This window comes from Oreochromis aureus, linkage group 23, assembly GCF_013358895.1.
Source record: "Oreochromis aureus strain Israel breed Guangdong linkage group 23, ZZ_aureus, whole genome shotgun sequence".
NCBI classification, from domain to species: domain Eukaryota; kingdom Metazoa; phylum Chordata; class Actinopteri; order Cichliformes; family Cichlidae; genus Oreochromis; species Oreochromis aureus.
This window is the reverse complement of record NC_052963.1, coordinates 41,208,401-41,330,296: the sequence shown is the minus strand read 5'-3', so window position 1 is coordinate 41,330,296 and position 121,896 is coordinate 41,208,401. Positions and strand designations below refer to the sequence as shown.

The 121,896-nt window shown below is 39.8% G+C and overlaps 6 protein-coding genes across 11 annotated transcripts in view; 1 reads left to right on the top strand and 5 right to left on the bottom strand.

The window, feature by feature from the left end:
* Positions 1–200: 200 nt before the first annotated feature.
* On the bottom strand, positions 201–40,518 carry hcn2b (hyperpolarization activated cyclic nucleotide-gated potassium channel 2b). Of its 3 annotated transcripts, XM_039606536.1 has the most exons (9): positions 40,075–40,150; positions 39,567–39,998; positions 37,743–38,166; positions 32,371–32,532; positions 23,036–23,254; positions 12,689–12,835; positions 11,885–12,125; positions 8,426–8,590; positions 201–1,376 (listed from the first exon to the last, which is right to left on the bottom strand). In XM_039606536.1, exons 2-9 carry the CDS (start codon positions 39,935–39,937, stop codon positions 406–408), a joined length of 2,700 nt encoding a protein of 899 aa, XP_039462470.1. In that variant the 5' UTR covers positions 39,938–39,998; positions 40,075–40,150; the 3' UTR covers positions 201–405. The 3 variants fall into 3 exon arrangements, with proteins under 3 accessions (XP_039462470.1, XP_031605481.1, XP_039462471.1); XM_031749621.2 differs by having other exon boundaries at positions 39,567–40,518; XM_039606537.1 differs by lacking the exons at positions 39,567–39,998; positions 40,075–40,150 and adding an exon at positions 40,440–40,518.
* A 1,843-nt stretch (positions 40,519–42,361) lies between these two features.
* bsg (basigin) lies at positions 42,362–56,436 on the bottom strand. Its single transcript, XM_039606965.1, has 8 exons — positions 56,216–56,436; positions 47,914–48,082; positions 47,050–47,138; positions 46,221–46,360; positions 45,622–45,895; positions 43,867–43,891; positions 43,663–43,735; positions 42,362–43,539 (listed from the first exon to the last, which is right to left on the bottom strand). The coding sequence occupies exons 1-7, from the start codon at positions 56,277–56,279 to the stop codon at positions 43,675–43,677; spliced, it is 822 nt and encodes a 273-aa protein (XP_039462899.1). The 5' UTR covers positions 56,280–56,436; the 3' UTR covers positions 42,362–43,539; positions 43,663–43,674.
* Positions 56,437–58,879: 2,443 nt separating this feature from the next.
* On the bottom strand, positions 58,880–64,565 carry LOC116327906 (E3 ubiquitin-protein ligase RNF126). Its single transcript, XM_031749598.2, has 9 exons — positions 64,460–64,565; positions 62,503–62,561; positions 61,662–61,722; positions 60,911–61,146; positions 60,721–60,789; positions 60,562–60,631; positions 60,352–60,445; positions 59,891–60,006; positions 58,880–59,777 (listed from the first exon to the last, which is right to left on the bottom strand). Exons 1-9 carry the CDS (start codon positions 64,532–64,534, stop codon positions 59,598–59,600), a joined length of 960 nt encoding a protein of 319 aa, XP_031605458.1. The 5' UTR covers positions 64,535–64,565; the 3' UTR covers positions 58,880–59,597.
* An 8,370-nt stretch (positions 64,566–72,935) lies between these two features.
* On the bottom strand, positions 72,936–77,672 carry fstl3 (follistatin-like 3 (secreted glycoprotein)). Its single transcript, XM_031749610.2, has 5 exons — positions 77,442–77,672; positions 76,872–77,057; positions 75,033–75,248; positions 74,711–74,938; positions 72,936–74,600 (listed from the first exon to the last, which is right to left on the bottom strand). The coding sequence occupies exons 1-5, from the start codon at positions 77,509–77,511 to the stop codon at positions 74,548–74,550; spliced, it is 753 nt and encodes a 250-aa protein (XP_031605470.1). The 5' UTR covers positions 77,512–77,672; the 3' UTR covers positions 72,936–74,547.
* A 22,363-nt stretch (positions 77,673–100,035) lies between these two features.
* cbarpb (CACN subunit beta associated regulatory protein b) lies at positions 100,036–115,758 on the bottom strand. Of its 4 annotated transcripts, XM_039607279.1 has the most exons (11): positions 115,642–115,758; positions 114,543–114,743; positions 113,631–113,703; positions 112,432–112,577; positions 109,006–109,067; positions 107,740–107,902; positions 107,099–107,270; positions 106,646–106,768; positions 105,938–106,172; positions 105,231–105,420; positions 100,036–104,279 (listed from the first exon to the last, which is right to left on the bottom strand). In XM_039607279.1, the coding sequence occupies exons 3-11, from the start codon at positions 113,676–113,678 to the stop codon at positions 102,761–102,763; spliced, it is 2,658 nt and encodes an 885-aa protein (XP_039463213.1). In that variant the 5' UTR covers positions 113,679–113,703; positions 114,543–114,743; positions 115,642–115,758; the 3' UTR covers positions 100,036–102,760. The 4 variants fall into 4 exon arrangements, with proteins under 4 accessions (XP_039463213.1, XP_031605484.1, XP_039463215.1 ...); XM_031749624.2 differs by lacking the exon at positions 114,543–114,743; XM_039607281.1 differs by lacking the exon at positions 114,543–114,743 and having other exon boundaries at positions 115,646–115,758.
* A 1,529-nt stretch (positions 115,759–117,287) lies between these two features.
* Positions 117,288–121,896, top strand: part of atp5f1d (ATP synthase F1 subunit delta) — a 6,088-nt gene continuing 1,479 nt past the window's right edge. Inside the window, exons 1-3 of the mRNA XM_031749649.2 lie at positions 117,288–117,525; positions 118,263–118,416; positions 119,392–119,480. Coding sequence (XP_031605509.1) covers positions 117,409–117,525; positions 118,263–118,416; positions 119,392–119,480 — 360 coding nt within the window. The 5' untranslated portion in view covers positions 117,288–117,408. The remainder of the gene's footprint in view (positions 117,526–118,262; positions 118,417–119,391; positions 119,481–121,896) is intronic.

Sequence of the window (121,896 nt, the reverse complement as noted above, 5' to 3'; positions counted from 1 at the left end):
ACTTCTGATACTTTAAGCACATCCCTGAATTTCTTTAACTCTCATCCAACCCCAAGTTTGCATAAAATGAGGTGAAGGAAGGGGTAGTGAAGCAAATTTCCCATGTGTTGTGGATTATGTTGTGAATTAAAAACACTACTGTACCATTACCAATCTGTGCAACTAGTACTTCTGTGAGTAGAAACATCTGAGTGCTGCAATTTTAAAAGTCACGGTACCGACTTTATTATATTAGAACGGTCGCCTATCAGATTCTCCCTGCTGCATCTCATTCAACATTCATACGATCGGATAGTCAAACTGGAATAAAGAAAAGAGGAACTGTAGGAGAGATAACAGAAAACTCCCCATGTTCCTGTAGTCAAGATCCTTGTTGAGTCACTCTCCAAGTGTTTTTAATCAGGTTCACAAGTTTGAGGATAGCCTGGATCTGACTTTGATGTGGTCTGTCTCAGGAAGGCTCACTATAGAGTCCTTCTTGGGGAGTCCCGATTCTCCCAGACCAGTTCCCACTCCTCCTACTGCTACCCCTGCACCAGATGCAAAACCATGAACAGAACCAGGGAGGGATGCTACAGGAAAGGCCCCAACAGACATCTGGTGTGGGAGAACCACCCTGTGTGGTATGGCGCTCCGGATGCCTGTCTGACCCAGTGGGGTGTGAGGGGGCTCAATGGAAGTGGAAGAGACTCGTGTAGATTGGGGTGGACTAGGGACAGCTGGTTGTCCCATCTCGTGAGGCAGTGAAGGCTGAGAAGCTGACAGTGCCCTGGCATCTTGGCTCAGACTTCCCATTTGCAAAGAATGGGTGCTCTTATGTGTGCTGGGCCTGTGCACGGGGCTGGCTATGTGCTGCTGGACTAGAGAAAGCTGTGAGCCTGAGGTGGGACCAGCCAGGGCACTGGATCCATACTGGAATGATCGCCCACCGACTGCTAGTGGGCTCTGGACAGGGGGGCTGGACAGGACCGGAGCAAAGGCACCAGAAACAAGGAGTTGAGACTGTAGTGGAGAGGCTGAGACAGGGCTCGATACACTTTGCATCACCTGAAATCTCCTCATCATCCTGGGAGACTGCAGGTTACCCAATCCCACAGAGTTTCCTTGCATGGGGGGACAAAAATTCATGGCTACAGCCTGCTGGAGAGTGGCAACTGCTGAATTGTGGGCCTGGGTGGAGGAACTTGGAGGAGTAAAGATCCCACCGGTTAGTGGAGGCGTCATGGACATGGCCCGTGGGCGTGGCACATCCACCTGTTGAACCATCTCCCGATCATATTTAACTATCTCCTGGATCATCTCATTCTCACGATTGTTGAAAACACCTGAGTTGAGATCATGCTGAACTTTGTGCATCAGGATCGAGTTCTTCTTGCCTGTAAAGACATGGAAAAAGGAAGAAGTCTTGCTATAGCAAATGGAAACAATGCAAAAAATGAAAGAAAAAACAAAGCAGACTTTTATGCTATATTTCCATACCTTACAAATTGTTAATAATATGCTAAACAGAAAAAAAAGCTTAATTTACACACACATATATACAGATATACTGCCTGTATCCATTTTTTTTGCAAACAAGCAATCCAAGACTGATGGACACACAGACACAGGAACATCCTCTGCTTACTATAGGGTAATGCAGAGGTGCAGGCAACCATTATTTCTGCAGTGCATATGCTGTAAGAGGGAGCATTTCACTGACAATACATTAGCCGTACAGGAGAAAACACTATTTACTTCAATGTATTTCTAATGGTCCATAATCTGTGCAACTAATGGACGGCTATTACAACTGCTAATTTAACAGCTTATCAATAAACAGCACCAACTGATGCCTTTATTGCTAAATTTGATGGTCGCAAGCATCATAAACTGCAAACAAGAGATTTGTGAAACCATCTGAGGAAAAGGTCTGTGTCCCAGTTTATATGGCATGGGGAGTCTCGCCTTGAACACCACACTTGTGTTGGCTGGCAGATCCTGACAGGCCACATCCAAATTAGGAAGCCAACCTCTGATTTTTATGTGAAAAAAGAGAGAACCTGAGCTGCCAGCAAAGCACTGAATCCAGCCTTGCCAGCTCAAAGCACAGCTGGATGCAATGCTGGATGAGTGGCCCCAATTTCAGAAGCAGTTGCACAGCTGACTTGAGGCTTTTCCCCATCATCATCTCAGCTGTGAGTGCGGTGGCCAAAAACACGCACTTGAACAAGTGATGTGTGATCTATTTTCTTAGCAGAAGCATACACTTGGCAAAGTAAAAAACAGCCACGTGATGAATCCGACACTAAAAACTGCAATTTCTCCACACTATTTCATAAATGCGCCAAGGAGAGAGGACACACCAGGGAAAGAAAAGTACAGTATATGCACTCTGATCTACAGTAACATGGAATGCACAGGGCATGAATCAGTGAGTTGGAACCATCCCAGCATGCACCAGTTCATTCCTTAATTCACTTTTGTGTTATAAATTCATGTGACGGTCATAATGCTTTAAAATATTAAGCTGGTTAATGTGATCTCAGACTGTAAATGACTCACAGAAATGCACTGCTTCTTATAGCAAAACCTCTTGAAAGCACTCAAAAGTAAAACAGTAAACCAGCTGGGATTATAAAGGCAGATTTGTACAAGGCATTATGATGTATGCCACTGAGGAGTGAACTGCAGAATCCCACTTAGTCCTGAAAAAACTGTCTGCACAGATAAAACTAAGACAGAGTAATTCAGGTGAAAGCAGGTGTGCATTTCAGCTGAGGGCCATCCTGGGTCACAGTAGTACTGCAGAGAAGAGAATAATGGGATCGCACAAGTTCAAACCCACCGCTGTCAGGCAAGTAAGATGACTGTGTTAGAGACTATTGTGTATGATACCTGCTGAGTGCTGAGTGCCTTCTCTCTGATGTGATGCCCAGATAGGCTGATAGTCAGTAAATAGGCTCTCTCTCTCTCTCTCTCTCTCTAACACTAACACCTATTCACTCTAATCAGTGACTTACATTTGAGGAAAAGGCAACTAATGGTAAGATGAGGTGAACAAATCCTTAATATGTCAGCTTTCAAGGAGAAAAGTAGAAGATTCATTGCAGGTGAGCATTAGATACCATTAAAACAGGAGGCAATGAAGTATGAGAGGAAAAGATGGACGCTGTGATGCGTTGCTGCAGGGATTGGACATGTTGAGACCAAAGACAAGATTCTGGCAGCCTTCCTAGCAAAATCCAGATGACCCAACATCTGTTGTGCCCTGGTAACAAAAAGGGACTCATAGCAGAGCACGGCATGTAGAGCAGTTTGTGTGTTCATATGGAAACTGTAGTATTGTCAGCTTGATTCACCAGTGCAGAAGGCAGCCTAGAAAGCTGACTACAGAGCTAGGTTATTAGTCAGTGCAAAGCCTGAGACCTACTGTACATCACAAACAAAGATTATTATTCTACCACAACCAGCTGCTAAGCCAGAAGGAGAACATGAGGGGAATGCTGATGATGATTTGGTGACTTGTGCTTCAGCAGCATGATACATTTGCTGCATGTGTGGAATAAAAACACTCACAGCTTGAGAATTTAATAGTTGAACTACAGTGTGATTATGAAAATCTGCACTTGAGTGTGCAAACACATCTATACAGGTTGATCATATTTAAAAGTCAGCAGTTTTGCTTGATGCTGCGTATCAAGTAAAATTTTCCCACAGATGGGATTCTCCTGATAATACGAACAATCAGAAAAAAGGGACACGCTGTAACATGTGTGGCCCTGGAAATGTATGATTCAATTGAGCTTTTATATGGACACACAAAAAATGAGAGGGCTTGGAGAAAATTAATCAAAAGTGTGGGTGTTCCTGGTAAGTTCTGGTAAGTACTGTTGCTTCATTCCAGCTCTGTGTTGAACTCCTCCTCCCACTGGCTTTTATGGTGATTTTATCTGCTGATAACACAGAGCTACTCTCTGCGGTGTTTGGAGGCTTGGAAAGAGGATACAAAGGAATGCATAATTGTTGGCTTGCATCCTCGGAAATTCTCCTAGGGTAAACAGCAGTTGGAGAACTCGGCATCATACAAAATTATTGTATCAGTGTGCAATGAACGTGCAATCTTGCTGCCTTTGGGATCAGGTCTGCATCTACTCGCAAACCTATTGCGATCTTCAAAGCTACATTGGTGCGTCAAGACTGGCAATAAAACAGCAATAACACAAAGTCAGTCTGCTATCAGTTTGTGATTGAATGACATCAAACAGATGAACGCATTGAACTGTGATAAATTGGCGGATATTGCAAATCTGTTGCTGTCCAGAAACACAAAACTGACATTAAAAGTAAATTTACATCAGCTACTTACATTCCAGTCAGAACCTCATAGATCTCTGAAATTTATGAATTCCTCCATAGACAGTAATGTAGTTATTCTAAGACAGCAATTTAAGTGCAAAATTACATTGCAAAAAGACCCATAGCAGAGTTGTGTATTCCACAGTACTTGTAATCAGTTGCTGAATCTGTCTGTGAAGGTTCTCAGTCATCCAGGTCATCGTAGTCAAAGGAGCTTGCAAAGAAAAGCGTCTGGACTTCTTTAAGTTGCTTGAAGACGTTTCACCTCTCATCCGAGAAGCTTCTAAGGTCAAATGGCCGAGAGTCCCAGATTTAAACCCAGTGGGAGTATCCCCCCAAGGAGGGACAAAGGACCCCCTGATGATCCTCTAATCACCTGAGCCAAGGTGTGAAAGCGGGTGTGGGTTCCAATCAGCCAGGGTTTCGGGTGAGCTCATTGTGAAACCTGGCCCCACCTTGTCATGCAAATTCCTGAGGTCAGAGGGCCCAGGATGTGAGTGGGCGTTAAGGCCGTTTTGAGTTCCTGGGGAGGGAACTCAAAACTGGATTATAGATGGCAGACAGTTGGTGTCGTAAACCACCGCCTCTGTTCAAAGATGGTCGCTCACAGTGGACATAGATGGCCTCTTTCACTCCTCTTTCAAACCATGTGTCCTCTCTGTCCAAAATGTGAACATTGGCATCCTCGAAAGAGTGACCTTTGTCCTTAAGATGCAGATGAACAGCTGAGTCTTGTCCTGTGGAGGTGGCTCTTCTATGTTGTGCCATGCGCTTGTGAAGTGGCTGTTTGGTCTCTCCAATGTAGAGGTCTGGGCATTCCTCGCTGCACTGTACAGCATACACCACGCTGTTAAGTCTGTGTTTTGGAGTTTTGTCTTTCGGGTGAACCAGTTTCTGTCTGAGTGTGTTGCTGGGTCTGAAGTACACTGGGATGTCGTGCTTGGAGAAAACTCTCCCGAGTTTCTCTGATACACCGGCTAGATAGGGGATGACAACGTTGTTGCGTCTGTCTTTCTTATCCTCCCTCGCTGGTGTCTGATCTTCTTTTCTGTGCCTCTTTGCTGACTTTATAAACGCCCAGTTAGGATAACCGCATGTTTTGAGTGCTTCCTTTACATGTGTGTGTTCCTTCTTTTTTCCCTCAGGCTTAGAGGGAACATGTTCTGCCCGGTGGTGTAGGGTCCTAATTACTCCAAGTTTGTGTTCCAGAGGGTGATGGGAGTCAAAGAGGAGATACTGGTCCGTGAGTGTGGGCTTCCGGTAAACTTCGATGTTGAGGTTGCCATTCTCTTCAATGTGCACAGCGCAGTCCAGGAAAGGCAAACAGTTATCCTTTGTGTCTTCCCTGGTGAACTTGATGTTTTTATCCACAGAGTTAATGTGCACAGTGAAGGATTCCACTTCTTGTGTCTTGATTTTGACCCAGGTGTCGTCCAGGTGTTGTCGGTGAAGTCGGTGGAGTTCTTGATGTGGTGTGGGGTGTTCCCCACAAGAGGTGCAAGGATGGTAGGAAGGTGTTTGGGACCCACACCTGATTGGGACCCACACCCGCTTTCACACCTTGGCTCAGGTGATTAGAGGATCATCAGGGGGTCCTTTTGTCCCTCTTTGGGGGGATACTCCCACTGGGTTTAAATCTGGGACTCTCGGCCATTTGACCTTAGAACTGAAGAAGCTTCTCGGATGAGAGGTGAAATGTCTTCAAGCAACTTAAAGAAGTCCAGACGCTTTTCTTTGCAAGCTCCTTTGACCAGTTGCTGAATCAAAAAAAAAAAATTCAATGGATTCACCAGGGAACCACCAATTTGTCCAAGTCACAAGGAGGTTTTCTCTAGTGTGACTGAGCCATTGAGAGATGGAATTTCTCATAGATATGGTGTTGTTCCTTGTCATACATCTTCCTTAGGTGCTTGTAAACTGGCTAAGCTGTAGTGCCAGGCTCTGCTCATCAAATGTGCATCATAAATAGCAGAGATGGATGACAATAAAAGGGGGAAAAGGCATACAACCATCTGATTGCATCCTCTAAAGTGCAAACTTGGTTGGGGGTTATCATGCCCTTGAAGAAGTTGGTACTGTAAGTTGGACCACCCTCATCTGCAGAATTCAGAGATAAAGCTCGGATAATACCTCACTGTTTCCACAGCAATACCATTGCCAAGTAACACCTACAGTTTCTTTTACTGGCCATTGATTGGTAGAGAATAATGACACATACACAGAAGGTCACACAAGTGTCTCTATGTCCATTAATGGCCCACACTGGTCAAACGCTGTTTTCATTAAAATGCATGAATGGCTGAATCAGCATTCCTCATTCAAACTTCTAGTCACAAATGCCCTCACAGAAAACAATACATAACTACTGAAGACAATTAAGCTTAAAGATTTATTTAATCATGAAAGCTATTTAACCAACAAAGCATGTCTCTTTTATTTAGACTCTTATGTTCTTAAGGCACCTTTTTACAGATCTCTGTGTCTTTGATCCACTTGTTTTCTTCTGAGAAAGACTGTTGAGAAAGCCAATTAAAAGAGCTCATCATTAGTGACTAGTATGCATCAAGTATGCACGGAGCCCGGTGGGAATGTTTGATTGGAGGTTTGGTCTTGAAGCAGACAATCCAAGCCTCTCTTTAAACATGTGAGCTGCCTGACTGAAGTCTGCTCATGTGTGGAAACTGGCTGCTATGGCAACAGCTGGCAGGTGGCAGATGCAGGGCCTCGTGAACGTATGAGGTGTGGTCATGTGATGAGGGATGTAACATTAGCTGACCTTGGGGGGCATGACGGGAGACGGAAAGTTGTTTTTAATGTGAAGGAAAATATAAACTGTCAATCAACATTCATGAGCACATCTTTGTTTATGTGTTTTAATTTTTTTTTATATATATATATATATATACACATTAACCCCAGACTGAGACCGCTGAGCAATCACTGAAAAAAATCAGGATGGCGCATTTCAAGTAAAGTAAAAGTTTTCTTTGCTTTTCTTCCTAAAATATTCACCAAAAGACTTAAACTGCACTTGAACAACTGAACTTCAGGAACCTAATAACATACAAAGATACATATTCACCTTTGATTTCTTTCCTGAGCTGTACACCACACACAGCCCTTGTTAGGATCATTCATAGACTACATCCCAGCTGTCAGACAGTGCAGTGTTTTGACAGAGACATCACAGTAATGAATGAGTATGTTTTCCTTATGCTTCATTTCATCTTGTGAATGACTCATAAGCTTATGAAGACAGCAATGCGCGTGGCTTTTATCAGTGAGGCGTAATTATCCAAAACTAAAACTCTGTTCATAAATCATTTCAGAATAAATACATTTTTACTGTTTATTGTTCTTTCACACATTTTTTCTCTTTTTTTATTGTAGCCTAGCATGTTTAGGTATAAATTTAAGAGACAATATCGGACTGAGGAGCCTGAGTGCTACAGTACTGCACAAAAGTCTCACGACACCCTTAATTTATTTAAATTTTTCTTCCAAAAAACTGACCTTTTTGTATTTGTAAAAGTGGTCTTTGAATACTCATTCTCTACAGTTTCTAAAGGTCTTTTTCATTTTCTCTCATTTTCAGTCTTGTCCATGTACCTGACCATTTTCAGAGGATTGTTCCTTTTTGGTTTGCTGAACCATTTAACACGGAATCATTCGAGCATAAAAGGGCTCCTAACTCAAGTGTTGTCTCTATGCAGCTTAGCAAAGAACCAATTTTAAATTGTATCTTTAGACATTGTATTATCAGCAGTCGTTCACAAAAACACATAATTTGTTCCAAATTCTTAACCAGGTGATTCCCAAAGAGCTATCAGCTGAAAGCTTTGATTGGTGTGCAGTATGTTTTTAAAAAAATTGAGGAAAGTGGACAAATGGAGGACAAAAAAAGGAAGAAGTGGCAAGCCTTAAAAAACTATCTACAGCAGATGAACAGTATCTGAAAGCTGTGTTCTTAAATATCTTTTTAATCTTTTGGCTTTTGTTTTAAATTTTGAAACTTTTAATCACATCATAGTAAAACAACTACCGGAGGCTACCCATCTCTATATTGAACAAAATGGCTTCTTCTTACCTATCCTGTCCAATCTGTCAATGGCAACTGTCTCAAAAGCCCTCCTCATCATGGGGTACTCCTCCAGCACCTCATTGAAATTGTCCACAGAGAGAGAATACAGGCGACAGTAGGTGTCCGCACGCACACTGGCTGTCCGTCTGCCACGGGTCAGCAGGCAGATCTCTGGAGGGGTGAGAGATACGGTCAGAACAGAAAATGGCAAACCGACAGATTTCAGTGCGTTAGACAGCAATAGAGAAAAGAAGAGAAACGCTATGAGTAAGAGATCTGTTAAGCAGGCCGATGCTCAGCCAAAACACTGTTACAGTACATTAAATGTTAAAATGTTCCATTATGTTTCCACATAGGCTGTGGAGAACTCCTGGGCTTAAGAAAATGTGTGCTCAGAACAAAGGCTTTTAATAATACAAAGTCTGTGTGTCATCAGCATGACCCGCTGAATGTAACCCTAGGTATTTCCTCATTCACTAGCACCACACTGACAGCAGTGTATAGTATATTTAGAGATGCGCTCCATTGCATTCAGTTGTTTCCCTTCCCTTCTTTAGTATCTTCTTCTCTGTTACTTTTTCCTTTTATTGGCTGGAGCTGACTGTTGTCTTGACAACCATATTCCCTCCTTTTCCCTTCCCTGAAAGGTTGACCTCCTCTGACTCTCTGGGGGAGGGGGTGTGGGGGCACCAGGATACTCCATTAAGAACAGGCACTGCACTGGACTGTTCCTGTCTGTTTATATGAGGTTTCTCACAATCCAGGGCAGTCACACTTTATTTTATTTTATCTACTTTCTAATGAAGAATAATTAGATTTTCGTGTGTATCTGTTAAAGCTAATACTACAGTCTTTTAGCCTAGCTTAGCTAATAGATTGGAAACAGAGTGAACTCGTTAGCAGGTTCCATCAGCTTAAAGTCAAGACCGCTACCAGACTAGACTGCAATAAAATCTGTGTTTACACCCTTGTAGAAAAATAGTTTTGGTCTGTACGATGAGTAATTTTTAAAATTTACATATTTTTTGTTACCCGTCAGTTTGGGAAGTCTTAAAGCTTACAGTAACAGGTGTGGCAGACACAGGTAGCTGTAGCTGATACCTGTCTGCTAGTTGAATGAAATTCAAGTATTTTAATACTTTGTTATTGAGGACTAATTAGCACATATATGTGCATATACACTTTTTTATATATATATATACAGTCACTGAATACAGTCAGTTTCTCCATTAGCATTAGTTTCTTTTCATACCGGCTGACTCTCAGCAAGAAGGTTTTTCCCCCAAACAAAGGTACTGATGTCAGTCTACACATACATGCACTTAGACATTTCTAGACAAGCGACCTATAGTGTGCAATAGAGTGCTTTCATATTAATTCACTGACATCATATTAAAGAAACTGCTAATGATTACCAGCAGTTGCTTGAAATCCACTTTTGTTAGAATTGTGGGAAAAGGCATCCCTTTCAGAAAGCTCTTTTGTAACTGAAATATCCCTGTTTACACAAAACGCAGCCATTTACATATTGGTAACATCAATAGTGTCTACTGGGAAGTGCAGACAGAGGATAATAACACTAATGAAACTGCTGCTACTGAATTAAAAGGGTTTCCAAACCACTGGGTGACCATTTGTGGCTTGTAGATGGGGAAACTGTCATCCTTAAATGTACTGAAAGAACAGAGAAAGGCTGGATGGTTAATGTGAACTGTGGCAATTTGGATCTTTGCTTCAATTTTGGATCATGATCATTGTAACCTGTTTCTTTGGCATAAGCGGCTCTGTTTCCTGTTTCAGTTAATGTAATATCTGCAAATTCTCTTATTTACGGCTTCATTTTCTGACGTGTTCACAGGAATTAACCCGTTCCCCTAGTTCCAGTAAAAAAATGAGCACAGGGAGCACTACCCAGACTGTAAAAACAGTTTTGTTTGTCTTTTGATATTCTGACAAAACAAGCAAGTACATGGAGGTTGTCATCAGCAGTATCCTAGGATGGTGTTGGGACACCAGAAGAATCTGAGTAACAAACCGCTTGTCCACAGGATCTACTCACACACTGTGTAATAAAGATGATGATTATGAGGTTATGTTTGGCTGTATTCACTGTGGACTTTATGGAAAGGGCATAGGGGTAAAAAAGGAAAAAACCTTCCTCAAAGTGCATTAATATAATACAACCAATCTACCCACCTGTGTGTGATAACTATATACAAAATATAGTGTGGTGTGGAAAGGAGAAACTCCACGAAAAGGTTTCTTAATGTTAGAAAATCTAACAGTGGCAAAGGTTAAGTCAGATACTAAAATTTAAAAGCAGGTAAATCCAATCAAAAAACACTTTGTGCATTAGCTGGTTGGTGATGGTGACATCATCATCTACTTAGTGCTACTGACTTATTCAGAGATTTTACCACACATACACACCCCACTGGAAGTTAAACCGTGTTGTCCCCTCAGTTCTTAGCTCACTGCTAGTTGTGTGCATGGAGACCTGTGATTTCCTCCCTGGTGGCAGGCATGACTTCAAACACCCGATGTCTGACAATATAAATGGCCCCATCATCTTCATTCTGCTGTGCTAATTAGGTGTTATTAATTAGGTGTGTGTGTGTGAATGGATGCGTGCATGTGTAGTCATGTCACTACAACAGTGCTCTGGGCAGCTGGCACATCAACGAAACTGTGAGTGGACAGAGCTTCTGCAGAGGGCATAATGCAGCCCAAAGAGTCACGCTGCAGGACCTAAAAAGTGTATGTTGGTGTGTGTGTGGGTTTATGCGTGGCAATAGTAGCACCACATGCTTCTAAACAGCCACAGAGGAACAACAACCCGGAAAAGTGGGACAGAAGTCGCCGTAAGGCTGAACAAGAAGTCCAAATAAAACATTGGGATAGTTTTTTGTTTATCTGCAAACTGCAAAAGTAAACACACATCTGTGATATTACTGTAGTGCAGGGCTGTCAAACACAAGGTCCAGGGACCAGAAATGGCCTGACAAAGACGCCAATTTCCTATTTAGAAATTTCCTACTGATAAAGACATTGTCTTTCACACTACACCAAAGTAATTGAATAATAGATGAACAATAACAATTAAACTACAAAGCTCACTGCCTTTTCTAGGCAAAACTTTTTCTGTAATTTTACATATTTTTTTTTTGTGCTGACTGATTTCTGTCATTTGCTACAGCAGCTTTTCTTTATTGTGTAGGAAAACTGAGATTTACTGTTGAAATTGCACATTAAATGGAATTAAGTGTGTAATTAAATATCTTTACACAGACAGAAAGGGGAGTTTTGCTGCTTTGGCCTAAGATCAAAGTGAGTTGTAGGTGGCCCATGATGTAAAATGAGTTTGACATCCCTGCTGCAGTGGATTCTAGTGGGAAGTAAAGTGTAAATAACCCATAGAAGAACAGAAATGAATAGAACTGAGTAAATTACTGAGTAGTTACATACCTCCAAAGTAGGAGCCATCCATCAGCTTCATGCCAATGCTTCCTTTGGTCAGGACGCTCACCACCCCGTGCTGAATGAAGTACATCTTCTTGCCGATTGTCCCCTCTCTGATGATGTAGTCTCCAGGCTGAAATACTTCAAATCTCAGTTTGGTCAGCATGGCTGTCACAAAGTTGGGATCTGCGTTGGCAAACAGTGGCATGGAGGCCACCAGCTTACGGCAGTTGAAGTTGACAATTTCCTAAATGGCAACAGGAGATACAAATGGTTAATCTGTGCAGATTTTTAGCACAGGGATGTACAGTTAAAGATACAAGCACAGGTTTGGTGATAGCTGTGTGATGATGGGTAGAGTGTATTATAGTATATTCACTGTTTGTACAGTTCAAACACTATTCTATATTATAGTTTTTTTTTTTGGGGGGGGGGGGGGTTAGATTGTCTTGAAGGATATTGGCACACATTTTCACTTTTTTGCAGTTACCTGAAGTTTAGAAAGTGCAAACATTACTTTCGACCCATTTCGTTTGCTTTTGTGAAACTATATACTTTTCGGTTTAAAAAAAGAAATGCCAACTACCAAATGAGTAGGGAAATTAGACCACTTAATAACTAAATACATACAGAGAAGGCTGGAAGTAATCAATTTTAAACATGGGGATACATTTTACAGATGAAACAAGAATAAATGACTATTATATTGAATTTATTCCATCTTATTTCGTCTGTGGAGACTTGAGAAATGTGTGTATTCATGGGTGAGTGAGTACATCACAGAAAATGTATGGGGATTTTTTTTCATACCTCGCGCAGAGGCTCATTAAGCTCCTCCAGGATGCTCTCTTCATCAAACATCTTGCCCTGGTATCGGTGCTCATAGTAGTCATGGATTTTCTGTCGGAAGTCGGCTGGGAGTTTGTGGAATGACATGTACTGCTCCACTTGTTTGTACTGGAAGATGGAGAGAGGCGTAGGAGATATTAATGAGAATGAACAGAAGCATAAATCAATGAAAACAGGATTCAGCAACTTTCTTGTTAATTCTGACACTTTGCGAAGTACGTCCGACTTTAAAGAATCACGATGGCCTTGATACAGAAGTTGCAGCAGCTGGAAAGACAATTCTCAAAAGACTGTTTCTCAGACTGTTCCCATCAGCTTCAGGTGTGCATGACCAGTAAAGCTACTGAGATGTACAGCTCTGCACACACAGGGATCCTATGACCTATTTATACCTTGTAGCCATGGGAAGAAAATTGTGATGAAGTAGTTAAGGAAACATGACAGCTCTGTAAAGCCCACGAGGATTCCTCACGCTCTGATGTGTTCAGAGAAGAAGGACGCTGTGATCATACATGCTAACTAAAGCCAGTTTCTCTCTCTCTCTCTCTCTCTCTCTCTAGTCATATTGCTTTCCTGAATACTTTTTTTAAATGACAAATTTACAGAAAATACAATCAAGGTTTTCAAAAACGAAACATTTTTTGTTGTTGTGCATTTCATTTTTCATGAAGAAAAAAAAAAGTGAAACAAATCTTCCATGATCTGTGAAGACGGAGGGGAAGTCGGTAAATAATTAAGTGGAACTGGGCATTTGAGTGGAAAGAGTTTCTATTTAGAGAAAGGAAGATGTTTGTCACCTTTGCTTGATTAATATGTAATTATGTGGCTAGAAATAATCACGTGAAAACAGAGGTTGGCTTCAGCACATCGTGTTTGTTCACTGGAGAGTCAAATTGAACCCACTGATTCACACCATCGCGTATTCGGCACTGCAATGCTTATCTGAAACAAATGCAGCCTGAATGTCCACTTTGTTGCTCTGTAACACATTTAATGCCTGGATTCCCTGTGGAAACAGAAGCTGCTGGACCTACTGTATAGCTTCTCCTATAATGTGAAATTGCAAGACATGTTATTCACTGTACACAAACAGTTTTTGCATTGGCTTTATGTATTTATACCACAAATATCCATGATTCCATGGAGTTTCACATGCCAGCTGTTAAGAATGGTGGGAATAAAAGAAACTGAAGTCCTCCCAGCTTAGCACTCATTACATCAGAGAGGGTAAAAAGTCTTAACATCCAGTTAAAAATGTTAAAAGTGAGTACTAAACTGTGTTTATCTGTATGTGCTTTTCCTAGTAAATCATCTTTACTCTTGATCAAAGATATAACTAAAGTACAAATCTAATACTATGATGAATGACAAGTGCAGCTTGAGTAATGAATATGTTTGCATATTTGAAATGTAAAAGATAAGAAATGTGTCTCCATCCCATTAATATACATTATTCTGAATAAAAGACATGATATTAGGTATGATGTAATTGTTATGTTTTTCATGCTTAATAGCTTATTATTGATCAGAATACAATCAGGTATAAGTTTAACTGATATAACAATCAACAAAATATATGAAAATGTATCTAATAACAGATCTTTCTTCCTTCCTTCCCGTATAAAAAATATGTAAATCTCTACACTAAACACACTATTAACACCCCGAGGGCGAAAATGTGACCATGTGATTTTGAAAAATGAGCCCATAAGATTACCCCTGAAACCAGTGCAGTGCACTTCACTTCCTGTTATATCAGCAGGCACACCAACACAAAATGATGCATAAAGATGCAACATGCACACGCAAAAAAGGGAGAAAAAAAGACTCAAAGAAAATCATAAAAGTGAAGAATAATATTAATGAATCAACATTTATTAAGAACTCACCGAAAAGTTGCTCTAGAACTGTAATCAATACTGGCTAAAGAGAGTATGGCCCTGTGGATGGTGTTGCTTAATGTTACATAAGGCCCCTCTCTCTTTCCCTCCCAAGTTTGTGTAATAGGCACTGTGAGTCATACCTCTGTAGAATGAACTGTCAGTGGGATGAGCAGTAGATTCTAGCCTGACGCTCACAGTTAGATTTAAAGGACACAGCATGTATGGAGGGGCAGCAGCGGGGGCACTCACAGTGACCTTGCTTGTAGTGGTCAAAGACACATTTGGAAGGATGGCTTGCTCTCCAGGAAATTACATTTTGCCGCATTGTGAAGTGACATATGGCTTTGTGACTAAAATGCAGGCTTGACTTTGGTGGCATGGGTGTCACAGCAAATCACAAAATACTTTATGCAACACCTACTGTACTAGCTGTCGCAGTATGACATTAACTGTTTTCTCTCCAAATATAAAATGATGAGTGGATTTGACATAAACAACAACAACGACAAAAAAAACGTGGCTTTATGTAAGAATTGCAACAATGGCAGAAAGGAGTCACCTTTGGTCCCGTTTTCAGGAAAACATAATAAAGTTCTCGAGGCAGTTGGACTGTTCTAAATCTGCTCCATCTGCTATAATCCTTTTACAATATTTCTGTTTATTATTTCAGAGTTCCCTAATACTCTTTCATTCTCTTTCCTTTTAACTGTCTGGTATTATACTGTTCTGCGATGCAGATACTCCACAAATAGAAACATGTACATACATTTAGTAATGAATTACCTTACATAAGTACATGATAAAATATATGCCGTGTCTTGAGTGGATCACCCGCTTTAATGAACAGCATAATGAAATTACACCTGCAAAAACAATTTAATGCTTCCTCCTCTTTCTTATGTAAACTAATTTTAATCTCCATCTCGTTCAGTCTTAATTAATTGCCTTGGGTCATGGTTAATTTAGCATGAAAGGCCAGTACTAAATGAAACCTTACAGGTTGTCTTCCTCAGCCATCTGCTCAGATTTTGAGCATATGCTGAAAGTCAACACATAATCCAACAACGACAAAATGGTATCGTATATACGTAATAAAGGGGGATTCCTGCAAAATGAATGTGCCCTTCACGAACCCGATTTAAAAAACGGTTTAACTTGACAAATTCCTTCCCGTTCACCATGTGTCAGTAACAATAAAGATTCCGCCAACTTCCATAATATCTGACTCACTCAGTCAAGCGCAGGGATAAACTGGAAGGCTCCAATTAAGTGTTGCCTGCCCAGTGATTCAGTATGTGACAGCCTCAATTAAACTGGAATGACAACTCTCTCGCACGCTTGCTTCCTCGTTCTCCTACTACTTGAAATTGGTTGGTGAAGAAGCCGAGCTTTATTGCCTTTCTGATTTTCTCAGCATTAGACTCAGATTAGTGACTACGTCAGTCAAAGTCAGCAGGACAGGAGTGATGTTCAAAAGGCCTCGTGCTTGAAGAAAAACATGTTTATAAGTGAACAAGAAACAACTGATGGTCTCCCATGAGGATATATTAGGAAATTATGTTGTGGAAATGCAAAAGAACAAAGGGGAAAGATAGCCGGTGGCTGTTGTTTGGACTCGGTTAATGCTGTCAATCATGCTGGATAACCCACAAATCACACTGAGAAAATAGAAGGTGTATGAAAAATCCAAGTTCATAGCCACATCCAGTTAATCCACACTTACAAATTTAATACTTGCCACTTAAGAGAGCAAGTTTTAAAAAATTTTAAACAACAGGGCTTGTTTTGTTTTCAAGTCTCAAGCAAAGATCATCATAATTTTTCAGTTTTATTTTGCCTGATCACTTCCTTTGTTTCTTTGTGTTAACACATAGCTTCCTGGCTTTCTTTACCCTGTTTATCCATCTGTGCTCTGATGTATATTTTACTTTGTTAATCACTTTCCTTGCATGTCTCAGTCAGTTTTACCTTTTTCCTTTCTTATCCCTTATTCAACTTCTTATATTTATAGTTTCCCTAAATATAGCTGTGCATCCGTTTAAAGATTACTCTTTCACCATTGTAATTGCCTTTGATTGTACAAAACAAATACATCCACGTCAGGTACAGATGATATGCTTCTGAACTGTACTAATAATGGACTCTAGATTTACAAAGTGTGCCCAAGGAGAAAGATGACACTGAAATCAGGTTCTTCTGTAGGACTTGCATGAAGCAAAGTAATTTTTATAAAATTAAGTCAGAGAGTCTGGATGTCATAGCTGCAGAAGTTGCACAGATTTTCTTTTTTTTTTTTTTTTTGATTGGCAATAAAACCGTAGTTGGTGGCTTGCAAGCATGATGCATGGCTGTCACTGTAAGCTGCCACAGAGGGAAAGGAGAAATTGAATTGGTGCTCCTATTAATGGGCCATGTCACTGAGAGTCATGGCATGAGATGTGACGGTCTTATATCTGTCTGTGTGTGAGCTGTTCTAAGTCTATAAAACCTAAGTCAATTTCGGCTGTACCCTTTTAGCTTTTTACTGAAGAGTGGAGACAGACCCATGGGTTATTATCATTATTACTGTTACTATACTAATAGATTTTTAACATATTTCAAAAATTACACTGATAACAATGATTTCTTAATGTCACATAAGACTAACAAAGGAGGATTACACATGATTATATCAAAGAATATAATTTACATTTTGACACAGATTCGCACCGCTTCATGGATTTTTACACAAGTTTAGGTGTTTTCATGGATATTTAATTGATTACAGAAAGACTTTGACACAGAACCAGCAGAAGTCGCTGTTTAGCCAAACATTCGATTTTGAGCGTTAACTGCAAAGGAGAGTCTGGCATTTCTCACTTTAAGCCTTGAGAAGTGGCTGTGAGCTCCACAAAGGGCAAGTAAGTGGATGCTAAGTAAAAATATTTTGGGGGGTCAAACTTCAGATGATGTAGATCTGATCTATCACATGCAAGAGATGGGTCCCAAGTTGTCCAGGTCAGGACTCAAGTGATTGTCTAGGTTATAAAGTGAGTGGTTCTTGAAGTCGCTGTTTGATGCGTTATGGCCAAGTGCATCTCTGCTCATCATGTGAGTCCCCAGGGGTCACATCTTCTTTCACCACTGTTTGGACACACTGCTCCGTGGCTCTTTAGGGGAGGAAGTGATGGGGTAGGAGAAGAGGGAGTACAGTTACATAAGGGCTAATGCCCTCTGTCCATGTGCAGTGTCCGCTAGCAGATGGTGTATTGCCCAACAGTCAAGGGCGAATGGACACATAAAACAGAGGAGAGATGGAAGAATGAAGACACGAAGAGGGTTTTTCAAAGATTCAGGGTCCAAGCACCAAAAGAACACTTCACAATATCTGACACTATAAAAGTCAAAAGAATATCATCTAACAATTAAAAAAAAAACTATAAAAAAAACTGAAACATGTTCTAAAATATTTATATTCCATTATTTTCTCTTTAAAATAACAGCAAATATCTGTAAAAGAATGAGACACCATTGTTCGGAAGTCTTGAACAACCCACCATATTGTTATATTTTGCAAGAACGATGGTCAATGAGTCCAGTGATATATCGAACTACAAGCAAACACAAATACAGTATATAAGCCAAAGGTTTGCACAGTTCTTATAACTAACATGAAAGTCCATGTTTGGTCTGACCACCTTTATTCTTCAACACAGTCTAAAAGCTCTTCTTTGGATGTCGGCTGCCTTTTGTTCCGTTCTCTGTCAAGATGATCCCACGCTATTTCAATAAAGTTGAGGTCTAGGCTCTGGGAAGACTAGTCCATGACTGTTAGTGTTCCACTCTGTGTGACTTTACTACATTGGTAGTGTGTTTGAGAAAAATGAAGGCCTAGCAGGCATATTGCAGACGGAAATGCATGGTGGATCAAAAAAAGATGGTACATTTGCGCATTCAGAGTTCAATATCTCTAAAGCCTCAAGATGAAATACAGCCCCCAAACATCCACCTTGTTTTGCAGATGGCTATAGACACTCACTGTTGTACTTCTCCCCTGACCTCGCCCTCCAGATGCATCTGGTTGGTTCTTTGCTAAGCTGTCTGTTATGTGAAGACACAACACTGGTTCATCCCAAGAGTTAGATGCTTTTTTATGTTAAAATGATTAAATGGGGAGTCTGTATTGCATACTGCGTACTGGAAACATATGACGGACTATCATCATGTGACCATCACATGGCCAGGACTTCACCTCAGTGAAGTTATGAAAAGAAATAGGCAGATACACTAAAATTAAAACAGAAATTAATGTTTTAAAAATTGAACTGAAACATCCTGACAGAAGCAATGGCTCTCTGGATCTATAGTCTTTGCTGTGAGTGGTCATCATTAAACGTACTTTGTAGTTGCCATTTGCACCCAGCAACCTTAGATCTGTAGACTGCCCCACTCAAAGAAATCCATCACTAATTCAGCACCATCTTTTAAATCCACTTCTCAAAATACACTCCCGTAGACTTGCTTTTATGTAATTGCCTTTTGATCTTGCCAACTTTTAACCTTGCGATGCTTACCCATGCGTTTTAAAAAAAATCCAATTTCATTTCACTGAGTTGTTTTTCCTTTTGATCATGTTTTCTATTTTTATTTCCCAGTTGCATTTTATTCTTTATTAATATGTCTTTTCATTATTTAATTTTTGCCCTTTCTGCTTGCTTGTTATGAATTTTATGAACTACATTTGGGCAATTGCTATTTTCAACGTTTCTCATTTTTGTTGTCATTATACTACTTCTTCAAAGGAGGTTATGTCTATTCTGCCCATGTTCGTCTGTTAGCAGAAAGCCAGAAAGGACATTTCATTTGAATTTGCTTTGCATTTTTTTGCCTTATTGCTACCTAGAATCAGTACTACACCACTCCCATTTGTGCCTCAACACATCTTCGACCACCTTCAACTTTTTTCACCCTTTACTGAGCTTATTTGGTAGACATATACATGCTACTCTATTGTGACTGGGTTTCAGTTGGGCTGTTTTTTCATTAATGCCATAAATCTAAATAAGGCCATCTTGCATTAAACACAGATTACAGCCCTTTCTCTAACAGCGACTCAAGAGATACTGGGAAAAAAAAGAAGGGGAAATGAGAGTCTGACTCCATGCTGCAGTCTGCTTTGTGTCAGTTATATGTTTCTGTGCTTTATTAATGCTGTGACGTCCGTAGCTTCAGTTCCTGCTGTCTTTCAGGTCCACCATTCTTCCATGATGCAGAACAGTGAAATAATAAACAGCGCAGCTAAACAGTGCAAGGCTGGACCAAGCCAACTTATCCAACATCCAGTCATTCGTGACTGTTTGTTCATCATTAACCACTGAACTAAACAGTGCATCACAGCGGTTCATAATACGTCCTGCCAACAGATAACAGGCCGGAGACAGAGCTATGAGCTGGAACTCGCCAAGCTGACAAAACAGATTCTTTTTGTAGGATAGTCTAAATGCTAGCAACAGCATGAACTTGTATTGACATACCACAAAGTCAACAGTTAGCGCTTGCATGCTGTGTCAAGACAGAAATGTCATAACTTCCGCACTAAGCATCTTCTCCTGTTTGCATGCACTGACCAAAGAGAGATGTGGATCTGTTTACTGTGGTATGGAGTTCGACAAAGCATGCTGGCATTTTTCTGCTTTTATCAGAGCTGACATATATTGTTTGATTATTGGTCTGTTTATAATTTGGATCATAAATAGAGACAGTAAGTGTGAGATAAGAGGGGGCTGTTGTGTTAATGAGAAAGTGATGATCAGTGATTCCCAATGTTTTCTTTCTTTACGGCATATCCCTGTCAGATGAACAGTATTTCAACCAATATGTACATCTATAAGTGGTTTTGTGGATTATGTGAGCAATGTTTAACTGCTTTAAATCTCTAACCTCTCTCTTAAGTATTTAAATGTTTTATCACTAATTTTAGCAAACTATCTCTGCTTGCTTCAGTAAATAGCTTTAAAACAATTGCTGGCATTGTGCTAATGTTGCAACTGGCTCGGGCTGATAGGAGGTACGGGGCAGTCATCCAGATGTAGCTAGTAGCTCCCAGGTTATTGTGGGGAAATCAGCAAGGGTCAGTTTAATAGCAGTGTTGCTTCAATGTTTTTGCCTCCTAAAGACAAATGTGCAGACAGTCCTTACCATGTCTTAAAAGGAAATAAATACAACTTGAGATGAACAAAAACATGCAATATGTTTCACCATATCATTATATATTTAAAAAACTGAGCCAAAATGCAGAAGCAGCCGTGACTCAGGATCACTGTGGAGGAATTCTAGCCCACTTTTATTTAGGTTTGTGAGCATTCATTTATGCACAGCTCTCTGAAGGTCCTACCACAGCATTTTAATCTGGCTGAGGTCTAGACCATAGCGGCTCTTGTTTTTTGCTATGCTATGTTTGGTTTTTGCCAAAAAGAGAGATGTGCGTTATGGCCTCTTTGGTCTCGTCTGTACAAAGGACGATGTTCTAGAAGTGCTGTGGTTAGTTCAGATGCTGATTTAGAAATATATGATGTGCTTTCTCCTGGAAACCCTTCCTAATAAAAATAATAATAATTTATACTTGTTCAGTCTTGTTGGCAATGGCAATTTTATTCATGCAATACATATTTCATTATACGCCAACTCATTGTGCTTAACATATGAATTGTAATTGTACTGTCATGAACTGTAATGTCAAACACGGTAAGTAAGACTTGTAGGGTCTGCAAAAAGCTCTTGGGCTTTTTGCAGTTCCCCTGGGCGTGGTTTGACGTTTCTAGGGCGTCCACTCCTGAGAGGACTGGCAGCTGTGCTGAATGTTTTCCCATTGAAGAGTAATTAAGTTCAGATTCTTTGGAAATGGCTTTGCAACACTTTCCATATTGATGAGCAGCAGCAGCAATAACAGATTCTTTAAGATTATTATTATTGTCTTTCCTCCATCTCTTTGTGTCAACATACCTGAATTCTGCAGATCAGCCAAGACTTCTACTTTTACAGAGATCCTCACACTTGCTAATGATCAATTAATCAATATGAATAAATGTGATACACATAACAAAGGCACCAAATATTTAATAAAGGAATAAAATTGTTGATTTCAAATCATTTCTTTATTATATTTCATTATTTCACTTCTCCTAAATAGGGTCAATTTTGTGACCATGTAATACTTGCAGTTTGTCATGTCTGTATGGATGGATATGGGATCAGATAGCACGAGACATCTTCACATCACCCAGTATCTAAAGAAACTAACAAGACACAGAGCACCAATAACACTGTCACCATTAAGAAGAAGCAGGAGCAAGCTCCCCTCCCCGATCTGCAGAGACCTAAAGCTTTGATCTGCTGTTGTACGGAGACGACAGACTGGCTGAAGCCCAGTGAGATGCACCCATGAATATCGAACTAATAGAGCAGAAACTGTTCCTATCAAAATATGTTGGAGCCAAATGAGCTACCCGTCTCTGTTCATGACTATGTGATAACCTTATCCATGTTGTTGTAAGGGACAAACTGTGAATTTTAATTTCGTTTTGGAGTCTCCTTATGACATCAGAAAAGAACAGAGGGACCACCTGATCTATGCCACCAGTCATCTAAAGATAGACTGTGATAAACTCACCCCCTTATTTTTTGTTGTTTATTTCCACAAAATACTAAAAATTACAGTATCGCTTGAGGTAAAATTTGCTAACTCAGTTATGCTGTTAGATTTACCACACTGGTAAAGTGGAACTAAATTAAATTTTGCTTGTGTTGCTAACACCTGGGATAAATTGAATTTAAGAAAAAAATATCATCAGCAATCCTTTCCAGAAAAGGTGTCCCAGTAATCCAGGATAATCCACAAAAACACAGTCCACTGTTCTCAGACGGATTATTTCCTCAGAAGGGAGAAACTGTTCCAAAGATGAGTGCAGATAGTGAGGCTTGAGGATTATTGATTTTAAAAGACATAAAATAAAATGTTTTAAAGTTCTGAAAATCAGACGCCTTGGATTGAGTATCAAGGGAAATGAAAAGCAAAATAATTTTTTTGTGAACTCACACTAAAGTAGATGTTTTGAGGGTGTCAGAATTTACATGATATGTCATCACCAAGCTGATTTGGCAAACTTGTTGGGAAACATTTGTTCATCCTAAGAATACAATGTGCATTTTTATCTCTCTTTTGGGTCTCCATCCACACATGAGTAAAAATCTAGTGTTTAACTTTGGCTGTCTCATCTTTGGTGCAGTAATCAAACAGAGCCATTACAAACAAGGAATTAATACTTTTGTTAAAATACTAATATTAATACCAGCTTTAACCAACTGTCCCAAACATGTGTGCATCACCTGAATTCCAGATTATCCTTTTTTAAAATGGTAATACACCAACGGTGAGTCGGAGCCCTACCTTTTCCTGGTACTGACGTCTAGATGAGTCAAGTGACTGGATGAGTGCGGTGGCATGGCCGATGAACATGGCATAGCAGGTGGCTCCTACAATCATACTGAGCATGGTCAGCCAGATGTCCGACATGCTCTCTGGGGCTTGTCTTCCATATCCAATGCACAGCATGTGGCTCATGGCTTTAAATAGGGCAAAGGAGTACAGCTCACTCCATGTGTCGTTCTGTAGAAAGAGATATGAGGGTAAGAATCGGTTTGGTAAACAAAATATAAGTTAAAGAAAAAAAGATGGAAGAGATTGGAAAGGAATAAGAGAAATCAAGATCCTAGAATAACTTCCACTTTCATATTTTTGGTTTCATGCTTTGGCCTTGAGACTTGAAACTGTCTTCTTATCTTCTTTGCTGAAGATATACTGTTCATAAACGTTAGACTGATGCAAGAGAGGGTGGATTAAAGAATGAGAGGTCTAAAGAGTAAGACATTCCTGTGGTCTGTGGTTCCATGCGTGGTGATTGTTTCAGGTTTTGTGGAGAGCTTAATCATCATCGTTGAAAAGCATCCTCTCACCTTGGCTACGCAGAAGAAGATGGGAACACAGTGTTAGGTTAATGAGGGGCTCGTACATCTGCTTACTCCAGTGTGTCTTTGATTGGTTCTGGCACACTCAGTCTACCTTAGGGTTCATTAGAAAGCCCTCCACAGGCACTACTGAACCTCACATCCTCCCCTCAAATGGTTGTATTCTCACACATACACACATGTACCACAGTATATGTGTGTTTCTTCTGCAGCTCCTCAACCTGTCAGCCACTGATTGACTACACGTATTTTTCTCTGATTTGTATTTTACACTGGCATTTGCATTAAATTTGAGATTCAAGTTCTGCTAGTTTTGGAAGAGGTAAAAAAGGGTGTACTGGAGAAGGAATGCTGTCAGATCTTGATAATTTAGCATTTTAAAGGTAATTTTGAGGAATGCAAATAAAGAAGATGAAATTTAAAAGGCACTTGGTCTCAAGGGATGGGGTTTACCAGAAACTCTTGTGCCCTTGTGTCACTCGGCCTGCTGAATTTGTTTAGGGAAATAAACAGAGCTGTATAATCTTAGGCAAAAGGCCAAAAGCAGCAGTTCTAAGAACAGTCACTATGTCAGCTTTGTTATGTCTACACAATGCCACCTTCCAACCACAATACATGCTTCACTTTCACTCATAAACATTAATCATTAAGCACATTAAAATAAGAAATATTTTCTGCAAACCCTCAGAGTATATTTAAGTGCCGAGTTTGAGACTAATGGGGAAATTATGGTTCAGCGGGGGTGGTGTGTAGGCAGTCCATTGACAGTCTGTGGGCAGACTGGTCATCTACCTGCAGAGACTGCCCCCAGTGTCAGATATATATGCTACAACTGGTGTAAGGGGCTGATCTGGTTTGGTCCATCAAAGTGAAATCAGGTGTTGGGAACAATAAAAAATGTCCACTGCAGCGACTGTCTGTGCTGTAAATACAGATTTTTAAATTTCATCCTTAATGGTTTCTCCTTTTGCGCCCTTCCCTCTGCTCACGTCTCAACCAATCAGCAATCTGCAACACAGCATCATCCGTTTCAAGGGATTTTGGAGGACTGCACAGGAGCATGGTTGCAGTTGCTGAAAACCCCTCTCGTAAGCGCTTCATAGGCAAATACCTCTGCAAATGGACACAACCAGGCTAGCATAAATTAAGCATAAGTCTCCCTGACTGCCACAGGTGGCGAACAGACGTGGAGCTGCCACCAGCATGTGGGCCACATTGCTGGTGAATAAGCAGCAGGAGCAGGGAGCCCCAAGGTGTTGAAATAAACACCCTCTTTCAGTCAGCTGCATGTATCTGCCTGTTTCCAGCTTATTCTCCTATGGTCAAATACATGTGTACATTAACATACAGTACACACTGTATTTCAACCGACAGAGCTTCACTGCAATATAAATATATTATCTGAATGATATTACAATTTTTTTAATGATACAAAGTGCTCAAAAAACTAATAAAAAACATATAAATAAACACTGTTTGTATAAATGATACTGTATACAATAAGTAATTACAAAGCCATCCATTCATACTCCTGGGTTACATCAGTTCATGAGTACATTCTATAAAATCATTAAATTGCCCCTAGCCTGGTTCTTTTTTATCTATACCACAACTCCTGATGATAAAATTGCTTATCTACTACTGCTGCATGCTATTGTGACATTTATAAAACGTCATTACTATAAATTTACAGTCACTGGCAGTCGGTTTTTTTTATGTTACTATCTTGGCATAAGCACAAGGGGTGAGAGTATAACTCATCTATGGGTGGAAGATGCAATACCCTGACTGTCTTTCATTATGGCTGTTATTGAAAGCCCAGGTGTAAATTAGCTCATGCCGTATTCCCAGAAATGATTTGGGTGACGTCATGGCTCATGTTACAGGTAAGCTTCCTGTTTCTGATCTGATTGTCATACAAGTACATGACATGAGCCCAAATGTAGGATGCATATGCATAATTGTTGGTTAGAGTTAAGTCATTAAATGGAACTTACACCTAGTGCCAATTTTATTACATTTTGTTTATTGATTCAAATATCTAGCGATCCAATCATGGCAACAGCTCACTGGATTAAGGCATGTAGATGTGGTCAAAATGACCCGCTGAAGTTTAAACTGAGCATCAGCATCTCCGACTGCTGCATTTTTAACAAATGGACACTCAAATGACAGACAACATCTGAAAGACAAAACAGAGGGAGGTAAACAAACAAATACACAGTTTTGCTATGTGTAAATTTAAGATCTTGAAATCTGCAGTTGTTTAAAAAATGGCTCATTGACCTTCTGGAATGGTCTCCCCAAAGCCCTGACCTCAACCCTAATGAAAACCTGTGGATTATCCTTAAAACCCGGATCAGTGCCAGGAAACCGACCAAAGAATGAACCCTGCCCATTCTGTCAATAGGGGTGGTCAGATATCTAGCCAGATTTATGCTAGAACTCGTTGATGGCTACCAAAACTGCCTGACTTGTGCACCAGATTCTTTTTTTTTTTTTTGTCATTAAAGACGAATGCTGTTCAAATATTCCATCCTGGAAAAAGAACACTTCAAAGAAATCATTAAGAGCCCAAACATTACCCTGATATTCATGCCCATCATGCGTGGATGTAAACTCCTGATCACAAATCTATGAAAGTGAAATGTCTGCCTGAGGTTTTGGCTCACAGGGTTTACTCGTACATATGCTGACATGTGACAATCCTCCTAGGTAACAGTGAAAACAGAAAATAAGGAGAAGCATCGTGGGTCACAAGGTGACACTTCGTGATGCATGCTATTTTGCATTCTTGAGAACAAAGAAAGTGAATGGCATCCTCAGTGCTCAACTGTTCGCTCGCATGTGACTGCATGACCAAGAAAACCCTCTGAGACGAGAGCAACACACACTGACCAGCTGCAACCAGTTAGCATGTGTTTAAGTTTGTGATAACAAGTGATTAAAACTGACACAGTGTACAGCTGTCTGCTACTATTGAAAATTACAACCTTCATAATAACACAATTAACTAATTCTACAGAGATACCACCCTATGTGAGGGTGGGGGGTGAGATTGGTGGGATGAATTAAATTAGCGCTTGTGTTCATTTTATTCGCTATCAGTCTTCACTGAGCAACGCCGATGATCGCTAATTGTACATAATACATTTAGAGAAGAGCACAAAGGGAGTATGGGACATCTATGATGCATGATGTCGTAATTATAGAATAGTGGGTGTGCATGCATGCTGGCACACCCGGCTGGGTTTACGAGGTGTTTGGCTCACAGCATCTGTTCAACTGTATGAGCGCTGAACATCTCTTAGACATGCTGCAGTCCCTCTATCTGAAAGTCTACAAGTGACAGAGGGAGTTTGGTTTGCTTCAAAGAGCCTACATTTAGAACTTTAATATGTAAAGTTCCATGAAAGTGCTTGTTAGCAATGTAAAGATTCATTATTTAGAAGCACTGGGTCCATGTTTGTTTTTATTATTCAAACCCAAATGAGTCCAGAAAGTTGCAAGATGTTTTGGTGTCTGCTTGAATTACATAACAGTATTAATTAAGAACGCTGACTGTCACAGCACAGTGTAATGTGTTTGAGTGTTCATGCATAAACCTATTGTAGCTTCAGCGTGTTGGAGATAAATAATGGACCAACGAGGAAGACGCCAGATCAGATGAATGCTAAATCACAGGTTTTAATTTCTAATTGAATTTAATTTATTTCCTTAATTAAACTACAAGCTTTTCATTCAGCATCAGGTGTGGAGCAAATCACCTAAGGGTAAACCAAATGCAGTATTTTGTTTGTTTTTCTGTTGGGAAGTTTCTGTTATTTGCTTCACTTACATGCTGTGATTTCATTTTAATATTCGGAGATTTTCCATGATTAAAGTCTGAAGTTTTATTCCACAAAATTAAACTAGCATCACCAATTTTGTTGTGTAAAAATGTAAAAAGCTGATGGACAAGAACAACAAATATGATTCAATATCTTTAATGTTTTTAAAATCCATATGAACATTCTTGAAATATTTCAGTGTAAACCAAACTGGTGGGACTGACATCCCCCAAAGCCATACTAGCCATCTGCTAGTATGGCTACAATTTATAGGAATAGCCCATTAAAGGAACGCTTGTGATGTATGTGTCAATAATTCCGATTTTATGTTTCAGTCTGGTTTATTGAAGTCATACTCCCGTGTATTGTTTAATTGACTTTGTCGAATGTGAAATGAATGCCTGTAAATTATATGTCCAATTGAAATGATCTGTAAGAAGAATTTGCCTCTGTGGATCGAAGCTTCCTGCTCAATAAGCTCTTATTATTGGATTTTGGGTTTATTAGCCTTTAAGTGGAATTTCTCCTTTGACAAATATGTGGAGGGAGAGATGCAGAATCATATTCACAATGAAAAAACCTCCACACAGATAAAAATGATCCACTTACTTGCTGGCTATGCAAGCAATATTTAATATCTTCTCTTTAGGTTTATACATATATATATATTTGTATAAAACTGATATAATGTTTGTATTGTATGTGGACGGGAGAAGATCACAGCTGCCATCTATTCGCATTCAGCAAAACTGAAAAACTAGCCATGCAAGTCTACGTTTTCTGAGGTTACAAATTACAGGTGCACTACAGTGATTGATAGTACTTTAAGTTCACACGGAGTATTTGCTGAAAGAAATGACAGTTCAGTCAGACCATCGGGTCCTCTAACAAACCCCACCTGCGTGGGCTGTATGTCTAAAGTGAGACGCAGCTGTAGTATTCACAACTGCTCTTTGTGTGCAACCATGTGCATCCAGAGAATCTGTCTAGTTAATGATGCAAGCTGTGGCCATATGAGTCAAGCCCAAAAGCATCTATTCTGTTCTCGACCAAGTACACGTTTCAAGTTTGTTTGTTTAAACACTGACAATAAAAACGAGAGGAAGAATAATTCTGCAGGGCTTCTAGACATTTTTAAGAGACATTTGTTTTGTTTTTTTGTTTTTTAGCCATGGTAGCAACACAAGTCTGTGGATGACATTGTGGTTAGTCACTCTAACAAATGGGTTGGGCCACAGTACTCTTCCCCACCCCACAAAAGGAACTACATTCTCAAACCTATGAGATTTCTTAGTTAACTCAGCTCTCAGTCACTATAAGCACAATATGATGTTATAGAAGGCATATTCTAATTATTTATACTAATCTTGAAAACTGAGCTGAATTAAAGGAGCAATCAGTCTCATTTTGGTGTGCAATTTTCTTACATTCATCTCTCTTTTTGCAGATAGGTTTCCAGAAAAATATAAGTATTCCAACAATTGCTCATCCTAAGCATATTTCAAAAGCTTTTCCTCCCACGTTTAGATTTCTAACCAACTATGGGATACACTTCAGGTTACACTGAAGTTTGTCTTTATGTATTTATTTTGAAGTTTGCCTTCATTATAAAGTAAAACAGCAAAGACCCTTCACTGCATTTTACTACATGGCTAAAAATGACAAGACAACTTTTCTTCATAAAATGGGGTTGGTTTCACCGGGGCAACTTGCCCCACAAAGACTGCAGCTCCAAGCAGCCTGTGAGGCTTCTTCTTTTCTTTTCTTTTTTTTAGCTAGTTACAACATGACTTGACCTAGCAAGAATTTTTAATTCTCTTCAACAAAAATACGTCTGTGGGCTGCAACAGTCACTTTGACTTAAAAATGTATTTAATTAGCTAAAAACATCACTTAGTCAATCGGTTTCTTAAAGTCTCGCTGTTATATTGCCTGCTCTAAATAGCACCACCCACTTTAACTTTTCTTAAAAATCTGTACCAAATTAGCACTGAGAGTGGCTGTCAGGTCATACAGAGCAGTTATCATTCACACACATACGCAACATTTCCACACGCAGACACACAGTAACTGTCCATTATTTTTATATACACTGACAGGCCTGTTTGCCAGTTCGATCACTTCAGAATGAATGGAGGGCCTCCTTATTAACTTCCAAAGCATGAATGTTTCTTGAAGTGCATCTCTGTGTGCCTCAATACAGTGCAAATGCATAAATAGATTCTCACAAATTGGTGTGCTGTTGCAGTTACAGCAGCTCTTCTGCTTCTCCAGTTATAAAGCAGCCGAAATATTAACTACAGAAATGCAGATCATTTTTGATGCAGAGAAAGAAGTCGAGAGGAAAAGAGCATCTTTATTCTAATGCCATTGATATAACAGCCAATCAGGCCGAGGTAGATGGGACAAAACCACCTGTCATCTTTCACATAACAGAGAGTCACTTACATAACAGACCACGATCATCCGGTCTCTTGATCACTCTGCAGCAGGAGCCTGATTGTCGACTTACAATAAACACCACTGTCTGCTGCGAGAGTATCTTTTGCCTTATTAAGTGTTAAGAGGCAGAGATGAATACACTGCAGAAAAAAAAGAGTCTGAAGGAGGATTTTCTTGACTATTACTTAGTTATACTATATATCACATGCACACAAATCTCAGCCAAACACAACACATAAATATAAAGGGACATGCATAAAAATGCATATAAGAATAGCTACTGAAGAAATGAGTCCCATGTTTCTCACAGGAATGGCTTTCTTGCCCTATTTCCATAACCCTAAGTGCATGCATGACGCAGAGAGCAAAACAGGGTGGAGTCCAATAAATGTCCAGTGCAGGCAGGCAGCCTGTCAGCCCGAGGAGGCATGAGGATGAGAATCATTTAACGCTGCATCTCTCCCTCAAAGCAGCTCTGAAGAAGATGTGACCTTGATTACCCTGAAATGGCAGTGACAGGGCACACCAGGCAGCCACACCCACATGTGTGCTCGCTGGCATTACGGCAGCGAGCTTGGAAAAAAGGCACAAGCCATAAACAACACAGGTCACTCTAGAAAACTGAATGTATACGGAAGGAGATATCAGCGAAAGAAGAAGTGGGGCATGAAGGATACAAGAGTCACTGAAAAAGCAACATATAAAGCAATTTTCCATACATACAAATCCATGCATTCAAGAAAGAGAGATAGGGGAAATGGCCAGAGATGAAACAGACAGAGAAGTAACAACGATCTCCCCTAGGGTCAATTGGTGTGACATCCATCTGTTCCTGGAGATCATGCACACTCATAACAGAACACACCTATCCATGTAAACACGTACACCATAGCATCGTACACAGTGTATTTCAGGGACCCGAATGCCAAAAATCTCAGTTCCAAAATTAGACGGTTTCCTCCCAGCATATCAAGCATTTCTCAGCTGCAGCAGAGTCAGCCAGTGCCTGACAAAAGCATAAAGAAGGAATTATCCGGTATGCTGAACTTCCTTAGGAGAAGGAGCAAAAGATGTTACAGTTATGTGGAGAAATAAGCATCCGGCAGCCAACCAATGACGTCTTTTAGCTCTGTCAGAATAATTCGATGGTTTCTGGGACTGTTGATATTGCTGTCAATTAACACATTAGATTAAGACTATTTTTTTCTGTTTTCTTCCTGTTTTTAGCCCCTGCAATGCAAACTGTCCTCTATAACTCAATCTATTTACACCCATTAGAGAAGATCCCTTCCTCCTGCGCTTGCATGCAATCTGCTTCACCAGTTTACTTACAGCTGCTCACAAACCAATCATCACCTCTCTGTTAACAACATTGCATGCACACTGTACAAATTGCAGAGTCACAGCCATTCATTAAGCTTATCATCTCAGCTGCTGTATCTGAAATATCCCTTGAGTACTTCATACAAAATATTTAAACCAATTCTAATGTTTCTCTTTTTTTAGGACAAACAGGATTGACACTGAAACTAATGCTTCCTTGAAACTACCACAATTCTTCTTCTGTTTGCCTACAAACATACTGTATGTGTGAAAGTGAATATATGTGTGAAATACAGTATTTATGATAAAAGGTATTTGTGAAAACAACACCTATTGAGTGACAGGGCAAGCAGGGATATAGTTTACGCCCCTCATATCCTCTGACTTGTCTGTGCCTCCGGCCACTGCCATTCACCACCTTCCAGTCTGTTATCTCAAATGCAGAATGACATGTGAGACGGGATAAAGAGATTAAGTTCAAAATGATTAAAAAAAACCAGACAGTATTTTGGGTGTTTCTCCTCTTTGTTTGTCCACACTTGTGATTAATCATGCAATTTAAATAAAATGGAGACATACAGAGGCTGTTCTTTAGTCGATGTTATAAGGTTTTGTTTTATAGCTTAGATAATAAGTGTTTTCCAAAATGAACAAAATTGTAATAATGGCTTTTCATTAATTATCCAGTTGGATTAGGAGATAGTGTGTTTCACTACTAGCTCTCAATTTCTTTTTAAATTTATGTATGCATTCATTTTATTTATTTTTTGTCATCCATGCCAGCAGTAATTTTGGTGAAAACCTCTCCTAATGGTCTGTCTTCCAACAGACAGCTAGAAGCCACCTGCCACCCAGAAGGAGGACAGGACATTTGACAGGAGAAAGAAAGAAGAGCACGTCTAAATTACTGTATGAGCTGCTATATGAACTGAGTGACAGCAGGATGTTTACTTTCATCCACCTCCTACTTGCTGTACACTGGCGTGTCGCCTGGGTTTGACTAGTGGGGGGTTAATTGAAGCTGAACGAAAGCTCCAAACTCCAGTCTGAATAAATAAGCTGTGTCACCACGCTAGTTTTGCAGTGAACACTTTTCCTGTGATTGTCTGACTTACGATCGCACTGAACACAAAAACATGCACACAGAGCATTTTTTGCTTACCACCATCTTGTTGAGGGAGACCCAGCAGTCAGATGGAAAGTCCTGCAGCATGGGAACAAGAAACTGGAGACAGCCATCCCAGTGGCACAGCAGTAGCATCATACCAATCAAGTTGAATATTCGCACCACGGCACTGGCTAGGTCATAGGTCATGTGGAAGATCTGTCAGGAGGAGGAGAGATGGGACGTGAGGGTTACAGATTTGGAGACGAGGCCAGAATGAAGCCAGAACTGATGTGTGAGCAGAATGAAAAGTTGGTGTTTATAGCGACTGAGCGAGAATTGAAAACAATGGTAAACACTACTCTATCGGCTCTCACAAACAGCACATCCAGCATGTTATCATTCTGCTGATAGCACTGATAACAGTGATGCTGTGGGGACTATATAAAATAGGCTTTAACTTGTGCACAATTTGCACAGTTGCAAATCCTGATCCACTCCGTAGGACAATTATTATATTATATTTTTTTAAGGAAACAAATTGTACTCTTGCAAATTTAGCAGATTCACGTGGTGCAGTTTAACAAGCTGTAAAAATTCCAGAAATGAGGAAAACATAGCTTTCATATGGAGTTTTTTTTGTTGATGCTGGCAAATTAATATTCACATTTAGCCATGTTTTAAATGCTAGTTATGAGCTAACCTCAGAGGTTAACCCGAACACAGTAATGTGAGAGCAGTGGGAGTGAATTATTATAGTAAAAATGGAAGCTGGTATCCACTGCAGTAGGGTAGAACTTGGCAGGACTGACAATAAAAAAATTAACACACTGTCAGAAGAATGAAAAAAAGAAGGGTCTGCAGTTTTCTCAGTTATTGTCATCAACAACAAATTCCCCATATAAACCAACACAACCAAAGCAGCAACCATTTCATTTTCCACAACCTTTGCTGAAGGAACTGAAACTGTTATTGTTGCTGTTTTGCTCTCACAGATCTATATCTTACAGAATTTTCTACAGCAATTGATGCCACAAAATTACAAAATCACCTCATGCCTGCTGGGTGGGTCAATACCATTCTTTTTTAATATCTGTTGCATTTTTCCAAGAGCAAAATCCTTTATCTGTCTATACTGCTACAAAGCTTTCAGTACAACTCCAGATCATGTTACCTATAGTAATACTCTGTGGAGTTTGTGGAGTGGTCTGGGAGAAATCATCTACTTCTGAATGTGAATAACACCAGAGAGATGGTGTTAGAGAGAAACTACATGGGCCATGTCTATTCTGGGGCAAGATGCTGATATGGTGGAGGAGTAGCAGTACCTGGGCAGTACTTCAGTCAGTTGTAGCGAGCGCAGTGTGCTTTGCTGTGATCTGCTGATGCTGTTTCTGAGGGAGGAGCATCAGAGAGACCAACAGACTAAGTAAACTGATTGGGAAGGCTGGCTCTGTGAGTGGCTGCAAACTGGACACTTCTGAAGCTGTGATGGAGAGGAGGTGACAGACCAAACTGCTCTCCATCATGGATAATCCTGCCCACTATGAGCAACACTTACTGGGCAGGAAGCAAAGCAACTTCTCTAACAGACTGATTCAGCTCTGCTGCCACAAGGAAGGATACAGGCAATCTTTCATACCACATGCTATCTATCACACAATATATCTGTCTGGCAGGGAATCATCTGCCAGATATTTGTATTGTTATTAATACTGTTAATATTATTCATAACTTCTCTGTTGATAAGTTGGTTGACAATGAAACATCTATGTTATTAAACATACATCTCTCTATCTCTCTCTCCCTTACTCTCCATGGCATGCAGTTCAAAGTCTAGTTAAGCTGCCCATGTTCTTGCAATGGAGAGGTGGCTACAATATCCACAAACTGAAAGGAAGTCTGGAGGTAGGTTTTTGTGAGATTCACACTAATACAGGAACCTTTCACACCAGAGATTGTTATTTCATCTCTTGCTAATATATAAATATCTATTAGGGCAGCTTTAGGTAACATGAAAACCTGTGAGGAAGAACTTTAGGAATTGATATCCTCAAAATCTCAGTTTATTTATAGCTAAGTTTCTGTTAACAACTAAATTTATTGTTATATAAAATTTGAACAATTTAATGAAATATGATAACAGATGGTATCATTTTGACCAGTTTTTAGTAACTTAAAAACAACAAAAAATGTGCTTCCCATTCTCAGGCTGAGGTTCTCCATTATAATCAGGTGTGAGACCACAGGGCATGCAATGTGCATTCATGATAAAACCTCATTAGATGCTGTTGAAGCTTTGATCAGCAGCCCAGGCCAGGCTCTCGCTGCTGTTTCTTCAGATTGCTCACCCCAGGTAAGAAGGCTAATTTGCGTAGAGCTGGTGATGTGGTCACAGCCTTGTAAACACCACTCACTATGGCTTGGCTGGCTATCTGCCAGGCCGTATTATCGTGTTGTGTGTGTGTTTTTGTGTGTGTTTGTGTATGGGTAGGTTTACAAGCATGTGGGGATTAGATCTTGAGAAATTCATCTTAAATATGAACTAGGCCTGTGTGTGTGTTCGTGTGTGTGTGTTTATGTGTGTGTGCGTGTGTGTGTGTGTATGTGTGATGACATGAATGAGCAGCCTCTGTTTAGAATTTACAGTTTGGGAGCAGCAGGGTCAGGGCACTCTGTCACACATCTCTACACCTCAGAGGCCCTGCTGTCCTAAATATACAAGTCACATAAATATGAAAAACTGACACATGTTATACCCCGGTTGTTAAATTGCATGATCCTACTTTAAATAGCTCTTGGACTTCATATGATTTGTGTTTGGATGGATAATGGCAGTTGTATCAAAGTTTATTTATATTCCTCCTAAATGTAATTTATAAACTGTGCAAAACGATTTTCTCAGAAATATGTAATATTTCAGCTGTACACTGCACATCACATCTTCCTTGTCCAGTTCTAAAATAGCTCTATTTCATCAGCACCTGGTTGTTTCAATCTTTTGATATATATTCATTTTTCCTTCTTTACAGGAATTTAGGTTTGATCCCTTCCCCAGGCCTGCTTTGGGTCCATATGTAATTAAATCAAAATCAACAAAAGAAGCTACTTTCTTTGCACATTTTGTGTATCTCCTGTAACGGCTAATGGCCTTAGGTTATTTAGAAGACGCAGAAAGGGAAACACGCTGTGAGGCCCTGCCCTGTGATTAGAAAGCATTCCCATTATGATTAATGAGCTAGGACTAATGTTCCCCCCAACACCAGAACAGCACCTGGCCATGTGTCACTGTCACAGCACAATCTGGGTCAAAGCATAGTACTGTGACTACAAGTCACAGCCTGAAAAACACAGATAAACTATTTGCTGCTTCTTTCTGTCAGACTGCTAAAATGCATTTAGAGTAAAACTAGTGCGTATGACGAATATGAACCTTTTTATCCTTCCATCCCTGACGCTTGTGCATTTGCTCTTCTCCATTCCCCATCATTGTCGAGCTCATGAAAAAGGCATCAACACAAGCTTCCTGCTTCAGCAAATTGTTTTTCTCTGCTTCTGTATCACCAACATAGATGCATAAGCAGTTTATTCTGAGATCATTCCAAATAAATTGTTTTTTAGCATGACTGTTACCCAGTGCTCACCTCACCTCTGTACTGGCCTTCAATAGAGCTATATGGGGAAATCATCACAATACTAAGACAAGATTTTAGGAAACAGTGCTGCAGCAAGCTGACTTAAGCTGAGCCGAGCTGAGCTGGGCAGAAGGGGAAAACAGTTCCCCCTGTTTGGATCAGGCAGAGCAGAGCAGAGCTCAGCTGAACTAAGAGGATCAGGGCAGGGCCAAGTTGAAGCAAAGGAGCACTCATATGTGTGGGTTTCTGTGTGTGTGTGTGTGTGTGTGTGTGTGTGTGTGTGTGTGTGTGTGTGTGTGTGTGTGTGTGTGTGTGTGTGCGCACGTGCGTGTGTGTGCGCACGTGCGTGTGTGTGCATCTGTGTTTGAATGAGTAATTAGGGTTTTCGTCAAACCCAAATTACCACTGTGTAATCAGAAGAGCGGTGGTTATTTTCAGAGTGAGGGGACACTCATTTGATTGGAAGATGCTTGTTTAGGTCAAATAAGGAAGCACAAAGACGCGCACACACAGTCCAAGCTGTGGATTGCTGTGTTTATGTAAAATGGGGCCATATGATGGATGATAATGCATTTGTCTCTAGAACATTATTTCCTGATGCAATTAGAGATGCAAGGGTGTTTGCATTAGCAAGTCTTTCAGCATCTGGTTGCAGCTGTTTGATGCCTTAATTGGATGAAATGCTGCAACAAAACATTTTTTACTATGTGGAAAGGTTTTTTTTCTTTCATATAGTTTTAAATGCATCAACAATGTGCTGATCAAGTAAGGTGATCTATAATCCACTTATCAGGCTTGCTGCAGTAGAAAACTCTACACCTAATTTTTTGTGCCTTCTCCTGTGATACTAGAATGACTTATACTGACAGAACAAGCCACTGCACTAGAAACTGCTGCAAAATTCTTAATTAGAGCCCAGTTAGATTAGTTTCTCATTATTAATAAGCACATTTGAAAGTGGAGGGGTAATAGTAAGCAGATCATCTGGTCATAATTAACCAACTTCTGCATTACAGCGATAATCAATGCAACTGTGATGTCTGTCAGGTGTAGCAAACGTGATGCTAATGAGTTTGTTAGACATTAAAGCTATGCAGTAGTAGTAGTTCATTAAAAAACACACATAATTGTATGAACAAGTTAAAAACTTACTATTTTCTTTTGATGCTTTTGGAAAAAAAAGTCTTCCTCTATAAGATTTCAGTAACAAAAAAAAAGACCTGATCCCACAGGGGATGCAAATGATGAGAAATACAGAAAAACAGACTGAAATGAGTGAAATCATCTTGTATAGACTGGTATTTTAAAGGGGGTACATTTTCAATTGTAATGCTCATCTTATAAACAATTTTTACAAATGATCAGTTGACATGTAATTTTCACCAGTAGAAACTCGGGATGTGACACATCACATCACATGCATCAAGTATTTAGTATTGATTAAGGGTTTATTTGAACAATTTTAGAAAGAAGATAGGACCAAATGGTAGTCAGCATATGCTTGATGTATTTCAGGATTGTGAGATAGTCCTTGTAAAAGCTGATTCCCTGTGAGCGACCCCTAGCCTTACAAAGTTTGAGAACTACTGAGTAAAAATCTAAAATAGAAATGCTCAGTGTGGAAGTCATGTGTTTCCTTTCAGTATTATGTGTTTATGTAAAAGTGTCACATAAGCTGTGCATTAGGACCCCATCTGATCCCATATACTTACTTTATCCAGTACTTATCCAAGCTAAACTTCAATACTCAACAAAACTTTCCTGTTCTTAAAGAAATGCTGTAACTCAGCATACCTCCTCCCACTGATGGATGTAACGGATGAGTCTGGACAGCCTCAGCAGACGCAGCAGACTGAGGATCTTCGTGAAGCGGACAATGCGGAGTGCCCGTGCAGTTTTGTACACCTCTGAGTCAATCCCCTTCTCCACGATGAGGAAGATATAATCCACAGGTATGGAGGAGATGAAGTCCACCACAAACCAGCTCTTCAGGTACTTCTTCTTGATCTTCTTGGGGTCGAGGATGATCTCGGTGTTGTCCTCGAACACGATACCAGTCCTAAAGTTGAGTACTAGGTCCATGAGGAAGAAGGTGTCAGAGACCACATTGAAGATGATCCAGGGTGTGGTGGTCTCATCTTTAAAGAAGGTGATGCCTACAGGGATGATGATCAGGTTGCCAACCATGAACATTAACATGGTGAAGTCCCAGTAGAACCTGTCAGGATAAAAGAGTAGAAGATGATTAGAAGGCGCTCATTTAATCTCAAATGCATACAAAAATTAGAAACACGCACAAACAAAGGGTAGTATAGGGCCATGTGTACAAGTCTGAAATCTGATAGAGAGAAAGATGTAATAATAAAGCAATAAAGGAGAAAAATCGGATGCTATGCATATGAGCAGAGAAACCATGTCTAAAATCTGATGTCCAGACATTCACAGTGGTGCTGCATGTTATGGATATTACATACCAGGAAAGATGCTGATTCTGCTTGATTTATGACGGGGGTAAGCATATTTCCGGCCCTCTCTGTGTCATGAAGCAATGCACTCTCTCAGGCTGAACACATTCAGAAAACTAACCTAATCCAAACTGATAAATCTTTGAAATTTTATGAAAGGCCTGATATTTCCTTCACTTTACCCCATTAACTACAACCATGCAAAGAAAAAAACAACTAAAGCAAAAACAGCAGAATACCCTCCAAACAAGTCAAGTACAAACAACAACTGGCGCCCAAATCAATAAAGCAGCCTTCATGGCTGTGGTGTTGTGCGCCATCACCTACTTCCAGTAGTTAGTTGATGTGATATTTATTGGTTTGAACAAACATTCACACAATAGCCATTCACGCCACAGCATTAGCTGCTGAATTGTGAGAATACAACCTGTGTTTTAAAGATATTTCAGCTGGTGAACTGACCATGCGAGGTATTCGACTTGTAAGAAAATTGTGAAAAGCATTTTTTTTTTTAAATATAATACACTCAACTTACCTATTATTAACTGGCAGATTAATTATGAACAATGGTTGTTATTGTTGCAGGATAAGAGGAAGACACTGTGGCTACTTATATTAGAGGAACTAATGGAAGTGGCTGCTGAGTCATGACTTGAACTCTCTTGTTATGCGCATCCTGCTGTTAAGCTTTGCCCGTAAGTTAACATGATCAAGCTATGTATTGTTATTAAACAGCAAGCTATGCATATTTGATGGTACTCAATAGTAAAGAAAGACAAGAAACCTGGTTTCCCCACATTTTATTAGAGGAGCTGTCCTCGGTGCTGAAACCAAGCACACTTTAAGACACATTTAGAGTCAACTTTGTGACACCTCTGGAATATGGGGCTTTTGTGTAAACACAAAATCTCTCATATTTGTCATATTTCGGTGCTTCAGGAATAAAGAAATAGCTCTGTTTATGATAGGGTAAGGTTCAACCCCCCCGATAACCATTGAAGGTTTTAAAATAGCATATTTATGTTCATATTCCCACAGTCTTCACATATAATGTTGTTTGACGTAAAGAATGGGCACTGGGCAACATTCAAAAACACCCCTTTAGCTTCTTTACAGCAACACTTTCACTGACCTAACACAATTTCACCCATACCTGAAGTCGCTGTATGGGTGGATAATCCAATTACCCGCTGACTTTACGCGCTCTTGTTCTTTCTCCACTGCCTTTTGGCTGCCAAACATGCGCAGGGAGAATTTATTAACTCCAGGCTGAAGCATGGAACTAAACTGCCGCTGCATGTATGTCTGATTCCCCTTGGAGTCTCCATCATCCGGCACTATCTGAGAGCCGTCCTCTGCTTTGCTGAACGTGACAGAACTTCTTGGCTGCTGAGCCAGTCCTTTACTACTCGGGGGGTTGGAGAAGGAAACTCTGGAGTCCTTTTTCTCCGTTGCTGCCGTCGTCTTGACCTCGGCCCCAGGCCCCTGTGTCAGGGACCCAGCTGAAGTGGCAGAGCCGTCCATGCTCGCAGCCTGCCCCTTATCGTCTTCAGCTGCTACTACTCCATCTGCCTGCTTCTCCTGTCTTGAGATGAGAGAAGAAAGACTGCCTGAACTGGCCGGGTCTCTTCTACAGTCTCCGTTTTTGTTGCATATCATACCGATGCTCCCCTCTCCTATCACGCCCGCCTCAGACACTGTGTCCCCTGCACTCCTGTGGTCTGACTCTGAGCCGCCAGCAGCATCCCTCTGGCATAACAGAGCAAATGCACAGCTGCCACTGGGAGTGAAAGGTGTGGAGTCCTCGCATCGCAAGAGGAAGAGCTCATTGTTGTTGGAGTTTTTTCGCGCAGGAGAGACGGCTCCGCCTCCTGGCGAGAATTTCTTCATATTGGTCCCCCCGCTACTCCCATGATCCTCGCATCCGGCCGAGCTGGCTACTTGAAGTGGTCGAGCCTTCTGGAATTTGGGCTCCTCCTCGCTGTCATCCGCCTCGTCCATTACAGGCAAACAGACACTCCCTTACCTTAAACCGGGCGAGACTGGGCGGCGGCAGAGGAAGGAGTGTGGACTTCAAAGCCTCCGTCTGCTTTCCATTCACATCACTTAACGGCGTACCAGTGGCGTTGCTATGGCTGCAACCTGGCTGTTATTGTGTTTGTGTGTGGTAGAGAGAGGGAGAGATAACAGCCTTACCCTGGGGCTTCAACCACCTACAGGTAGCTTTCAGCCTACTGTAGAAAATGTGCGCACAGAAGAAAACAGTTTTGTCAGACCTGGACACAAAAAGTCCGTGAATGTGATTTCAAAAGTGAATTCTTATTAACTAATTACACATACATTTTTAGAATAACTCAAACTTGTGTGAATGGAAAACTTCGATAGTTAAAAAAAACAAAAACTTTTTAATATGCAGTGATGGCCTGAGCAGTTTTACATCAAAAGGAATCATCAGCGAGTATCCCATGCTGCCACGCTCAGTTGACCCAGTATCAGTTCAATTCTATCTAGACTTTCTCAAAGTCTGGCAGCAGCGTCTGCCTGTTGCTTTGGTTTCTGGCAGCCTTCCCAAGTGGTCCAGGTTTTCATGGTGAAATGACTCCACCTTGTGGATAAAGGTAGACCTAATAATCTAGGGCCAAGGCACTCACGAACAGTGTAAAGATTTGGAAGAAAACCATCATGTTTGCTACTAGCATATCCTTTTTATGGTAAATCCTATAGTTATGGCTAAATCAGGTGACCCTCGGCTGCTAAGGGAGAGCTATTTAACTTGGGAGGGGTCTCAAACCATATTCTCTTTCCATCTTTGCTTGGAACAGGGTGGCTTGGTCCTCTGTGTTGAGCAGTAGGGGCTCTGCCACGTGTTGGGTGGTCCTCAGGTCATGGTGGGGTGGCCCACTGCCTCTGGTTCTCTTGCACTCCTGCCCTTTGGCTGTGGAACCTCCCTCTTGCCTTTGCTGGGGTGAATGCAGTTGTCATTGACATGTGTGACCCTCAAGTTCAAGTATGCTTCATGGCAAATGATTAAACACAGAAACTCATGACAATTGTATGTTTGTCTGTCTATGCACTTCTGTTTTGTTACAAATGGAGCAGGTAGGAGACCCAGTGTGTTTGACTATCGTCAAAAAAAAAAAAAAAAAAAAAAAAAAGGAATGCTGGGAACCATGTGGACAATCTGCTACATGTATCTGCCATACCTGAAGTCCCCTTTTTGTAAGTTTCAATTTGTTGGTAATTTAAGCACATTCAAACTGACCTTGTACATTTCTGCGTAGCAATAGTTCATAACCTGAACAACAAGCTGACTTTAAAGTCTGTGTTGAACGGATCAAATAAAGCTAAACTAGGGGTCAGTCAATTTTCATTCAACCTTTAATTAAGGAGCTAAGTTATTAAGAAAATACTATAAAATAAAATTAAAAAAAAAAAATGAAGGTAACATAGGAAAACTAAAATCAACAGCCAAACAGCCACACCCAGCTGTAAAATGCTGCCCCCTGGTGGGGAGAGCTTGGAATTCTGTAGAAAGTAAATACCTTAAGAACAGGTACTTTGTTTCAGTGAGTGAGCTAGTTTAGAAAGAAACTGATTATATTTTGTTATAATGGGTGGGAAGTTGCTGCCAATATCGATTATAAAGTTGACATTTAAATATCAAAATTTGTTTGGGTTTTTTTTTTTTTTCCCCCCCAATGAACCTTGCCATCCAAAAGAACAATATCAATCCACTTGTATTTGAGTGTAACCAATTAAGCTATAGTGCTGTTAATTTCATTTACAACAAACCCTGAAGAATAAAACCTAAGGTACGACAATAATAAATTACTTAAATACGTTTCCATTAAATCGAAAGACCAAACATTTTCACTTTAGGATTGCTTTCTATTGTAGCTTACCATTTCTAAACCACTTGAGCAGCTGTAGTTGAGTAACAAGACCAGACAAATTTTAATACCTTTAATTTATACTGTGCAAGTTGTACAGAGATGTTGTTGTTCCATGTAGAAGGAAAGTACAACAATTGACACAATTCTGGCTGACTAGGTCTCTTAAACTGTGCAATTCTGAAATTGTAATATCCAATCACAACACTACTCTTGGTTAAATGGAATATATGGCTTCTGAGTCATCTATACAGTGAAAGGGAAGAGACAAGGATCCAACAGTCGCACACAACCAGTTCTGATCACACTGAGCGAATAAAACTAAAACCAATATTTGTCAGCAATTTGTCTGTAACAGTGTGTAGCATTAAAAGTTGCATTTGACAAAAGCAACAGTTACATCTCTTGCACTTGGTCCTTAAATTTCAACCGTGTATGTGAAGTCGGCAAAAAAAAAAAAAAAAAAAAAAAAAAAAAAAAAAGCATCGATGACAAACGCAATTTAAAATATTTAAATAGGGAAAAGCTTAAAAAAGAAAAAAAATCCTATTCAAAACACTAGTTTCTTGTGGTAATAAAAAGGTAGCACACATTGAATCTTAGCTATCATTTCTGCATTTTAAGCGACACATTAAAATTTAGTGGCAGGTAACAAAATGCAAAAAAGACAAGAAATGGTGGTTGTTAAGGCAAAGTGTAAAACTCTGCTAAGGGAGGTTTGTGGTGGTGAAGGGACAGAACATGTGAATTCAAATGCCCTTCATTATTTTATATTCAGAGTGGCAGTGATTCATCAGGATCAAAACGACTGTTCAGATCCTCAAACTGCATCTTGTGCCGATTTATAGGTCACCATTTCAGATCGGAGAATATAAAACCAATGACTGATAACTGTGAGGTCAGTGCAAGAAGCATCAGCATTAACAGAAAATAACCACAAACTACACATTCCTCATGTGAACAGTCTAATGATTTTGCAACAACACACACACGTGGCTAGAACAGCATTTAAAAACTCATGCAATATTTGCCCCATAGCCTCAAGCAGAAATTATTTCACACTATGTTCTCTGGCTGCACAATATGGAGAGGGATATAGAAGAAACCAAAGCAAGAGGAAATCATATTCTTTTAAACATTAAACACCCAAGCACGAAAAGGTACTTAAAATTGCAAGGTGCACAGTATATTGTGCCACACAGCAGCTGAATCCTGGAGTGTCGTCTGGACATCCATCTACGTAGGGGGGGTGGAAACAAACTTTTATTAAAAACATCCCATTCCTTACAAATACATTTGCAGACACAGACTAGCCCACAAAATGCAGTATTAATTTTAACAATTATATTATTAACTCACCTCTTTCAGCTTTTAGTTAGAGTTCCTTTGCCTCACATTCTTGTCTTTGTGGTTTGCATTAGAATTGCTCTTCCTGAAAAACATTTAACAAAATGAGCTCCAACAGCAGCAAAACCTTGTGCTATAGAAATAAAATTGACACATTTAAAAGCAACAAAGTTGACCAAAGTGTTTCACAAGGTAATTATTAAAGATTTCACTTACAGAGGAGCAGATCCTGAGTCATCATCTGGACAGCAGAACACGATCAATGACAGATGAAAGAAAAAAAAAAGCAAAAAACAAAGTTAAAATGTTTCATCTCTGATTGGTGTGAGAAACCCACACCATCCCCAGCCCACAATGATAGTAGCAAATGTTTTAATCAGTAACATGACTGCAATGGTGTTATGATTAAATCCAACTAAACACAAATAGAAGCATGCCCACCTGTTGCATTTCTGACATTTACATAAAACCATATAAAACACATTTAACAGTTACAATCATTTGTTCTTACTCATATCATATAATGTGGCTTTTAGCAAGTCGTGTAATCATGTTTAACGTGAACATTTTTTATGCACTGGCTCGAGTCCCCCCTTGGTATCACAGAGGCTCATGCAATTCAAGCAAAGGAAGACCAAAGGAACACTGCAGTGCACTGCTGTGGTAACAACAGTAAACATCTTTAAACTGGCAGAGCTAACACACATCCTTGTATGTACTGTGGCCATATTCACACCCGAGCAACAGCATGTATTCACAGTACGGCAAAAAGTAGGCTACCTCTGCAGCCAAATGATGAATGACACAAATGGTATATGACATACTGATCTTGAGAAGGTTGCCTATTATGTATCATGCATATAGTACAAGATGCACAAAGCATGCAGACAAATAATTGAGACCTCTTTTGAACCTACCCAAATTCATGTCAAACCATTAGAGTAGTTTAAGTGTCTCATTTGACTCTTTCATTGGCTCAAACACACGTGTTTAAAAACAAAAACAAAGTGAAAGAAATATTTGAAGCTTGCGCTGTAAGATTAAGGGCCAGTGAAAGAGTGACCAAGTCTTTGAGCGCATTCCTCTTAGAAGTGGTTACTATGAAAGCAGTTCATTCAGACTCCCACTGCCTTTTCCACGCGGTCATCTCAGTTCAACCACTTCAGTCTGACATGCAGTTTTGTTCACTTACCAAAATGCAAAATCAGCAGCGAACAGAGAAGTAAAAATGTAAATAATAAAAAAATAAAATAAAACTTCTAACACAGATTCTTTACACAGAGGTGGCAGCTATTTCCTGATCTTTATTTTCAAAATGAAAAATAATAGTTAAAACAAAAACAACAACAAACAAAAATTCAACTACAGCCTGCATCTATACCCATACAAACCAGCACTTTGCTTTCATAGTCTCAAAGGGCATTCAATTTTCTGATCTAATTGCTCAGTACACCAGGGTCTACAGTTTGAAGTGTTCTGGTTTTGATAGAAGTTAAATGACTTATGAAAAAGAACAAGTCTTTCCTGCAAAAAGAGGAGCTGTAGGTTGACAAACAGTCAGTAGTGTGGCTATTACACCAACAACTATGGAATAATCAATTCAATTCAATAAAACTTTATTGAATCCTGAAGGTTGACCCCGAAGGAAACTGTTTTGTTCCCCCCCCCAATTCATTCAATAAAATGGTATGTAGTTTTTCCTACTAAGACTTCCTAATAATATTAAAATGGCCCAGAAGGTTTTGGAAGTCACCAACTAATGCAGCCAACTGGCAAAGGTAGTTGTGAGAAGTCACTACATAATGACTTCAGCTTATGCTGATATTTGCAAGGGAACAGTTGAAATCCCAGCATTTTCTTCCTTGCTAAAAATCAAAAGATGAAGGCAGTTTGCATCATTGTGCTAATTGCAATTTTGATATGAACTAAATAAGGATGTAATGGGTGGTGTAGGGGACATAGCATACATACCGTCATTGACCTCATCGGGCTTTCTCCTCTTCTCATAGATAAAGATTATCGTGACAAGGATGATGACCTCTGCCACGATGCCAAGAAAGGGCCAGAGAGCAGCCAAGCGACTGCGGACACGCAGGTTGACTTTGTCAGTAGCTACGCCGAGGTCGTTACTTCCAGAGCAAATGTAGTGCCCGAGGTCACTGTCGATGTTCAGGTCGTTAATGGTCAGACTGGTCTTGTTGGGGGTATTCTTGATCTCATATTTGACAGTTCCATTGGTGATACTCTGAGGGTTATTTTTAAAAAGCAAGTGAGTAACAAAGCTGTTAATCTTTTACAAAACAAAAACAAACAAACAAAAAAACCAAACCCAAAACCTGTGTCATTCACTGTCAAACTAAGCCAGAATTATGCACCGTTTAGTGAACTGGAATATGACCATATCTACAGTGAAACATTAAGACTGCCGATGATAATGAGGGTTTTTTTTTTTCTAAATATAATCGTAATGCTCAGGTATGCACTGTGAGAGCTTGTAGAAATTCCAACTTGAGACAATATTAACTAAAGTGTTAGTGAACAATATCATTCTGAGTGTGACAGAAACTCACATCTTGGGTTCCATCGTCGTTCTGTTTGAACCAGAGCCAATCAGTAGGTAATGGATATCCATGACTCACACAGACCAGCACAACTTTGTCATTTTCATTGCCGTGCTCAGAGTGCTTGTAGGCAGCGACATGGGGAGTTGCTACAGCAAAAAGAGGTACATTGATTCAAACTATAATATGACAGTAAACAGTAGATTAAATAACCCCATCACTGGGAAAGAGGCCATTTCACATACTTATTATAGGACACCTAAAAACAGAAAGCAATACATCATTTAAAATGCTCTCAGACATATTTAAGTTCTTCAAATAATTCTGTCATGTGGAAACTGATTGCTCCCTCACATGCAAGTGACATCCACCCAGTTTGTAGCTCCAGCAATACAGATTTTTTATAAAAATATTTGAACTAGTTTTGTTAATTATGGTGAATTTTACAAAAGCACAATCATCAACAAACATCATAACAAGTGAAATAGTCAGAAATAACAGGAAACGTGTATTCACTCCCAACCTGCAAAGCTCCTCTAGGAGTCAGGGAGAAGAAACAAAAAACCCAAACACCACTACACAGTTAATATCAATTTCACATTTTCAAGCATTCAGTATGACAGCATGGATTCATGATTCAAGACCCTTCTACCATTCACCAGAGCACAACATAACACCACATGATTCCTGTAACCTAAACCAATAGTTCGAGATAGAGACTTGCACTACATTGCAATATTTTTAATCTGCGGGGTATTATTTAAAAACTATTTGAAATTGGACAAATTCTTTTTACTCATCTCTGAAAACATCTTTGATATGCAACTCATCTACTTACTTCTGACTTCAATGGTCTGCTTCACCTCTGGATCAGTCGAGAACACGCATTCATACTTTCCACTATTGGCATGAGTGATCTTCTCCAAACTATGGGAAGAAAAAGAATCATTTATCTGAGAATAGTTTAACAAGCTTTGTTAATAGAAAGTCAATGTATTTTTTTCTTTAAGACATTAGTATCCAACAAGTGACTTAGGACCACTGCTGAAACCCCTTTAATGATGGCGATTAGTTTTCCACTTGGCCAAGTAGAAAATTCACAATAGATCTCCATTTATGCTCAAGAGCGTGGTAAAACTAAAGCTGCTTATCCACCCAGCAAACATTTCATATTTTCCCCCTTTATTACAATCCCACTTTTGTTTGGTGCTACTATCCTGCATTGTATCTCTAATGGGGAATTAAGGTCAGGCAAAGTGGACACACAGCTCTCATGGCTGCCAAGACTACCAGTAAAGCTGCACGTCCATGCAGTCCATCTCTCTGCTAATCAAGCGCAGTGAAATGCCTGTATGGTGCCCCTAGCTCTGCTGCTAAAGCCAAAGAGAAAGTAGCGAGAGGGGGAGATTGTAGACAAAGACAAAACAAGAGAGAAAATGAAGGCTAGCAAAAGGCAGGTATACCAAACATAGCACTTTTTTAAAGGCACAGCAATGGTTAAATATTTACATGCCAATGATACTTAGCCAATCATTTTAGTCACTCAGTGTTTCTAATTAGTTAACTATATCACTGTCCACAAAAGGCCTCTGTTTGAAAAGGTCTCTTGCTTTACCAGCCTATGGTGAACAGCATAATATTCCTTGAGACCAGCAAGACAGACCTGGCTACATGGCACATGGATGCTTTTTTTTTGGCTTACTTTAATGTAGTGTAATGTTTGTCGTCATCCTTTTTGGAGTTGTCAATGATTTTGCCATTAAGAGTCCAGTGGGAGCCCTTGCTGACAATGCTGGCATCTGTGAGGTTGCAGCTGAGCACAGCAGAGGTTTGGTTGGTGACTTCAGAAGGTTCAGTGCGGATGTGTGGTGCTTAAATGGAATATAAATATTAAAACACATTATTTATAAATATACCAAGTAACAAACAGCATTGGCTTGAAATGCATCATTGACACTGGTTGCTTATAAGATACAGTTACAATTTACATTTTGATCTTGACACTCAACAGCTGTCTTTAAAAGAAAAAAATCTATTTGACAAAATGACATCACAGGGAGGGAAAAAAAAAAAAAAAAAGAGAGAGAGAAAACATCTTCAATAGAAAAGAAAAAAAAAAAAAAAAAAAATTATACACATCCTGTGAAAAATTCCCTGTGGTTCTGGTGGATTATTCTAAAGAGTCAAAAAACTCCACATCTCAATTTAGAGGCTACAACATTTTTATGTTGTAGAAATTCCATATATATGACAATCCTATGGGCACACTCACCAATGAGAGTTAAAAAAAAAAAAAAAAAAAAAAAAACACACACACACCTCAAATTTAAATGTAGAGGCATACTACCCGATTTGCCTACTAGCCTTAATGTTGTCAGGTACAAATTTACGTGTCATTTTTGCTAAGACAATTGTTGAGTGTTGATTGGTCAAAGAAAAATCCAATGACTTCCAGCTAAGCTTTAACATGTTCAAACTACTTTACAAGTTTAAAGATTAATAAGACGGGAGAAATAAAACAAAACATGATGACAGATAAACCATGAGAAAAAAAAAAGAAAAAAAAAAAAAAATGTGACACACGCACAAGTTCTATACAGGTGCACAGAACTTTCTGAGAAAGGTGGAGAGAGCTCCCCTCCTGGGCGGGAGAATGGGAATTATACTGGAAAGGTATTGAGCTACAGAAAGGTCATGGGGAAAAGATTCAATTCATGCAGAAGAAGCAACAGCAATAAAAACTGTAAGTTTAACAGCCAATTGTGATAATGGTGAAATAAAGATGTTTAAAATCAAGCTCCAATTGGATAAAGGAACATTATTCTAAGTTCACAAAAAAGAAAAGAAATAATTAATACTGGGCCACAAGGCAGAAAGATGCCCCATGGCTGAGAATCCATTTTTACAGTTAGTTGCCATCTTCTGTACCTACTGTTCAGTAGGCTATAAGCCACAGGGATGGTCTACAAGCATGAACAATAGGGGCATTGCCAGTGTTAGTACCAATTAAGGAAAATGCTAGCAAATTAAATATCTAACAAGAAGCAAAGCTAATCTGACGCCCCTTTTTTGGTTTTTGACTATAAATAGTTAAACTGATCAAATATTGCATTGTTCATGTACAGTAATAATCCTGAAGGAGCCATTTGCATATTTCCAACCTTATGACCAGTATTATATACAAGAAAACCTACCATAATACTACCCAAGCCTTAAACCGAGAGGGGGGAAAAAAAAGGCATCAGATTGAACATACGTACTGTGTCAGATAATAAAGGGTTAGGGAGCTATGGATGTCATAAGACCAGGTTCATTTTCTACTAGGGAACAACCTTGGAGAGCTTTTCAGGAAAGGAGAAGGAGTTTGTTTACTGGGTGAAGCAGGATGGAAAGTTCTGGTCCGGGAAACACGGCAGAGGTGTGTAACAGGAGATTAATGTCCAGGACTTAACTAATGAGGTGGTAACAGTCATCTACTTTGACTGGGGGTCTTCCTCAGGCTCACTCTGCCACTCACTTTCAATCACAATAACGTTTGCCTGCGAGCGGATCCACTTGATTTTTGGCGTCTTCTTCAGTTCATTGCGGTCAGGGTCGTTGGAAGCACGGCACTCATATGTGCCAGAGTCTTCAAGGGTCAGGCTAGTGAGGTGAATGGTGCTAGTGGCATGTGCTATATATGTGGCATTTATTTTCACACGGTCGTTCCGTGCCCCATCAAACAGCTGGGTAAAGGTCTCGTTTGGCTCCTCGCCCTCTACAAACCACCACTGCACCTCAGGAATAGGGTTCCCTACAACCTCGCAATGCAGCTCTGCACTGTCATTGGTTAGCTTCATCTGAGACAAAGGGGACTTGATAAAACCCGCTGAGCACAGTTTTAAAGTAAGCCCAGCAAACAAATTAAAATTTTTTGAATGTGATGGGGTTAAAGCAAACCAAATGATTTAATGAATTGATGGTAGAGTGCAATGGTGAAAAAGCAACAGAGCAGGAAAGAGAAAGAAAAACAGTTAATATACAAATGAAATAAAAACATGAAAGTAAGCACACACACAGAAGAGAAAAAAATAAAACAGATAAGAGCATCATGTTCACCCAATTTCTGTAGAAATATTTGTAATCATTTTTGTCCTCTTATTAGTGGTGGGTAGATTAATGAAAACACTGATATCCAATATAAGGTCTGTAGGTCCCGACTAGCTTGTATTGACTGGGCTGGCTCTAGGGGAAATAGAGACAGTATAACACTCCCTTAAGCTAATCAAGTTTTAGATAACTGTTACACTTAATCTTGTGTCCATCTAGAGATTTAACCCTCTGGGGTGGCCAGATGCACTGGCGTGTCCAAACCACATGACCGATTTAAGATGACGTAGCAACAAGATGCAGCCACTCTGAGTCTCCATTTGAACTTATGTTGAAAAGACTTCACTATATACAAGTTGTTAGGTTGTGTTGATAGGCTACATAAAACAAAAGTTATGATAACAAATACATGAGATGCTTTTTCCTGAATACTATCGTCACGTTAAGAGCATGAAGAAACAGTCAACGGCATTCCCTGGGGGTGGGGGTGCAAAAACATGACACCCCTTTCATGTTTTTCACGTCACCAAACAATTATATGGCAACAAATGGCATTTGGTTGTTTAGGAAAAAGGGGAAAATCTTGGTAGTGATGGCGGTAAGAGAAAGTCAGCGAGTGAAAGAGCAATATCAAAAGCTACTTTTTGAGACGTGAAAGATTTGTGACATTTGGCGAGTTTGCAGTATATAGTTAGTGTGTACTTTATTCGTTTTGTGTGTCACAACAATGAGGACACTAGTGAATGCCAAAGTTGCTGCCAAAAAGCCCACTAAAGGCAGATTTCAATGCAAATCTGTCTCCAGGTAGAAAACAGGATGAATAAAATACCTTCTGTTGTCAAGCCAGCAGGTTTTTGGCCTGTGATTTGTTCCTGTGCTTGTGGTGGACAATATTTTGTGGAGTATCACAGATAATTTGTGTGGCATCTTATTATGATACCTAATTGTTCTGTAATTTAAATTTCTGTAATAGTTTTAAATGGTTGTACAGAAAAAAAAAAAAAAAAAAAAAAAAAAAAAAAAGCACAAGTCTTTAAAATTTGTTATTTATATTTGCATTAAAAGTAAAAATAAATAAAAATTCCTACTTGGATGTCTTTGTGGTTTTTAGATCAAGTAAAGTAATGTTAACCAAGGCAAGATAAATAGTTTTTAAATGTGAAATATAAAGGTAAACTCAAAAGTAGTCAAAAGCGGCCAATTACACCCTGGGCCCCAGAGGGTTATTAACCAATTTGAGTAACTTTGTATGTATTCACACAGGCTGCGTCGAGCCTGAGCATATACCTCAAAGTCCAGTTTGTCTGATTAGTGTAACTCCTGCCATTGTACTTATAAGCATGATTGCTAACCGTTAATGCTTCTTTCAGCTACATTTAAGAACAATTATTTAATTAAAAAGAAAAATCTCTGATAATGCTTTTGGGGACACTGTGTCGCCGCTTTCAAAAACATCTAATTAAGCTACAAAAAGCATAAAATTATGACCCCCACTGTGCTATGGAAGAATGCTTTCCCCCAAGCATGTGATCTCGCAGTCACACTGCCAAGAATGGCTGACAAAGGTAGGTGCAGACAACCGTTAATGATCCTTCAATCCTTGAGGCCAAAGGCTGTGTTTTCATCATTCTGGTGGAAGCTGAAATGAACTGTGACCATGTTTAGGCTTTTGAAAGAGGGGTCAAACTGCACCGCTGCAAAGGAAAGACTTGGGCTTCATTTTCCAAATTTTGAAATGTGATTTTTTTTTAAGCCATATCCCCAAGCTCTAATTAAGGCAAATAGGGATGACCAAGCTGATGTAAATCCAAGCCACAGCCAAACAAATTTTCTATTTTCTTTTTAATTATTGTCTGGACTCTGAAGACTGCTGAAATGTGTTGAAATAAAATTTGAGTCCTATTTGCATTTTTCCATTTGTTTTTGATCAATCTAATTTATAGGATTAATTGCAATGTTTGTTAATATCAAGTGTAGTCTTTGCAATCCAGTTGTACACTGGATTACATAGACTAAATGGCAGCGTTAAGTATTAGCAGTTACACAATACTTTGGAACTTTTAGTCTTTAAAAAAACAAAAAAACAAAGCTTTCCCAGGTCATCCCTACAGGCAGGTGGGAAAAGAAAAAAACAAAAACAAAAAAAGAAGCATGCAGAAGCTTTTTGATGGAATTAAAAAAAATTTACAATGAATGAAAGAACATGAAAAAAAGCAGATGAGGTTGAGATGAAAGTGTTTTTAATTAAAAATGCATGAAAAAACTAAATTGTGGGCATATAACCCATCTGCTGCACAAGGTTCACACAACAGTTCAAATGGGTGCTTCTGCCAGGCTGGTCAGTACCAAAGTATTGATAAGCAGATGGACATGTGGTGTTACTATTGATACTTGAGTGCCATTAAAGCACTCCAACATAGGAATTTGAAAATATCAACTACATGACCCCTGCCGGTGTCATAAACACATTCGTCACAGAAATGTTCATATAACATTGCACACACCACATGTTAAATCAGTTTGCCGAGTTTAGCTAATGTTAACAGCGCTCAGAGCCTGCTGTTCTTGCAGGCTAGTGTCCACCAGCCTGTACAGAATGTGGTTATGCATTGCCCTGGTTGAGGTTATGTGTCAGTTTATGCCCACCCAACTTGTATGCAACGGCTCATCTCAACATTAGAAGTACTAATTAACTGCATGGGTTTGCATAGCCCTGGCAGAAAACTGCTGCTGACCTAGTTAATGGTATTAAGAGCTGCTGGATCTTATAAATGTTTAACCTTTGTTGTACATTGAGAGGAAAAAAAAAAAAAAAAAAAATCTTTATTTCATTAAACAGGTATATTTCAAGTGTCCACTACCAAGGGTGGCAAGGTTTTGCCATTTCCCAATTAGTAGCCCATTTCCCTACACCTGCAAGAAGTGCAGTCTAAAGAGGGTGTCCCTGGACACTAAATGTGATTATCACCCAGACCACACTTGGATGCGGTCAGGCTTGCATTCTCTTCAACTAAAACTACAAAATTTCCAATTTAACAAAAAAAAAAAAAATTGTAGTCAAACAAAGACCAATTATAGACCAGACAGAAGAAGAACATCTGTGACGCTGTAACAAGAGCCGCGGTTTCCTAGTTTAGAATGGCTTCTCCATGATTACCAAAGGTCACCTTAAAAGCACATGCTTTTTAAAAGTTCAAAATTAAATATAGTTTAGACCTCGACCTCACAGTGACAACATGAATGTTAATGCAATTCATTACAAATAGCCCTCTGCTCTATAACATGAGAATCAGTCTGATGTGCTACATTTATGTGTACTCAAAAAAAAGGCACACGTGGAGGATTATTTGACAATAAACTAAAACCTAGTAGGATATTTTCTATAGCCAAATAAATATATTGACACTTTTACACTGAACTGTCCATCCTAATTTATGGTTTTTAGTCACGTGACCATCATGGAGACCTTGAGGCCACAACATTATTCCAGCATGTGATCACTTAACACACCATAGTACTGCACCTCAGGTTAATTTTCCATCTGTTTGAAGAAAAGAGAACTCAGAATACCAAAAAAAAAAAAAAGCTCTTTACAATCTAAAGAAAATTCTCACCGAAGTATTTCAACAACTAAAAATAATGTAGTCCCTCCCAAGTGCTCGAGTTTGGTGATACTTATGTGAAGAATCCCCCTCCATACATCAGGATGAAAGCAAACAGTCAATGGATCATTAGTTGCAGGATCACTACAGCTTTACCAAGTACTTTTGAAAAGTCACTAATATGATAGATGGAGACTAATGCAAAAAGCTACTAAACACACTGAAATGTGTTCACGCACGTTGCCATACTCTACATTTTGCTAGTAGTCGTTAAAAAAAACCGAGTTGCTAGTCCCGACTGAATAGCTATTCAACCTATTAACTGGCTTAGAATAGGGAGACCCAGCCTTGCTTCGTACTTCACTTGGAGGTTTGATGTAATAACTATGTACAGAAGATGAAGGTCTGTTGTTCTAGTAACATAATAATAATCCTAATAATAATAATTATAATTTAAAAATGAAAACCTTAAAAAAAAAAAAAAAAAAAAAAAAAAAACTGCTAAACGGATACAATGAATAGACAGGTCATTTAAAGTGTTTGTTTAGCCATGAATTAGAGAAAAGAAAATTGTTTGGAAATAATTTCACTACAAATAGCCCTCTGTTTGTAGCATCATGCCTACATAAAAAGGTCTCACTCCCCACCCACCCCCCAGATTTTGGACTATGGATCTAGAGGGCACTAATCAAATAGAACACTTTGTCCTCTTTAATAACTTGGCTACAGCAGACCCACAAAGGATGAACGTGAACACTCAAACGGATAGGAGGGAGAAAAAAAAAAATCTGCCACCTTCAGCACTAATGCTTAGATGCTTTTATCATTAAAGCATAATTTTACTGAGAGCAAGTTAAGCAGACTCAAAATGGTGGCCAATAACAAAATGGGTGTGTTTTGAACACCATTCACCAAATTACTTGAACTGAATACCAAACAGCTAACATGTTAAAATTGCTTTTTTACTGCTTGCTTCCCCCCCTCTCTCTCTCTCTCACACACACACACACACACACACACACAAAACAACAACAGTCTTATCTACCCGTCTACTCTGTAGCCAACTTTTCATGCCAAAGTTAAGCTACCAACAAGGAGGTGAAACTCAGGGGAGGTCTAGTGTTACTGTGATCTGCTCCAGAGCTGTTGTTTCCAAAGCAGAAAACAATGAAAGGCATGAGGGCTTCTGGCTCTGGCTTAAGTGCATGTACACAAACACCCAAACACTGCCCACCGGTACAACTCTACAAAATTTAAGGTTCCAGTGGTTTTATCCTCTACTGGCAATCATATTACTAACATTTTACAAGGTCTCAGTACACGGAGTTCCCCATTTCTCTGAATTGCCTTGGTGATGAAATTCTGAGCGGAAAATTAGTCAGCTCTGGTAAGTACGCGTGATCAAATTTGTGTGAGCCAAAATTGAACATTTAAGATAGTTCATTAAAGAAATTTCAAGACCAGAGTTGTTCCGGCTTCCCAAGGAGCCTCACCTAAAATTACCAGATCATAATGACAATGCTACACATCGGATAAATACAGTCTTGTGACGCCTCCAATACTGGAGACGGACTGGGTCAACCGGCTCACAGTCTACATTTAGTGTGAACATGCTATCGCTATCGCCCATGACCGCTCATTAAGGGACACACAGAAAGACCAATTATTTAAGTCTTCAATAGATTTAGAAAACAGAGTTCTGTGTTCGTTAAAAAAAACAAAAAAAACCACAGAAGATAACGTACAGTACGAACTGTAAACAAACGTTTAGAACATTACGCAACTGCCAGTTACATTTGAGCAACGTAAAAGATTTGAAGCAACTTGAAATAAGCTTATTGATCCACCATTTGTTGTAAATTAACATAGGGCCCACGTGACCTCACATTTACTATTCGCTAACGTTTGGAAAATCTTAAAATAACATCACCCAGAAATTGTTCGAAACAAGGAGCGTTCTAAATGAACAAGAAAAAAGAGGCGAAAGAGATTTGTAACACTAGCGATATATACCATATGTAACGAAGCGGTTGGAAGGGTTTTAATGCATCTCAAAGAAGCAAATCGGCTAGCTAGCAACAATGCTACGCCTATGTTTTCGACATCGTGTTTCTAACCGTTTAAGGACAGCTTCTAAGTTTTTATATAGAACGGCATTCAACATCGAGAATTAAAAAAAAAATACCAAATACCACCATCATTACTTTTATAAAGCAGGAACACTGAAATATAAACATAAATTAATAACGATAATATTCGCAGTCAGGGCAAAGTCTACATCTTCGAACAACATGGCTGACACAGAATTCTTACCTGTGAAGGCATCGGCTCTCCAACAGCTCAACAGAAGGGCAGTGACAGCCCACAATAACTTCATTGTTGATAATAAATATTTACTAGGTCGTCAAATAACCTCAACGTTAACTGCGTTTAGCTGAATGTTTTCTCCGCTGATTGTAGGGACTGAATGCCCGAAGCTGAGCCGATGTGGTTGTCCTCTAGTTTTCACCTCACGTAAACGCCCTGATCAGCACGTACACCGTGACGTTGTTAGGGGCGTGGCTACTTTTTATTATTCATGCAATCCAAAGTAAAGCCTTGGTCCATTTTTATATCACATTTAATAAAAGTCTGTTTTTGTTTTAGCATCACAATATCTTAATACATTTGAAGTTTAGCTCAAAGCTAATCACGGCACCATTCTGACTCGCATTCTGAGACCGAAACTCATCTAGATTAGACGTTCAAAGTATGTCAGTGTTTTTAAGGGGTGTTTACAGAAATTAAATGTAAGGAAAGGAATTAATAGCAGAAAATAGAAAAAGTATGAATATAACTGAGGTGCCTATGAGGCAATCTGAAGCAAAAACAGGAAATAAAAAACCACAGAGGAAACGACATTAGAAGAAGAAGAAGAAACATTTTCAACTAGTTTTGTTTGGGAAAGCACATCCAACCTAAACGTAGGCTGTTCTTCACAGGTAAATGGCTAGAGTCAGGGTCACGGGGAATTAAATAAGATAATTCTTCTGGAAATATAAAGAATGCTCCAACATGAAATATTTAAATATTTTCATTTTATTCAGGTTTCAGTTGTTAAAATATTTGCAAAACCTGCAGCTCTAGAAAAATAAAGCCACTACATATTCACATTATGTATTTTTCTAAATCACAAGTCTAGACTTTTAACCGGCACCAGAACCACTGAATCTACAGCAACCAAATATTTAATAAGCCTGATATATTCCAGCTTCATAGCTAGAAGGCAAAAAAACAAGGTCAACAATGTTTTGTTTTTTAAAAGAAAGATTATGGACCTGTAATTTCCCATTGTGAGAGCAAACTCTGAGCTATATGTCAAATGTATTCATCTGTCTTCCAATAAGATCAGTGTTCTGTCCATAACAATGCCCTCACATTAAAGGCCTTTGAACATAAAACCCCTGAAGTGAAGTACAATGTAGAGGAAATACACCCATATGGCTAAACAATTAAAGGAAACAGAATTTATTGGCTTGTTGATAACATTAGACAGGCAAGTACACCAGTGAAGGATTTAATATAGACTCTGTTTACTAGCAGCATGCCTTTGGACCAGGCCTTACTTTGAAAGTACAAAATTATCACAAAATCTTATTATGCATTGAAAACAGGTCCAGCAGTGCTCACTAATGGGGTCATTGTTCCCTGGTTGATGCTTGGCTGTTCTGGACAGCCTTGAAGACGTCATGACAGGAACAAATAATTTAGACTGGGAACCAGAACAACTCACAACTTAAAAGTTCATCATATCATTAGTTATTTTTTTTATTTGGTACTTGAACAAAAGGGTATCAAGAGGGTATGTTTTAACCTCTCCTCTTTTAAAATTACCCAGTTTTTATGATTACTGCACTACCATCTAGTTTTTAACCACAGCACCACAATCAGAGTATAAAAAAATGAATACAAGTAAAACACTGTTGTTGTAAGACTTATTGGAAAGCCTTTAGAGTACTGTAACCAGACCCTAAGAATGACTTACAGGAAATGAGTGCTAGCACCCAAACATCTTTATTTTCATCTGTTAGACAGTTTTGTCTGTACATGATCATACTGCGAATCAAGAGGTATTCAACTGGCAACTTTAGAAAATATTTGTTTAAATTAAAATGCACAGAAATGTTTCAAAAGCAGCGGGAATGAGGATCAGCACCTCCAAATCTGAGGCCATGGTTCTCAGCCGGAAAAGGGTGGAGTGCCCACTCCGGGTCGGGGATGAGTTCCTGCCCCAAGTGGAGGAGTTCAAGTATCTCGGGGTCTTGTTCGCGAGTGATGGGAGAAGGGAGCCGGAGATCGACAGACGGATTGGTGCTGCGGCTGCAGTGATGCGGACGCTGCACCGGTCCGTCGTGGTGAAGAGGGAGCTGAGTGTAAAAGCGAAGCTCTCAATTTACCGGTCGATCTACGTCCCTACCCTCACCTATGGCCACGAGCTGTGGGTAGTGACCGAAAGAACAAGATCGCGGATACAAGCGGCAGAAATGAGCTTCCTCCGAAGGGTGGCTGGCCTCTCCCTTAGAGATAGGGTGAGAAGTTCGGCCATCTGGGAGGGGCTCAGAGTAGAGCCGCTGCTCCTCCACATCGAAAGGAGCCAGTTGAGGTGGTTCGGGCATCTGACAAGGATGCCTCCTGGGCGCCTCCTGGGTGAGGTGTTCCGGGCATGTCCCACCGGGAGGAGGCCCCGGGGCAGACCCAGGACACGCTGGAGAGATTATATCTCTCGGCTGGCCTGGGAACGCCTTGGTGTTCCCCCGGATAAGCTGGAGGAGGTGGCTGGGGAGAGGGAGGTCTGGGCTTCTCTGCTTAGGCTGCTGCCCCCGCGACCCGGCCTCGGATAAAGCGGATGAAGATGGATGGATGGATGGATGTTTCAAAATGTATCACGTGTATCATATGTGGAAACATGTTTTATGGTTGCAAATATAAATCATGAAGTATGTGGCAATTGATAAAAAATTTACTGCAATTTAACAGATCATTTCAAGTGCAAACAATGTTACCTGTGTGATTCAGGTAATCTTAAAATGGCAAGTACAGGTTGACAATAAAATAATTATAGAAACTATTGTCAGTTTCTTTAAAGAGCTAAAGGGGTCAGATATAATATTCTTTCAATGCAAGTTCAAAGTGCACACTTAAGCCGTGCACTACAGTGCACTTTGGGTCATTTAATCTGTGAGATATGAATGCTCCTTAAAAAGGGATAGCTTTGTTATTCTCTTGCTTTACTGAAAAAAGTGGGTCATCATAAAACAAACAAATCAAGAGATTGAAAAAAAAGAAAGAAAAAAAGAACAGCAACTGTCTTGTTCTAGTTTTCTAACTTTGGATTCTTTTTTTTTCTCTTCTTGTATGAGGTGATTCAGGCAGATCAAGCCTCTTATAGTATCCATGCTTCTATGCATCCTCCCTGACTGAAGGTGCACTCCAGGCCTCTGCCCTTCCTTTGTTCAGAATCCTGATGAAGGTGGGAGCAACAGGATGGGCAGAAATACATGGGCCTCATGTATCACTTATCCGTGAATCAGCGTGAGTGCTCCTGGGGAGATGCACTCAGGTTTCCGCCCTTCGGCAGGGAGAGAATGGAGGTCACTGCTCTGAAGTACAGCAGCCTGAGAGCTAAAAACAGCTCATGGGGTGACACTTGTTCTTCCTACGAGTTATCTGTGGAGTTCTCATTGCTGGTTGAACTTGAGGACTGGGGTGTTGAGGAGGATGATGAGGAGGAGGAGGAGGAAGAGGAGGAGGTAAAATTCATCCCTGATAGTTCTGGAGGGTTTGTTGCTGTGTTCTGTCCACTCAAGCTTTTCCTGCACACTGGACAAGTGTCATGCTAGAGAAAAATATAAAACCTTTTTAGAGTCCCATTTAGCCCACAGTTTCAGTCAGCAACTACTGAATATTTACTGTAAGTGTAAAGAATACTGAACAGGTGATGTCTAGTACCTGTTCCAACCAAGGGACTATGCAATCATTGTGAAACATGTGATTGCATGGGAGCTGCCTCACATTTTCACCAACACTGTAATCTTCTTTACACACTGGACATTCCAGTCCTGAAGCTGAAAGACAGAAAATGTTCAAAATATATAGTTAAACACGGTGCAAATAGGTCAACATTTAGTTCTGGATGAAAATTTTACTGACAGGCAAATAGCATTAGGACTTATTTTTTTTAGGAAAAGCTTCATATTCTTTAATACCCAGTGGAAACATTTGTTAAGTTAGGAGCAAGTATATTCCCAGTATTAGTATTTTTAAAGTAAAATAGTGACTTAGAATACTCTGAAGTTATTTACTTAAATCTACAAATAGTCATACTTGATTAAAAAGAATAAATCAACCAAGCGAAATCTGATGAAATACTTGGAATAGCCTGCAAAGCTCTTTAAACTTTTTTAACTTACCAACATGCTCCTCTGTAATTTGTACTGTAGGAAGACTTTTTATTTTATCTCTATCAGCCGGTGGTGGTCCTGTATTCTCAAATTGATTTAATAACTGAACATTAAAGAAAGGAGAATATTATAAAGGAGGATAAATTGAAAGACACATTTCATTCGCATTAGTATCTACAATGTTAATACAATCACTTAAAAATGTTTCTGAACGAATACCTGTGTTATGATGGCATCTAATCCATTAGCACCCCAGGCATAGTCCATAGGATTTGAGTGAAGAACACCCCTTTAAAAAGAATGGGACATTAGAACAAAGTAAGCTCATTTTGGTGTGAACTTGCACTCTGTTTTAACACATCTATTTCACAAACTCACCAGGGTCCAACACCAATGTTTGGCATTGCCGTAGGTGCAATTATTCCATTTACTAGCTGCTGAATGATTCTATGAAAAAGAACATAAAAAGATATGACAAAGTAAGAGGCAGGAATATTAACAAATGGCCCAGCAAGCACAAACAAAACAAAACAAAACACCGCTTCACTTCACAATCTGCACTCTTTACCCCTCTAAAGTGGGAACTCCCTCGTGTCTCCCTGCTTGTCGTCTTGAACCATGGCGACTTCTTGGTTGCCTGGCACCATATCGTTGCCGAGATGCAGCTTCTCTTTCCCGACGGTTTTCAGCATCCCGGTTATCCTCTGCTGCGAGTCCAGCCCCAAAGTCAAAGCTATCATCAAAGACACCCAGGGCAAACTGACCATAGCCCGAAGGGAATGTAAACAAGTGCTGGTCCGCATTCTGGGACACAAATAAATGAAAGCAAACACACTGACTTGGTACAAACCAGTGAAGCTTTGGGAGTACAAACACCAAACATTTACAATCAATACAAAAACACTTTGAAAGTTAATGGTTTGGTTGATAATTAGGTCAAGCTTCACCAATGGTACAGTCACAGAATGCTGACTTGCAGCATTTCCCTGTTTACTGATCATTAAAGCCTGAGTGACTATCACTTTAAAAAAAATCTTTAGATTACTGATGCCTATTTTTAACAGGGAAAAGTACAGCTAGACAAATTATTCAATGAAATACACTGTAAAGCTCAAAACTACAGCTTCAAAAGCTAAAGTGCAAACTCCAAGACAAAGTTCATCATGCATGATAACATATTAGCACAAACGTCACTGTAAGCAGTTTTAAGAAATGCTGACTCTGTTACACAATAGTGTGCCTAACAGAGTCAGAGTGGTACAAAACAGGGGGAGGTTATGTGATAAAGACAGAGTCTGAATAAAGAATGGGTTAGAAACCTCAAATGGTTGTTGGTTCTGGGGCCCGCTGGAGATGGTAGACATGGAGCCATTATCAGCACTAAACAGGGGAACATAATTGAGAATGTTATGTGTAGACCCAGTAACGTCAAAGGAAATGACCATGTGTCAACGTTTTTATCCTTTGATATATTTGTAATGTTTTGCTGGCATTTCACTTTATTTTCTTGATTATTTACTTTTTGCACACTGTTACCATGTAACAGTAACAGTTTTTTGGTTTTTTTCATTATTTACATTTGATCTTTTACATTGTGTATAATGTCTATTGATTTTATTGTTTATTTTAATATTTGTGTACAGCGCTTTGTGACTGTCTGTCAGTGAAAAGCGCTTAATAAATAAAGTTTACTTACTTACTTACTAACAATTAAAAGATAACATCATTAAAGACACCTAAAAAGGACAAAAACTCATGGCCATATGTTGATTAGAGCTGAATAGTTATTAGATTTTTTAGGCCACCCTTTAATAGAAGAAAATAACACAATCTTCCATTTCACAGTATATGCAAAGCATATACGGAAAAATCTATAATTAAAAAAGTGGATTAGTTTGCTTTCTCTTTCTGCTACTGGAGAAGGTTTCCTAAATTTCATCATCTACAACTAATTATGGAATGCTCATCCTACTGATTTTCTAATAAATATATATATATAAAATCAGAATCAGAATACTTTCAGAATCCCTCTAGGAAATTATGTGATTTATTTCTTTGTTCCTTTGAAGAAACAGGAAATATACAGACATATATCAACAAAAACTACTACATTTGTTTTACACAGGGTTAAACTGTGTTCAATATACACTTTTTACACACCTTCTTTCTTCCAGCAGTTCTTCAATAAACCCTGACTCACATCTTGGACATGTATACTCCTGTAAAACAAGACAGCAGTATGAGCAAACACATAATGTTGTTCTCTGATTGTGAGGAAAAAAACCCCAACATCTTTCAATTCTACTAACAAGATGTACATTCTTTGCAAAGTGTAATAATTGTTGCCATTCATGTAACATTATTCCCTACAAAAAAGTCTACGTGCTGCTGTTGTTTCTAAAAGGAAAAATAAATATATTAACTTGTGTATGGTTACGTGTGGGTATAGTGCCTCAAAGAATAAGATCATGCGTACAAGAGGCGGAAATTAGCTTCTTCTGAAGGGTGGCTGGGGTCAGCCTTTGAGACAGGATGAGGAGCTCAGTCAATAAAGTAGGGGTCAGAGTAAAGCCACTACTCCTCCACATCAAAAAGAAGCTAGCTAAGGTAGATGAGCATCGCAGTAGGATCCCTCCTAGGTGAGCTGTTTCAGGTCCCAGAGCAGCTTAAAAAATAAAAGATGTCCCTCTCTCTCCATATATATGTGTGTATGCGTTGGACTTTACAGTATATCCCACATGCTTCTACACATAATATATATATATATATATATATATATATATATATATATATATATATATATATATATATATATATATATATATATATATATATATATATATATATATATATCTATATATATATATATATATATATATATATATATATATATATATATATATATATATATATATATATATATATATATATATATATATATGTAGAGAGAGAGAGAGAGAGAGAGTTTTAGTTTTTGATTTTTCTCACTTAATTGGAGTAGGTAGGTTTGGTCATTTCAGTTTAGTTCCATGGTTTAAAAATAATTGGGGTGGGGGGTTATTTTTTAAGCTTTTGTCATGCATTTGACGGTTTACAATAATGATAACAGAAGTTCATCACATCTGTTACAAAAAAAAAATAAAAATCGGATTTACAATCATGTACAAATCTATTTCTAATAGGAAAAAATATGAATAAAGTCATTCCCTACACATTTTCAGTATAGTTTAATTTATTATTATATTTTCTGTCTTTTGTGAGGGCCCATTTTTATCTCAGTTAACTGAGAAGATCACAAACAGAAGTGGAAGTCTGACTGGTCAAAATGAAATTTTATCACATACGTTTATATAGCTTACATCGTAATATGTATATATTGCAATGTAATATACATTTATATAATATCAGTAAAACCAAAACAAATAAGAACAATTTTCGATATTATCAACCAACACTAGTGAGAATGAATAACAAATGCAACCAGTTACACTTGAATTATGTCCTTCACAAAAAGCCAAGAATAAAACCTCACTAGTTGTTCACATGTTACAGACACACACAACGGCACATTTCAAGTCATTTTCACAAACCGTTAGCTGATATTTGACACTCTAAACGGCACTTTTAGCATCCTGTGACAGATACTTTCAGGCGGACTGACAGAAACATGCACACAAGCGATTCAAAAAACTGTTCAGTTTGAAAAGAATTTTCCGATATAAGAAAGTCCCGAAATCTATAATAATAAAAGATTCCAATTCTAGAATTAGTTACTGTTAGTAAGTGTAGCTAGCGGTCAAGCTAATACCCATCGAAATGCCATCAAATAATGACCTAAATATATATTTTTAAAGATATTACAAATTAGAAATCCATCTGTCTGTGAGGACCACGCAGTTTGAGTTTGTATAACAGCGGATCCTCTATTTAGAGGAGAAGCTAACTAACTGGGCAGGGTTGGCGAGATAAACGCTACTTCGTAGGAATCTGCTAATACCGTTAGCATGCTAACTGTTGTCTTCTTACTAAAACAATACCCACGAAAGTACCGCCGACGCCATCGCATTTTCCGTTTGTCCAACTTTTATTCTCTACCATTTCTATCCACTACACTTACGGGAAGCCGAGGACTGATCTCTGCTGAGCATCTATGACAGAAAAACCGGCTGGGCCATGGAGGAGCTTCAGCCATCTTTAGCTACTAAACAGGTAAAGAGGAAAAACTACGGAGCACCGAAAAGGACAATCAGGACGCCACGTGAACTTGTGAGTGAAAATAAAACACTTAATATTACAATGTGAGGTTTTAATAAAGCTATTGTCGACATAGAATGCAATGAAATGTTATAGTCAGTTTAATATTTAGTAATAGATTTCATGGATTTGTTAAGTTTTTATTTATTTAACAGGGACAATTCATGTTACTGGACTTCGATATTCCAAAAATATTAGACGTAAACATTGTAGATTACAATGAACTGCTGACACTGTAATATAAAAACTTTACAATAAAAAAATAATAAAAACACATAAAAAGAAAAATAACACAGACGGAAATAAGTAGATGGTGCCATAAATGTTGCCATTGGTAAACCTTTTCAACATTCAGTTTCCCTTATTGACAGGATAGATAGATAGATAGATAGATAGATAGATAGATAGATAGATAGATAGATAGATAGATAGATAGATAGATAGATAGATAGATAGATAGATAGATAGATAATTGATAGATTCCACAACCATAAGGCAAATTATTGCATTACAGCAGTGGGATAAAGTATAGAAAATTTTGTATATACAAAAATGATTAAAAAAAAATTAAAATAAACAAAAACGCAAAAAATAAAAATTACCTTAAGTTAGAGAGTAAAAAGAAATTGGATTAATAAATAATATGTACACTACAAATATGACAAAAAGCTGCGAGAAGGTATGATACAGAAATATGTATGTGAAATCTTATGCCTGTCACACAAAAAAGAGTTATTGTATAGTTTTATGGAGAACGGTAGGAATGATCTCCTGAAATATCGTTATGGCAGTTGGGTTGAATAAATCTGACAGTTATTGGTTATTAAATATATATGTATGTATTGCAATTAGGATGTGTGCTTTAAAAAATCACAAATGTAGTTTACAAAATGTCACCACATGGTGGTGCTTTAGTGTATCAAGTGGTGACTTGAGGGTATTTCACAGTGTAGCCAGTGACTAAAGATACTACTCACTCTTGATAAGTTTCCCATTTCTGTCCCATGATAAATAATCAATATGCAGTTTAGTTTTTGCCTGTTGGGAAAATGATGTAAATGAGGATTCATACTAATATGTTAGCTTAAAAGCCTTAAGGAACTGGAGACTGGTCAATATAATTACCCCCAGTGAATCTGTATCACCACACAGTGTCTCCACTGAACTTGTGTTATCCCTGCAGGTTCATTGCCCCCCTGCTCACCGTCTTCACATGACAACCAGAGATGTGTTTTTGCAATTTGGCAGCACACTAGATTTATTTTGACACATGCTACTTTTCCATTGGATTCCTGTCAACCACCTTATGAGCCAACAGGCATGCTCCAAGTATTTAAAGGTTTTGTAGCATCTGTTTTTGAACAAAACTATTTCATCAAATGTGGATTTTGTATTTTTCATGTGTCAGTGTTTGACAGCAGTTATTGGAATATCATCAAGTGTCAAACCTGAGACAGAAAAACAGTAAAATAAGTAGTCACTCACACAGGAAAAATGTTGTGTTGTTTTAAATTCTTTTTGGCATCAATCTGGTGGCCCTGAGATAGCAGTGAAGGTCTCAGACATCACATAGTTGCATAAGGGCTGGAGAGCAAAATGATTGATTAAATTGTGTTTTCAGGTCTGTTTTTATTTTTGAGGTTGTCAGCTAAAATTTAAGCAATATTTTATTATACACAGGTGTCCTTAATGAGATTACCCTAACAGCAGACTCATGGCTATAAACATATCACATAAGTCTGGAGCCACATCACATGCTGACAGCAAGTAGGAGTTCCCATCTGACCAGCCATTGGCCAATCCGGTTTCTAAACCCTTCTGGCCTGATTTTTACATGAAACATTTGCTTTCATGCTCTTGGTAACAGCAGGCCTATGTGCACCCAGCCCCTGGTATTTTTTTGTGTTTAGTGTTTGCTATTTTGCACGAACAACAAATCACCATGTATATCTGTAAATGTATTATGCAAAAAAAACAAAAAAAAACAAAAAAAAAAGTCAGTAAACCAATCAATAGCTTAAAGTGTGGTTATAGTATGGCACAGTGAATCACTGAAAAAAAAATGCTGGATGTTGCCACACAGCAAAGCTAACAATGTAACCAAGTTAGTTCCTAATGTGCTCTCTAGGTTGATGTTGTGTCTGATCTGGCCATGTGGGAGCAGGAAAGACACGACTGTCCCATGGGCTGAGATTAGAGAGAGTCTGATAGCACCGAGGTTTGCTATGTCTGCCAGACTGAGGTAAGCTATTGTCTCCCTGAACCCAGTGCGTCACTGCCATTGCAGTTGAATGCTCATTGTAGCAATGCAATCTGGGGACTGAGTGACTGTGGGTCAGAATGAGGTCATGTGGGCAGCAGAAAGCAACTACCAAGAGACCTTCTACATCATAGTTTTAGGTATAGAAGTTTAAAGTTGCTTTTAAACACTGGATATTTACCCTAAAACTTTGCAATAGGTGAAAATAATTTAGTCTGTTTCTTCATGGAGCTGCGATAAAGCAGCTTTTACTTTTTTTTTAAGTCAGACTTTTAAATAATTAATTAATCAGACTTTTTTTTTTTAAGTCTGATTAATCTGCATGCATACGTTCACATGGAGTAACTCCTAAATACAATATTTGGAATGTTCATGACCTACTTTTAATGGCTTAATTTCTATTGAACTCAAAAAGACAACAAAGTGTCGCAGCCAAGGGAGCAGACAGATATGGTGCAAGGGACACTGCTGCTTTTGTCACTCCATCAAGTTTTTCCAGACATTCCCGCCAGGATTGCCCCACACTGTTCCCCGGGGCCCCAGAATCACACTAACATACACACATAAATACACACACATGCAGACACTCAGCAATAACAGCCGCCTGCTGGAACTTCCTGGGCCTCTTAGTCATGCGTCACTTGTTTTCAGTCCCACCCATCGAAGACTCTCTCTTCCTCCAGACATACTCTGTCTGATGCCATGTGTCACAAGACTTGTGCATCTCTCTCACACACACACACACATGCATACTGCTAAAAATCAACATTAGTGATGGTCAAAGCTCTCTTTAACAAAATAAACCTTGTACGTCTAAGAACATGAAGACATGCACCGCTTATAATCATATGTGAATCACAGCAGGCATCCCAGCGATGTTTTTCCACTCTACTCATGTTTCAGGATAAAACTCCATGGTACAGCATTAGTACATAAGTGTTTAGGATTACATCACTGAGCAGCTAACAAAATATAGATGTTGCTAGAGGAACATATGTGTACAATTAGCTACTTAGTTTCAAATGACTTGTTGTAGTGGAGTGTTTGTGGTTACTAACTGCAGATGTTTTGGCAAACTTTGATTTTGTCTGGTTTCATTAAGCAGTTGTTGCATTAAGTCGTCGTAATCAGTCCTGATCATTAAGAGTGTGTTTTTTATGCCCTTGACCCAATCAGTGTCTTTTTGTATTTGCTTCAGTGCTCCTGACTTTTGCCTTCTAACTTTGGATCCTCCTGATTTTTTCCTCAAGAACCACCATTAGATTTTTATTTCTATCTTTCTGATTAAGAACCACTGGATGAACTGTCATACATTTGCTCGGTCAAACATCAGTGTTACCACAGGAAAAAAACTGTAATCATTTCCTGCATAAACTTCAACATAGAAATTTTGGGTTTGCTCATGTGATTGGAAAGGAAGAGTCACTGGGTATTGATACAGTGAGGAAAGAAGCTACAGTTACAGTTTAAAATAAAGAAGCAATGTAAGTAATAGGTTGCTGAAAACAGTCTCAGAACCGCTGAATGTGCTACAAAGAGAACATGAGCCATGTGTGAATCACTCAAGCTGCTGGAGTTTAAAATGTTTGTCAAAGAGACAGTACAAATACATCATCTAGATGTTTCAGTTTAATGACTAAATGTTATGAGTTGGGTAAAGTGGGAAATCCAGAGTTGAGACGTTGAGTTAACACAGAAGCAAAGTTCTTCAAATACCCATTTGAGACTAGCCCATAAAGCAAGTTAATCCCCACACACCGCACTAAAGAATATCACTATACCTTTTTAAAACTTTTTTTAAATACTTGTTACAAAGAAACCCAAAACCAAACAAAAAAACCTATGTCTGATAGTCACCCCAGCTATTGGAAGCCGCTAACCTGGATCTCTTGACAGTGTTATTGGTGCTAATGCCTTCTAGAGCTTATTTCATGCAGTTAGCTGGCAAATAACAGTGTGCTGCCTGATTGCACAGATTCTTCATCCAAGAAATCTGGTGAGTGAAATTCAAGTAACCCTGCAGCAGATTGGCGAGCTGTGCAGGGCGTAACCTACGTCTCACCCTATGACAGCTGGGATAGGCTGTAACCCAACCGTGACCTGAATTAGATAATTGGAAGAAAAGGGAAGGATGGAAATGTAAGCATTTCATTTGTGTGTTACTTAGTATTAATTAGAAAATATCTGAGTAGGTGCATTTTCACCCATACATAGTAAATGTTGCTAACCAGTCCATAGCATAGAAAACATAGTGCCCTCACTTCTCGCTCAAATGTAGCCACTTTTGGTGACAGCCATACTGCTACACCCCAAGCTTTAAATGCGGAGTCCACAAACCAGTGGGTGACATCAAGGTCACTATATTGTTCTGTTATATAGAAAAGTCCATGGCTTTTACATGTATTGTATAGATGTGTATAGGTATTGTATGTCTGTCTGCCTGAATGAAACTACAGAGTGCCATAATACACATAGAGCATCAACAATGTTTGTGTGTCTCATACCAGCAAAAGCGTATGCTATACACCACTAGAGCGTCCGCTAAACACGGTGTCAGTTCATTTAAACCATCTGTTAAGCTTAGCATTCTGGGGAATAGATACCATATGAATCTCCTGAGCTTATCTTTGGTACATTCTTCTTCAGCTAACAAAGGTTCTGAACAGGTGATTTAATTAGGTGTGTCCCGGTGGCTATTGCAGCTGTTCAGCTAAAAGAAGTTCCTAATGAGCAGGAAAAATGAAATGAAAAGGCAACTTTTCCATTCTCATCTTTACTGAATTTACATGGTATGCTGTAACACACGACAGCACATAAATGCTCAAGCAATTTCCATCATAACCATCCAACTTTCCATGATAAACAAGCAGGTAGCTGGCCAAAGCTAATAAAAAAGGTATTTCACTCTTGTTTCTGTAAGTGAGCCACCTGAAAAGCTGATGTAAAACTGGCCGTGGTCTGGTAGCTCTCCAAGCCTCAAACAGCACAATTGGACTTCATTTGAGTCAAGGTTAGGAATGTAATAGAGCCCCATTATCGCACTTGACTGACTTCATTTTCACTTGTGCAGTGTGATATTTCAGCACAAACCCAAACCAGAGCTAATTTGCTTACCTTGTCAAATGTCAAGGCAGAGAAGCAACAAGCGCCTATTTTCCCAGCATAAATGCTCCTAGAGACTTTAAAAACCACGACTAGACACCCCCTCAATAGTTTTTTGAATATAATAGTGAATTCAACAGGGATCAATATTTCATAATTATGTCTGGAATTATATTTTGCAGAGAATCTTACTGTATATTTTGCTTGTCCGGTTTCTCCCTGTGATTCCTAGTACATATGGGCCAGACCACACGCAGAGCCCACGGAGAAGCCAGAGGTCATGATGAGGAAGTGAAACAATTCGCCAGGAATAATTTGGGACAATTAGCATTTACACAACTTCCTAACTCTGCTGATTTGTTGTTGATGATCAGTACTTGGATAACGCTGCTGTTTTGCACTACACTTGCCTGCAGTTTCACATTACTGTTGCCTCAAATGGCTCAAAGAAAGTGACTTTGGTGATCGCAGAAGTTTCTCAGAACTTTTGGGGGATTTTTTTGGACATCATTGTCTTTACCTGACATTCACAAATAATCGCTGAAAATCAGCTTTGAAATAACACTTCTACAGCATGAAACAAAACTTCCAAACATTGCCCAATTATTATTAATTGCTGTTTATTATAAAGGCTCTTTAGTGAGTTATAATCAGCAGTGATATGTTCCCTGACAGATAGATTATTTTGCTCCTAAAGAACATGTTACTCCAGATAAGCAATAAAAAGCAAAAAGCTTTCCCAAGAAATATATAAAACATCATCTGTAATTTAAAAGTATAAACTAAAAGGCTGATGCACTGGCTATTGTGTCAGCATAATAAACTATTGTCAGACGTAAAATATTGCGCACATGTGGAAATTTGAAAGACTCGCCATGTAACAGAACAACTCTGGGAAATAATGTGTGAGGCAGATATTTTCTGATGGAGTGATGGATCTGATATCTATTAGTTTCAGCTGTGGGATGGAGATGTTTACAATCCAGTGGCGCGATCCAGAGAGTGGGTGGTCTCCAAAACACTCCACAGCACTGGGTTTCATCACAACATTGTTTCAGATCTAAATGTTGGCTGTTACTGGAAGTAGTATGGCAAGTTGGAGGAAATGATACCATGTGGACGTCGCTGAGAAAGAAGCTCGACATATCAGAACAGGATGATGACGCATCCTTGAAATTTCAGTGTGGGCGTCACATTATAGCCGCATGTGTTTGGACGGTTATAAACAACTCACCAAGGGGCTCTGATGTAACGTGTATGACTTATCCCTTGGTCATAACAGGTGAGCTTCAACAGCAGAGATGTATCCATACTCACACCCACACACACTAACATACACCCACAAACACACACACAAACACACAAAACCGTGTTCCAGTGGAAGCAAGGTTAACACCTCTTTGGATACACCACAAACCATAACATGTAGTAAAAGGAATGAAATATGGAGCAAAGTGGGCACAGCATTCCTGAGGTTCAGCGGTAGATGTAATTAGAATTGCTCCGAAATGGCTCATAGGTTTACTCTGTGGTTATGTTATTACCACCACTGCTATGACACAGGCCCATCATATCCGACATCAGCTGGAGGCCTACGTGGTAATGATGTCCAGGCTGTTCCTGGTGAAGATGTTACACAGTCATAATGACAACAACAAATGTTTCTTTTTTTTTTAATTTGTTTTAAACAAAATGTACCTAAATGAGCATAGTTAGTCAGCACATGTGAACCAAAACTCCTCTCTCGCCGTGTTTTCCACTTGTGTATTTTACGGGGAGACCACAGGTATTTCAACATATGTGCCTCAAAAGTGTGGCAAATTCTTTATTGCGGTGGAGATTCATTACAAATTCTTGTGGGGGTGCCATACTTTAAACTTTGACCAAAAAAAAAGACTAGTTTGGTGCGGTAAATAATATAGTTGGCAAAGGTGTAGGAATTTTTGGTTTTAAATATTTATTACACAAATATGTTAGTTGTTGGGTAAAAGTTATAATATATTATCATATAGAAAATGCAAGCTTTTTCAGCTCCACTCCAACTTTCTTCGCAAGCAGAAGGCAGAATTTGTCACCTGAGATGACAATATTAAGGATATTTTCTCATTTTTTGACATCATACAGATCAGGGATAGACTTTACTTTACTTTGGCTATGGCAACATGAATTCCACATTAATGATGGAAAACTAAGCTGGCTTAGTAGCTACACTAGCTACCTCTCTTGTCTGTAAAACTCTAGTAAACCGTATTGAGATCATGGCTGTTTGCTCGATGACAAAAGCTGACCAATATGTGTATGCAAGAATGCCGGAGTCAAATTATTTGAATCAGTTTAGGTCTTTTTATACACAGTATACTAACGATGTTAAAATGTACATTTTTGAAAAAGCAACAAATTTTACGAGTGGGCACAACAACAGCTTTGCTGTGGCATTATTATTTGCCCTGTTCGGACTAACAAAACATCTAATTCCATTCCCAGTGTAATAAAAGGGTACTTGGACAGGAATATAAACATCTGCCTAAAGTTGAACCAGATGCTGCTGCATGGCGGAGTGCAGGATTCAGAAGAGGAAGGCTAGAAACAGAAAAACAAGGGAGGTACTTTATACAGGAAAGTGAGTCAGTATCAAGGCCTCAGTACTTCGAAACATTCAATCCTTAGCTCCTTTACCCTTCATCCCCCTGACCCGTCCCGCCTTTTCTAGAACGGGGGATATCCCTGAGGAGACGGGAGGAAAGCTGGACAGGCTCGATTTCATTCTCTCTTTCCTCTCGCATGAGGCCTTGAGAGGGATGTCAGAAAGGCAACTCACCCACTGCACGCACAGGAGACGAGGTCTAACCACGGCACACATAAACTGGCAGCCTTGTCTGGCTGCTGGAGCCTGATCCACCACCCTAAACCCCAGCTGATGAGTTCCGTTTAAGGGTGCAAGTATGATCTCATTTGGCTGAAGTGATTAAGACTGTGACACAGTTAAGAAAAATTTATATATCATCAAATACATGTCAGATGCTGTTTCACATGCGGAAAGTATTGTTATTAAATTACAATTGAGGCAATAACAAGATATAACAAGGCAGCTGGAAAAAAAAACAATTATTTTGATTTCAAAAGAAAGAATACGCACTGTGACACATGAAACTTTAAGTTGTTTTACAACGGCAGTACAAAAATACAAAAATATGTTGATGCATTTGTCATTCAAAGTTCACAGTAGGTACACAGGTAGGTGGTACACTTGAGACTGTTATTTACAGAAGGAAAGTTAACATGTTTCAAAGTACACTATCAAGGCTGTTTAAAGTATCCAGGCATCTGCTTTGAGTTTAATATGTTGAATTGGATCACTTGACTACTTTTACTTGTGTAGATGTGTGCAGTGTTACGGCAGATTGACTCTGATGGCAGTATAATCAGGTATTTTCAATTGGACCAAATTGTACTTCATTCCCAGACAAATTTAATTTTCCTTTAAGTCAGGCGCTGCTAATTACATTTGTCTGTCCTGTAAGTTATTTAAACAAAAAAAATTCCAAACAAATCAAAGCAGCAAAACAGCATCAGAACTAACTTGCATGACGTACAAAAAATATTTTACAAAACAAAGAAAAGAATTCAACAGAGGAGGTATTGTAGAGGGCTCTCGAGGGCTCGAGGGCTCCCAGAAACACAACAAAACTGTTAATTTCGGTGATCAGCGGGTGGCCAAGAGTTTGGCCTGGGATTCAGAGTAAACATGTGTGGGGGGGAACAGAGACTATACAGATTTGTTTAGACTGAACCCCGTCCTCGCCACCCTAAATGAAGTACATGCAGCTGAACTGTAGTTGTCACGTTGTTGTTTGTGGTGAATTGAAACCACATCAACAGACTACAAAATAGCATCAGCTTTTGAAACAAATTAGCTTTGCTTTCCATTAGCTTGAGGGAAAATGTTTGTTTGTGGGGAATGGAGCCTTTAAAACTGTAAAATATTTGTAAAATGCCAACCCCAGTGACTGTATATATATATATATGTACATTAAAAAAACAAACAAACAATAAATACATTTTTTTTTTTGCATGAGTGTGGCAGGGCGTGGCCTGCGGTGCCATGCAGGTGCGTCCGCCTTCCCTGCACGGTACTGCAGGCCACGCCCCGCCACAAAGAGCTTTCTAAGGATATACGATTTTTGTTTTTTCTTTTACTTTCATTTTTTTTTTTTTTTACCAGGCTAAAAAACATAAATAGAGTTTTAATACCTTCTCCAATAAATAGTACTGGTATTCTATTTACAATATGCACACATCTCCCAAAGAGCTCATGAGATATATCTGTCTCATGACAAATGCATTCATCTGCCTCCACTTTCCAAACTGAAACATAGTTAACAAAAATAGCTTTTTAGAGGCATGTGTGTGTTATTAAACACCCCTCTTCCAACAGAGGTGTCTCATATCACATCTACCATTAATATGTAGAAAGGGGGGAGGGGGTAGTGATTGTCAAAAAAAAGTTCCTTATGGGAAGCTAGTGGAGCAAAAATGTTTTTTGATCAGGTCATATCCTGCAAAAAGGGGCTGTGTGAGGAATCGACCATCTAGACTGCATTTTCCTCACTGCCATCCAAGATGTGAAATTTCCGAGGTGGACCTGCAACAAACAAAAAAAGAGCCATAAATTACTTTATTGTAGCAAACAATGTCACAGCAATGCAAAGACAGGTAAAAAGTAGAAGCTGGCAGGTGTTTAAGCAATCTTACTGTTGCAGTGGCCATAGTGGCGGACTCCTATGGAGCGGCCGAGGAAGCAGGTAGCCCGGCGGAGGTGGCAGGCGCTTGGGTAAGTGACGTTGTCATTACCACAGATAGGGTGCTCAGACAGCATGGGTATTGGGCAAGGTGCAGTGCGGCACATGACGCAGTGAGCGCTGTTGGTCTGGTCGGTCACACAGGTGTGAGTTCCTGGACACACAACATTAGAGCACGACTCTGGGGAAATAAAGAAACAAAAAAGGCATTAGGGCAACAGAATTGGAATGCTTAAGAACAGAACAGCTTAGATTGCAGGGAAGGATGAACTTACTTCTGCACTCTCCGTGGTACATGACCTCAAGGTCCGGGTGTCCCATACAGCGCGCCATAAGCAGAGAACACTCATCCTTATATGTCTTCCCATCGCTGCCACACACAGGATGCCTCCGGGTAATGTGAGAGCAGTCTGGAGAGCAAACACACTGAGGCCTTCCTGTCTTCATCTTGCAAACCTTCCCGGGACCACATTTGACTCCCTCACATGTCTCTACAAAAGCACAGTGTAATGTTACCGTATTAACAAGTCTGCAGACATCAGGTGATTCACCAGCATTTTCATACAAAACAAGCTGGAAACCTGGGTTTTTTCCCAGATCACAACACAATTCCCACCTTGCACAATATTTATAATAATCACATCTCTTTATTGACCGTTACACACAGAGGTGTCTCGCCCAATGGAATGTGAGGCTGGCGTGTTTTCATAACAGATCTGTGTATGGCTGCACACAGACTGTGCGGAGGCTGTGAGGAAGAAGGAGTTCAAAAAGCTGTCAGGAAAGTTTACGGGCTGAAAAACGAGGAAGCTACAGGCTATTCCGACACCTCATAATGTCAAAGCACAGGAGGATCTGTAATCCTAGCGCAAAATCAACATGAGACAGTGCATACAGGTCTCTTCCCGGGACGTTTCTGAGTCTGTGGAGATGATTCCTGATGAGCTCCGAGTCCCAAGGATTCTGTAAACAATCGGGAACTTATTTCCTGTCTGCAACAGTACTTTAATATCCTGTTTTATTTCAAAGCTGTGTTTTCATTCCTCGACTCCCCTGGTCTGTTTCTATGGTTGATTTCAATCTCTCCCTTTCTGTCTTGCTGTCTGTACACCTTCTCTTCATGTCTTCTGCATATCCAACTAAAGTGATGTCCAGAATTGCTAGCTTTTGGTTGTTTATTTGGCATGACACAACATATTGGAAATACTGATGTTTTCCTCCTACAGAAATCCAAGCTATCAAAATAGCACTGGACATTATGATTCCCAGGTGTCTGGGGAAATTTCAGAATGCAGGAAAACATTTTCCTGTTTGTGAAAGAAAACAGGACTCCTTTTTAACTAGCTTTGGTTTCCACCAGCCTCATTAATTTCCCATGAGTTACAGGGTTTATTTTTATGCAAGAGGCATTTTAACAAAGCTTTAACTGTTTTCTTTCTGCTTATTTAAAATTTATCTAAACAGAATTCACATCTCAATTTCTCCATGATGAGCCATGTGACACACCAAGACAAACATGGGGCTGGGTGTATCCAAAAATGCCAGTAGCTAGTCTTTTTAGTGGAACTTATTAAACATGCAAAGAAAAAATATCACATTGTTCACACGCAAGTTCTGCTTATGAAAACAGAATATATCTGCAAGTGAACCTGAATGAACCTTGCAGAAATTCCATGGCAGGAAGCTTCTCAGGACAGCTGGAGTTTTGTATAATGCCTCTCCTTGATCCGTGTCTGCAATTTGTTAGAAAGCTGCATTGGGAACTCATTGTGTAAATATCTCACAAATGACTCAAATGGACCTTCACAAACTCTCTCCAAGAGACACAATGGTTTTATTATGCAGTGGAATACCCAGTGTATTAATCAAAACCCAATGATATTTAAGCTTTGTTTTTAAGTATGCAAATTATATCTAGGCTATCAGCTGTTATTCCGTGTACTCACCTTAAACTAACTACAGTAGCAGACCAGTCATATTGTAAAGAATATGACTGTTAAGAATTACGCAGCATCTTTTTACAGTTAATGGCAGTGACTAATCAGAGCAGTACATGCAACTTGCTTCTTATACTTGGCAGATGCAACTCATTACTTTTTTAATGGTTTGTTTACCTTTGCATGGTTTACAGGAGACAATACCCAGGAAGCCCAGCAGGCTGACTTCATTCATGGGCAGGCTGGTGTTGGACCACGCTGTGTCCAGGCGTCCCCCGGCACAGCACTCCTCCCTGGTCACCCCTCTCATCAGCACCATGTTGCACCTTTGATCTTGACTCTGCTGCAGCCAGCACATCCCAGCTGGAGATGGTGCCATAGCAGATGTTAGTTATTATAGGAATAGTTATCTTTATTACAGAAACACCTAGGAAGTGTATCATGTTATTATGAACGATTGTCAATCACACTTCATAAGACTTGTCACAAATCTTTGTCTTTCTAAAAATATTATACCATCTAGAATACTATATATTACATATGTCAGGATACATATCAGTAGTAAGTAGCTTATTTCGAATTTACAAACATTTACATTCAAAACAGGAGAAAAATGGATTGGGGTTTTGTCAAAATCCTTCCTTCATAGTGATCATTTTACCAAGATTTCTGCCATGATTTTGAAAGCATAGGACATTTTGTTCAAGCTTTTTCAAAATATGGAAAAAATGGAAAACACCTACTCACCACTAACAGGATTCCTCCCAACCTGACAGAAAGTGAGAATCACCCCCAAAACAGAAATCAAAACGCTCATTGTGTATTCTGAGTTAGCTTAAAAACTTCTTCCCAAAAAGTTGTCTCAGCAAACACCTAGAAGAAGAGGTGATGGTCCTTTGGCAAACAGAGCTGATCACTCTGAGTTAACTTTGCAAGTAGCTCTGCCTTAAGTGAATGAATGTGTTGTGAATAAGTGATGTCGTTCCCCCTCTGTATAAATATTTATGCTGCTGGGATGGGCGATCCTCTCAGCCAGTAATAAGCCAGGGCAGGACACAGTTTGACTCTGACTCAATTTCCAGAGTCGGGAAATGATCCATGCCCTGCAGCACTAGACGGAGGGCACTTATATGACCTCACAAAACCTTTTCACACCACACTAAATAATAAAAATCCTGAAACAGATTTTACGGCTTGTTTTTTAATAGCCTTTTCATTATAAAACATTAAGTTTTTGTAAAGACAGCAGTGTTTCCTTATATAATATTAATTAAAAAGATGAACCTTTTAATGTGACCTTTTTGTTGCCTGTTGGGGTCCAGTATGTTTTACTTTGTATAATTTCATTTAGCCTTTAATGGGGCAAAGCTTGGAGATACTTATTCTCCTTTTTCTTTCTATCGGTTGCTCTGTGTGGTTTTGGGACGTGGCCCATTGAAATGACACACTTATTTCTTATCGCATTATTCTTTTGAAGTGACCCTAAACTGTTCTTTCTGTAGTGTAAATCCAGCAGAAGGTAAAAGTTCCCCACAACAAAGCTGCAAATTATTATCCAGTGCCGATAATTATATGTATCTAGCAAATCCGAATACATGAAGCAATTTGCCTCGCCAGCACTGTCATTCCTTATTTTGTTGACTGTCTGGGTTTATCAATGAATGCTTATGTTTCGCTCTACAGCTGCGGTTAGAATAATACTGAGAGACGAAGGAAAGAGTGGGAGTGAAGGTGGTCTGCCCTAGGGCAATATATCAAGTTCAATAAACAAAACTATGACATACATGTCTGTCCTTTCATTACTAATCTACGATCAAACACAGACAGCCACAAGCAGTGAGACTGAAAACATTCAATAAAAAAAAATATTAAAATGTGGACATATATACAATATCTGTCAAGCGCAGGGACAACAATGCTCATGTAACACCACCCAGTCTTTAGAAATGGCACACTAGGAGCGATTAGAGCCTAATCTATATTAATATTGTGTCAGATCGGGACATCTGCACTGCTTTTCCTCCTTTCCTGCACTCATTCACCCCCTGACACTGACAGGTAATGACAAAGTTATGCGAGTCTGCCCATCTGTCTGTCACAGCTTTATTTTTAATGTTCCCTTTTGATGGTTGAGGGGGAAATGGAGGTAGCATATGCTGCAGTATCTGAGTCTTCGTGAATGATGTTGGCTTCTTCAACTGAGATCCCCAGGGCAACGAAGGAATGCTGCGTGACCTAGGAGGGGAGGAAAGACGAAAAGAGCGCAGCAAGTAATGGCTGTGGGTGGCCTGCCTCTTCGCTGGGTTTCTGCAGATCCACTGAGCCCCTCATATGGTTTGGATCATCACTGCTGAGTGATACAATGAATACAGGATGGTGGGAACTTTGGAGCATCCGCTGTATGATTTTTATTAGAGCATTTAATGTGTCCCATTTTTGTGGGATGCTAGTCTTTTTCAAGTGGTAGGGCTCTGTGGAGTACCATGGAACTGAAAAAAATCCAGTGTAGACTGTTTCCATTGTGGAACAGTCAACACCTGCCCTGTCAGCACATCCCCGACAAGGCAGGTGTGGGGTTCAGTGTCATTCTGTAGATCACCAAAATGTTTTTTTTTTCAAAAACACACCACTGCCATCTAGTGGAGTGGTTTGGTGTATATAAAGTAGCAGGGTTTTATCTTTGCTCACATGCATTTAGCTTATAATTAGGGATATGCATTTATTGGAGCCTCTTTTGCTTTCAGATTTGCCTTAATTCTTTGTGGCATAGATTCAACAAGGTAATGGAAACATTCATCAGAGTTTTTGATCCATATCGACAAGACAGTATCACACAGATGCAGATTTCTAGGCATTTCTCTGGAAATCTCTTAATGCACTACATCTGAAAGCTGCTCTATAGGATTGAGATCTGGTGACTGGGGGCAATTTGAGTAAAGTGTTCAATGATTTGAGCTTTGTGATATGGTGCGTTATCCTGCTGGAAGCAGAACCCATCAATAGGAAGATGGATACACTACTGTCATAAGGATACACATTGTCACCAACAATACTCAGGCTGTGGCATTTAAAAGAATGCTCAGTTGGTACAAAGAGGCTCAAGATGTGCCAATATCCCCCACACCACCACACTGGGATTGATCCCAAGCTTCAGTTAAACTTAGCTTCAGTTTCCTTGCTCTTAGTGGCACCCAGTGTAGTCTTTGTGTACATAGAGGCTCTTCTGCATATCTTGGTTGTAATGTGTGGTTCAGTTATTTGTACAGTCACTTAAAACCAAACCAAACCAAAACAAAAAAAAAAAACAAAAAAAAATCCACACGGCTTTCTTCCCCATTGTGATGCCTGGTTTGAACTTCAGCAGGTTGTCTTTACCAAGTCTGCATTCATACACTGAGTTGCTGCCATGTTAGTCATTTGTACTGAAACACAGCTGAACTGGTGTTCTTGAAGTGGACATTGAGCTAGGTCTGCTAAATATAGGATCACAGAGTGAACCTCCTGAGTCCCTGCATCCCCATATGAGAAACATCCCATTTTGGCTTTTCTGATGCATATACTCAGTTCTGCTCAGTATTGTTTTACACTTGATGTAACACTGAGATTGTGTTATGCTGCAAACAATTTCCTATTTAAAAACGAGAAGACTTAAGTATCCCCATGTCTAACTAATAACAAGGTAATTAAAAATGCATTCCACTGGTACCACTTTAGCTCACTGGGTTGCAAAGAGAACAACCCTTATTCCATAAGGCCAATATGGAGGCCTGCTTCCAAATCCACCATGAGGCCATGTTTTACAAGTCTTTTTTAAGTTTTTCTCCCAGCTTTCCAGTCTTAGCCGATGTTTGATAGGACAGTGTGGAATAACATGCCCAAAAATATATGTTAAAAAATGCATTTGAAACATGAGCTAGAACCTGTAGCTGTAAAGGCTTCAAACATAAAGAAGGAAATAACTTCAGATGTTCGTTAGCTAACACTAAACATTTACATCAGTTAACTTATGCCACTAAACTTATAGCTAACCAGTGATTGTATCTCAGTATATATTAATTTGTCTTTTTGACACATTTGACTAACTAGTAGTGTTAATTAGTCAGTTATTTCAAAGGTAAGGATTGTAATCAAAAGTCCCGGTCAGAATGCAAAATTTATTCTACTTTAGACCAAAGCTAGCTTAACTTAAGAAAAAGTCACACGTGGACTGCTAGACTCTGAAAGAGAAAACAAAGTCAGACTTTAACCTGTTTCTTCAAAAACAGGTTTAATGAACTAAAGAAACCAAGAACATAAACGCACCTCAGTTGCTGCCCCACGTAGGAGTGAAAAAGAGCAGGTGTACGGTGTACATTTTAGGTGAATTCAATTAAGGAACAAAGAAACTCAGGAGCCAATCAGCAATGAGAAAATCAGGACAGGACTTCAGGTAAAGGAGGTGAGGTGTGGATAAGTGAGGACAATTGTAAAGAAAGCAGACAGCTTTTCCTCTTATCTGCTGAAATTCAAGTTGTGATCAACTCTGGGATCATATTTATTATAATATATGTATTATTATATTAAGTGTATATGATTAAAATAAAGCTGTTGCTGTCTTTTCTATTTTTCTTCCTTTAGACATTAATTTACTGGGGTAATTGATAAAAATGACCACAAGATGGCGCTTCTCACATGTGTCCTAAATTTTCAGCCTCTGTCTCTGAAGCCTCTAACGTTCACCATTCATCCTGGTGTATTAAAATGGCCGTTAGGCAGCAGTTTTGGGAAATTAAAGCAGTCTTACATTAAATTCATTGGTTTTCTTGTCAAGTCCCACATGCAGACTTTCCCAACGATACAGTTTAATTTCCTGTCCAGGAGGAATGACAGCTGACATTTATGTCAGTGATTATTAGGACCTGAAATGGTTGGGACATGTAAAATAACTCTCTACATGGGGACTATGGCTAAGATCCAGAAGTCTGTGTCTCTAAATTGTATTTTATTCCCAGAAATTCCACAATTTGTTCTTCAGTGACATTATTAGAGTCAGTGCCTGAGCTGCATCTCAACTTATCAACTGTACATTGTACAGATGAAAGGGCATATGCTCCTGAGTCACTGAGAAGAAAACTTTCCTGTGTGGATGAATGAAAGCACTCATGTTATTTCTCACCATTACACATATCAAATAAGATGTGTAGAAAGAAACGCACCCAATACTCTTCCTTCCACCCATTGCCCTGTCTTCAGTCATACAGTGCTGGTGTGGACGTCACACTGCTAAACACAGCCCAGCAGTGGTAATTGCTCTGTTTGCCCCAGACTGGCTGAAAGCAGCTGCATCATCTATCCACTCAATTTACTCCTAATGCGTGTTACTGATTGAACCGGCAATGAGGCCAGGAACAGTGACAAGGCTGGATAGAATCAAACCTTGTGTCCGTCTGCATGCAACTTTCCTCCTCCTCCTCGTCCACCCTGCTCTAGCCCTCTCCTTCTCTGCTTCCTTCCTGTGTTCAGTGCTGCCCATGAGAAGTCCCTCCAGCGTTTCATTAATGGGGCGAGTTAATGTTGGTGCACGCGCCGCTCATATAAACTGCACTCGCTCCCTCTTCACCTTTCTCCTTCCCTCCCCCCTGGCCTCCCTCCTGCCCCCGTGTCACCTTTTCCACTCACTTGAGTCCTCTCTTTGCCCTCTCACGCTGTAAGAGCCGGAGACTGATGCAGTCGTGACTAAGGATCTCCCTCGGTGTCAGAGTAGCTGTTGTTTAGCTCTAACTCTGTGCAGCTCCGGATGGCTCTGCTTTTCCCCTGAGGGCTGTAATAACCCGAAATCTTTATCCTCCTCATAGATGTCATATTCTTCTGTATTCATGAGGACTTATAAAAGCTTGTAAAACAGACTTTTATGCCCCTGACATCACATTTCAGATTGGTCTGTCATGTAAAGACATTTTTGGAAGAATATCTTAGCTGAGTGCCTTTTCCACCGTTGATACTGAATACTTAATTTAGCCAGTATATTATCAGCAATATATCCAACATATTAGACAACCAATATAATTTGTGTCAAATTATTGTCATGGTGTGATGAAAGTGAGTACTGTTTTACTGGATTACTGGAACTTAGATAGTGTCATTGAGTATTTCTGCTAAGGTCATGGTAATATATCAGCCTTTCATCCCCTCAACTGTGGTACATGGGGATGATGCATATATATATGCGTGTGTGTGTGTTTATATAAAGTGTCAGAATCTTTGTTATTCCAGCAGTGTATATTGCCAAATCCATCTGGGATAACAAAGTGCAAAGAACAGCATATGTTTTCGGCACATATCGGAGAACATATGCTGTTACAGCCAGACATTATTCTGGCCTCCACTCTTTGCACAATGGTAGATGACGCTGCAGCTGATCAGATGTTGCTCTTTATTAAGATTGATTTGTTTTTTATTGTCTCCTTATTTAGATATCAATAAAAGCAAGTGTCTGCAAACTATTTTAGTCCATGCAAGAAAAAGATTCTGGCATGTGAAGAAAATCCTTCACATAAATGTTTAAAGAATCAAACTGTTTAACTGGTCCTTTTTCTTTTGTTTGGCCTCTAATTGACCTAAATTTGATTTGTAATTGTGTGAATAGGGAGTGAAACAGAGTTTAAAGCACCCATTTTTACACTATATCACTCAACCCCTGCTGTTTAAAAAACCCTTGCATAAATAAAATGTATGCATTAATCAAATAATAAACAAAATAACAACAACAATAATAATAAAACTGAGTTTAATGTTTTTATTTGAAAAAAATAATCTTTCAAAGTAAATTTTTGCGCTACACATATCAAATTCCAGCCTGGTACTGATCACAGCTATAGCACAAACGTGCTGATCTACATACCCTGCTTGACTTGTGACTGCAACTGATGTGGTAGCAGCCATCTGCCTTCTTTACACTTCAAGTTGCCTTATGTTGCACTGAGAGCTCACTTAAACAAACAGTGTTTGTCAGGCCTCATTTAAAGCTGCCACATTCAGTCCAGCTAATTGCTATTCAACTCAATATGACTCAGTTACTGTAGGCAGCCAACCGCCACTTACTGTAGTCACTTCCTGCACTGTTGGTGAAGAATTATGTAATGCGAAGAGGGGTAAAGTCTCAAAACTCATTGCAATGTATACCAAACACATGAAGTGAATTAGGAAAGAACAACAGGGAGCACAAATAAAAGAAAAGGGGGACTAACTGTTTTCCAGTACTGATAAAAATATACTTCAGGTTCCTGATGAAAACAGAACATCAGCAGTCTTAATAATATTCTGAGCTTCACCAGATTTTAAAAGTAAAGCACTGTTGATATGATGTGCAATATGAGATTCTTCCATGGCATAGGATGTTTTTGTAAAGAGTATCATTCATTAGCTCAAATTAAAGCAGAGTATAAAATCCCTGAGGACTTGAGCGCTGTCATGTAAGCTAAATTGCTCTCTGACCTCCCTAACGTACTCCTTTTTAATCAATCACAGGTGATCAAACATGCACCAGAAGTCAATACCTCTACGAGTGTAGGATCCGGTCATCTGGAGGTGCTAGGACTTATTATAGCATAAATAACTTTTGGAAATTTAGGTGGTATTTCAATACTCATCAGTATTTTAATTTTAGCTATGAATATATCTATTTCCATCAGTGTCATCACTAGCTGCAAGATATGAGTCAGAACTGTTGGCGGTCTTAATGTGAAGGCTTCAGTCTCACACGTTGCATGATTTTCCTACATAAGTGAGCAATATACCTGTACATTATGAAATACATTTTGTTCCAAAGTATGTAGCAGCCATAGTAATATACCCAGAAAAAGTGAAAAAACCCCCCATCTTTATGTGGAAACGTCTTAAAAGAGAACTCAAAGTGTGGTTTTGTACAGAAAAAAAACAGTGTCCTCTTTCCTTTGCTCTAGGATGCTCCAGTATGACCCTGCAGAGAGGTTCCTGATACAAGAAAACACAGAGCATAAGTAAGTAATCATTCTCCTGTTTGCCTCCGAAGCAGCAATTTCACTCAGTCTCATGCAGGCCTGAGTCAAAAGCTCCAAAAATGGCACTTTAGATGAAAAGTGACAATGACTTCAGTACATTTCTCTCTCTGTGTGTGTGTGTGTGTGTGTGTGTGCTTTTGTAAACAGGGGCTTATTGGAGTTTTGGGTGTCTTTTTGTGTTGCTTGTTTGCTGAAATGGAGTGTATTGGCATCACAGCAGGAACCACTTGTCAGATCACATGCTGCAAATTATGCCAGACTCTGCAAGATCCCATGGCTCAAACATGAAAGCATGACACTAGCCTGTGTTACTGGCTTCCCCAAAAAATACATAATTTTTCAGCCTGATCTCACCAGAGAAAAAAAATAGTGGCTGATTTTTGAAGGCAATTGTCATGTAATTCCATGTAATTACATATAATTTGCATGACCTTTTCATGAAAGGATTGGTTGCACTGTGATAATAATAAAAAAAAAATGGAGGTCTATTTTAACTCATTTTCCTAAAGCTTTCCAATTTCCTCAGGTGCCTAAATTAACCAAACAGTAAACGTAAGTCTTGTGGCTGTCTTGTTCTTGATTTGTACTAATCTCGTCCCTCTGCCTCTGAGTGCATGTTTGCCAGTTTTCACACTGCCCCAAAGGCGCTAGCAGTGCAAATGTGAAAACACTCATAAGTTGCATCTGTAGTCTGCATACACTCATAAACCCGATCAGGGATCTCATTAAAACCACATGCCTAATATTGGGAAGGTCCCTCATGACCAAAACAATGTCTGGCTGTGGGATGTTGGAAGTGGATCCTTGTTGTTTTGCGGGTGAGTCCTGATACACAGAGGCCTCACTTTTCCCTCAAACCTACCGCCTCCCAGTCCATTGTGCATCTGTGGAAGCCAGGTTAAAACCTTAAGCTCTTTATTAAGTTCTTTGAGCAAGCCTTGGGTATTCTGTGGTGCACTGTCCTGTTGGAGCAGTTCACTATTGTTGGAGGTGTACTTGCTCTGCAACATCTCCATAAAAGGCAGGACTTAAGGTTTCCCAGCAGATTATTGCATTGTAATGAGATAATCAATGCTATTCACCTCACCCATTAGTGATTTTAACGTTGTAGTTGTTGGTCAATGTTAATCAGTGTTGGAGATGTTGGAGATATGAAATATTGGCCTATTATGTTATTTAAGTACGTGTTGAAATCTCTCCCTAAAGCTTTGCATGATTATAAACTGCTAACTAAGCTATAGTAAGGAATATTACACATTATAGTTTAGCTATTTTTTTTTTAATATGAATGCTTTTGTAAGACTATTTCAGGTGCTGTAGGGACTTATCAGTTGTCCAAACAAACAAACAGTGGCACGAAGGGTGATATTATTTTGTCCGACTGCATCTAAACATTCATTTCCACATTGTCATTTTCCAACTTCCAAGCCCGTGTCTGCGAGCTATCCCTTTAAAGACTCTTGACTGCACAAGAGCTGATGCTCATGCTGGCAGCAGTTACCATGGCAACAAATGACTGAAGTGTATCTATTGCTGCTCTTATGCTGAGAGCTGTCAGAAACGGATAAATAAAATGAAACAGAGGAGGGAAGATTTTGATTCTTACTTTCAGAACTGAGAGCCATGTGACAGCTCGGAAACTTTGATTCACTGCATTCCGGCTGAACATGAATAAGTCACGAAAACAAACACATCCGTTAGTCAAGTATGTGTACAATGATATTACCAGTGGTTACCGTCACTGCCAGCATGATTTAATTTTACAGCTCTTGATATTTGCAGCTTGTTTTTGGTTACAGAATAATGTTTGACAAGCTGATCGATGAACTTCCTTTGGCTACTTCTCTGGTCATTAACAACAATGAATTATTCCGGAGAATTAAATCAATTTGTCTGCCATATATGGGAGCTGTTTCTTTGCAGACGTAGGCAGAGCAAGCGACAGTGGACGGGAATAAATTGTAGGTGAAAAAAAACTACTGACTGCTGTATAAATATTTAAACAAGCAAAAGGGCAGATGGGTCTTTAGAATTAATTACCCCATTCAGTGTAAATATGAATGTTAGGGGTGACTTCATCAGTAGAGGCTCCATGCTGGAGTCTATGCAGTATTAATGACTGGCAGCAAAAGCCCTTCACCTCTTAAAGTGGAAAATGTTCGCTGGCTACAGACGGAAGCCTTCAGTGTTACACTGCTATCAGAGGGAATGCCATTTTAATTGGTATTTTCTAGTAAAGGAAGATTCAGCAGGAAATAACAATCCTTCTAATGATCACAACCCATTGTAGAGTCACTTCATGTATAGTCAGGATAGCACAAAGCCTCTAAAACTGATAATAGCTTACTGCATGCACTAATGTGTGGGTCATCCACTACATAGAGAGGCAGTGCAGTACTGAAACACTGAAGATGTTGTTGTGGTTGCAAAAAAGGAATCTCGTAACATATTTTGTTGACCACGGAGGCTTGATATTTTTAGTCATGGTGGAGGTGTGGCTCAAGACAGCAGTGGCTGCTTACAGTCAGTTTGTTCACCATCTATCTCAACAACTTATTAACCAGAAGCTATAAGAAGACTTGCTTTATTTAAAGAATAAACCAAAAAAAAAATTAAAGAATTGCTTCATTTATTTCCTTTAAATTTCTAGGATAAAAGAGTATGCTTTTTCTAGTGAAAAGCATTTTAATTTCTTTAAGACTGAACCCCACCCCAAACCACCATATGTCTGTGAAATCGTGGCAGGATTGTGACAAATCAGAGCTTTACCTGGCAAAGCTCTGATTTTGCATGATTTGCTCATCCCCACCCCCGAATATTTCCATAGCCGTTGATGACTGTAGCAATCTTTTTCTTTGTGTGTTTCTTTTCATTGTACAGTATGACTAAATCTCATTTTCCTCCAAAAAATTGCATCCATGCTTGTGAAAACATAATCTAAAAATAGCGTACTAGGACTCACGTGACTATTTGAAAGCTCTTAATTGGTGGCATCACAGAATTTAGATCCTGAAATGGACCCGGAAAGGGTGGAAATTTGCCTTTGTCTCTCAAATCCTTTTTTAACAAGAGAGAAAGAGAAAAAAGCCAACTAAACCTTGAAGTGCCAGGTACAGTATGACATAAGCCCAACGATCGTTTTGCTGAAAACATTTTCAGTTCATTGTTGAACTTGCTGAAAGTCACACATAATTGCCCCTTTAAATGTTTTTATATAACTGCAGTGGTGGAGGTGGTGGAGTAAGTTGTTTAACTCTGGAAATGGGAGTGGGTAGAAGAGCTCTTAGTCTCAGGAAAAAGGAAGAAAAAGTAATTTCTGGAAATAATAGGTATTGACAATTGAGGGAAGAAATAAAGCAGCGACTCAAACAAAGCAAGGAGACATGGACTGTACATGTGACAGCAGCACAAAGAAACCAACGTTGCTTGGTGTGTACATCACTATCTTACATTACATGAAAGCATACACACGCTCCTCCCACGCATCAAACACTCTTCACTACACTTACACCTTCCACGCGTTTGCCCACGCATACACACATACTACTTTACACAGTTATAAAAAAGCTCTCTCTACACACACACACACACACACACACACACACAGTCACTCACAGCTACCTACCTTATGCCCCTGTGGCTCAGCTGGCATCACTCATGCTCTCTGAGCTGTTACAAAACTAAAGGTCTACATCCCTCCATTGCCAAACATTACTCACTGCTCGCACAGAGAGGATGCTGTGTGTTACATGTTGTAGTCTTCTTTATTCAATATTTCTGGTAAGAGGAAGGACAGGCAGGCCATTTTTTGACTGAATGATACATAAGAGGAGAAGGCCACCTACAGAGCACACGTGTCGTATAGTGACAGCGTATATAACTATTGTGAAACCATCATTCACACTCCTTATTCCTTGCCTTTTTACGCTTGAAGGTCCTTCAAAGTTGCATCAATAAAATTGCCTTTATGTAATTTATCATTATGTAGAAGTGATTATGTGCCTTGTTACATGTAACTCAGATTAATGCCACATTTTCACACCATGTAACCATCACCAGCAGAAAACCATTCATCAGCTGTTATGTAGTGTTTCATAATGTAAAGTGTCTACACAAGGTCGCGGTAAGGCGTCTGCTTTTCTTTTACAAAGTGGGGAATCTATTGGTACACTTCCAGCTGTGTTCTGAATTTCAAATGTATTTTTGATGATCATGAATGACAAAGTTAAAATTCATATGAGTCAGGAGGATGAATCTGAATGGGCCCCAATTGTTTCTACCAGCCCCTCATTAAGACCACAGAAGCTTCATTGCTTCATTCATGTCGGTGCGTCGTGAGTGGACAGTCTGAAATGTGTAAAAAAGAGCAAGAGCACACTTCATAATGAGATGACACCAGTCACGACCCCTGTTTTTAAAAAAATGTCATTTCTACCTCTCTTTTATTTGTCACAGGGTGACTGCATGACACACACTCATGCACATATTTGTCTGTATGGCCTTTATAGATCTGTAAGTTTGACTTTTATCTTCTAAAAAGCTGCCGAAGAGTTGATGTGCTGTCGGTGCTGCAGATTTGTTGTTTATAAAACTGCTTTGTGAAAAAAATTCTAAAAGAAAAGTGAAAATCACAGAGTTCTTAAAACTGAATAAAATATCTATCTGTTCTAAGTCTTTGTTCATACTTTTGATCATTTTGTGGAAGAAAAGAAGCTGTTCTTTGGTGAGAATCTTAAGAGGATAGTTCCACAGTACTGCTGCCACTGTGGCTTATCCCAGCTATCATGGGACAGGTCTAACATGTAGAAACGCTAACATTCACACCCACAGCAAATGGAATTAAAAATAGAAATAGAATTGGAGAGTTGCCAGTTAACCTAACATGCATGTCTGTGGATTGGATGGGGTCAAGTCGGACCACCCGGCTCACACAGGAAGAGCACGCACTACTTCCACAAAGAAAGCTCCTATTGGATTCGAACTTAGGACCTTCTTGAGAGGTGACAGCGCTAAACACTGAACCACTGTAATGTTAATTTTTGATAAATTTTCGAGAGGAACTATTACATAACCTGTATCTCATAGCTTCTAATCAAAACTGTGCATAATAAGTCTTTATTATTATTATTATTATTATTATTCATTATTACTTACACTGATACAAACCACTTCATGTCTAGGCTAAAAGAGTTATAGCTGGTTTTTATTTATGCTATGGAAGAAAATTTCCCCTTTTTCAGCTTTCGTTTTTCTTTTGCGCATTACTTAACTCAAACAGGAAAACCCCAAGAGCTCAAAGAATATTTGAAATCATTTTTTGAGGAAAAAATATGAACTCAACATCAACAGTCACCATTACATAATATGACCTGATTTTTGCAGAGAGCTGTCTAGACCTGCTGTTTGTGCCAGACCTTTTTGCACAGATAAATGCAGCAAATTGAGTCTTGTTCCAAATGTGAGTGTCTCCCCACACGTATTCAGCTGTCTCATTCATCTTTCACTCAGCTGTTGCACATGCAGCCCCTCAGTCCCTTTTCAGTGTTTCCCGACTCCTTGGCTCACTTTTGTTGCTCTGTACTTAAATCCTTTAACCTTTTCTCCGCCATGCTTTCCTAGCTTTTGCAGCTACCTTTTGTTCTCATCACACGAAGGAGCTCTTGTAGGAAAATGGCTCTACCCCCTCACCCCCACCGCTTCGTGATGAGACACTTCATCATGAAGGAGATAGGTTCACAGGAGCACGTCTAATGACAAGCTGGTAATGATTATCTGTTTCAGTGTCTAGAAACAAGAGACATGATGTGTTTGTGTCTGATTACCTGTATGTCTACAGGCTATTCTGGCTTCAAGATCATTTAAAAGAAATGATTAAGGCCTGCAGTTTGATTATTAGCAGTATGCAAATAACCGTCAACCCACAATGGTTAATAATAGCTATACATGCTGGTAGGAATGGCTTAAATAGGAGTGGATAATTTGAAATAAGGAGCTGCTTGGGCGTGCAGTAAATAAGCTCATGCTGGGACGATTGCAGGAGTTTACCACTTCTAAACAAAAGAGGTGAACACTGTTTACTTACAAAAATCCATCATGTATCGACTAACATTAAGCAGATGTTGTTTATTGTTTTTTCCCTTTAATCATCGAAGTCATTAAACTTTTTTATTCTTGCCTATAGAAAAAAAAAATCAGACATTTGCATGCTGCTCAGTTTATGATTGCAGCTATTTTGATTTAACTAATAAGAAGAGAACCAAGTAGATACCTTTTCCACTTTACATACAATTATTGCAGACTCGTCTCTTTAGAAAACCTACTTGGAAATTAATGAAAAAAATTACAGTCATGCGTAGCATCTTTGATGCATGCACTGGGTTACATTTGAATTATTTTCTAAATGTAGTTGTGTCAGCAGCTATGGCCTGAAGAGACATTTGTAGGCTGACTAACAGAAGGTGCTAGCAGTGCTCAATATGTCATTGTCTCTTGTTTGGCTAATTACAGCGTGGTGCCGGTGTCAGCCCTCCAAGCAAGCCAACACGAACTCACAAGCGCACGTTCAAGCATGCATTCACGTGTAGACACACAGCCATCAATCATCTCTGACTGAATACTCAATCAAAAAGCTTCAACACTGTTCTTTATTTGATTTTATGCAAATATGCTTTTTTAGGAGCATTCTGATTCAGTGTTCTTATTGCAGTGACTTTTTATTGCGGTGAGTCAAACGTGGTGATGAAGGGTTACATTACAACAGTCTCTTCAGATTCGTTTATAATGAAGCGTCCTCAATCACAGATCCAGGCAGCGTATTCTTGTGGCAGGCAGGCAGAAGTTATAGAAAATAATCCTTTTATTTGCCGTTATTACATGTTTGCCTCACTGCATTACAGTATACAGCTGAAATTAGACCTGTCTTGAGGGTCACATGGGAAATTATATCTATTTATTTATGATCTTGTCTAGTTTTATTGTGTTAGTTTTTGAATTGGAACATTTATTTTTCCATAGGAGAGCTTAATGAGCTGCCTGGAAATATGACTGTGTGCACACAGGAACCAATTAAATTAAACATGAGGACCATCATTCTTTTCGCCCCCACCTCCAGAATGGTAGGACGTGAAGAGGGACATGGTCTGATTCATTTTCTATTGCCAATTAATTGCAGGTTAAGTATGTCAGACTGGAGTCTTGTTTATGTGGTGGTAGGAAATTAGATTACTTCTTCTTCAGTCTGAACTGAGGGCACACATTATTTCAACACAATTTAGGGATTGTACAGAAATGATTTGGGGGGAGGGGTGTGTTGTTAAAGGTGGAAGAGTAATCATGGTTTTCTTCTTTCCTGCTGAGGGGAGGGCAGAGGAAGAGAACAAAGAATCTGAGGACAAAAACTGGACTTTGTTTCTGGGATTTGCTTCACGCATCACACTGGAATAAATGTTTTTAATTATTTCTCCATTCAACTTTCTCTGCAACATGAAAACTTCATCGATTACAGCTCAGAAGATTATTTCTTTGAGAAATAAAAGAATCTGAGGCTGCCCATAACTCAGTGTAGTGCTACTGCCGGTCCCAAGCCTGGATAAATTGGGGGGAGGCAGATAATGTGGTGACTCCTAAACAGAGCAGTCGAGAGAAGAAGAAGGTCTTTGCTTCAACAAGCTGTGCCATATTATAATTTATGTTAATCATTTTGGCATATTTGTGCACCGGTAGCTGTTTAGAAAGTGTTTAAATCAGATTCCAACATCTTATTCCTGTTTTGTTATTAATTGTGTGCTTTATTTTGTGCTTTTATGGTGAGGGGAATGTAAAATATTCATAAAGCCAGTGATGAGCAATTTAAAACATCGTGATATAAGACTGAATTTACATTCCTACCTTTGTCATTTATTATCACTCTCTCAACTGAGCAGTTCTGGTGTCTGAAATGACAGGAGCACATCCTCCGCTCAGTACTTATTATGTTTAACCATCGTTTTTCTGTATTTACATGCTCTTTAAGTAATACTTTTATGGTATTTGCTATTTTACTGAGCTAAATTTGTCTCTGCATCACCAGAGGTGACTGAATGTGAATTACAGGAGGTGCTACAGTGGTTACAAATCACCAGAAAATTCTGGCTGGAAATGAAATCTAAAGGGGTTTTAGTTTTGTGGTGGGAGGCCAGACTTTATCCTACATGACTTTTACTTACCAAGGGCATTCAAGCTTAACACCCACACACAGCAGTCCACTACAGTGAAGGAGAAGGAGCCGCTGGGTTTCATACTGCAGTGCTGAGAGACTCACAGAGAGAGGGAGAGAGAGAGGTGCTGGGCATTTTGCCTTTGGTTTAGTTGATATCGCTTGCTTTTTTTTTGCAGGAGAGGCTTTATGCCTGCTCCGTGCACCCATGCATTGCCCTTTGCAACCCTTTTTCCCTCAGTGATTTCCATAAATGTACATTCCCCCCACCCCTTCTAGCCGTCGATCCACCAGTTGTTGAAATCGCACATTAGAGGAGAGCGTGTCTTTAGGTTGCCATAGCAACAGGGTGAGTCATTCTGCTGCAGTCAGTTTAGTCACACTCACACCGACTGTATGTTCCTCTGTCTTCTTTCCTCATCCCGCTGTCCCTCTGCCTTCCCGCCATCAACGGACGTACACACGTGCACTGAGACACACTTTTTGAGTTCTTCCAACTCTAAAAATTCACCAGATAAGGAAAAAAAAATGTCTCTTAATTTCTCAGTTATCACCAGTATTCTAATATACTTACAATTTTGATCTAAAAAGGCCAGTGTGTCATTTGAGTTGTGATGTGCATGATTGATAGCACAGCACAGGCTGATGATGAGGGCGAGCGGAATGTCGCCGCTTACTCTTTGATTATTTATTTATGGATCTGGCTAATCAGTAAACCCACAGCTGAGAAGCACACTGTGAAGGAGGCGGGTGGTGGCAGAAAGAGGAAGGGGGCACCTAACACTCATTTTAGTCCAAGAACACTTGTTATCTCCGATTGAATAAAGATGATTTTTGGAAAGGAGATTTTTGTTTTCTTTGTTTGATTTCCATTACGGGAAGTTATTTCCTGTTTTCCCATAAAAGGACTTTGCAAGTTTACAGCTGCATCTCTGAATATTAACACTACACCCCTGCTTTAGAAATTAATCATCAAACGCCTCATTGTCACTTCATTGTCACAGAGCTCGGGTGAAGACATGCTGTTTTGGAAAAGAGCTTTTTATAGTGAGAGCTGAAGTGATTCACAAATGCTGTCTGGTTTCATACTTTGCACCTGGTGTCAGAAAATTACTTTTGTTTTGGTCCATTCTTTTTGACTTGTTTGCTTACTTTTGTGTCGCAAAAGTGTTTTTAAGGGATTTGCTAATACTAAAAATTATAATAGCACAGTTTGTACTCAGGCATAAATGAGCTTCATGTAAATTAGATAGGAGTGTGGTTGCAGGCTTATCATTTGCTGGGTTACACTTTTGCCTGTTTGAAGCAGAACACTGTTAGCATTTTTATTGCTATCTAAGAGCAATAACAGGTGTCCTTCCATTCATTTTTCCAACCACTTATCCAGCTGAAGCCTGTTCCAGCCTGAGCATAGCACCTGCCCATTACAGGTCTAACACCGAATGACATCAGTGCTTGGTGCTTTAAATATAACAGAAAATCTAGTTGTGGCCTGTCATTAGTGATGTCAATTCCTTTTTCTTTTCACCTTGTGTGTAAAAGACCAGTGGTGAGTCTCATTTACATCATCAGGTTTCCTTGGATTGCACTTAGATGAATTCTAACATTTTCAAGCCATCTAATGAATGTCCACAGCAACCTTATTTGAACTGGAAACTCTAGAGTTTGCTCTGCATATGAGACTCACACCTGCACATTCATGGAACAAACTGGGTAGCAGCTCACACTGGGTACCGAGCGAACCTTCATCAGATCAGTTTGTAAAGTTATACCCATCATTATTTTAAATATCTTTACACTGGCAAAATGTAAAAATAGTAATAATACCATTTGTATGCTTGTCTGTTTGAGGGCAGTGAAAAATGAATTTCTTATTGACAGGTTTCTTATCATACTCGGTGCCTTAGGGCTTGTGTGATAGGTTAAATAAATAGCACTGATTGTGCTATTACAATGTAGTTTTTTCATGGGACATCTTTAGGTCCTGGCATTCATATTGTGGGTGTTACTTTTACATATATAACCCACCCAAATGCATGCTATGCTAAAAATAGGAAACATAACAAAGCCCAGCCTCCAGACTCCCCACATCCCAGTGGGGTTCCACTCTGCAACCCACGGTACCCAGAGAATTCGTTTCCAACAGCCTGTGCCAGATACCCTGAGAGACCCTTCATTCATGCCCCAACAAGTGACAAGTGAGAGCTGTTTTGGAAGCACCAGTCGTGTAGACAAAGGTAGCAAAGACAGCATACAAGCAGTGATATTTAAATAGTGAGGATTACTCAGAAGTCTACAGGCTGATATACCGAGCCCAAACTCATAATCATGAGAGAAAAACAGCTCAATCCGCACGATCAGAAGCAGGTTCAAGGTCATAAAATAGAGTTTGTATCATCACATGAAGAGGACAGATGATGAGACCCTCTCATTCAGACTATTTAATGAAAATGTCAACATTGTAGTTTTTTTTTTTCAGCCGCCCTCCAGGAATAAATTGGATTTTACACAACGATAAAAAAAATGTATCCAAATGCTCGAGTGGGATCTTTCACCAAGCATCGAAACACATGACTAAGTTAAAGGGATTTTACATGCCGGTTGATAAATAAATGCCTCTCCAGTGTGTGCTATAATGTCTGCATGTGTGTGGGTGTGATTTTGTCTTTCAACCCATCATGAAGCATAGCGGCTGTAACAAAAAGCCCAAACGCTTCAGCCAGCATGTAATAACAAAGCTAAGCTGTGGAGAGTTCTGCTCCGTCCCCAGAGAGGTAGGAGGAGGGTGGGGGTGTGCACACAATGAAGAGCTGGATGACGCAGCTGAGAAAGGAAAGGGAGGGATGCATGGACCAGAATCCTGAACAAGGAGAGGAGGAAGAGGAGGAGGTGGAGAGAGGGAGCGTAGGCAGAATGCGTGGGACGGAGATGGTGCATAATAAGCTTTCTAGGGTTTTCTCCTGCTCTCCTCTTTACTTTCTTCACTTTTTTTGGTTTGACCGACTTATTCTTTCCTATCATCCTTCTCCCTGTCTGCCTGGCTCTCTTGCTCTTATTGGTTTCTTGTTTTCTTTTATCTTTTTTTAAAAGATTATTTTTGCTCAAATGTCTCATTTAGTTGGACAAGTTTATGTGCTTATTCTTAAGCTTCAGAGATAAATCATCCAAGCTCATCCAAGCTTGTATTTTCAAGCAGGTACTTCATATTCTTCAGAGAGTGGTTATGTTCATATCGTTTTTCATTCAATTTGAAACACCTTTTTCTTGTATAACTGCAAGAAAAAGGAAATCATTACAATAAAATTGATAATGTCACTGTTCCTTTTTTGTTTTTTTTCACTGGGTAATTCACAAAACAACACTCTAGTAGTGAAACCTGTTTTTTCAGCTTCATGGCTGTCTAACACACCGCCAGGGTCTGCTCAGGCAATATTATTTCACACTTATCAGCTTTTGGCATCACATTTGTTTAGCCACATATAATAAGTGAGAAGGAGAAGACTCGTCTAATCGTGAGCAAAGAGTAACCCGATGAGTCATCGGCATCTCTCGCACATTCGAATGATGCCTGGAGCCGCTCTGTTAAAAGGCAATCTGGTGAGAGGGAGAAAGGCGGGGTGAAAGCGTGGGTGGAGGGGGAACAGAGGAGCAGGTGATGGTGGCGGTGGTGATGAAGGGGAGCGATGAGGTAGGAGGGAGGGAGGGAGGGAGAGACGGGGTTTTCCTCTTAGCACCCTCCCTGAATACTGAGCATCTCCCTGACAGGCTTCTTATGTTGGAGAGAGAGCGGGCGGGGAGGTTGAGGGAATTGTGGTGGCAAATATGTGTTCATTCATATGTGTAAGGTAGACTCTAATTGTGCAGCGAGTGGGTGGATGTGTGAAGCAAGGGCACAAAATAAGGAACGCTATTGCTGTCACTATTTGTGGTCCTAGATGGTACGGTTGTGTTTAGTTGTGAATGGAGCAGTCTAAATAAGTTCATGTTTGTGGACGAAAAGTTACTGCACCAGTTTGCAACAAACCGTGACAGGTGAAGCATCTCATAGCATCTTTTTTTTTACATGTTGTAGTCTGTCAGTCTGCTAGACACCCCAGTGACAAAGAATCAACAGGTTTCCATTATAATATCAAACCCAGCTTCATGTTTACACAGCAAGAATGAAAAATAAGTCACAGAAGCAAGAGGCACAGTCCTCTGCACACAAGGTCACCAGTTATATCCTCACAGCAGCGCCTGCGTCTGTCTGAAGGTATTTAGGTTCAGTGTATACCCACTGGCCACTTTATTAGTTACACTCTGCAGGTAAAGGACTGGCTGCCTTCATTCTTGGTCGCACAGATTCAAGAAAGTGCTGGAAATATTTCTCAGAGATTTTGGTCCATGTTGACATGATAGTATCACACAGTTGCTGCAGATTTACTGGCAGCACATCTATGATGCAAGTTTCCTGTTCCATCACATCCCAGTGGTGCTCTACTGGATTGAGATCTGGTGATATGTGAAGGCTATTTGAGTACTGTGAACTCATTGTTGTGTTCAAGAAAACAGTTAAACAACACCCAGTTGGTACAAAGGGGCCCAGGTAATGTTTTTCTAATCTCTTATTGTCAACTTTGATGAGGTCACGCAAATTGTAGTCTCAGTTTCCTATATGTAGTGGCACCCAGTATGTTCTTCTTCTGCTTTAGCCCATCTGCTTCAAGGTTCAGTGTGCTGGTCTTTCAGAGATGCTCTTCTGCACACTTTGGTTGTAATGAGTGGTTTGAAGAAGTCTTTTCATTCACAAGGCTTTTTTGCCCAGAGAACTGCCCATCACTTTTCACCATTCTGCTTGGTTTGAGCTTAAAGAGGTCATCTTGACCATGTCTATATGCCTAAATGCACTGAGTTGCTACTATGTGATTGGCAAAGTAAAAAGTAGAGTGTAGAGTAAATGACATAGCAGTGCATTTCAAAGTCAAAGAGCTAACTCCGAACTTCTCGATTAGTTTTTAGACTGCTTTGGATGAACTGTCCCACTTTGCCTAGCTGGTTATAAATTTTGCATTCTGCAAAATGTGAAACGATCATTTAGTATGTGAAGACACTACAAATGCATAATTGTTTGTTTTTTTTCCCTTGGTGGCTGGTGACTTGGCATAAATTTGGAGATGGATACTCTATTTGAACAACCTCAAAGGATGTTTCATTGGATTAGCCACACTGCATCGAAGATGAAGTGTCTGCACCTAAGGAAGGAAACCCTGAGATGTCTGGCTCAGTGAATGGCTCAAATATAAGGGAGACCATGGTGGTAAGCTTTAGGATGATGCAAAAGAGTGAAAAAAGCACAGAGGAGAGGCAGTCAGAGACCAAAGCGGTCTCCCTCTTTCAGAACAGATTAATGTCAGACTCCCCAAAGCTTCACATTCACCTCCCACTTTTTACCAAATGAATGTCACTTTTTATAGTCTGTGCTTTTCTCCCTGCTGTCTGTCACTATAAAGCACAAAGTGATGTGTATTAAATCAATGCACTGACAGTTACTTGACTAAGGACAGTACATTATGAAAATTGTATTTTTCCACGAGGACAAATGACATGAAACCATCTTGCTTAAGGGAGGAAAACACAGACTACAGTCACACTGGTTCTCAGTTTATTATTGCTTTGACTGCTTATTTTCTTCTGTGTTTATTTAAAGTGATAGCATTATATCTGCTACAGTACTTGCAGAACATTTTAATCATGAGAATATGACTGTCTGCACTCATATAGCCCCTGACTTGTTATTTCTTCATGCCTTTTAAAATGCATACCTACTGAAGCAGGGAGCTGGGAGCCTGTTTGCTCTTCTCCCTGCAGTTTCCTCCACCTCAGCCAGCAACACTCTGCAGTTTGCTTTACTTTGACTGTGATACATGGTTTGATTGGTGGGTTGGCGGAATCCCAAACTTTGACAAGATAATTTGTGACTTCTGCTCTGACCAGCTTGTACAGGATGAGTCAGGCTTTACATTAATCTGGATCGCTCTGTTTTCATCACTTCCCAGTCTTATAAGTTCACCGGAGGTTTCCTTAAAGTTAACCCCAGCCTCAAACATTTATACAGAGCCCTTCTTTTCCTCCAGCAGTACTTGCAATGGTTAGTTGTCATGTGTTTTTGATAAGATTGCAACAGAAAAAAAAACTAGAATATTAAAATATTATGGCACTATTTTTTTTCCATGAAAGGCCATCTGGTGAGCATGACTGAAACATCTCAACAGTTATTAGATTATTCTTTTGAGAATTCTTCTACTGTGCTGTTGTGAATGAATCACAGATGCACTTCTGGCCTGAACTTACTTAATAGAGCAGCATGTGTAAACACAAAGGTGCAATTTAGAAGCACTGGACACGAAATGGCCTTTAACCTGCCAGTTTCCTGGACCATAATCTAACTAATGTCCGATCAGGCCAGTGTGAGAATATTGCAGTTAGTAGCCCCTTTGTTTTTCAAGTGTCCTGCTTCTGACATGGTCTGCACAGAATATTTCCACCGGTGATCATGCATATCAATGAAACTACTCATGACAATATTCAGAAGTGATCCTCTCCACTGTCTGGCAGTTGTGTGTGGAAGCAGCTCTACTCTGTTGATTCCTTTTGTTCCACCATGAGGTAGACATTTAGGGTTTTGATTGGACATATCAGTAACAGATCAACTTTGGCGATCCCTCAACTTTTTTATTCTGTGCCGTCAATATGTTCCTAACATGCTCAAATGGGTGTGGGCTATGTGTTGAGCTGTGATCAACTTTTGTGTCTTCCACTCAACCACCAAGCAGTGGGATAGATTTTTTTTTGTATTTTACTGATCCTTTTCCAGTCTAAGTTGTATACCAGAAGGACAGATTATAAGGTGTGAAGAGGAAGGCAGCCATTTGAAAAGTTCCCTTTGTAGATCACAGAGAAGATTTGGCTTTTCTCTCCCAATTATTTGGAGGAGGTGATAAGAAGAGGCAAGAAATCAATATGAGCCTAAGCAACAGGGAAAAAAATGAAATGAGATTCATGAGAGGGAACCTTATCTGCAATCCTTTCCCACGCCTTGATTAACAACCATTCCCTAGAAATAAGGCACGCTATAACCAATTTTGCTTCATTCATTTATTCACAGATTGGAAAACAAGCCTAAAATAACACTTTTTTAAAATTATTTGGTCCCTCAAGGCTCAATAGATTCGGATCAACAAAAGCAAAGTTGTTAAGAAAATGTATCTTTTCTTTTTTCCTTTGAGAAAATAAGCAGTTTACTAACAAGCAAGGAATACAGAAATACTTCTACTTTCAAAGAGATAAATCCCACAAAATCTCATTGTTTACAGCATCCTAGAATGACTCTTAAATCCCATAAAATACAAAATCTCTAGTCATACCAGTGTTTTGACTTCTGCATTAAACAACTGAGCATTAAATATGGACTGGATCGGTACCATCAGTCTGAGAAAACATGAAGATTTGCACTAAAATTTGAACTCATGCAGACCAACACATTGCTATGCATCAACGCATTTGTCAGGCTACTGGTTAGTATACAAACACCATTTACCACAGTGTCCCCAGTTATATAATATCTGCCTAAACCTAATAAAGGATATTGATACAGTCTAGATCTTGTGATATTGTGCTTGTATACACAGCAAACTGTAATATTTGTACAGATGCACTGATTTCAGTTCAATCCTTATGGCCGTTTTCTTTTGTGGCTGCTGTTGTCTCAAACTGACTCACGTTTGAGACATTTTGGCTTTTTGGGGGGCGTTTTGTGGAAAACGTAGCTGTTTTCCTCTTTAAGATGAACTGTCAGGATGGGATGAATAATTATCAGCATGGAGGTGTCATTTCCATCCTAACTGAAAGGGGGATTTGTTGATATTTTCTTCCCTTCCTGCTTACTAGCACCAACATAGGAAGAACAATAATTGATGGCACAAAATTGCTCCAGGGGATTGTGGTTTTTAATTGTGACATAATTGTTCAGTGTGCGTGTGTGTGTGTAGGGTGGGTGGTTGGTTGGGGGGAAGACAAGAGCAATTAAAAAAACACTAGGCTCCCTATTCTTTATTTGAGTTCATCTCCTTTATTCTCAGTCACTGTTCTCGTAATAGGAAACTCAGCCTCTGTCTCAGAGTCCACTTAGGAGACTCCTGTCACACAGAGGAGAAAGATCTAATTTGGGCAGACTGTAAAGGAGCATCATCATCATCATCCACCCAAACAAACAGAGGAGGATAATGTTGTCTGCTCAGATATTTCACTTCAGTCCTTTCAACTGCCTGCATGGCACCAACCTCAAAGAAGAAGTAAAGGGAGACAGGGGATGCAAGGAGGACTCCCCGTTTCCTTGTACGATTAATATTCAACACCATCATCTACAGTGTTCCCTTCAATGCATATTCTGCATTGAATTCTCTGCCTAAAAAACCTAATCTGATGATGTTTTTTTTGTTTAGTTTAGTCACAGCTCCAGCTTGTTTTTCATTGCAAAAAAAAGCAAAATAAGAGAGAGAAAAAGTCGAGTTAAACACAGACGTGGCCTTTGTTCTGATAGTTTTATAACCTTTCAGGAAGCCATAAAGCCCCTGAGGGAGGAATCTGCTGCACTGTCAACTTTCTCAAGAGAAGAAGAGGAGGGGGGGAGAAATTAGAATGTCATATGTTGACAAATAAAGCTTGTTTTGTAAGCATGAGAGAACATGCCTGCCTGATTAATTCAGCTGTAGCTTCATATCTAATAGCGTTTATGTAATTTCGCTTATCATGGCTTTAAACACAACTCTGGCTCTGTTCTCATTGTTAGTGCAGTGATGCCCAAAGTAATAGAAGTCATAGCTTACAGAGTTGTACATTACTGATGGATTTTTGACTGATGAAGAATCATTGCACCAGAGTGCTGGATCTTGTCTAGTCTGATAGTTCTGCCTGTTGGCAGACAGGACGTCTCATTTTTAAACCTGCCACACTGTCAGTTTTCGCTGTCATCTAAGCAAGCCAGACGTACAAAAATATATTACTGCTCATTAAACAAAAAGTTACACGTAAACAAGAAATGTGTCACAAAGCTGAGAAGCATTTTCAATCACACACTTGGTGATAGAGGATGTCCTCAATTTGACCTTTTCTGTCATCCGGTCAACCAACAGGCTGGACACCACTGATCTAAACAACCACTCTGAACAACTCCATGTAGCGTAGCGTCTTCCTTATTTGGGTCAATCTTTCAAAGGAACTAAGCCTACTAAACTAATTTTACTTTTTTAAAGGGTCTGTGTTGCCCTGCAATAGGCCACATCAAGATAATTTATGATTCACATAGTTTTATTATGATGTTCTAAGCAATCTTTGAATTCGCAACTATGTTTTTACTACAGTATTTACTCTCACAGCACTGGTAGGTAACTGCTTTGTCCACTTCACTAGCCTTCTACTTGTCTAATAGCACCTGGTTTCACAGTGGATCAAGGCGTACAGAGGCCATAGCAGCTCTCAGCCTTATTTACTTTTACTGGAGAGCAGAGACAGAAAGACAGCAAAAGAGGCATAAAGAGAATACACACACAAAGAAACACTTAATGAGGAAGCAGTTATTTCTAAAATTGTATGATTTTTGATATGTCGATGTTAGTGAGCTGTAAAATGGGAACACTCAACAGCTTTGTGATGCTGACACTTGCAGGGAGAGAGTGGATACATTTCTGGTGGATCAGCTGTATCTACGGTTATCTGGAAATTGGTGTTTAATTCAAACTGAAGCAAGACAAACCAAACAGAAAGAAATGAGTGTATTAGCAGACAGGAGGTTGATGAGGAGGACGATTGGAGCCCTGCTACACTGGGCTGTGGTCCGGAGAAGTGTGTGTGGCTGTCACGGTCACACACTCTGTAGCTGTGTCCTTGGTCCTGCGAAGGCCCGTGTACAACCTCTCATCCAGGTTTGCACTCAGTTTGTCTGTTAGCTCTGCTGTGATGGTTTGTGGACCGTATCCCGATGAGTCGAGCAGCTGACGTGAACGCTCATCTGGGGGTTCAGAGGGGTGGCTAGACTGTCTGCTGTCATCCTGAGGGTCAGGCAGCTCAGTCAGTCCTCCATCTTTCTCTGAAATGGAGGGATGAAGAGGCGAAGGGGAAGAGGTTGTGTGGTCCTCAGTGTCTCTGACAGGGGCGGCCTGCACCTTTTCTCCATCCTCAGATTGTTGGAGCTCTACCTTTGGAGTTTCAGGTGTGCTGCTGGTCCCATCGCTTGTCTCCTCGTCAGGAGCACTGACGATGCGGGGCAGCGTACTGTGGTAGCTTGTGTCCAGGGGATAGTTTACACTGTCACCCCTCCTTAGAGGTGTCCGCTGTCTCTCAAAGGAGGACTGGAAGTGTCTGACACCAGGATCGCTCCACTGCTTGTGGCGCTGCCACTGCTTGCGTAGGTGGATTCGGGACCGGTGCTTTCTTAGTGGGGACTCCTGCTGATCAAACTGAGGGTCATGGCGGAGAAACTCATGGAAGAGCGCATCTGTCTTCTCATCTATGCTGTAGTCTCGGCGGTGCAGGGTTAAATGCTGAGGTGGAAGCTGTGCAGCTTCTCGAGGAGAGAGCACATGACCATATGGAAACCACCTCAGTGAACCAGCACCTGTTTCGGTGGAAACTCCTCCACTGGCACCCAACAACAACTCATCTTCAGGCTCCTCCTCGAAGAGATGAGATTCAAAACTCTCACCTATCGTGCCAGTTCGTCCTGCATTGGTGAAATGATGCCTTTTCTCGTGGGCTGTTCTGTCTTTGGGGCTGCTGGTGATGCTGCTGCTCCCAAACAGTCGCAGATCTTCCGGACCTCGAGACGGAGCCTCTATCGACGCGTAGCCGCTGTCCATCTGCAGTAATTTACGAGTCCCCGTTTCTCCATCATTGTTCCCTCGCTCTGAGTCTGTGCTTTTCTGTTTCTTCTTTTTTGACTCCTTCACCTCCATCTTCTCATCCATATAGACAAAGAAGTCCTTGTCATCCTCTCCACCCTCTCCCTCATCCCCTAAATCCTGGGATGGGTAGCTGGGGAGACCTCTTTCTGTGTCTGTTCGTCCACCAAGTGAACACACACTGTCAGCATCACTGCAGACTGAGTTCCTGTCATTGTTGCTGCTCTGGTCAGAGGCTGCGTACTGTTCGAGAGTTGCACGTAATGTCCAGATGTCTCTGTAAAGTGACTGGGGATCCTGGGGATCAAGGGGGTCGGATTGGTTTGCACTTTCCCTTCTAGCCAAGGACAGCGCTTCCTCTTGGGGATCAGGGGACAGGCCAATCACCCCTGGTCCTCCATGGCTGCAGCTGGGCTCCACCATCACCTCTACCTCTACCCTGCAGTATCCACACAGGGATGGAGAGATGAGATAAAATGAAAAGAAATAAAGAGACGAGGAAGAAGAGAAACAAAGAGACATGCAACACAAGTGTCAGTGAGCATTTACCTAAATAGGATGTTAATCTGAGACATGGTTGTGTTCACAGAGCACAGAATGATTATCATGACTTGCAATGGTTGCAGCTGCATGTCTCTAAAGTGATCTTAGCTAAACAGCTGAAACTGCGTAAGCTCTGGAAAGGTGCTTTCATCTTAGGGCAGGGAATTTTAATAAACGTAATGCACCGAGCATAACATGACCTGAGGAAATGAGCATAAGAATCATTGCATTTCTTTGTTCACAGAAATTGATTTTATTTTCAGCAATAAAACAAATGTACACCGAAAACATTGATTTGTTTCATATTCAGTGTAAGAAAATAAATAGTTATGTAAGAAAATATGTATGAGCATCAGCAGTTTTTGTTGCGTAACATAAAACCCTAAAAAAAACCTGCACTGCTATAGTTGCAAACTTATATTATAATCGTACTTTTGAAGACATCATTACATTATCAAGTCAGCAATGAAATGGTTTCGTGTGCCTGTTATAAACCCCACGTCCCAATTCTCCACAAGGAATCATCTCCATGTGGCTCAAACTAATGGCATTGTTTGAGAAGACAGATCAGACTTTGGTTACAGAGTATTTACACTTAACTCTGCATTGTGTGATATCATCTAATTAAGGATCATAGAAAAACAATTAGTCTAAAAAAAGACAAGATGATAAGTTACACTTTTATTTAGTTTAGGAACTTTTGTGTTAACGCACTGTGGTGGAGAATTAGGACTTTGAGTTGTAGATTACTACAAGTAGTTAGCACAGGTTTTCTAGCTGAAATAAAGAAATGAGTGCAAGGCAGCAAAGCAGTGGACGGGATGAATGGCAAGGGAATTAAAGATACCTGCCGAGGGAGGGGGGTGGTGTCGAAGGAGGCGAGAGGAGGCGTGTGGTGGGCTGGCTAGGGCGATAGGTGACGTCATGGGTGCGGGCAATGTATTGGATGAGGTCTATATGATGTGCATCATTATCATCCTGGTCCATGCTCTCACTGGCGGCCCGCTGGCGCTGGAACTGTCTCCTCTTTGGAGAGCCTGGCTCGCATCACACATGAAGAAAGAGCTGTGAGTTATAGGTGTATGACAGTAGGAGTGAAGTAACATTTAATTCAGCAGAAAGCTTTTATTAACTGCGGAGGAGATTTTGTGATTTTTTTTTTTAGATCCCCTGGTATGACAGAAGAGGCGAGCGCAGACAAGTGTGTATATAGGATAAGGAGGATCGGTGTGGAGGATTTACTCAGGGGCTCAAATTGATTTGGAACGACCAATCTTTGCGTCACTGAGCCATCTGTCTATTATGCTTGTGTGTACATCTCCACCTCAGTCAAAAGGCAGCTCACAGTTGGTTGCTAAAGCCTGCTGCTTAACCATTATATGTTTACCAAGAGAGAAAGCCAGCACAAATACTTCGCACACAAATAAACCAAAAAAATAAAAGTCTAATAGTATAGTTTTATAAACAGAGGACCAGGAAGAACTATTTGTACTTCCTTGCTGCACTGGTGCTGATTTTTCTAAAAAAGAACATCACAGAGATACCATCCATTACCTCTGGTGTCCAGACTCGATGCTCTCTGGCTGCTGTCCAGCTTCCATTTCTTGATCTTGAAGTAGGGACTGGCCCCCTCTAGACTAGCATGGCGCCGCAGTTTAGTAAGGAACTGCAGCACGGGCCTCTGGCCTGCACCGCCACCAGCAGGAGAGGCACCGCTCCCCAGCACTGCTGATTCTCCCACACTGACACTGCTGCCTCTGCCCCGAGGCCCCACTCCCATCATTTCAATCTGAGCAGAGAAAAACATAGTCAAAAAGAAAACCTGCCAAGAGTAGTAGTCTGTGTAAAATCCTATCTGACAGTGATGTTCCTTGTTTACCCATCAGCCATCATTCTTGCTGGTCCTCCCTCAGGCTACGTGACCCTCTAATGTCTGTGTGGATGACTCACTTGTTGACTGGCTTGTGGGTGTAAAGACTGACTGACTTAAGAAAATGTATCACTCTACAAATGACTAAATATTCATTCCACAAACTCCATGTTGACCTAGATTCTAAACTAATGCCTTGTTTACTTTTTTTCATGGCACAACCTCTTACAAATCATTTATATGCATGCTCAGCATCTAGAAGGCCTTTGGATTCATGTACCTTTAATGTGTGGCTCCTCAGCAATAAAAATGTTGTGTGACACTAGCCTTTGCATAACAAAATATATTAACAAGGTGATGTAAAATAATATATATTTATATATTTTGCTCACAGAAGTGGAGCTTGGCTCTTTGGTGCTGTCCACCACAGAGTTGAGAGCATCTCCAGGGAGGGCACAGCTTGGACTGACACTCAGGCTGGTCAACGCTGTTTGCGGCAAGGGACACAGCATTGGCTGCAGGAAAGCACAAATAAAACTAGACTTTGTTATCTTATGCATAACTGCTGTGCATTTAGATTCTTTTAGAAAAGTTTATTTTTTGTGTTAAAGTAACAAATATCAATTAATTTCAAGGACAGATTTCCTTCCATGCTGGCATCCCAGCTTTACCTAAATGGAAAATTAATGCTGGGTCTGTTGAAATGATCCCTGAACCCTATGTTTGGACTCATTAGGTTGCCGCATTTTCTTGACCTGACCCCCCAAAAAAGATGTTTTAATTGGCCCTGGTGAATACTAATGACTATTGTTACATCAGTACGAATGGCAGGTCAAGGCTGTCACCTGGAAGATGGAAAGGGCTGACTTAGCAACAGGGCGCGTTGTCATCGTGATGGTGTTCTCCGCAGAGTCGCACTCGTGGATGGTGACTATCTTGAGGGCCGGAGGAGGTATGTGGAGGTTTGTGAGCCGGGCATTCTTCAGATGATGAAAGTCACCCTCTGTCAGAGTGTACCTGAGGTGGACAACGCTGAGTTACTAAAAAACTATAAATTCCTGCAAGATGAGACATGAGTTGCATGAATTCTTCATGAGTGTTAAATCATGAAGCTTATCTTTGCATAAGAGGGAAACAACCAAGGGGAGATATTTGACTTCAAACCCATTAGAACTACCATGATTTCTAGATTTAGGCTTTAAGAAGAATTAGTATTTTAGACTCGGAACTTTAAGGGAAAAGTAGGGCAGTAAAGTAATAACAAAGGGTGAGAGCTTTTTGTGTCCGAAGCATACATAATGCAGACTGATTTTATTCTGAACTCTCAAGTAACAAAAGCATGTGGGACACAGTAAAAGGTTTAGATACTTTGAGTTCCCAAAGAATTAAGCACTGGTGTGAACCTACATCAGTGAGAGGTGAATGCCGATTCAACAACACAGAGATTAGCAAATGTGGGCTTCTTTGTTTGTGTTGGCTTTCTAACCTGCGGCCTTTCTCCTGGGCTTTCTTGCCGTGGTCGAAGAGCGCAGCCTCATTGAAGGAGACGCGACGGCCTGTGGGGCCAGTGGAGAGGAAACGCTCTGTTTCTTGGTCATGAGAACTGGCCATGGACAGGCAGTCTGACTCATCCACCCTGATGGTGATTTCTGCCCAGAATGAAGGAAGAGGAGAACGATAATTACATAAAAATAGCAAGAGCACAAGGACAGAACAATAGAAGAATAGAAGTAAGTGCGTGAGTTCAGCTGTAATGCTGGTCTGTCAGTCAGTGACTAAACTGCATTAGTACAAACTGAAATATGGAAATACCATTTATGAATCCCACTGACTTTGGTGTGTTTTACTCCAGTCTGACTAACAGGATACAGCTTTAATTCATTCACTGAAAATTGCTCTCTACCTAAGATGGACCGATGCCAAACTTTGTAAGAATCATGCTCCCCAGAGGAAGTTCCCACTTTCATCTCCTGTTTTTTAGACCTCTATGAAATGTGTCAGTGTGGTTTTGAATAAAGTGTCTCAGCAGTTATTTTAATGGATTGCCTTCAAATTTTGCAAAAGCATTCATGTCCTCCCTGGGATGAATTAAATAGACTCGTGTGCTGGGTTCATGTAACGAGTGGTGTTTAATATTACATTAGGATGAATACACAGCATATTACAGCGCTGAAGAAAACGTGTCTGATTCAAGTCCCCATGGGTACCTCTCTTCCTACTCGTTTCCGCTATTGCACTGTGTAATAAAAATATAAAATGCCCCCCAAATACATTAAAAACTCTGTGTTTGATCAGGTCTGTATATCTGCTCTGGCTGTAATGATGAGGTTAAGCATCTTTTTTTTTCTGACAACTCTGTGAGGATCACTATGATAATATTGCAAACTGCTGACTGGAAAACTAAATGCACTGCAAAAGTAGTGTGGTACAAAACACATGCTGCCTCTAATATATCTTGTTCACTGGACACAGATAGCATTCACTGGTAACACAATGTCAAAATGTGTTCCTGGAATTGCACAGCTATTTCAGCTAATTGGGATGAGATCACAATATTTTAATGGAATAGACATTACACATTTGTGCTGATGTGATAAAAATATCCATGCCATCATCCCATCTCTCCAGTTCACAGCTTCCCCATCTCCATTACTTCTCCCTCACTCACTTACTCGCCTCTTTCTCTCCTGTCTCCTCCTCTAGCCCTCCCTCACATTTCTCCTTCCTCTTTTTTAGTCCTTTTTTCTCTTACCATGGGTGGGCTGAGACTCCTCCAAGTAGGTGTTGTTGGTTTTCTCAGGGTCATTGCTGGCCCTGGGGCACACAAAAACATTCAGATCAATGCAGTGACATGATTACCCCTGAAGTCTGTCTTTCATCTGATGGACCCCGCTGATGCAGGCAGGCACTCTGGACACCACAGAACAAGGCCTTATGATCGGTGTTACTATCTGACCTTCAGCTTAGTCAAAATAATGCACCTGGGGCCACATGCGTGGCAGTCTGTGGTGATACACTTAAAACTGTGTTTTTGCACAAAAGCAGAAATGTTGCATTTTTTTGTCAGACTTATGAAACTGCACTTATGCGTGGCCTTCCTTTATACAACTCCATCACCATAAATGGTCACGTGTGCACAAGCCTCGTTCCGACCTTATCCATGGAAGGTTGTGAACACTCATGATATGACAGTGCTGTTTCCACTGCAGATTATTAGACGAAGGCTAATAAGACAACTGCAAAGAAGAAGCACATTTTCACCAAATGTAAAATTCAGAGAAAAGTCCCTGTGTTGTATTTGGTGGTCCCAGTTCTGCTATCACAAACAGAACAAAATTCTGAAAGGAGAAAAGTAATGCAAGTTGTCAACTCAGTAAGTTAAAAAAAAAAGTAAAAAAATGAATTTTTCTGAGACTACAGAGATCCTTCAGTATCGTCAAAGCAATCATCCTTATGCTCAACAATTTTCGACAGAAGCAGCTATTTAAAATATACACAGTTTATCCCTCCAATAAATAAATAAATAAGAACCTCGCAGAATTTAGTACATACTGCATTCTTCACATTAACATTTGTTAATGGTACATTTTAATTATTGAAATAGAGGTATGTGTCTAAACAGGTGTAAATTAAAAATGCATGTTCTGTGTATGTTAAATGTAACATATTATGGCTTACCTCATTTTGTCATAATTATGCTGTTACAATGGCTGCTCATATTAAACAACAAGCATCTGTTCATGTGCAAGTAAACCCTGTGCACTAAAGTCTCAGACTGCTCCATCCCCTCTATTTCTGACAGTTTTCTCTATTCTTGGCTCTGTGTGATGTTGGTCAGAGTAGATATACTTAATATGGTCAACCAAAGCACATAGCTCTAGCTGTGACTACAGAAGTGAAACACTCTGTTTGTAAGGTTCATCCAATCAGAAACAATGTAGCTCAAAGGGATGAGGAAGCTAAAACATCTAATTTCAGACAGATGATCAAGTGAGAGGCTGCTCCAAGACACATTATAAGACAAATAAGGATTATTTAGAACTACTCTAGAAGAGTCCAAGAATTAAAATGTGGAGTTGGACTTCAGCACAACAGGTTTTTTCTGCTTTCCCTAACATTACACATTTCCATGATAGGACTGATACTGTTTCAAAAACATACATATATACTTCTTTTATAAATACAAGTACTTGAGTAGGAAAATGTGTACGCATGGTTTTTGTGTGGATGCGAGGCATATTTCTAGAAGCACGCTTTATCACTCCACCTTGCCACCTCCAAGTGCCCAAGGGCAGTTTGCAGCACACTTATTTTGAAGCGTTTTCCAAATCCGTTTTAATTTCATTGGTCAGTGGGGACAGAAAAACTGCGATTCCAGTCAAATCTGATGCAAGTTGCTTATAATGGTAGTGTTTTTTTGGTCCCAGAATAAGTTTTTTAACAATGTTTTTCTCCTTGGAAGTTATGCTCCATCATCATTGCTGTTGCAAAATTCTTTCAGTGTCACGCCTCTCTCGAGTCACTGTTACATTTATACATTGAGTTCTTGTGCTTTATTAATACACTTGCATGTGAACAGCTTACAAATTCAGCGATCAAACAACTCTCAGAATAAGGTATTAGGACTGAAAGTTTACTGTGCTTTTTATATAAATGGCCTGCTTGGGTGTGTAATCAATGAAGGCCTAAATCATTGCCAGTAACTTGATAACCTTCAGGGCCAGGGGACTTCTTGAACTGATAAAGCATGATGCTTTATTGGATTGTACACTTACACTCATCTTTAAGGACACAGAGGAGATGCACAATAAAGGTCATTTTGTTTAGCAGATAGAGTGTCTATTACTCTATAAGCATACCTTCATGCAGCCCTTTTTGTTTTAACATCTTTAGTAGCTTATAATCCTCCACAGTGCTGCTTAAATCCCACACACAGGGTCTAGTTGATGAGGCAGAAAAAAGAAACTGAAACCTGTTCCAGAGTTGTGCAGAGATACAAGTTGCATGTGTGCGTGTGCGTGTGTATGTTGGTGGGTGTATGTTGGTGTGGATTGTGTGGGTGTGAAGTGACTTCAGGGAATTTTCTTTCCACTCAGATCTGTGCTTCTCCTTGTCTTGCATTTCCTCTGTGGCTCCTCCTTTCCCGTTCAGGGTATGCCCGTGAGTTTGTGTGTATATATTCTCAGCGGTGTACACACAGCACTGGTTTGAAACGCAAGATTAATCACCACCGATGGCGGCTATGAAATCTCATTACACTCATCATTTGTACTGGTCTGTCCGATTCTCCTTTTGCTCTCTCCCAGCCTTTTCATGCCTCAGCCTCTGAGCATTTTGTTTATCTGCATCTAGGCGCTGTGCACTCATGTATTCAAGTATACGTGATAATGTGTGCTGCTGTAGAGATGGACAAAGAGTCTCGAGGGTCAGCCATCTTGCTGTACAATAAACACGCATGAATCGCAAATAAATAAGCATGAATATTGAATGTCTTTCCACTAAGGCGTTCTCATAGCAGCCTCATGGGAGTCTCAACACTCAAATGGAAGACATGTATAATGAGTTGTTCTGCTTTAACATGCTGAGATGTCACAGTAGGGCAACATTTATTTTCTTACCACCTACTGCAATATAGCTTTTTTGTGTTACAAAGATGCTTTCATTTGTTTGATGGCTCACTTTTTGCCTGTTAATAATGTCACAGTGAAGAACTGGATAATATTACAGGATGCTGTTAGCGTCATTTGCAATAAGCTTTATCTATTATGCATGTATACAGATTTGATATGAGAACTGGTTTGTCTCGAAATAGCAGTTGCATGAAAGCAAGAGAGCAGTCTCTGTAAACAAAATACTTTTATGCTGCTGGGTAAAACAACACCTGTGCACCTGAATCTTTTTTCTTTTGTTTTTTTAAATTGTGGATTTCAAGGGCTGTTGATTTTTGGAAATTTTCAAGGATATAGAGTTTGGTATTGTTGCTTGGTGCTAACAGTGACAACAGTAACAGCCTAAAATATTATAATAAAACTTAATCTTAAAATAACCACAGCTGAATCAAATGCACCAAGATACAGTGTGGGCATCACAAGCCTTATAAGGTTATTAGTTCTGATATATATAGATTTTTTTATTTTTTATTTTACGAGAAAAGAAATACATAATTTTTGTGTCCCACCTGGCACAGCATTTCCCTCCACGGCGGCAAGCGAAGAGGAAGACAGAGATGAATATCAGTGTTCCTACCAAGAAGATGGAGAGGATCACCAGGAGGAGCACATAACCATCCTGCTGCTCCTCAACCTCGAGTGGGATCTCCTGAGTCTAAAAAGAAGGAGCAACATGTTGCAAATTAGAGAAGTGAAGTTTCCTGTGTTGCCAAAGTAGGCACTGAAACACTCACTGACGATAATGCTGTGTCTTTCTGGGCTGATAGACAGAGGTACAAAGGAAAAAAAAATCACACCTCCACTCTTCTCACTATGATTTTTCGCCTGTTATTTTTACTCTTGCTAAAATAAAGTCATACATATCATGCCTGATGGCAGAAATTGCACCAAATATGCAACGCCATGCAGAAGTGTGCACCGTGCAGGTTTACTGTGAATGATTTACAGTCTTTTGGTTTGAAACACTGAAACATGAAAAGCCTGACACCTCAGTAGTAGACTAGATTTGCTGGCGTTTTACGTTCACAGTCGCACCGTGGAGTTCATGGGATTGATTTAGTCCTGCTGCTTGGCTGGTCTGCATAAAGTAAATCTATAAATACGACAGTGCAATGAATCAATACATGCCAGGGCTATTAACCTGTCTACAGTGTACCTTTAGCTATGGGAGAGCTCTCACAGCGAGGACTGCAGCTGAGTGAATTAAGCGTACATTAGGAGACACGTCACTGAAGTTAAATTTTGCTTTTTTCCCTCTGTTTTAAAAGTAAAAATGTGTTCCTGTAGTAGGTTTGATTTGGCTCATGTCAGCTACATAACAGTACTTTTTAAGTATTTTAATAAAGTGATAGACGACAAAATGATACAAGGATAATAGACTCGATTTCAGAAACATGATGAATAGGTGGAGCATTGTTCTGAGCTCTGCGATGGAGAACACTCTGCAAGTGTTAATGAGCATTAGACTCTGACGTCACACTGTAATTTCTCTGCAAGGGGAAATCAAAGCTGAGATTAGATCAGAGATTTAATTATTTCAGGTCCAGGTCAGGATGTTCTCCATTAGCCGGTCATCCAGCCAGAAGAGAATATGGGGGAAAGTATGGTTCTGGTGCTCAGCGTCTCACACACACACACACACACACACACACACATGCAGGACATACAGGAAGTTTGAGAATAAGCCATTGGTGAAAGGCAGACTTACTGTGGAGTTTTCTGGTAGGCTGTTCCAGACGGTAGACTCATTGCTCATGGTCCAGGCCAACTAGAGAATCCCCCTGAGAGATAACACATGCACAAACACACACAAATACACAAAGGAAATGACTGTAACTGGAGATGTGCATCAAATCACAAAGTCAGCCTCCAAATGTGCTGCATTCTATCTGTGTCAATAAATCCAGAAATACTGAGCATATAAGCCTAAAACAGCCATGCAGGCTGATGTGTAATAACATGGAAATTATTGTAATGTGTAATCTGTGTGACAGCCAGTGACAGCAAATAATAATCTTTTCAAAACAGTCATGAAAGACTGGAAGAAGAGGAAGAAACCAAATGGGTATGTTGCGCTTGTACGCATGCGTCGAGTCCGACAGAACATGTAAGCTTTAGCATCTTGGCTGTTAATCATCACCCATAATTCCATATCAGTCCAAAGACTCTATCTACCTCCCCCACACACAGACACACACAAACACAGAGAACAGAGGGAAACAGCAACTCTTACTAAACACTGGCTCCAGCAGCTGAGTTCCACTACCGCTGCTGGCTCTTGCTCTTACAGATCACAGCCATTAATTCTGCTACTGCTGCACCAGACGCCCACGCATACGCACACACACTAACCCTGGATGGATCTACTCACCCAGCAAGGGAGAAGCAACATGCCAGCAGCAATCAGCACGCCTTGCTCGCCTGCCAGTCACTGCGGTGCTCAACTTCAGCACCACAACCTGTAAGCTATAGCCGAGCTCTTTTCTGCCAGCCCATCTAAAGCCCTGCATCCACCGTCCAAGCATGAATAGTTGTACAGAAAGCACATCAGTCTGTGGTCAGAATGCTTTCCTTTGCAGTACTGTACCACATCCTGCTTCCTATCAGACAGTAATCTTACCCTGGTGGAGGGCAGTACGCAGCAGCAGCAGTAGCAGCTCTGAATGTGTGTGCCAGGCTGTAGCTCAGGAGTCTCCTCCTCAGCTCCCTTGCTGCATCCTCAGCCACCTCAGCGCACCCAGCCAACTGAGCCTGAGCAGCGGTGTTTCCCCTCAGGGCCGGCCCACTGGCCTCAGAGCAACAGGACGGTAGTGCTGCATGGCTGATAACAGACACACAGAATGATGCACATTGTTCAAGCCGCAAATAGTAGGGATTTCGTATTAATGAAACATCTTCTTGGGATGTCCCTACAACATTAAGCATCATTAAAAATTACTTACAATTTAAAATAAATGCAATGAAAACCTCTCCCAGCACGTCTTTGGTAACAGGAAGTAAACAGCAGATATACTACTTTTATTGACCTGCACTCAAAAATGAAGAAATCCATGAAGGTAAGCTTTGAAAATCAGTGCATCCTCACACTTTACTGAGGACTGCTTACTTTTGCGTTGTTGCAAATCTCGATGACAGCAGTATTCCCACAGCAGATGGCAAGACACAGGTGTCCCAGCAATACCAGTCAGTATCCAGTCATGCTTAACAAAATTCAAGCATTACCAAGTGCAATACTGCTATCATACAGTGCATCGTTTTCACTTTAATATTTCGTATCTTTAAAAAATATTATCTCGTTTCCGTCCTCCATAGAACAAAGCATGGATATCTTTTTATTTAAATCATGTAATAAGTAGTTTATTAAAATAGATTGCTGCAGTAGAGGAAGTATCCTGTCTCTTGTAGCTACAAAGGGCAATATTTTTCCCTGGAACAAATTAATGGGGATTTTCTCTGGCAGATGTTTCCTACTCAAGGTTTAAGCCGATAACAATCTCGCTCTCTTTTTTTTTTCTAAGTGTAATCACATTATCGAAGGAAATGAAGCCCACCCTTAAAAACTGTTTAGAAAACAACAAAGCCGTTTACATAGATCTTGGTGTATGATTTGCATCAGTCTTGTCGGTGGCACCGACAGAGAGGAGAAAGGCAGCTCACGATTTTGAATTGGGTGCACGAGCACACAAAAAAGTAGGCACGCGGCGACGGTAAGCACTCACCTACCCAACTATCCTGGTCCATTCGGGAGTGGAGGGGCGAAGTCAATAACGCGGAACTCTTCCGTGATCACTTTAATGTGGACTTTAAGGCTAAAAGTATTTATGAATGAAACCCCACCGCTTAACACACGCCCACCACCCAGTCAGAGGCGCATCACGTGACTAAAGGAGTGAGGTAAAGCCCAAGTGACGGATGTCAGAAGCGCAGTTTAGTCTCCACAGCTGCGTTAGAGGAGTCAGGGAAGCCTGAGTGTCTCTGCTCTGTGTTGATATAAACCATGTCACACAGTCAAGGAAACGTGTCTCTAATGCTCACTTCTTTTTTTTTTTTTTTTTTTTGGCAAATGCACTCACTGAACCTCAAGAGTGAGAAAAATTATCGAAGCATAAGTAGGCTCATATGATCTCATTTACTCGTGTGTGTGTGTGTGTGTGTGTGTGTGTGTGTGTGTGTGTGTGTGTGTGTGTGTGTGTGTGTGCTTGCGTTTGTGGAACCCTGCGAGTGGGATACTACAACTAAACTTTATCTCTCGGCCAAGCTACCAGTGGGTTTCGGTGATTTCCAGTATTTGCCAAATAATGTCTGCTGATATATGAACGTGACTTGTTGGCCTTTAATCGTCAAACATATGGCTGAGATAGCCATATCTTTCATTTTGAGTCAGTAAGCACTATCCTGTCACAAAGCAGAAGTTGCAATCAGTTTATGGCAAAGAGACTTTCATATATCAAGATAAAAGTCTCGCTGGCATTGCAAATGTGTTTTTTCTAGAACTGTCTGGTCAAGAGGGCAGCACAAATAGCAAAAATTATAACATAACAGTTCTATGAAGATATCTGAAGTGGCCAAAAAGGACTGGATAGATTATAATCAAGGACACAGAGGTAAACTAATGCAGGATCATTAAGATACTTATAAAACGACCCATTTTTATTTAATTGTATGTATAAACCTTCATAAATCATACTGACTACATTCTGTATGTCAATATATGTAAATATGTTTGACATTAAAAACACAGAGACATTGGCAGGCGTTTACTGGCGACACACAGGTTTGCAGGCTTTTTATAGGTGTTTGGCGCCATCTCCTGACGCCACGGGGATTACATTTATCTGTCAATAAATACTGATAAATACATATATTTAACAACATTTAACGATAAATATATTTATTAATGACTAAATACGGAAACACTATTTTTTTCTCACATTAACCACTCTTCCCCAATCAATCTCGAAATGTTTCCCCGTGTAACTCCAGCAAGAATACCAGCTGAAAGGCTGAAATACACATTTAGCACATTTAAAACAACATCAGTTTATCCCAGTTCCATACATGTTATGCGAAATATACACCATACTGACTGTGCTAAATCAACAGTAAATAAATATACTACAAAAAAATCATCAAATAAAACAAACCGAATAAATATGTGTTACTGTGTGTTACTGCATAGTAAAAGACAGGGTACCTTACCCAACTAGAACTGAAAGCATACGAGACTAAGGAGGTGATTCAAAATATTTTTAAATGATGGATAAACTGGGAGACCTTTAACTGTTAACGTAATTGTTTTGTTGTTGTTGTCGTCGTTGTTGTTTTTTTCCAAGACTACATTACCCTGCATCCTCTACGTCGCAGCAAAGCCTGACGGGTAGCCTCCCGACGTCCTTGTCCTACCAAGCGCACACTGACTGCCTTCACGCAAGGGCTTGGGGATCCCTGTCATTCACTCGTGCTTCACAAAAATAACATTTTCAAGGATGATGGCAGCAAGACTTCTCCGCCGTGCTCTGCCTGTGCTGAGGCAGACTCGCTGCTACGCCGAGGCCGCCTCCGGTGCCCCGCAGATGTCCTTCACGTTCGCCTCCCCGACACAGGTACTAGGCTAACGGTAACGGCTAGGCTTCTCAGGCCCAGCTAGCTTAATCGGCTAACCGAATTAAATTTAAAGAAATGAAAGGGCACCTTTGGGGCCGTGTAACAGATTGGTGCCAGTCCTTGGCCTCGCTGTGTGCCCGAGCAGTAAATGCACGGTTGCATTTAAATTAGCGCTAGCGTTTGTGTTTGGAGGTTAAGCCGGTGCACCCTAGCCTAGCCGTCATTCACCGTATTTGACAAGCAGTGTGTGGTCCTTCACAAAGCATTGCTCTCTTCACGGTTACTTAAGACTCCTGATCCATTTTTAAACACATTTACATTTTTTTTTAGAAGTGCAATAAGTTTCAGTCACGCTATTAAGGAGCCCTTGTGTTTTAAATACTAAACTGTAACCTTGAAGTACATGTCGGTGGAACGAGCTTGTCAGTGCAGTTCACTTCACATTCTGAATGTGAATAAACAATGCTTTTGACCCAACAGGTAAAGTCAAGCGCAAAGACAAATTTGTTATATCATGATGCGTTAAAATGGATTAAAAAGACTTGTGGTTATTGGTGATGCTCTGTTCTTTTCTAAAGTCTGGTTCTTAGTTTTGCATCTGGATATTTACTTAATTGTTGTCAGTTAATGTGGGTTGAAGCTCTCTGTTAAAGTGGTGGTGTAATGTTTTATTTTTTTTATTTAAAAGTGTTATTGTGTGGTTTTTTTTTTTTTTGTTTTTTTTTTACCATCCCAGGTTTATTTCAAAGAGGCCAGTGTAAAACAGGTGGATGTCCCCACGCTTACCGGTGCATTCGGTATCCTTCCTGCCCACGTACCCACCCTGCAGGTGCTCCGGCCTGGTGTTGTCACAGTCTTTAATGAGGATGGCTCTTCTGCCAAATACTTTGGTAAGATTTTCCTTTGGAAAAATGAGTGAATAACTGCAGACAGGCCTACCAAGAAGGATCAAGATCCTACTTATCCAATCAAAGAGAGAGAGATTATAGTCATAGTTATAAATTTATTTTGGTTTTAGTCTCGTTTTTTTGAAGCAGAAAAAAAATGGTTATCTGATTATCGCAAAAGTACAAAATTAAGAGAATTAACAGATGTCCAGATATAATGACCATTGTTTAATCTTTAGTGGTTTTAAATTAACCATTCCATCATTAATACAGTTTAAGCTCCATTATTGCACCCAGTAACACCGAATCTCTCAGTGGAAAAACTACCATCTTATTGAGTTAATATGACGTTATTAATGGACTGCTACAGTGAAGGCTTACACTTTATTGTGATTACCCACTGGTTACAGATCACTTGTTTTGTACAGTGTGAGCATTTAACAAAACACAAAACGGTTTGTAGCCTGTGTCCAGCATAAAGGGAAAGTAACTTGTGCTGCACTACAGTCAACCATGTTCACTTAAAGCAATGAATAATTCAGGTTGTCACAATTAGAGAATGTAAACAGATCTTAGCTGAACAACAGAATATAACAACCAGATTTTTTTTTCTTTTTTTTTTCTTTTTTTTGGTCAAGATCTTTTTTCCTTTTTGGCTGTTGTTGATGCCAAAAACAACAACAAAGTGTTTTTATCACATCTAAACAAAATACTATTAATGTGGGAGTGCACTTGGCTGACATTACACGTGAGGAGAACGTTACAATTATAGATAAACCAGCTAATTGTATGATGGCATTAAAATATTTGAGAATCTGCTGAGGTGATTAAAACTGGTCGAGAGAAAATTGCAGGAATAAGGGATGCTGTGGGGCTCTTCCACACTATATTGAGTGTAATGGTACATATGTAGTTGAGGTGACTACAAATTCCATGTGGATACTTACACTGTGTGTGTGTGCGTGTATATATTCACAGTGAGCAGTGGGTCCGTAACGGTCAATGCTGATTCTTCTGTGCAACTGCTTGCCGAGGAAGCTTTTCCCCTTGACCAGCTGGACATTGCAGTAAGTATAATGTGAACTTTGAAATTAATGTGTGTGGAGCTGCTACACTAACCCCTCATTATTATCAAATGACAGAAAACAGGAGGAGATTTCTGACTGGTGGTTTGAATTTGAGCATAATATTTGTTAGTGTCATCTCCTTCAATTTTCCCCCTCTGGGAATAATTCTGCCGTGTGTCAGGAGGGGACGATGAGTGAAGGGGGGCAGTTGAGATGATTTTATACATGGAGAAGAATTGGATTATGTACAACTACAGGTCTAAGGTGAAAAAACGGCAAAGAACCAGCAAATGTTAAGATGTGATACTGTTCTAGCTGCTCAGCTTAAATAGTATTAAGTCCATGTATTTTAGCTGTTTACTGTAATACTAAATCATTCATCACTCTATGTAAACTTGTTCTGTATGTGTGTTTGCGCCACATGTGCATTATGGGTACGTTAACCTCTGGCACCCTGGGTGATACCGAGACAATTGGAACATGGAGCAGATGGCTAAACGCTACTATGAACTGTCACTTTCAGGGTTCTTCACATATCTTTTATGAGGTTTAACTATTAGCTTTGGTTGGGCTTCTCAGTCACTTGTCCTAAATCCACTCTTCTCTCAACTTTTTTGAGTAATTTGCATCCTGATAGGTGAACCAGTTTCAAGTCACATGGTCTCTGTTAGCTTTCTGTAAGGGCCTCTCTATATTTGACTACTTTAATATCGATCTGACTTGGTCTCACTTAGTGTTAGATTTTTTATGTTGGACTAAAGTTGTTACGTACACACGTTAGTACAACCAACAGAAGGCGCTTCCTGATTTTTTTTTTTTAATTTTTTTTTTAAATTATGTATAAATTTGAAAGGGGAAAAAAGCCACAATATTTTGGTATTCTACATTACTGACTGCAGATTAATGAAGCCATAATAAAGTCTGCTTATATATAATATGCTATAATGCACTAAAGTTTTCCAAAACTGAAGAGGTCTGAATACCGTTACCATTTTTATCCCCATCTCTCAAGGTCCACCTGCACATCCATGAATGACTATTTTAGCACACAGTGTACACAAACGTACCCAAGAGAAATTACACTTTACTTATGCAAGAATGCGTATGATAGAAAGTGTCATGTTAATGTGACCTTCACTGTGATATTTCATTCACAGTGCAAAGAAAAAGCCTTGAAGGGTACAGTTTGTGCTATTCCATTGAGCTGAGTATCTGCCCTCCATTACTCTGTTTCAGCAGAGTGTTGTGGGAGTTTCCTGCTATAGCACTGTAAGGTCTTCACTATGCTATGTAAAGTGCCTCGAGGTGACTCGCATTGTGATTTGGTACTTGAAGAAGATAATGCTACAATAATTGACTTGAAATTAGATTGGGAATCTGTGTGAGGATACTTCTGTGTGCACCAAGAAGTCTGCAGAATGAAACAGATAAAGGTAATGTGTTGTATCACGTAGGTGGTCTTTATAATGGGAAAACGTCAGTCAGTGGCTTAATGGGTAAATCTTGTGCTTTGAAATAATAAATGCCACAAAAGCAAGGGTCATTATGAAACTGTCACCACTGCAAACCGATGTAAATTCTGCTAACACGGTTCCAACTCATATTGAGCTTCACAAGTTTTCCCAAAGGTCAGTATTTAAAGATTGATTGATTGTGTGACATTGCACAGGTGATCCTATAATTGCATTCCGCAGCTCTGTATTTACTTTAATGACCAATTATCTAATAGGTGCATTGCTCCCCTCATATTTCAGACTTTTAACAAGTTATAAATAAAAATGATCAATGTTTGTGGCATGTAATGAGTATAAAGTCAGCCTTTGTGTATAAGGACTGAGATTCAGTCAGTCCAACGCAAATAATTGGTATTCATTAAATTTCTTTCCCATTAAGCTTTTTTAAAATCTAAAAAAACCCACGTTTGAACTGTATGATCACTCTGTGCTCTGGTGTTAGTTCACTCGGTATTTTTTGAAATTGGTTTCATTGAAGACAAATATGTGTGCCTGCTCTAACAATTTATTTAGATTTTAGAACTTAAATAAGTTGTTTAAATGAACAGGCTGCTGTTTTTGCTATTTCTTTACACTCTGAATTGCTTTTGCACTCGTGAGTTTTGCTTCTGATTTTGTGCAGCAGCTATCTTTGTACCTGAATTGTCTTTGAGCGTTGTAATCCTCACCAGCTCTTTTCTGTTTGACTTTGGATTTTTACTTTTTTTTATGGAGCTAGATAAATAAAAGATTGTTTTGTTTTTCTTCTCCTTTTGTGTATGAATAAAGTTTGCAACTGCAAGTCAGGAGGCCAGGTGTTACACTGTGAGCTCAAATGGTGGGAGCCAGTTGTTTGTTCTTAAAAGACTGTCAAAAGCTGTACAAGTGAGAAAGCTTTGAAAGCCTTGTTTTAAAATAGGTTT

What these genes read in the sequence shown, in the direction of transcription:
- fstl3 (XM_031749610.2), bottom strand. Translation starts at nt 77,511, where the DNA reads ATGAGCGTTTTGATTTCTGTTTTGGGGGTGATTCTCACTTTCTGTCAG. An exon ending in TGGGAGGAATCCTGTTAGTG is followed by an intron (nt 77,058 to 77,441) that starts GTGAGTAGGTGT and finishes CACCATCTCCAG; the next exon opens with CTGGGATGTGCTGGCTGCAG. An exon ending in CTCCTGTAAACCATGCAAAG is followed by an intron (nt 75,249 to 76,871) that starts GTAAACAAACCA and finishes GTGCTTTTGTAG; the next exon opens with AGACATGTGAGGGAGTCAAA.
- hcn2b (XM_031749621.2), bottom strand. Translation starts at nt 40,414, where the DNA reads ATGGACGAGGCGGATGACAGCGAGGAGGAGCCCAAATTCCAGAAGGCT. An exon ending in TCTCCCTCAACAAGATGGTG is followed by an intron (nt 23,255 to 32,370) that starts GTAAGCAAAAAA and finishes CTCTTTCTACAG; the next exon opens with AACGACACATGGAGTGAGCT. An exon ending in TTAATGAGCCTCTGCGCGAG is followed by an intron (nt 12,126 to 12,688) that starts GTATGAAAAAAA and finishes GTTGCCATTTAG; the next exon opens with GAAATTGTCAACTTCAACTG.
- cbarpb (XM_039607279.1), bottom strand. Translation starts at nt 113,678, where the DNA reads ATGAGCAATGAGTCTACCGTCTGGAACAGCCTACCAGAAAACTCCACA. An exon ending in GGAGTCTCAGCCCACCCATG is followed by an intron (nt 107,903 to 109,005) that starts GTAAGAGAAAAA and finishes CATTCTGGGCAG; the next exon opens with AAATCACCATCAGGGTGGAT. An exon ending in GCCCAGGAGAAAGGCCGCAG is followed by an intron (nt 107,271 to 107,739) that starts GTTAGAAAGCCA and finishes TGTCCACCTCAG; the next exon opens with GTACACTCTGACAGAGGGTG.
- LOC116327906 (XM_031749598.2), bottom strand. Translation starts at nt 64,534, where the DNA reads ATGGCTGAAGCTCCTCCATGGCCCAGCCGGTTTTTCTGTCATAGATGC. An exon ending in AGAACCAACAACCATTTGAG is followed by an intron (nt 61,147 to 61,661) that starts GTTTCTAACCCA and finishes TTTGTGTCCCAG; the next exon opens with AATGCGGACCAGCACTTGTT. An exon ending in AACATTGGTGTTGGACCCTG is followed by an intron (nt 60,632 to 60,720) that starts GTGAGTTTGTGA and finishes TTCTTTTTAAAG; the next exon opens with GGGTGTTCTTCACTCAAATC.
- bsg (XM_039606965.1), bottom strand. Translation starts at nt 56,279, where the DNA reads ATGAAGTTATTGTGGGCTGTCACTGCCCTTCTGTTGAGCTGTTGGAGA. An exon ending in GAGAGCCGATGCCTTCACAG is followed by an intron (nt 48,083 to 56,215) that starts GTAAGAATTCTG and finishes ATTCCATTTAAG; the next exon opens with CACCACACATCCGCACTGAA. An exon ending in GCCCGATGAGGTCAATGACG is followed by an intron (nt 43,892 to 45,621) that starts GTATGTATGCTA and finishes TCTGCTGTCCAG; the next exon opens with ATGATGACTCAGGATCTGCT.